This window comes from Vanessa cardui, chromosome 28 (assembly GCF_905220365.1).
Source record: "Vanessa cardui chromosome 28, ilVanCard2.1, whole genome shotgun sequence".
NCBI classification, from domain to species: Eukaryota; Metazoa; Arthropoda; class Insecta; order Lepidoptera; family Nymphalidae; genus Vanessa; species Vanessa cardui.
In genome coordinates this window covers 1,840,462-1,984,640 of record NC_061150.1, presented here as the reverse complement: position 1 = coordinate 1,984,640, position 144,179 = coordinate 1,840,462, and the positions used below count along the sequence as shown (strand labels likewise).

The 144,179-nt window shown below is 35.0% G+C and overlaps 6 protein-coding genes and 1 long non-coding RNA gene across 8 annotated transcripts; 4 read left to right on the top strand and 3 right to left on the bottom strand.

Moving 5' to 3' along the window:
• The first annotated feature begins 9,632 nt into the window (after window positions 1–9,632).
• On the top strand, window positions 9,633–10,136 carry LOC124541353 (protein GVQW3-like). The gene has a single exon (XM_047119207.1). The coding sequence runs from the start codon at window positions 9,633–9,635 to the stop codon at window positions 10,134–10,136; it is 504 nt and encodes a 167-aa protein (XP_046975163.1).
• A 32,278-nt stretch (window positions 10,137–42,414) lies between these two features.
• On the top strand, window positions 42,415–57,711 carry LOC124541614 (probable C-mannosyltransferase DPY19L1). Its single transcript, XM_047119538.1, has 10 exons — window positions 42,415–42,685; window positions 43,303–43,553; window positions 44,482–44,690; window positions 45,414–45,597; window positions 47,199–48,085; window positions 48,954–49,060; window positions 50,732–50,891; window positions 52,534–52,659; window positions 56,299–56,460; window positions 57,475–57,711. The coding sequence occupies exons 1-10, from the start codon at window positions 42,592–42,594 to the stop codon at window positions 57,500–57,502; spliced, it is 2,208 nt and encodes a 735-aa protein (XP_046975494.1). The 5' UTR covers window positions 42,415–42,591; the 3' UTR covers window positions 57,503–57,711.
• A 6,505-nt stretch (window positions 57,712–64,216) lies between these two features.
• On the bottom strand, window positions 64,217–79,123 carry LOC124541633. The gene is made up of 5 exons (XM_047119559.1): window positions 78,908–79,123; window positions 68,234–68,312; window positions 67,287–67,463; window positions 66,480–66,594; window positions 64,217–64,691 (listed from the first exon to the last, which is right to left on the bottom strand). The coding sequence occupies exons 2-5, from the start codon at window positions 68,301–68,303 to the stop codon at window positions 64,559–64,561; spliced, it is 495 nt and encodes a 164-aa protein (XP_046975515.1). The 5' UTR covers window positions 68,304–68,312; window positions 78,908–79,123; the 3' UTR covers window positions 64,217–64,558.
• A 3,314-nt stretch (window positions 79,124–82,437) lies between these two features.
• Window positions 82,438–83,966, bottom strand: LOC124541731 (GATOR complex protein WDR24-like). The gene has a single exon (XM_047119669.1). It carries the CDS (start codon window positions 83,849–83,851, stop codon window positions 82,454–82,456), a length of 1,398 nt encoding a protein of 465 aa, XP_046975625.1. The 5' UTR covers window positions 83,852–83,966; the 3' UTR covers window positions 82,438–82,453.
• A 700-nt stretch (window positions 83,967–84,666) lies between these two features.
• Window positions 84,667–118,240, top strand: LOC124541426 (programmed cell death protein 4). The gene is made up of 10 exons (XM_047119295.1): window positions 84,667–85,191; window positions 95,882–96,042; window positions 105,588–105,689; window positions 107,478–107,595; window positions 108,767–108,926; window positions 109,696–109,785; window positions 111,239–111,371; window positions 112,903–113,013; window positions 114,251–114,390; window positions 117,210–118,240. Exons 1-10 carry the CDS (start codon window positions 84,942–84,944, stop codon window positions 117,280–117,282), a joined length of 1,338 nt encoding a protein of 445 aa, XP_046975251.1. The 5' UTR covers window positions 84,667–84,941; the 3' UTR covers window positions 117,283–118,240.
• Window positions 118,241–125,270: 7,030 nt separating this feature from the next.
• Window positions 125,271–128,873, bottom strand: LOC124541559. Its single transcript, XR_006967258.1, has 3 exons — window positions 128,660–128,873; window positions 126,475–126,664; window positions 125,271–125,369 (listed from the first exon to the last, which is right to left on the bottom strand). It is a non-coding gene; the product is annotated as an uncharacterized LOC124541559 (long non-coding RNA).
• Window positions 128,874–129,042: 169 nt separating this feature from the next.
• Window positions 129,043–137,821, top strand: LOC124541558 (probable E3 ubiquitin-protein ligase RHY1A). 2 transcript variants are annotated; one of them, XM_047119477.1, is made up of 4 exons: window positions 129,064–129,349; window positions 130,891–130,926; window positions 136,198–136,378; window positions 136,839–137,821. In XM_047119477.1, exons 1-3 carry the CDS (start codon window positions 129,165–129,167, stop codon window positions 136,364–136,366), a joined length of 390 nt encoding a protein of 129 aa, XP_046975433.1. In that variant the 5' UTR covers window positions 129,064–129,164; the 3' UTR covers window positions 136,367–136,378; window positions 136,839–137,821. The 2 variants fall into 2 exon arrangements, with proteins under 2 accessions (XP_046975434.1, XP_046975433.1); XM_047119478.1 differs by lacking the exon at window positions 130,891–130,926 and having other exon boundaries at window positions 129,043–129,349.
• The last annotated feature ends 6,358 nt before the right edge of the window (window positions 137,822–144,179 follow it).

Here is a 144,179-nt window from a genome sequence, read left to right as displayed (position 1 = left end):
AGTATTCTAATCTGTGTAATAAAGTATGACACTCAATTGAACTATACTACATACAATATATATTTACATAAGATTGAACAAAATGGACTAAACACAAACGTTAACAGACATTCAACATTTATAGGGATACAAGTGACCCGCTTTGATTACGTACAGATTTTTTTCTTGTTTCTTTACTATACTGTCCGTGTACGAAAACCTTCCTCTCGAATCACCCTATCTGCTAAAAAAAACCTCATCAAAATCCGTTGCGTAATTTTAAAGATCTAAGCATACATAGGGACAGCGGACATTCTATATATTTTTTTAAACATGACAAACAGTGCTGGATCTCCATAGCCGTCCAGAATCAATCTCAAAACAAAGTAATTACTATCAAATTATTTAAGTAAGTCATATAAATAATAATATGATAAATAAAATTAAGAATTACTTAAACGTTAAGTTAAGAATAACTTAATTTCTGTTTTAAATATTGACGATTACATTGACGACCTCCTTGGTTGAGTAGTGTGTACACAGGTTTTCATGGGTACGAGGCTCCGAGGTCCCGGGTTCGTACGGCCGAGTCGATGTAGATTACCATTAGTTTTCTATATTGTCTCGGGTCTGGGTGTTTGTGACGTCGTTACTTCTGATTCTCCATAACACAAGTGCTTCAGCTACTTACATTGGGATCAGTGCAATGTATGATATGTTGTCTCATATTTATTTATTTATGTGTCTTTCTTATCACGGCATATATTTATGTAAACATTGTATAATATCGAATTTCTAAACTGATATTATAGTAGGATTATATTACATTCATTCATTGCGAATAATAAGCGTTTATCATTAAACTAATAGCAAATAAATTCATCTTGAAATAAATGATAATGTCATTCATTCTTTTTTTTTTTTATTTAAGAATAAATGCAAGAGTACCTGTCAAAGATCATCCTTAAAAACAGTTTAAATTAGTCATTCATTTACTGACACAGTAAACTCGGCTACAAGAGTACGTTTTTCCTTGTTTTATATTAATAGAATACATTAACAACTTGAATGAATGATTTGATTTAACAATGAACGACATTAAAATATTTAAAATTGATGATTATTGTTAACATGTAAATTACAACAGATTATACTTACATTAATCGATAAAAAATAATCGATTATCCATCAAAATATCAAGAATAGAATAGAATAATTCTTTATTTACAACAACACACTATACATAATTTCTATAATTAGACAATACAAACAATACAACTTTTAATATCACTCGCACTGACTCTTTATCTTAATGACTATACGGAGCAAAAAAATCTTCAATACGATTAATTTAATGTAACATTGCTGATAACAGTTCATACGGCTTAAAATATCATATCAACTAGTATATTTTTGTCATATATATTTTTATATTTTTGTTCCATTTGCTGTCGAAACGCTTGGCCCTTGGAGTAGTGGTGCAAAAAGCTTCATCAAAAGTATAACACCTCGCCTCATTGCCTCCACTGGTGACAGGAGGGCTGGTTCGTTAGCCCAGAGGATCGGAATTGCGATTCAACGGGGAAATGCCGCTAGCATTCTTGCCGCCATTTCACGCGGTCAAGATTTATACAGTAACTATTTCTAGGTCATATTTGTATTAATTAAGCATTTAATGTTATTAATTCTTATGTTAATATGACATAGACTAGTATATGATTATAAATTAACTAGCGACCCACAGCTAATACTGATAGTAAATATACTACACAATTTGTTTATTAACGACATCACATCAGAAACCCCAAAGTTATCAGTGTTTCTTTACTATATTGTCCATGTATTATATACAAAAACATTCCTCTCGAATCACTCTATATATTGAAAAAAATCGCATCAAAATCCGTTGCGTAATTTCAAAGATCTAAGCATACACAGGGACAGACGCGACTTTGTTTTATACTGTGTAATAATAATTACAGCAGTTGTTATAGATAAAATTTCAAGGAGTTGAATGTTGTACCAACCACTCAAGACATTCTATCAAATGTAATTAGTATTGTTGTGTTCCGGTTTGAAGGGTGAGTGAGCCTGTGGAACTACCAGTGCCGTAAATAGGGCGGTGCCGCCGGTGCCCAGGCACAGGGCGTAGACTCTCGGGGGCGCAAGAGTAGACAGACTGAGCAGGACTATTGTTGTTTCGTTTTGCTCTTGTTAAGATTCCGCTGAGCCCCTAGTACTCGAATCCAATACAAATGTACTTACATGCTAGTATCGTTAAAAACATACATCGCGCTTATTTCTTTGGCAGCGCACGAGCGTGTTTGTGTTTAGTGTTTATCGTTAATGGGCGGCGCATTTGCAGTAGTGAACCTGCGGATAAGTTTTAGTGAGTGAGACAGTGAACAAGGCAAAGGGTCTGCTTAAATAGGGCGCAGTTATAGAAGCTCGCACTGGGCGCTGAAAAGGCTATTTACGGCACTGGCGTTAGCTATACGGGACAAGTTGCCAAGGTCGCTGACGCATAATATGTTGCAATGGTTTATATTTCTTACAGAAACATATATATGGACGTCATTTACCATAAAGTTCATTGCCCATAATATGATATAAGTTGGCCAACATATTCGCCAATATTGTGACCAGTAACTATCTTTTTGTCACCGTGATTACGTGTGTATTGGCGTATTGGCCCACACTTTGGCGCCAATGTAATTTAGGTCTCTGGACTCAGATTAAGAGCATTTATGCAATTCTGCGACAACCACGAAAATAACTGTTTTCCCTTTCTAAATGGCTTGACCTTGAAAAGGTCCACAGATAAGTTAACAATAGCTTATTATCAGTCAAAAGTGTCAAAATAACTATTTTTAGAGTCGTTAGTTGAATAAAACGCGTCGCCAAATTCCAAAAGTGTAAAATCAAGACTGACTGACTATGAATTTGTTTTAAGATATGCGTTTAAAATGTCGTCATCTTTATATCCGATCAGACTTGCTACCAGCCAATGTGTTAAAACATTTGCATATTTTACATTGCTTAGTACGTATGAATATCGCAGTGTCGATTCGAACGGTAACAAGCAATGGAAACTGGTAAACATTTTACAATTACGAGCGTATTTTACAATGCATAGTACGTATGAATATCGTAGTGTTGATCTGAATGACAGCAAGCAATGGAAGACTGGGATCATTTTATAACTCGGTGTTTGTTTGAATATTTTAAAGTCGATTAAGCGATGATGGGTGCCAAATGGCTTGTTTTATCAACGGAAGTATCGTTTTGTCTTTATCGAGACTAATCCAATCAAAGTAGAAGTAGTAGTAAACTGTTAACGTTATGTATACAGGACCGTCTATAAGCTGTTGGAGGCCCTGAGCATATTAGGATAATGTAACTCTATAACTTTTGTTAGAATAGATAAAAAAAAAGGTAAAAAAGGTTTCATTTTATTAACAATCGAAAAACCGAAACTACTAATAATCACAAGTATGTATGTACGAAAAAATATTAATGATTTCATGAGAAAATGTGATACTCATAGCATTGGTACAAGGAACAAACACAAACTTGTTACTCCTGTTACTCGACTGCATAGATTCAGTAACTCTTGTGGGACAATGTATACGGTTTTACAACAGGATCCCAGAAAGCGTTCAAAATGCCTCTGTTGACAAATTAAAAAAAAAATATCAAGGAACGGTCGAGGTCGAGGAAGGTCGCTCGCACCTTAGGAATAAAACGATCGTCTCCTGGCTATTTCATCTCATATTAAATTGTTTATATAATATATGAGACAAACAAAAAAACCCGCTGAGTTTCATTCGCCGGTTCTTCTCAGGTCAGGGTATTTTATTTTCCGAACCGGTGGTAGTGTTTCAATTGACCATCAATAAGAAAGTGTAATGCTTCTATATTGAATGAAGTTATTTGAGTTTGAGTTGAGTTTGAATTGCACCCATGCGATAAACATAGAAAATTTTACTACATTTTACTAATAGTGCCAGACGTAATGTCGCAGACACACTTGAGCACCTGATTTATTTTGTGACGTCACTAATCTACAGTCATCTAGTGTGGGCGCGGACGGAAGCATCGATATTCCGATAAATTGTAATAAAATACAAACTGGTTTTGCGTTGACGTATTCAAGAATGTCGAATGTGGACGCTAACTCTTGTAATAGTTAATTAATACATATTATAGTACGAGTATTCTATTTATGTTTGAAGGAAAAAGCGTATGGTCCTCTGCGGTGCAAAGTCCATACACGATTATATTTTACTACGTTACATAAAAACGCGTAAGCGCCACGGTATTCCCGTCGCTTACGGCATTTGGTCGCGCGAAAACTATTCGCTTCAAGCGATACAGCGCTTTGTATTATATGTATTATTATGATCGTGAAAACCGTCAAGCTCTGGAATGCGTAGTAAATTCCAAAGTTTGACGGTAAACGGAAATGATATTCGGCAATCCTTGGTCATTTTTAAGCATCGTTTGAAAAACTGCAAGTATGATACAATATGTAGTTTATTTATTATATGTGTACTACTGAGATGGTCCAGTGGTTAGAACGCGTGCATCTTAACCGATGATTGCGGATTCAAACCCAGGCAAGCATCACTGAACATTCATATTCAGTTTCACGACGCGTTCTAACTGGGTGACTGGTGGGCCATTTCGGTTTACATTACTAATATTATTGAATTTGGAATTTGTTTTGTACATATTAAATAAATGTAACATTTATTTATACATTACACATACGCACATTTACGGTTTGAAAAAAAAAAGAAAGTATTGACATTTTTAAACAAAAGCGTTAAGAAAACATTAAAAATGAGCGCCTTTGGTACCTATCTGTGTAAATTAACTTATTATTAGCACAGCTCTTAAGCATCAACTGCGAAATCTTTTATATTGCTATTTGAATGAGACGTTCCTTTGTTACTTAGCTCCCCCACCAATATATATAAAATTATATCGGAAGATGCAGTAGATTGCGTAGAAGGTTATATAACCTATTCCAAAATAAATAAATTGTTATAAAGACGATAAAACAGCGTGGAATTAATACTTGTTGACTTCCAGGCACGATGTATCACACACATATATAATAGGCTATTTGACTGGTTTTTAAAATCCATTTTATATTATTTAGTAGAAGTTAAGGAACCCAGTAAAAGTTGATTATTTTTATTTCTAGTACATATTTGCCGAAAAATATCATATTAAAAATTCCATATTTAAATAGCATGCAATGGGGTCGGTGACGTCATTTTTATTTATTTTAATCTGTGGTACACATAGTAGAAAAGCAAGGTTAATAAGCAAGTGACTTCATCATAAGCCCGGCCAATCAGGAGCGTTTTGTGTCACGTGACAAACGTTTGAAAAAATGCAATTTTATTTATGGATTTTTGAATGAATAAAGTATTATTTTCAAGTTTCGTTAGTGAATAACCATTTTTAAACTCATAATATACACTGATTACAATAATTCACAATTTATTTTTTCGCATTGTCATATAGAGCTCTTAGTACCTCTTGAATCTAAACATCAAATCGTTGCGACGTAATATGTCACTCTCGATCGGTGAAGCAGATTATCGCTCACACTGAGCACACGAAAATAGATCTTAAGGTGACGAACCTTTTCTTACCCCGACTGTACTTGAATACGCCAAAAGTCGAAACTGTTTATCATTATTGTAACAAAAAACCCATGTATAATAAATGTCCACGAACACTTAGAACACATAGATATATATCAATTTACCTGTTAAATTAAACTTAAATATGATCTAATTTTATGTAGCTTTTACTCATCGTTTTCGTAATTCAGAGTAACTTAGGCTACAATCTTTTTTTTTGTTATATTAGAACGTGTACAAGGTCGCAGGCTAGTAATAAATAAGATAGGATAGGTTTACACATCTCATGCGTTTCGCTTATAACTCAGCTATATTGTGCACTAATAAAAACTATTTAACAAATAATTTATTTGTTTAATAGTTTTCGATGAATTATTGGTTTTAGTTTTATATTTTTCTTTTATTTTTATTTCTTAAGTTTTGTTTTAGAGTTCAATACTTTATAAGTGCATGTTGCGTTCTCCTATAATTGGAGGTATATTTAATATTTTATTGTCTAAACCTGTGTTTTTTGTATTACATATGTACCTCTGTTGGAGTTCCATATTAAATAAATAATAAGAGTTTCCGAACCGAACGGTATGTGTGATAATGCTTCAAGGCCGCACAGCTGATCGTGCTAATGACCTCTTTCCTCGTTCGATGTAGTGAGATACATATATATAGTAGAGTATGTATTCAAATTCTAATATTACGAATTATGTTAATTTTAAAAGTTATATTCAATTAACTCTATAACATTTTCAATTAGAAGAACCTCGGAGTGGCACACGACTTGACCACGGAGGTCGTTTATTTAATAAATTAAATACATCATAAATTGAATTAATTAATTCAATACAATTGTTAGTTTAATGGCTTTTAGTTGTGCCGGCAGGGCACAGATTATTTCGCCAATGTCACGTAGGATGGAGAAGACACGAATGAGATTGATCGGGACGGTTGAGACACTAAACTGAATAGAATTTTAAAGCCAAGAATAGTAGTATTAATTTCCTTGTTAATCCTTAACTTAGAACAACACAAACATTAAGAGTTAATAATAGGATAATTAAAAATAGTTGTTAGTATTCTAAACTATATATGTAATAAAATATGAAACTAAATTGGACTATTCACAACTTAATTTTATTAAATTTGATATATTTACATAAAATTGAACAAAATGGACTAAACACAAACGTCATCAAACATTCAACATTTATAGGGCGAGGGACTTTAGCAGGGAGAACGTCATAAATGGGACGAAGAAGTTTAGGACAAAGGAACAGGACATGGGTTGCAGAGCCTTCGTAATTACTTAATTAATTGTACTTGTTGTGACACATGACGGCTAGAACGCTTGAAAACTGTTCTCTAAAGCGATCAAGCGCTGCAAGTTATAACAGTTTCTTTAGACGATATAATGATTCAGCGCTACAGCGAACATAAAACGAACGAACGATATTTGTTTAATTAATATTCTTGTCTATCCTAGAATATAATTTCAGTAAAATTAAGATTTCACGAATTATTCTCAAGTCTATCAATGAACAGAGTAGAAAATGCTGAAGTTTCTCGAATGTGTCACGTTAGTCGTAAGCCATTATTCGTCATATAATTATATCGCGTCGTCGAGTGACAATCCACTCGAAATATATATATATAGGTATTACTAGCCGTGCACTAATCGTGAGCATTTGAATTTAACAAAAAAACAAATTTTTTAGCCTTACTCCTTATAACATCAACTGAAAGTCCCGTCAAAATCGGTTCAGCCGTTCCAGAGATTAACCGGAACAAACAGACAAACAAAATATGTAAAAAATGTCATTTTGGTATATGTACCGTGAATACAGGTACGCATTTAGTAATTTTATAAATGTAGATAGCACAGTGTTAATGAATTTAATTGTACCTATTTAATTACCTGTGTTGATTGACGGATAAATAACTGTAACTACTAAGTTTCTTGTCGTATCTGTCACAGTATATCCCGAATGATAATTTTATTCGTAAGTGTGGAAAACGACGATTCGAATTGACTACTGCAGATCGCGTTGAAACATACTGACGGCCAATGATGTTCTAGTAAACAGATATGTTATTAACGCGCAAAAAGTGAAGACTAGAAAGCGTCCTAATTGGGACGTTTGCCTTTAGTCGTTTTACGTACTAATAAGTTATGATACATCATAATTACGTAGTAATACGTTTTGCGTAATTAAAACATCTAGTTATCCCTTTTACTTATTGTTTTTATCAAGCTATCCTTTTTACTTGTAACGAAATGTAAAATAAACGGTCCCCGGCGCGGCACACCTTTTTCTGTTGTTTAGTATTGGTATAACGTATCTGTTTGTTAGAATATCATTGCTGACGGCCGGATTAATTTGATAATGTTAGAAATATTTTTTTTATATTTATACATTTATAATATAATTATACATTTAATAAAAATCATATTTTGTTAGTGTATACGATTTCATAAAAGTGTAATCGATTTTAATTTCATTGGTATGACTTTAAAAAAAAACAAAAGATATTTTCCCACCCAAACTGATTATTAAAAAAAAAAGAAATAGATGTTTAACTTAATGACAATAATATTAAAAAAATAAATAAAACAAATAATAAATAAACATTCATTCTACTAGTGTATTCATTAATAGTATTACTATCACAGATTATTAAGAATGAAGTAGAACAGTATCGCATGATGACGAGATGACGTATAAAAATATCAACCAATCAGGACGCAGGATGCGTCGATGCTCACGTGTTTTAATATACTAGACTATATTCCAAACGAAGTTGGAATAAAGATAAACAAACGCTAGCTTTGTAATTTGTATATGTCACGCGATTCGCTATATTGTAGCTTCACTTAATTGTTATATGACGATTCAAAAGTGCTTGAAAAAGCCCACTTGAATAAAGTGTATTTTGATTTTGTGCACTACTAAGAGTTCATAATTAATATATCCTTATTTGTAATACAACTATTTAACTAGTGACTTTACTTTGTGCAAGCCCTGGGTAGCTACACTTCCGCTAAACAACAGTACGCAGTATTGTTGTGTTCCGGTTTGAAGGGTGAGTGAGCCAGTGTAACTACAGGCACAAGGGACATAGCATCTTAGTTCCCAAGGTTGGTGGCGCATTGACGATGTAAGGAATAGTTAATATTTCTTACAGCAGCATTGTCTATGGGTGATGGTGACCACTTACCATCAGGTGGCCCATATCGTCGACAACCTATTCCATAAAAAAAATATATTTCCATTATATATTACTTTTACAGTGCTGATAACAGCGTCGTCTATTTTCAAAACGCCATGTTTTTGCAAATCCACAGTGAACATTACAACACAGATAACAACAACACAAATTAATCAAGCTCTCCAATGACATCGCGACAATTTGCTGTCAAATGCTTTTTTTTTTATTTGGCTTTTGTCCTTTTGTGACTGAAATAGAGTATAGAGCCAATCAAATCAATAATAAAATTGCAGACGCACACAATTTTGAGCTAGATTACATTCCTAAACATGAGTAGACGGCATAATATAATAAGATTATTAGCGAAAATATATTATGTAAACATATTTTTAATCTAAAATTATATAATAGATAATAAAAACATACGATTAAAATTGAGCACAGATAAAATTGTTTATTTTTTTATTGAATTGAGGGCGACTATCATGATATATGTCTTTCATACTGATCGTGATGTACGAGGTTTGTTCAAAAGAAAAGGTGAATTTTGAAATTTCGCGGGCTGTATGTATTCGATCGTCGATTTTTTCTTTTTGTTATGTTGGTACATATATGGTTCTCAAATGTCGATATTATCAGCCATTTTGAATTTGTAGTTTTTTTTTTTGACAAGTGAAAAAGAAAAGGCGTTTTTGTATGTTCTTCGATTTTTTATTTTTGAATAAAATGGATCAAAGAATCTGTATTAAATTTTGCGTTAAAAATGGAATAAAGTGTTCCAACGCTTTTAAAATGTTGACTGTGGCATTCGGCGAGTCTACTTTATTTGAAAAAAGTGTTTATAAGTGGTATAACCGCTTTATAAACGGCCGAGAAGATTTTGAAGACGATGAGCGTCCTGGAGTTGCAATCACGTCAACAAGCGAAGAAAACATCGAAGCAGCAAAGAAAATAGTTTTAAAAAATCGTCGAGTCACTATAAGGGAAGTTGCAGAGGATGTTGGCATATCAATTGGCTCATGCCATACAATTTTTTCTGAGGTTTTGGGCATGAAACGTGTAGCAGCGAAGTTTGTTCCGAAATTGCTAAATTTTAAGCAAAAGCAACGACGCATTAGTATCGCTCAGGAGTTGTTGAATGATGTTAACAACGATCCAGATTTGCTCAAAAGGGTCATAACTGGTGACGAAACCTGGGTGTATGGCTATGACGTCGAAACCAAGGCTCAATCATCCGAATGGAAGCGACCAGATGAACCGAGACCAAAAAAACACGTCAAGCTCGATCAAATGTGAAGGTTTTGCTCACTGTTTTCTTCGATTACAATGTCTTCGTACATCATGAGTTCTTGCCAACAGGTCGTACGGTCAATAAAGAGTATTACAAAGAAGTAATGCAACGTTTACGTGAAGCAATACGACTCAAACGATTGGAATTGTGGAAAAACAAATCATGGATTGTGCATCACGATAATGCACCAGCTCACACATCAATGCTTGTTCGTGAATTTTTGGCTGAAAACAACACCATAATCATGCCTCAGCCACCTTATTCACCAGATTTGGCTCCCTGCGACTTCTTTCTATTCGATAATCTAAAGAAAACAATGAAAGGAAAGCGTTTTGCCACTATTAACGAGGTAAAGTCGAAATCGAAGTACGAGCTAATGGCCATACCGAAAATCGCATTTCAGAAGTGCTTCGAAGATTGGAAGAAGCGCTGGTATAAGTGCTGTATATCTGAGGGGGATTACTTTGAAGGGAACAAAATTAATATTGACGAATAAATGAATACTTTTAAAAAAAAATCAAAATTCACCTTTCCTTTTGAACAAACCTCGTATAACAACGATCATTTCGATGTAATGGAATTCCTACCTAGTTGCGTTTTCCAAAATCTGGTATAAAACTTAAAAGGAATGGCTCATACTACGGGAATTAATTATATGCCACAATAGCTGAGTGCCTATGTACTATTTGTTAATATATGTTATTTATTTATCATAGATTTTACGTAGTGATGCTTAAATAGAGTTTGATGTTATTTCTGACCAATTATTTGGACAGTTATTTGGACATCCATGGACAGTCGGGGTAAGAAACGGTTCGTCACCTTAAGATCTATTTTTGTGTGCTCAGTGTGAGCGATAATCTGCTTTACCGATCGAGAATATATGACACTAACAGACATATTTTGACAATTCAGTAGAAGATAACACATCTAATTAAATATAGAATGACTAATTACGCCATTAAAGAGATTTCATGTTGATATAAAACTAGACGTAGTCCTAACATGTTGCACTATTTTGAACCGAGTTATCATAATATGTAAGTTTAATTTTATATGCAGTTGTCAGTTTAGTACTTTGGGTTCAAAAGGCACTAAGAGCTTAAGACTTGATAAAGGAATGAATTTGAAAACTGACGAAGGTTTTCTTACTCTGACTGTACATATTCTTGATACTTTTCAGGTTTTAACATCTTTCCTACCTGTGTTTCAGGTACTATGTTATAAATATATAGTATAGTATAGAGAGTAACCCCAGCCTCCGATACGGTGTTTTCATTTGGTTCTGTATTATTGATTGTATCACAGTGTTGCTGCATATAAAGATATAGCAGGAGCTATTGAATTTATTATATACAATTATTGTTGTAATTAATTGATCAATAATTTGTAAAACTGTAATTAATATTATTTTATATGGCATAGCATTTAATAATGGCATGTAACACTATTTCTTATTTTAAATATGATTGAGCTGTCATTAGAGAACAATTGGGCGATAGCGGGCATTGTAACAAAAGATTGATTAGAGCATCATTGAAAAACGTAATTTTATTTTGAATTACTGAAAATGAGCCGAGATATCTCAGTGGTTAGAACGCATGCTTCTTAACCGATGATTGCGGGTTCAAACCCAGACAAGCATCACAGATCATTAATGTGCTTAATTTGTCTTACTAATTCATCTCGTTCTCGGCGGTGAAGGAAAACATCGTGAGGAAATCTGCATGTGTCTAATTTCATAGAAATTCTGACACATGTGTATTCCACCAACCCGCATTGGAACAGCGTGGTGCAATATATTAATATATTTCAAACCTTCTCCTCAAAGGGAGAGGAGGCCTTAGCCCAGCAGTGGGAAATTTACAGGCTGTTGTTGTTAGTGAACTTCTGAAATTACAATAGCTATGATATTTATTCTACAGATATTTTTACAGAGCTTACTATCAATCCGTGTTGAAAAAGCGTTCGTATATCCATTGCTTGCTCGGTTAAGAATGAACTCCGTGATTTTCATATATAAAGCGCATTGTAAAGCGTACATATGTTTGAAAACACTTTGCCTGCATCGTTCGCCGTGGAACTTTTTAATGATGTCATTTTTCAATGAAAATAACACAATGGGAGACATTTCATCGAAACCAGTGTTGTGCACCGTTGATACTTTGATTATCGACAGTATATCGATAGAATTACCTGGTATAAATAGTATCGATAAAATATTTAATGGTTTAGTTTTTATTTAAGTTATGTTTTTTTAATTTAATCAAAGAAAAAAATATTGACAGCAGCAACAGTGTTGCCAAAATTGGTTCAATAAATGCACAGGCCTTATTAATTTTAAACAATTTATTGGCGTAAATTTAATGTAACTTATTTGAATATAGTGTCGTTATGGGAAAGTAATAGTAATGAAACTAGCTATAACGGATTTGAATCGCGTATATTAATTATTTTTAACATCCCGACGTTTCGAGCACTTTACAGCGTTCGTGGTCACGGGTAGACTACCCGTGTACCCTACTACTAATATACGCGATTCAAATCCGTTATAGCTAGTTTTATTTCAATGTGTAGTCGAAAATTTAAGACAATATTAAAGTGATAGTATCTAAAAATGCACACTCGTTATCGATATTAAAAAAAAAAACCATCGAAAATGTCGATAGACTTTAAGAGCGGATGTTTTCCAATACTATCGATAATATCGGTTTTACTTCTCATACTATCGACATCGATACTATTTATATACAACACTATCGAAGAAATTGCATCGTCATCTGCGATATAATACGTGTTTATTTCTATTTTAATACGATTTGGTAACTTTAAGTACATCAACCTTTAAAAACGGAAGAGCTTCCGAAATTAAAATAACCGATACAATTACAAAACATTATATAGAACACAATATATAGAAGACATATATATATATATATATATATTACATATAGCAACACCGGATATATAAGGACGACGGTTGACGAGAATGGTCCATCCGTCATTTGACATGGTGGTAGGGCTTTGTGCAAGCCCATCTGGGTAGGTACCACCCACTCATCAGGTATTCTACCGCCAAATAACAGTACGCAGTATTCTTGTGTTCCGGTCTGAAGGGTGAGTGAGCCAGTGTAACTACAGGCACAAGGGACATAGCATCTTAGTTCCCAAGGTTGGTGGCGCATTGACGATGTAAAGAATGGTTAATATTTCTGACAGCGTCATTGTCTATGGGTGATGAACACTTACCAACAGGTGGCCCATATGCTCGTCCGCCAACCTATAACATAAAAGCGCTTAGCTGTCAGAATATTTAGCGATTTGCCTGTCATAGAATGAACCTGTTAGCCGCCATTGAAATATTTAAAACATATCATTTCGTAATTCTATTTCTAACAATATATATATATAGGAGGAACAGGGACGCTATTGGCCATTAAATCAAATCAAATCAAAATTAACTTTATTCGAGTAGGCTTTACAAGCACATTTGAATCGTCATTTAACAACTATATCAAGCGAAGCTAACACCGGTTCCGAAAGTAAAATCCACCGAGAATAACCGGCAAGAAACTCATTAGTCACTATTCAACATTTAATAATACAGTCATGTTAGTTAAATACTATTCAAAATCAAAATCAAAATCAAAGTATACTTTATTCAAGTGGGCTTTTACAAGCACTTTTGAATCGTCATTTAACAATTGAGTGAGTGTAGAATCTACTTTCCGAACCGGTGGTACCGGTTCGGAAAGTAGATTCTACCGAGAAGAACCGGCAAGAAACTCAGTAGTTACTCTTTTTCAACATTTAAAAAAATACAGTCATGTTAGTTAATTTTTAAGTTAATACAATTATTAAATTAATATATCCTGCCTGGAAGTCAACAGGTATTCATTCCACGCTTTTTTATCATCTACAAAATCTTGTATCGAATAATACGCCTTTTTCACCAATGTATTTTTTATAAACGTTTTGAATTTACGAGACGGCAAAGTTAAAAATGTCTGTGGAATTTTATTATAGAAATGGATACCTTGCCCCAAGAAAGATTTATTGACTTTGCGGAGTCGGAAACTTATTATATTATATGGATGTTATATATACTACCTGGAAATCGACAAGTATTAGCTCCACGCTTTTTATTATCTGTATAGGATTATAGATAAATATTAAAGTATATTTTAAATTTGAATTGGATTTATGAAAAAAAAATCTGCGGAATTTTAGTACATAAAGGGATACCTTGCCCCAAGGAGGATTTGTTGACTTTGCGGAGTCGGAAACTTGGCGTTACAAGCTTATCCTTACTCCTAGTGCACATACAATGATTATCACTGATTTTATCAAAGTGATCAATGTTACTGTGAATATACATAATATTGTTGTAAATATATTCTGATGCTACAGTGAGTATTCCTGCTTTGTTAAAACATCCCGAAGAGAGTCTCTAGCTCCAAGATTATAAATAGACCGGATTGCTCTCATTTGTAAAATAAAAACAAATTGAATATCTGTAGCGTTACACCAAATTAATATGCCATATGACGTAATACTATGAAAAAAAATATATAATCGACGAGCGTTATCAAGATTTGACTAAGACTGCTACGCTATGCTAATTTAAGACCTCATAGTACAACACATTGAAGATTTTCACCCCCTTAGGGTAGAACACCTATCCAGAAACACTATCTACTAATTATTAATCTGTAGCCCAAAAATAAACTGTCATGTTTGTAACTTAAAAAATGATGGACTTTCATACAAATACTCCATACGTCGTTATATATATATATATATATATATATATAAGAAGAGCTTCCGAAATTAAAATAACCGATACAATTACAAAACATTATATAGAACACAATATATAGAAGACATATATATATATATATATATATATATATATATATATATATATATATATATATATATATATATATAAAATGAAGTCACAAACACCCAGACCCGAGACGACATAGAAAACTAATGAATTTTTCAACATCGAACCCTAGACCTCGGAGTGACGTGCTCATGAAAACCGGTATTCTCTAACCTCTATTTGACCATGGAGTCACCATATATAGATATACATATATAGATTACGTTAATTTATATCGAAAGCTCAGTTTGCGTAAACCGCGAGCCTCGGGTGTACGCGCTGTGAATCTGACGTAGTATTGTTTACGTCACCCTGCGTGCATTAGGAAAGGTCAAAATAAAAATGTCCGCCATGTATACACAAATCAAAATATCCTTATACGACTTAGATATATAGGTTTCAAATTTAAATATGTCCTTCATTGAGGTTCAAATTTGTTTATTTATATATTTTAAAAGACACATTATTTATTTATTTATAGTCAACATCATACACAAAAACTTACAACTATGTTACATAAGACCATTATAAAACAATTTCATATATCTAATATATTAAAGTCATAATTTGCTTAAAAATATATATTGAATAAACAAAATGTAAATAAAACGTTACAAAAGACAAATTAAAATTACAAAAAAACACATGTGAAGGTATATTAGCAGTATATAGTACGACACAACTTAGATGTAGCATCGGCAAATTCAATAAAGCCTATCACTGCCGATTTACATAGGCAATAGAAACAGTTCCCTATCGCACCATTCGACGCTATTCGTCGCTATAGATTCACGCGTCAGAGAAAGCAAGTGCATGTAAATCGACGTCAAATTAACGAATATATTACGTCATATGATATTACACGTTATTACGTTTGTGTAAAGATCAAATTCGCATAAGAAATAAATATTTATAATTTGGGAGAGCGTACTCAGTTCGGGTGTGATCGGTTTTACGAATTTAGCCGATGCTATATTTAAGTTGTGTCGTACTATATATTTAAATAAATACACGAGGTTATTGGCAATGCGACGTATTCCCGTTAGGTAATGACTAATTGCGACAATTTTAATACCAATATGCATGATGCAAAAGTTAACCAAATTTTTTATAGATCAGAAATATTTTTTTTTTATGGTATAGGTTGGTGGACGTGCTGATGGACCACCTGATGGTAAGTGATCACCATCACCCATAGACACTGACGCTGTAAGAAATATTAACTATTCCTTACATCGTCAATGTGCCATCAACCTTAGGAACTAAGTTGTTATGTCCCTTGTGTCAGCAGTTACACTGGCTCATTCACCCTTCAAACCGGAACACAACAATACTGAGTACTGTTATTTGGCGGTAGAATAACTGATGAGTGGGTGGTACCTACCCAGACGGGCTTGCACAAAGCCCTACCACTAAGTATTATAGGTTTTAATTGATACTTTTTTATACGATGTTTTTTAAATAGGAGCAGTCGTATTACCTTGTATTGCGTGAAGGACAAAATAAATGAAAACATGCTCCATCGAATTTGATCTAAATATTTGCCCAATTCATTTTCACCGTCAACGAAACATCAACGCAGCAGAAGTTCCGTGAATTCGTCGATATAACTAAACCTACCCTCTGCTCCGTTCCTGACATTTAGAAAAATAAATAATTCGAAATTTAAAATTAGGTTTTTCATCAACAATTTCGAAAGCAGCTTTGGACGCTATGGTTGTGCAGAACACTCTCCGGTTTCTTATAACGACGACCTCCATGGTCGAGTGGTGTGTACAACGGTTTTCATGGGTACGCCACTCTGAGGTCCCGTGTTCGATTCCCGGCCGAGTCGATGTAGATTACCATTAGTTTTCTATTTTATCTTGGGTCTGGGTGTTTGTGGTATCGTTACTTCTGATTTCCATAACACAAGTGCTTCAGCTACTTACATTGGGATCAGAGTAATGTATGTGATGTTGTCTCATATTTATTTATTTATAAACACTCTTAAGGGTAAAACCAATAAGACCATATTGAATCCGAGTTAATAGAGACGGGATTTGTATGAAATTTGCGCAATCAAATGTATGAATCAAAGCCTTCATCCACAACGAACATATTATTGTTTTTAGGAACAAAACCTCTAGTATATAAAATCAAAATCAAAATAAAATTTATTCAAGTGGGCTTTTACAAGCACTTTTGAATCGTCATTTAACAATTAAGTGAAGCTACCACCGGTTCGGAAAGTAGATTCCACCGAAAAGAACCGACAAGAAACTCAGTAGTTACTCTATTTCAACATTTAAAAAACACAAAGTCATGTTAGTTAAATACAAATATTTTAAATTAATATACGAGTATCCTGCTTGAAAGTCAACAGGTATTAACTGCAAGTTTTTTTACCATCTGAAAGTGCCATAGCACACACAATACAGCACTGTTTCCCCAAAATCGTGACGAGTTTCCAAAGTCAACCCTTTATTTGGCTCGAGTGGCGTTAATACGCTCCTAATCTATCTAAGCTATGCTTAAATTTGATACAAAGGGTTCTTATCAAAGGGATCAGTAGTTTTAAAAGCATAACTTTAATAAAATATGATAATACTTCCGTGTATTGTTGATGGAAGTAGGAAAAAAGAAAAACAAACTTTATCCTTACGTATTTCATGCGATTTGCATATAACCCAGCTATTTTGTGTAATACTAACAGCTTATGATTAATATATCTTTATTAATAATACATCACTGTTACACTCAACTACTACAGTGAAACTTGATTAAGTGAGACCTGCATAAGTGAGAAACCACCATAACTAGAACTCATGCTGAGGTCCCAACACTTTGGCACTGAATTACCTCTGATAGTGGGACGAGGTAAGCCTCTATACCTGGGATTCGTTCTTTCGATTTATCATCATAGTTACCTCTATAACTGAGACGGCGAGTAAATTTTATTTGCATAAACCTCTGTAACTGAGATAACATTGTTTTTTTACTCATTCTTATTCTACCCACAAATTAATACAGATGTTTATTTGAAAAAATTCCAAAACGAAAGCTACAATCGTTATCATTACGTGAAAAACTGAAGTCTGTTTCGATCCGTTTATGAAAGTGGGAAGACACGAAGTTTGTGCCGAATTTAATGTGACAAAATCTACTCTTTGTAGAATAATTCAGAGTAAACATAAAATTGAATTACAATGTTCTGAAGGACAAGGAAAACTGTATTTTAATTTTACGTCCAAAATGCCGATAAGAGTTTCGTCGACGTTCGAAACGCGATTTTTACGCAAATCCACAGTGAATATCACAGATTAATCAAGCTCTCGATTATATCGCGTCAAATTGATGACAAACTTTGTTTAAATGGCTTTTTCCTGTTACCATATCGGATAGAGTATAGGTATAGTACGACACAACCCAGATGTAGCATCGGCAAAATTCGTAAAACCAATCACATCCGAATTAAGTACGCTCTCCCAAATTATCAACATCTATTTCTCATGTGAATATGATCTTTATACCAACTTAATAACTTGTAATATCATATGACCGAATATATTCGTCAATTTGACGCGTCGATTTACACGCACTCGCTTTCTCGGGTTGAACTGATTCGGGAATCTATAGCGACGAATAGCGTCGAATGGCGCGATAGGGAGCTGTTTCTGTTGGTTGTGTGAATCGGCAGTGATCGGTTTGATTGAATTTGCCGATGCTACATCTAAGTTGCGTCGTACTATAATGACCTCTTATCTGATTTATTTGATGGTGTCTCACTACAGACTATGTAATGACATCACATTTAAAATTCACATGAGTCAGATGACACATAAATTTGTTCATATGACGATATTTTTTCACAATCGCGAATCAAAGGTCAAAATACGTAGAGCCTAATGTTACGTTGATTGATTCAATTTAAATAATAGATATTACAATATTGTATTTAATATTATCAATAACAATCGCAACAAATAAATTATTAATAATAAAATAAATTATTCTGAGTGTTCTAATTGTATATTTTTTTTCAATATAATACTTTAGAGCAGCTGTCGGCTACATGCGGCCCGTAAATGTTTTGTAAAAAAGTTGACAAATTTATTAAACATACAAAAAATAGCATCTCAAATGCAACCTCAGACATCACACTAAAATTTGTGTAATGTCAGTTTCTTATATAGGTCGTTTGTAGTTTTAATTTCTTTATTTTTCTAAGCTCAAACATATAAAAAACAAAACATAATGTAAGTATTATGTGTACGAATTAAAATCTGATTTTGATGCGGTTTTTTAATAGATAGAGTGATTTGAGAGGAAGGTTTTGTATATAATACATGGACAATATAGTAAAGAAACACTGATATTTTTTTTATAATGTGATGTCGTTAATAAACAAATTCTGTAGTATATTTAGTATCTGTATTTTACCCGTGCGAAGTCGGAGTAATTATTAAAACATTTATATAAAACAAAGAATGCACCCATAGGGAGGGATTACAGATAACAAAAAGTGCAACATAATAAATTTTGAATATAGAAAACGAAATCTAAGCTGACAGAAATAGCGCTTTGTCACATCAGCTGTTCGCTCGTCGGTTAACGACCCGGGCGAATACCGAACGCTTACGTCACTGTTACAAGTTCACTATGCCAGTGGATCGTAATAAACATTGATTCGAGTTGATATCGCCGTTTTGTTAATCGATTTTTATATTCGGACTTGACCTACACTATTTAGTTAGCGTTAAAGAGTAACCCCAGCCTCAGATACGGTGTTGTCATGTTTGTATTATTTATTGTATCACAGTGTTGCTGCATATAAAGATATAGCAGGGGCTTTGATATTCTAATAAACAGATATGTTATATCCATACTAAACAACAGAAAAAAGTGTGCCGCGCCGGGGACCGTTTATTTTACATTTCGTTACAAGTAAAAAGGATAGCTTGATAAAAACAATAAGTAAAAGGGATAACTAGATGTTATAATTACGCAAAACGTATTACTACGTAATTATGATGCATTATAACGTAAAACGACTACAGGCAAACGTCCCAATTAGGACGTTTTCTAGTCTTCACTTTTTGCGCGTTAATGACATATCTGTTTACTAGAACATCATTGGCATAATTAATATTATTTTATATCGCTTTACAGGCATGTAACACTGTTTCTTATTTTGAATATGATTGAGGCTGAAAACAGTAACAATTGTAAAAAAATGTTATTTTGGTACATGATTGAGTAAAAAAAGGCTATTTTAATATTACAAACATACACTCCAATTATTACCATAGATATTGGGATATCGTGATAGAAAGCGAAGATGATTTTGCTCTTTCGACCTTGACGCTTGTGCGTGATCTCACCTTATCAACAATATGTATTTACAAAAAACAGCCTTGCTCGATTCATTTGCATATCTCAGCCGGTTTTTTGTACATAATAACTGAACTAACTATTAATATTATAATAGTTATATCTGTCTATCTGGCTGTTGCTTTTTCACGGCGAAACTATTGATTTATATATATGCTTAGTATATGTATATTACCTGTCTCATCTTCATTCATCATACTGATAATATCCTTAAATAAACAATTAACAAATTTTATACGCAGACATTTTTACCTTACAGCTTCGTAAATTTAAATCGTTTGTAAAAAATACATTGGTAAAAAAGGCATATTATTCGATACATGTTATATGATTAATACCTGTTGACTTCCAGGCAGGATACATTAATTAATATATAATTGTATTTAACTAATATGATTGTATTTTTTAAATTTTGAGCAGAGTAACTACTGAATTTCTTGTCGGTTCTTCTCGGTAGAATCTACTTTCCGAACCGGTGGTAGCTTCACTTAATGTAAAATGACGATTCAAAAGTGCTTGTAAAAGCTGGTAAAAGCCCACTTGAATAAAGTTTATTTTGATTTTGATTTTATAAATATTAGTAATAACTTTCTTTATTCCTGTATTATACAATTACAAGATGAAAATCCGGCTGGGCTCGTGTAAAGTAAATAAGACTAAACATATATAAATATACTTATATATTATATATAATACAATTATCTAATACACAAGCGATGTTACAAAATTCGGAAACATCGCCGATGCTCTTCAACGCCGGGGCGTCCCAGCATCACGCTGAAGGCACTAACATATATAAGACACATTAAAATTAACATATAGTACGACACCACTGAAATATAGCATCGGCAAAATTCGTAAAACCGATCATATCCGAATTAAATACACTCTCCCAAATTATCAATATTCATTTCTTATGCGAATATGATCTTTATACAAACTTAATAACTTGTAATATCATATGACCTAATATATTCGTCAATTTGACACATCGATTTACATGCACTTTACAGATTAAGTAAGAAATCATTAAATAATTAGATTATCATATAAATGTTTACATTATTTATTATATGGTTTAACTAAATATGTAATAATAATAATTACATTGAAGGTATTTTTGAATTGTATTGATACTTTATATTCAATAAGAGGGTACATTGACTTTTCTGTTCATTATTGTGAATCATGTGATTTGTAGTGAGGTTAATATAAGTGAGGGAAGCTCCTAATGCTGGGACACTCTCTTCCGTGGACCAGCGCGGTGTTGACAATTAAGGTACGATATAACTTTGTGTTAAATTATAATTGATATTGATTGTTAAATTATTGATAAAATATATGAACTGTCTATTCTAATTACGAAGATACAAAGTTAGTCTTAAGATAATTAGTTTGGTTGTAATATATTAAATAACATTATATTAGATTTCTACAGATACTATAATGGTTGAATTAATTATGTATTTATATATATAATTGTAATTAACTAATATGATTGTATTTTTAAATGTTGAAAAGAGTAACTACTGAGTTTCTTGCCGGTTCTTCTCGGTAGAATCTACTTTCCGAACCGGTGGTAGCTTACTTAAAGTAGTTGTTAAATGACGATTCAAAGTGCTTGTAAAAGGGTACTTGAATAAAGTATATTATTGATGTTGAAATACATTTTCTTATTCATATCATCTTTTATTGCCTTAAACCTTAAAATATTATGAAATAATAAAGAAATAGATGTTATTTTTCAATTATCCTGACATAATATATTAACAATAATAAAAATATCTAACACACTCGCTGTCTCGGGTTGAACTGATGCGGGAATCTATAGCGACGAATAGCGTCGAGTGGCGCGATAGGGAGCTGTTTCTGTTGGTTGTGAATCGGCAGTGATCGGTTTTATTGAATTTGGCGATGCTACATCTCAGCTGTGTTGTACTATATATTGTTAATATACCTTATTATGTGTTATTTTGTAACGTTTTATTTAGATTGAAAAATATCGTAATGTTGTTTGAACTATTTAGTTTATTATATATTTTTTTAAACGAGTCATGTGTATATCTATTGATTGTAACATATCAAATATATGAATTTGTTTTATAATTGTCTTATGTAACATAGTTGTATGTTTTTGTGTTTGATGTTAAATCTACCTATATGATATCAATGAAGGATATTGATTACTTTTTTACACTTAAAACCTAACGGAGCCCTAAACGCGTGTGAAGTCGTTTGTGAAAAAATGTACAAACAGTAAGTCATACTAATAATGATTGGATGATTTTTACTTTTAGTTATTTTAGTGCACATTTCGATAATAACTATAGAGCGCTTAGTAGAAAGTTTTTACAATAATCGTGATGCAATGCATTGGCCTAGAGTTGGGCAAACATGTTGATCCAACCTGTGACATATTGCCAACATATCGTAACACATTTGACGTTAGTGCTTCAGATTACTTGATTAGCATTTGTTTTCCTCAATACGTCATTAATTTGATTTAAATCGTAGTTATTTATTTTAGTCCATTGAAATGTTACATTTTCTAGAGAACGCGATTTTATTTATGGGACATGTAGGGTCAATACAACCTTAACCCCAAGTTTGTGCTGTTGGCGCCCTTGTCCACCCGCCATCTTGAAAAAAGGGGGTAAAAACATATTTTTAACTGTATCTCCGTAACTATTAATCGTACAGAAAATTTGTAAAGACATTTCGTAGAAAATCGTTGTGACTTCACATATGTCTATTTGACTTTTTACCATAAAGTTAGGATTTAAAAAGTTATAAGCAAAAAAGTAAGAAAAAAATCTTATATTTTTATGTGTTTTTAAACATGTTTCGAATTATGTGTAGGCATTTAGGGGATTACTAATAAAATGAAATTAACTTACTACATATATAATATGATTATGATACATTTATTTATTTAGTTTGACATTTGCCAATGAATAAATTGTAATGTTGGCGAATAACTTTAGCCTCCAACAATCTTACGTCATACGATGTCATAATTAATGATATCACATTATTACATACAATTATTATAATCGAAACTATTTATTTAAATTTATAATAAAGTTATAAAATTATTATTGTAATTAGTTATTTAATAATTTGTCAAACTTCAATTTATACTATGTTATTTGACGATTTAGGACTGGCACAAAAAATATAAATAGTTTTGTTTTAAAAAGATTTACTGTAACGAGAAGTAATTCGATGATTGCAAGTTTTTAGAAATATATGCGTTGGAGAAATATTATCAAACTTGAATTCGTCATACTGAAATTATTAATAAAATTTTAAATCGTAAAGTTAAGCATATTGTTCGAAATTTAAACGTAATATACATTAAAACAATATTATATGTATTGTTGGAATGAACAAGCAGCATCTGCGTCACGTCGCACTGGTGGCCCAGTGTTTAGAACGGGAGCTTAACTGATGATTGCGGGTTCAAACCCAGGCGAGCACCGCTATATGTATAGGTGTAGGAGGCCTTATCTCAGCAGTGGGAAATGTACAGGCTGTTACTTTACTTACTTTACTTTACAGTCGGAAGTCAACAATACTGAGTACTGTTGTGTAGCGGTAGAATATCTGATGATAAATTGCAATTAAAGTATAATAAATAAATCAAAAGTATAAAAAGTCAAGTGTTTTGTGTATTGGTTTGTAATCATAATATGTAATGTACTATGTTTAAATGTAATGTGTAACAGAATATGTAATGTGTTATAAAACAAATCTAAATATCGTAAATTAAAGTGAGCATATCAAGTAATTTTGGACATTTAATAAATGCGTGTTTAAAATTGTTTGTTTTTACATAATAAACAATTTTACAGTCTTTACAGATTATATAAATGTACATACATTTACATCAACAAAAAAGTAATATTGATCTGTTTCCTTTTTGGCACTATGACCTACAGCGTCACCAAAGTCGATTTAAAATTGCCAAGCTGTTGAAGACCACTTAAGGGGTCAGAGTGAATCGTAACATAATGCCGTATTTGACCCCGTTGATGTCAGAATGTGACGCGGCCATATGTATCGTCGATTCATATCAATTAAGGAGCTTCGACAAATCAGTGGGGTCGGTGTAATTACTAATACGTTAATGTTGACGATGAACAGTCTGTAAAGATCGTCTAGGACAGTGTCTCCCAAAGTTTGTTCTACGATGGCCCGGTAATTTTCCCACAGCCCTTTCGTGACCCACTGAATACTTTTAAACCCAAGCTGGTTCCGTTTGTAGGTACAGTAGGTATTATTTTTTAAACAAGGAATGTTGCGACCCGGTATTTTATTTTGATGGCCCGGTACCGGGTCGCGACCCGGCAAATGGGAAACGCTGGTCTAGGATGTGCCAAAGACGCCTAAGGGTCTTATAAGGAAAATCTATATACGTAATTAACGACCCGCCCCAGTTCTGTGCTGATACTGAATATACATGTTAGCTTTTACAAAATAAATAATATGTACTGTACATAAATATGATTATGATTTGACTATTTTTATTAAAATTTGAATAAAATCAGCAACGCGTCAAATAAATTGTAAATGTAAGAAGGGCTAAAGCTTTTAAAAGCATTGTGTGAATAAATTTACTGGCAGTTCGTTTGGGGCTTTGATGGCGAGAATAATTTAAGGTAAGATAATTGTATTAATTGTAATGTTCATTGTATTTAATTAAAATGTAATAATGTTTAAATGTCTTGTGTAAAATAAATATACTGTATGATGTGTATTTTCTGTTTTATTTTAATATAATAATAATAGTAAAACGTTAACATACAAAATCAAAATAAACTTTATTCAAGTGGGTTTTTACAAGCACTTTTGAATTGTCATTTAACAATTAAGTGAAGCTACCACCGGTTCGGAAAGTAGATTGTACCGAGAAGAACCGGCAAGAAACTCAGTAGTTACTCTTTTCAACATTTATAAAATACAGTCATATTAGTTAAATGCTTATAAATAATATAATATTTATGTAATGTATCCTGCCTGGAAGTCAACAGGTATTAATTCCACGCTTTTTTATCATCTACAATATATACTGCAGAACATATACAAAATGACCTTAATGGCATTAGATAATATAAACCGTAATGCATAGGTACATTACTTTGATATATCTATTAGGATTAGAAACTTCTAAAATTATCGGTGTAAATTTTCCACTGCTGGCCTCCTCTCCCTTTGAGGAGAAGGTTTTGAAACATATACCACGCTGTTCCGATGCTGGCAGGTGAAATATACATGTGGCAGTATTTCTATAAAATTAGACACATGCAGATTTCCTCACGACGTGTTCACTGCGGAGCGCGAGGTCAATTATAAATACAAATTAGGCACATGAATATTCAGTGGTGCTTGCCTGGGCTTGAACTCGCAATCATCTGTTAAGATGCACGCGTACCCACTGGGCCATCTCGGCTCACAATGATCAACACGACTTCCGAAGTACGATGACTCGCCCCAGCTTTTCGCGGCTGCAATACTAATACTAAATATACTACATAATGCAATGATGTTTTAGTAAATAGATATGTCATTAACGCGCAAAAAGTGAACACTAGAAAACGTGCCAATTGGGACGTTTGCCTTTAGTCGTTTTGCTCAGTAATACGTTATAATACATCATAATTACATAGTAATACGTTTTGCGTAATTAAAACGTCTAGTTGTCTCTTTTTCTCTGATTGTTTTTATCAAGCTATCCTTTTTACTTGTAACGAAATGTAAAATAAACGGTCCCCGGCGCGGCACACTTTTTTCTGTTGTTCAGTATGGGTATAACATATCTGTTTATTAGAATATCACTGACAGAATGTCTTACAACGTTCACAGCTTATTGGTTATAGACTGTCAAGTATAAGTTGGCGTTCCTGTGGCAGCACCTGCTACACCCTTTGTTTTGCCACTTTTTTGTTTATTTACCAATATCTCCCTAGAAAATAATTCTCTACGTCTCATTTTTAATAGATTTTGGGTAAGTTTTCGTAATAAGGGTAAATAAAACAAATAAGATAATAAATGAACAAAAAAAATTAGTACATGTTTTTGCCACACGCCAACTTACACTTGACTGTCTGTAATGAATGTCATGCTTTAGAGGGCCATACTGATCTATGTTGAATGCACAATGTATTTACTGTAATTAATTGGTAAAGAATTTATGCTGTATTGCTTAAAATCGGTTCGATAATAAGCTATTATTTCTCGTAAAAAGTATAGGATAAATTTTTTCATTGACAACGGGGGAAATGCTGCAAGCATTCTTGCCACCATTCCACGCGGTCAAGATTTGTACAGTAACTAGTTTTAGTTCATATTTGTATATTGTTACAGAGTAACCTTAGCCTTTAATACGGCGTTATGCCATTTGATTCTATATCATAATTTATATCACATTACTATTGCATATTATGAATATATCAGAGGCTATTGTATTTACTTTATTATATACAATTATTATTGTAATTAATTGTTCAATAATTTGGTAAACTGTAATTAATACTATTTTACATGGCATAGCATTTAATACTGGCGTGTAACACTATTTCTTATTTTAAAATCTGATTGAGCTGTCATTAGAAAACAATTGGACGATAGCGTGGCATTGTAACAAAAGATAGAGAGATTGGAGCATCATTGTAGAACGATAATATTATTTTGGCCATACCAAACTACTGAAATTACAATATATTTAAGCATTTAACCTAATGAGATAGACATATACTATCGCAGACTTTTTGAAGACCTTTTTATACAATACTGTAGAACGTTATTTTAATCTATCTCGTAAGGTTCAGTCAGAAATGGCAGAGGAAGCACAATATTCAGCCTGCGTTTGCAATGTAAGCGCAAAAATGTTTTTATTCACTATATTGTGCATGTATTATACATGTAAACCTTCCTCTTGAATCACTCTATCTACTAAACAAAACCGCATCAACATTGAGTAATTTTAAAGATCTAAGCATATAAAGGTTTGAACATATAGCGTGAAGCGACTTGATTTTATACTATGTAGTCATTTTATCCTTATAACCTTTTGAAAACTTTATTTTTTCACGTCATAACTATTTGATTCGATATAGTACGACACAACTTGATGTAGCATCGGCAAAATTCGTAAAACCGATTGCATCCGAATTGAGTATGCTCTCCCAAATTATCAATATTTATTTCTTACGCGAGTATCATCTTTACACTAACGTAATAAATCGTAATATCATATGACCTAATTTATTCCTTCACACGTCGATTTACCTACATGCACTATAGCGTCGAATGGCGTGATAGGGAGCTATTTCTATCTATACATATAAAAAAATTGGTGTGTCTGTTTCTAATATTAAAATAGCCTCTTTTACTCAATGTATATATGTATTTACACACGGTACATATACCAAAATAACAATTTTTACAATATTTGTCGGTTAGTCTGTCTGACCGATTTTGGCGGGAGTTTCACTGGCAGATAACTGATATAATAGGGAGTAACTTAGGCTACATTTTTTTTTGTTAAATTCATACGTGTACAAAGTTGCGGGCCCAGATACTTGGTCGTGTAAATCGGCAGTGATCGGTTCTATTGAATTTGCCGATGTTAAAAAAAGCGTGGAGTTAATATCTGTTGATTTCCACGCAGGATATATCATTTAAATAATTGTATTTAACTAACATGACTTTGTATTTTTAAATGTTGAAAAAGAGTAACTACTGAGTTTCTTGCCGGTTCTTCTCTTTATAATCTACTTTCCGAAACGGTGGTAGCTTCACTAGGTTGTAAAATGACGATTCAAAAGTTCTTGTAAAAGCCTACTTGAATAAACTTTATTTTGATTTGATTTACAAGTTGTGTCGTACTATACGCGCATTTGACGTTTAATTCATTATCTTTTTCGAGCTCGACGTTAAGTTTATCTTGAGGAAATAAGTTTGATATATAAACAATTTATAATTGGTCTCAATGTATGTGTTTTATTTACAATAAACTTGTCTATGTGTGAATAACTCTGAATATTTGTTAGGAATATACATTTAATTAATTACAAATGTGGATAACAGTTGCCACGCCATTTTGAAACATGTTAATTTTAGTTAAGTGTAGCTGTTTACATTTTTTCTTACCTACTAAACATCAGAAAATCTTCGATGGAGTTGGGGCTCGTTGTCCATCTTGAAACGCGTGGCCTATATTGACTGAACTTTCTATTTTTATAAATATTAAACTAATTAATATTTAAACTAACAACATTACAATAATAACGTATAGTACGACACAAATTAGATGTAGCATCGGAAAATGCAATGGAATGAAAATAAAACCGATTACTGCCGATTTACACAACCAATAGAAATAGCTTCCTATCGCGCCATTCGACGCTATTCGTCGCTATAGATTCCCGCGTCAGACAAAGCAAGTGCATGTTAATCGACGCGTCAAATTGACGGATATATCAGGTCATATGATATTACGAGTTATTACGTCTGTGTAAAGATAATATTCGCATGAAAAATAAATATTGATAATTTGGGATAGCGTGCTCAATTCGGATGTGATCGGTTTTACGAATTTTGCCGATGCTACATATAAGTTGTGTCGTACTATAACTGTCAACTATACAATCCCTCGTAAACTTATTGCATTGTTTCCTTTAAGTTTGTTATATGCGACATTTTATTGATTCCTTTTTAACCGACTTCAAAAAAAGGAGGAGGTTCTCAATTCGTCGGGGCCTTTTCTTTTTTTTTTTTTTTTATTTTTTATGTATGTTACCGAATTACTCAAAGATGGCTGGGCCGATTTTGACAATTATTTTTTTGTTTGAAAGGGCATGTTTTACAGGTGGTCCCATTGTCAGGAGATCAGGATCTGATGATGGGATCCTGGAGAAATCGAGGGAACTCCTCAAATTTTATAGACACACCTATAGTGATTTCGGTTTTATTCAAAGTGCCTTGGTCATATGCTCACGAAAAGTGACATTTGATGAAGTGGAACTGATGATGAAGACCACAACTGCTAATCAGAACATATTAGTAAGTAACTATTTTACGGGTTTAGTTCTATTTCTTTAAGATAGTCGTCAAGCAATTGATGTTAGTAAACATGCCTATGATGAAGTCTAGCTGATGGTGGACTACCAGGAGAATTCCTCAATGATTAACGGCATTGCATCGGGAAAAATGGTATTGTCTAATTGGCGATGAGCAGTTAACATTAGGCTATTGTAACTTAGGTAACGCTTAATTTGAGTTGCAGTCCACATCGTATTGAAACGGCGTTGAGTTATATTTAGAGTCGAAAGCCGAAATGTACTGAGTATAATAAAGTGAATGACAAACACTACCAATTGTAATTATAAATAACAAAACAACACTGAAAAGCATTAAATAAATTTTTATAAATAAAAAAAAACCGCCTTCAAAAATGAACTAAAAAGAAAAAAATAATCAGTTACATCCATATCCAATTTACGATTTTTTAATCACCTTTTGAAGTCGGTGCCAACAAAGTAAATAAATTCCTATATTGAAATCATTTAATATGTATCGATAGTAGGGTTTGTCTAATGGTGTCATCTATACAATAAATAGATTTAATTTTTGTATGTATGTATTATGTACCTATATTAGCAATGTTGGCACCGACTTTGAGAGGTGATTAAAAAATCGTAAATTGGATATGGATGTAACTGATTATTTTTTTCTTTTTAGTTCATTTTTGAAGGCGGTTTTTTTTTATTTATAAAAATTTATTGATCACCTTTTTGAGCTATATTTAGTAAATTAATAAAGTAAAGTAACAGCCTGTAAATTTCCCACTACTGGGATAAGGCCTCCCCTTCCATTAAGGAGAGGGTCTGGAACATATTCCACCACGCTGTTCCAATGCGGGTTGATGGAATGCACATGTGGCAGAATTTCGATGAAATTAGACACATGCAGGTTTTCTCGCAATGTTTTCCTTCACCGCCGAGCACGAGATGAATTATAAACACAAATTAAGCACATATATATAGTGCTTGCCTGGGTTTGATCCCGCAGCCATCGGTTAAGATGCACGCGTTCTAACCACTGGGCCATCTCAATTCTCAAGCTATATTTATGAGTTATTTATTTCTGGAGACACTATTATTAAAGTATAACATACATTTTACTAATTCAATATGGTAGAATGCTATAAATAATTATATACTAGTCAAAACAAAATAAGGGCCACCATGTTTTTTTAGTGGATTAAAATAAATATGGGATTTAGGGATATGAAAATGATTAGATTAAATTATTTAATCAATTTTTAATGTAAAGAGCAGCAGATATTGTTTTATTACTCTAAAATTAACATCCCTTTCTTTTTTTTTGGAAAAATCGACTTTTTAACCTAAAATGCACAATGTGAAAAAAGTGTCTAATTTAAAAAAAAAACTGAACATTTGTTGAAATGTTTATTTTTTTCAGTAACGTGCGTGTCCTCCCCTTTTTCGAACACATTCTTCAAGCCTCGAAAGCATACTCTCCACCAGTTGTCGTATTGTCTCCTGTGGGATTTGGTCCCAGCTTGTCTTTAGCACGTTGATGAGCTGTCGTTCGTTAGTTACCGGTTGATTTGTGTCACGAACGCTTTTTTTAAATAAATCCCACATGTGCTCAATAGGGTTAAGGTCCGGGCTACTGGCGGGCTACGGCAGCACCTGTATACCAGCTTCTTCTAGTGCTTCGGCAGTAGCTCTAGCTGTATGAGCGCGGGCATTGTCATGCATTAATTGGAATCCTGCACCAATTCTCTGTGAATATGGCACCACGTGGGGTCTTATGACCTGCTCAATGTACCGTTGAGCCGTTACCGTGCTTTCGTTGAGAATTACGAGCTCGGTTCGACCTGATAATGAGATTCCGCCCCACACCATTACGTTGGGACCCCCGAATCTGTCACTTTCGTGGATGCAAGCATCCGAAAATCACTCTCCTTCTCTTCTCCAAACTCTAATGCGACGATCATCACTAAAAAAATTCACTTTGGATTCATCTGTGAACAATACCTTGCTCCAGTTATCGATGTTCCAGGCCTGGTGCTGCCTAGCGAACGTTAATCGCCTTGCACGATGCGCGGATGTCAGTGAAATTCGCACTACTCGTCGTCTAGAGAACTGTTGGTCTTCATGCAACCGATTTCTAATCGTTTGGTCACTCACGCGGGTGCCCGTCGCTTGGTGCAAGCGGTTTTGTAAGGAACGGGCGGTGACGACTCGCTCTCTGCGCGCAGTTAACCGTATGTAGCGGTCTTCCTGTGCCGTGGTTGCTCGACTCCTGCCTGATCCTGGTCTTCTGGTAACTCTCCCAGTCTCTTGAAACCTAATCCAAGCATTCTGGATTGCTCGCCGTGAAAAACCCAGCTGCAGAGCTACAGAACGCTGCGAATGGCCCTGTTGAATCAGCGTTATGGCCCTAGTTGTGATCTGTATGTCCATATGTCTTCGAATCCTCGGCATTGTTCTTTAAAAATGATAACCACGCACTAACAAAGAGAATTCCTGCAGTTCACCAAGAACTCGACAGTTTAAATGACTCAAAAAGTTGACTTCAAATAGAGTAATTTTTAGTGACTTCGAAAAAAAACTTCATATTCCACCCATTTCAAAAATTAAGTAAGTGATATACTCTCATAATGTTTGTCAACACTTAATGTAACGCCACAAAAAAAACTTAACCGGTACCGATAGCTTAAAATTTATTAGATCGCTTCAAACGTCAAAATAAACAAGTGGCCCTTATTTTGTTTTGACTAGTATATATTAATTAAAAATAACAATAACGACGCCAGTACACACGAGAACGTGATAAGCGAAGGCTTTGTTTACATTCAACCATCACTCGAAGCTACGAAGTAAAAGCAGACAAATTTAAATGTCCGTTTTCTACTGCGATCAATTTTAAAATTCAATTCTAGATGTTTTCATTTACGTGCCAGATTTTCCATATTATTTTGAATATAAAAATAAATTTTACACTTGTAGATAAGGCCAATTCAAGCTCATTTATGTAAAAAACGTATTTTCGCCAAAATGCAGATGTCATTTACTTGCTGCCATCGATCTGATGAGTAGGTAGTGCCTATGCAGTTGAGCTTCCACGAAGCCTTACCATTGTGTAAAATGTATGTATGTCGCATAGTGTAAGCAGGTATGCGTAGTGACAGTGTGTGTATAGTGTAAACGTGTTGCGTAATGTCACTGTATGTGCAAAGTGTAAGCGTGTTTACGTTATATCAGTGTGAGTGTATTATGTAAGCGTGTATGCGTAGTGTCAGTTTGTGTATAGTGTTAGCGTGTGTGTGTAGTGTAATTGTACGTGCATAGTGTAAGCGTGTATACGTTATATCAGTGTGAGTATAGTGTAAACATGTGTGTAAATTTAGAGTTACGTTATACGAATGTGGGAAAACACGCGCGTTGTGTGTGTGCGATATTACGAATATTCGTTTATGGAACAAACGTTCCAGCCAGGCCTGCATAGGACGGCTATTGGATATTCAGACTTTTTAGATAAGAAAACAAATAAAACATTGAGGTTTACATCTACATGGTGGTAGGGCTTTGTGCAAGCCCATCGCGGTAGGTACCACCCACTCATCAATTTTTCTACCGAAAAACAGTGAGTACAGGCACAAGAGACATAACATCTTAGTTCCCAAGGTTGGTGGCACATTGACGATGTAAGGAATAGTTAATACTTCTTACAGCTTCATTGTCTATGGGTGATAGTGACCACTTACCATCAGGTGGCCCATATGCTCGTCCGCCAACCTATACCATAACAAAAAAATTGTGGTTTCACATGTGGCAGAATTTCGTTTAAATTAGACACATGCAGGTTTCCTTACCATGTTTTCTTTCACCGTCGAACTAGAGATGAGATAATAACACAAATTGAATATAAAAATTCAGTAGTTCGTGCCTGGATTTGAAACTGCAATCATTGGTAAAGATGTACGCGCTCTAGCCACTGGGCCATCTCGGCAATGTAATAATTATAATATTAAAACGATACACAAACGGTATCGAAATATCGGCGTTAGTATTCAATGATTAACAAGTGAAATCCGAAGTGAATTCTTATAAAATAAAAAATAGCGTTGCTGTTTGCCTTTCAACGTAAACAAATTTTTATTATTATGATAATGAGATGATATATCTACAGCTGTTATCAACAGGAATTATATAAGGCAGTTGTTTTATCAAAACTTTAAAAATGATAGCCAAAGGATAAAGAACATAACTTTGAGAAGAAAGGCTATTGTTGTATACGAATAAAATTAACTTACCGTTTTATAACAGAGTTGAGCGCGTTCTTCAATCAATCATTAAAAATAAATCTCACAATAATTATTAGACTCCAAATCCAGTCTCTCTCCTCTAAACTCATAGAGATGATGATGATGCTGCATTAGATATAGTATCGACAAATAATGTTGTCTTAGATTTTCGCGATTATTACACATTGAAATACTTTACAGCGTTCGTGGTCTACCCGTGACCACGAACGCTGTAAAGTGCTTGAAACGTCGGTATGTTAAAAGTAATTAATATACGCGATTTAAATCCATTAAAACTAGTTTTATTTCAATAGTATCGACAAAATTCGTAAAACCAATCACATTTGAATTAAGTACGCTATCCCAAATTATCAATATTTATTTCTTATGTGAATATGATCTTTACGCAAACGCAATAACTTGTAATATCATATGACCTAATATAATCGTCAATTTGACACGTCGATTTACATGCACTTGCTTTCTCGGGTCTGAACTGACGCGGGAATCTATAGCGACGAATAGCGTCGAGTGGCGCGATAGGGAGCTGTTTCTATTGGTTGTGTGAATCGGCAGTGATCGGTTTACCATACATTAGTGTGAATTCGGATAATCGTCCATCAATATATCAAAAGGTTAAAATGTCAAACTTCATACATCACGATAGCAATATTATATTTATTAATTAGTTTAATTTAAAATACTTAATTTTATATCACATATTACACGACAGTTATTGGGTACATTAAAGAAACAAAAACATTTATAACAAATTGTGCGCAAAGGCGGTCATATATCTTATAGCGATATCTCACAGACAACCTTTGGTGAATCAAGCTTAAAACAAAAATAGGTAGAAAAGAGGTGTTAATAACTATAATTTAAGAATACTAACTAGTAGATAAAAAAATCTAAATATTCGTATCTCATGTCATATAACTTCTTTGTTTCATTTGCTGTTGAAACGCTCGGCCATTGGAGTAGTAGTGCAAAAAGCTTCATCAAAAGTATAACACCTCGCCTCATTGCCTCCACTGGTGACAGGAGGGCTGGTTCGTTTGCCCAGAGGATCGTAATTGCGATTCAACGGGGAAATGCCGCTAGTATTCTTGCCACCATTGCACGCGGTCAAGATTTATACAGTTACTAGTTTTAGTTCATATTTGTATATATTTAAGCATTTAATGTAATTAATTCTTGTGTTAATAAAAATACATATACCTACTACTAGATTTATTTAATTGATAAATGGAAATCATAAAACATTTTTACCTAGAAGTTCAGAGAGTTGACCCATTTGTTAAAACACAATTTCAAGGCCAATTCGCTCGGAGCTACCCCTTCCCCCACTTCACCGCACCAAAAGATCGCAACGCCAAACAAGGCGACCGTAAATGCAAATACAATTAAGTTTTACTTATTGCTTAATGCGGTTATTTTTGTTATTACAGTTATTATTATTAAATTAAACGGGGTGTTTACCATGTTTTTTATTTTTATTCGGTGGAGCTCTGTATTTCGACTCTATCTAGGAATGTCTTGTTCACGAGACTCAATCCGAATAAAAAAAAAAAAATACCTGTTAAATATTCCGTATTTAATAACTGTAAAAATTAAATATGATTCAGAACAATGACATTTTTTTTTAAATATAATGTTATTTGAAAATTAACACTGTAAATTATATGTAGGTATCTATTATTAAAGTCTGTTTACAAATAACTATTTAAATATGGCGGCGCATCGCTGGCGCCATGTTGTAAAACATGAGAACATCAAATTTGACAGGTCTTGGGAAGTGTCGTATAGTTGTTCAGAATGTTGAACGCAACCATTTAGCCCATTACACAATGAAATAAAATAAGGTATAAAAGATGAGGAATAAGGTATAAAGAACAAGGAATAAGGAATAGCACAGCAACCAAAACAATTGTTACGAAAAAATTGCTAATTGTTACGACGCTTCGTTGAAAAAATGCCCTGAGATTGGCTGGTTATACGGAATAAGAAACAAATTCCCACCGCGACGGAAATTTTGTTCTTATTTAATATTCCTTATTTTTGAATTATGATTGATTAAAGGTGCTGCCATGGCTGGATCCGCTATTCCTTATTCCTTGTTCCTTATTCCTTATCTCTTATACCTTATTTTTTTCATTGTGTAATAAACTTTATTGTAGTAAAGTAATAGTTAGCTGTCAAAGCTGATAATTTGTATAGAGTAAAGTTGCCATTTCTTAAATTCTTTTAGATAAATTGCAGATAAGAATTTTGATAAATACATATTTAAATCAGTTGCCATTTTTTAGATTATTTTAAGAAATGGCAACTTTATTGTTACTGTTTATTCTTCTAAATAAACGGGTTATCCTAATAAAGGTGACGATCAAGACAAATTGAGTTTTAATTATTTAATTTGTGTTTAATTCTTAACACGCGTTAAAGGAAAACATTGTGTAAAAACCATGTGTCGTTTGAAAATAAGCGTAAAAATGATGTCATTATTTATTGACTGGCGTCCCGTCCCGGCTTCGCACGTGTGGACATTAGCTTCTTCTTTACATTTTTACCTTTTATTTACATTATTTTTACTGCTTTTTTTCGGACATGTGTAACAATTGTCGATCTATTTCAACGTACATACATCAAAACCTTAATGAATTATATACCTAAATAATCCTTATGAATTCCTCTGTATATTAGTGAAAACCACATGAAAATCAGTTTAGTAGTTTTGGAGTTTATTGCGAACGTACAGACGGCAACGTGGCCGGGGATTTTGTTTTATAACATGTAGTGACGGATGAAGGAATGAATGAAAATTGATCACGATCAACTTAAGACTCATTCCCTGATCGCTTATTATTGCTTATATTTATTTAATTACTTTACTTGGTGGTAGGGCTTCGTGCTAGCCCGTCTGGGTAGGTACCACCCACTCATAAATTATTCTACCGCCAAATAATAGTATTTAGTATTGTTGTGTTCCGGTTTGAAGGGTGAGTGAGCCAGTGTAAGTGTAGCCAGTAACTACAGGCACAAGGGATGTAACATCTTAGTTCCCAGGGTTGGTGGCGCATTGACGATGTAAGGAATAGTTAATATTTCTTACAGCGTCATTGTCTATGGGTAATAGTGACCACTTACCATCAGGTGGCCCATATGCTCGTCCGCCAACCTATACAATAAAAAAAACTTAGGCTACACTAGATAAAAAAGTATGGTTTCATTTAGGTAATTGTGTTCCAAATTAAATCAAAACATAATTTATACAAGGAGGCTCATGAAAGCACTTGTGTATCGTCATATTACAGTTCTGAATTAAATCATCTGTGGTCGAGTAGTGTGTACACCGGTTTTTATGGGTACGCCCGCGCCACTCCGAGGTACCGGGTTATTTTCCCGATTCGTAGAAAACGGTAATTAGTTTTCTATGTTGTCTTGGGTCTGGGTGTTTGTGGTATCGTTACTTCTGATTTTCCATAACACAAGTGCGATTGCTACTTACATTTGGATCAGAGTAATGTATGTGATGTTGTATTATATTTATTTATTATTTATTAAATGTATTGCGATGCTTCGGAATGTTGACTCCAGCGAGGAGAACAACAAAATCCGTTGCGTAATTACAAAGATCTAAGCGTACATAGGGACAGAGAGCGGTAAGCGACTTTGTTTTATACAGTGTAATGATAGATGACAGTGAATGATTGAAATTTTCACGAGTTACGTAAAGTATTAAGTAAAGTGCAAAAGTTTGCATTCAAAAACAACAACAACAACAGCCTGTAAATTTCCCACTGCTGGGCTAATCTCCCTTTGAGAAGAAGGTTGAGGAGGTTTGGAACATATTGCACCACGCTGTTCCAATGCGGATTGGTAAAATACACATGTGGGAGAATTTCTATACACAATTCAAGCAAAAAGTGGTGCTTGTCTGGGTTTAAATCCGCAATTATTGGTTAAAATGCACGCGTTCAAACCACTCAGCTATATTGGCTTATTTACATTTACAATAACTGGCGGTATATAAACGGAATGTTCTCCCACAAGCCCCCACCCGTGAAACTCAAACCTAACGCCTCCCTCTCCCATTCGTTGAAACTCGGGGCCCCCACCTCACGTTCGCACTTGTATGCAAACGCCTCACTCGGCCTTATAAACGCCCTCAGCACGCGCGACAGACAGTCGTTTCCAACTTAATACATATACTCTTTTCCAACCTTCAATTCAATTCCTAATGAAATGGCTTTCAGTTGTGCTGACAGGGCAGGTTATTTAGCCAATGTCTCGCAGGAGCGAGAAGATACGATAGAGTTTGATCGGTAATAAACATTATTTTCCAAATTAGACAAAAGTAAAGACAAATTTTGACATTTATTTGACAATATATGGTGTTCATTATGGATGTGAAAAAATGGCGGTTTGAATCGAATGGCGCCGAATAAGTTATTTTCGGAACTTGGGAAATGGATATAAGTAGTAAGTATTATTTCAGTAGTTCGGGATGGCCAAAATAATATTCACGTTTTACAATGATGCTCCAATCTCTCTATCTTTTGTTACAATGCCCGCTATCGTCCAATTGTTTTCTAATGACAGCTCAATCATAGTTAAAATAAGAAATAGTGTTACCAGTTACATGCCAGTATTAAAAGCTATGCCATATAAAATTATATTAATTACAGTTTTAAAAATGATTGATCAATTAATTACAATAATAATTGTATATAATGAAGTAAATTCAACAGGCCCGCTATATTCACAATATGCAATAATAATGTGATATAAATTATGATATAGAATCAAATGTCATAACACCGTATCGAAGGCTTAGGTTACTCTCGTCAATTGAGTTAGTGTTAGTGTTAAGAATATATATATATATATATATATATATATATATGTATATAATATATATATATGTATATGTATATATATATATATATATATATATATATATATATATATATATATATATATATATATATATTTCACTTGGTGGTAGGGCTTTGTGCTAGCCCGTGTGAGTAGGTACCACCCACTCATCAGTTATTCTACCGCCAAATAACAGTACTCAGTATTGTTGTGTTTCGGTTTGAAGTGTGAGTGAGCCAGTGTAACTACAGGCACAAGGGACATACCATCTTAGTTCCCAAGGTTGGTGGCGCATTGACGATGCAATGAATAGTTAATATTTCTTACAGCGTCATTGTCTATGGGTGATGGTGACCACTTACCATCAGGTGACCCAAATGCTCGTCCGCCAACCTATACCATAAAAAAGCGCCTATTATAATGGAAGTAGGGAAAGTTAAACAAACTCTAGATTTACGTAGGTATGATTTTTGAGTCTCGTGGACAAGACATTCGTAGATAATGTCGAAATATCGAGCTCCTCCGAATAAAAATAAAAAACATGGTAAATATCCCGAAATTAATAAATTAATAAATTAAACTTAAATTAAATAGCCTAGCCTAGCCTAGCTATGGCAAAGCAAATAAAAATAATTATAAATAAGAAGAAATTGATCTTGCACTAATTCAATGATACTAATTTTTTTTTAATTATTTGATGCAAATAAAATTTCAAATTATTTTTTATTATGTAATTAAATATTAACATTAAAACAATGACATTCTAATAAACAGATGTATATATCCATACTAAACAACAGAAAAAAAGTGTGCCGCGCCGAGGACCGTTTATTTTACATTTCGTTACAAAGTAAAAAGGATAGCTTGATAAAAACAATAAGTAAAAGGGATAACTATATGTTTTAATTACGCAAAACGTATTACTACGTAATTATGATGTATTATAACGTATATTACTACGCAAAATTACTGAAGGCAAACGTCCCAATTAGGACGTTTTCTAGTCTTCACTTTTTGCGCGTGAATGACATATCTGTTTACTAGAACATCATTGCATTAAAATATTTTTTTTCTCAACATATATTTACTCGGCCATGTTGGTATCACAATTGACTAAATTTATAATTTTAGCAGTTACTGTCACAGCAATCCGCTTTGTCACGAATTTTATTAAACTCGTCTGTAAAGTCATGATTGCTTTGTGATTTTATTTTTAATTGATGCGTTAATGAGAGAGCTGAGATGGCCCAGTGGTTAGAACGCGTGTATCTTAACCGATGATTGCGCGTTCAAACCCAGGCAAGCCACTATATATGTGCTTAATTTGTGTTTATAATTCATCTCGTGCTCGGCGGTGAAGGAAAACATCAAGAGGAAACCTGCATGTGTCTAATTTCATTGAAATTCTGCCACATGTGTATTCCAACCTTCTCCTCAATGGGAGAGGAGGCCTTTAGCCCAGCAGTGGGAATTTACAGGCTGTTGTTGTTGTTGTTGTTGAAATGATATGTTTATGTGTATTGTTGATTGTGTTACGAAATAATATTCGGATACATGACGAATCGCCAGAGTAAGCGATGACTCCATTTACGTAAGGCTAATTTTTAGCCATCTGTTTGATATAGTATTGTTTACCGTACGATACACAACTATATCAAACATAATATTAAAACATAATATGTCGTCTTTACATACAACGGTCACAACTTATTTACCATAAGATAATCACAAATCGTGTAATATCTTCGAAAACATTTAATTGAATTACATACTGGAAGGCTTATGTTATATTATATATTTAATATGCACAATATATTTAAGGTACTCAATTGGATAAAGATTAATGATGTATTGTTTGAAACAGCTTAATAAATAAGCCATTACTTATCGTAAAAAGTAACAAATACAAAATGGTTCCTATGTGTTATCTGTAAGAGATATATACCAATACCATCTTCTTTAAAGACCTTTTAATGGTGTATAATACTATATAAGATTTTAAATTAACATGGTTATTTTTATTATTAAAGTTGTTAATTTCGGGTTATTTACTTACATGGTAAATATCGCGAAATTAATAACTTTAGTGTATCAATACTGTTAAGGGGTTCAGCAAACGTTTGTTATGTGTGTGTGTGTGTGTGTGTGTGTGTGTGTGTGTGTGTGTGTGTGTGTGTGTAAAAATAACTTTATTTACGGCATCTGACATCAATTAGATGCCTTCAAAATTATCAGTGTTTCTCTACTATACTACACATGTATTATACAAGCAACCTTCCTCCTGCCTTTGCATTTTTTAAATGTTAAAAAAGACTAACTACTGAGTTTCTTGCCGGTTCTCCTCGGTAGAATCTACTTTCCGAAGCGGTGGTAGCTTCACTTACCTAATTGTAAAATGACGATTCAAAAGTGCTTGTAAAATCCTACTTGAATAAAGTTTATTTTGGTTTGATTTGAATCGATCTATCTATTAAAAAAAAACGTAATAAAATCCATTTCGTAATTTTAAAGATCTAATACGCAGGGACGGACAGACAGGGGTGAGTGACTTTGTTTTATACTATGTAGTGATTGTATTCTGTTAGAACTTCACCTCTTATTAATCTCACGCGTGTGATACTAACAAATAATTTTCCTGTTAATTGAGCAACGATAATTTTTAATCCATACTGAATTTTATTCGAACTGCAGGGATGTAATACTAAAGTTTGATAAAATATTTGTGTGTCATCAAGGAAAATCTAAAGGAAACTACTTGTGGCGCCATCTATGTGCAGACGCGAGTGTTTTTTTTAAAGAAAACATTTATTAAAGACTGTAGTTGCCATTATTAGTGCATATATGAATAAATCTTTTAACAAAAAGAAAAACTGACTTCAAACAAAAAAAAACACTGTTTTAAAACAAATTAATATTAGGGACTTAATAACTCAGAAAATATCACTATCTACTTTTAGTTAAGTTAGTAAAATGTATCCGATGTAATGATGTATAGAATCAAACTTGATAATACTTAGGCTATATTTTAAAAATTAAATTATTTTGGAATGTATGTACGTCCAGAAAGCAGTATGTAACCTTTTTTTTTTTTGTTTTATAGCTTTTTATTAAATTATAATTTTCTAAACATTTATTTTAGACTACCTTATTTATAAAATTGTTACTATTTTGGTGCATTATAAGAAATTGTGAGCGTATATTTTTTTAATGCGCGAACATCCATGTTGTGACATGAAAACTACAGTGATGAGCTCGCTGATTAATTGTCAAGTGTCATTGACGCGCTCCAAATACACAACTTCACAAAATATCCTGTCAGCTTGATTCATTGTAATCTTCCTCGCTTTAGATTATATAAAAAACTTGAGAATTTCTGTTAGATTCTCAACCAAATATAAGTTAAAGTCATTACAATATCCCCGGTTCCCGGGAAAAGGGAACCTTGAATTTCGCGCCACTTTTCTTTTTTTTCAATGCTGCCCAGTTGAAAAATCATAACGACAATAAAAAAAAATAGAAATGTTAGTTAGTAAAGTATTACGATAATTCATTATATATATAAAAAGATAAATTTCACAGAATTATCATAAATGTGCATTCTAATTAATTACAATAATAATAATTAATTATTTTTTTATATTCATATGTCTTGTAAATAATTAGATTTGTTTTATTTCTAATGATAAGCTGATTTGGTTCAAAGTATATATTTTTTTATTTACTCATGTTTTTATTGTATTGCATGTTCTAAAAGTAGGTATTCTATTTCCTGACTTCTGTGAACTGTCATTGTAGAAACCGGAGTATACGGAATCGGAACTGTCAATGTTACCTGCCAACATTGAGTTAATGAGTGGAATGTGGGATTGTTTATATCAATTCTAGGCCAGTTATTAATTTACTGTTATTAATATTATCATAGGCCGTTACTCAGAAAAAAAAAATACTAAATTTTAAATAAAGAATGTAAATAGACAATATGGAGGCGACTCCAGAAGAAGTACAAGACGGCAGTAAAGATCGTAAATCGTTCGGAAGAAAACTTTTAGTATTTACACTTTTAAGTGGCCTCGGTGAGAATTAATTTAATTTATGTTTATCCTTGAGACACATCTGGAAACTTAAAAATACACACTTAATTTAAAAAATATATGTTAATTTCAATAATTACATAATATAAACAATTTTTAATTAAATTATGACGCTGTTTTTAATAGTAAATACTTTTTAATATTTTATGAAAGCTATAATTGTAGAATATGATATAAAAAAAGCCACGGTGAATTAATTTCGCCGGTTCTTCTCAATCTGAAGAGTTTATTTCTGAAATTGTAGTAGATTCCTGATATTCATTGCACATTTCAATTTTCACGTTTCTGCATTGTATAATGCCTTAGTCTTTGATTAAAAAAAAAACATGATTATTACAAGTAAGGTTAGCTTCGAATAAACAAACAATATACAAGAAACCAGTCAACAATGTTGTTCTTATTCACTGCTCCCAATATATAACAAAATACATTCTCGTTAAAAGGCAAAGATATCTATTTTTACATTTATTGAAAAATACTTCAAACCAAAAAGTATTTATTACATTAAAATAATTCAATTTAGCATGAAGTTGTACACCTACTGTGAAGATATACAGATTTGTTATTCACATTGTGTAATCTAACAACATTTTTTACAGCATATTCTCTAGGTTATATACACTACAAATATGTATCGCATCTCTTCGAAAATGACAGGAATTTCCTTTATTTATCGGATCTCGAACGAGAAATGTCGTTCCGGACAGAAATGGGCTTCTATTACTCGTATTACAAAACGGTTGTCGAAGAAAAACCATTACTTGCTGGAATGTATAAAATAATATTTGACACGTTAGTCGAATATCCCAAGGACGTCAATGCGATTAATAGATTTAATATTATTCCCGAGGTGAGTGTAACATATATTCAAAGTTATGATCGATTCCCACCACTGTAGGCATAATGAGACTTGGGAATGAAAGTCTGCAAGAATATACAGCATTGGTTGAAATCATTGTCTCTTCAAGTTGAGATGGCCCAGTGGTTAGAATGTTAGTGGTCAAACCCAGGCAAGCACTGCTGATTTATGTGCTTAATTTGTCTTTATATTTCATCTCGTGCTCAGCGGTGAAGGAAACATTGTGATTAAACCTGCATGTGACAAATGTCATAGAAATTCCGCCACATGTGTATTCCACCAACTGGCATTGGAACAGCTGTGTGGAATATGTTCCAAACCTTCTCCTCAAAGGGAGAGAATTTACAGGCTGTTGTTGTTGTTGGTGGGTATGCAAACAATTGTACATTCTATGGCTGAGCAATATTAATTTGTTTGGCTATAAAGCATAATGAACTAGTATAACAACAGGCACCAGAGACATAACATCTTAGTTTAACAAGCACCTTTAATCATTAAAAGGGTTGTTGATAATAATATGGCTACAGGCACAGCCAGATTTAGCCAAAAAGTAAGAATATTAATTGTAAAAGAAATATATTTTGAGAATATTTGTGAGTTGAGTAATTGAATGATTGATTGCAAAACAAATTCGCTTCTTATAAATTTTTGTTTTATTCTTATATATTTATTAGAAAGAATCTGCCTTTACTGAAATCTAAGAATAGTACTGTATATATATTCATGTATTTTATTCTGTTGATTTTATTTGTTTGAACTGGATTTTGTTTTTTAAAATCTCTAATAAAAGTGCCTCTATTTTAAAGCTTATAAATTTGGCTCTGACATTATATTAGGTGCATAATATTAATTACTTCACTTGATTATTAAAATACAAAAAAAAAAATCATTGAAAAAAAAGCCAGTAATAATGTTTCAGGTCATTATAGGGGCTACGTACAGATACTTCGAGCCTTGGTTGAACACGACCCAGTACAGGGAATGCCACATGGTCGAGAGGGGCCCAGGCCACAGTCCCGTGGAGAGCTGTGTCGGCATTGGGCAGCCTGTGTTCTTCTACTTGGAGGTGATCTGGTGGTTATCTGGTCTCACCGTAGCCGCCTTGTTCCTACACGCCACCGTACTGAGGTATGTTTTGAGTAAAGCTCTATTTTATATTAAAAACACTATCAAAATCTATTTAGCTTTAAGAAGAAATGATTATAGTACATCATTAGTAAGATAATCTATACATATAATAAAATTGGAGTGTCTGTTTGTAATATTAAGTTAGACCTTTTTTGCTAAATGCATATGTATGTACACGGTACATATACTAAAATTTTTTACAAATTTTGTCTGTCTGTCTGTTTGTTCCGGCTAATCTCTGGAACGGCTGGACCGATTTTGACGGGACTTTCACTGTCAGACCGAGCCGACCGTACTGTGGTACAAATAGTAGAAAAGCAAGGTTTACAAGAAAGTGACTTCATCATAAGCCCGATCAATCAGGAGCGTTTTGTGTCACGTGACAAACGTTTGAAAAAATGCATTTTTATTTATTGATTTTTGAATATATTAAGTATTATTTTCAAGTTTCGTTCAAGACCTCTTCTTAGCCCAGCAATGAAAAATTTACACTGTTATGTAAAATATACACTGTTAATGTTATGGACTGTATACAAAATATTGTATTACAAAATATTATATCAAGTTCTAGACACAGCTTAGCTGTACCTTTTTTTTACGCGCTTCCCCCACGTGATGGAAAGTGGGGGGGGGGGGTGTGGGACTCCCCGGTTTCCTGGACGCCGAGTGCGCCCAGGTCCAACCGGCTTAGCTTTATTTATTTAAAGATATTCTATTCATCAGCCAAAGTGTCCTTGGTGGTCTGCTGGCGGTGACCCAATACTTCACTAACCACGACGAGTGTACCAGAGTGCAGTGGGCGCCGAATGAGAGGGAGAATCTGGCAGCGCCCCTGCTCCTCCTCCAAGCCTGGCTGCTGACCCTGAGACTCAGGGAGACGAGCAAGAACAGGATCTTGAAGATTGAGGTAACATTATAGCTGTAGTCGAAGAGCCAGACTTCCGGTTGTTAGCATATTTATTTTAATATGATCATATTTTATTGTTTTAATGTATTAAAGTATTATCAGCATAAATAATTCGATTTATATAGTTGTTATAATTTACCTTGATTGTCAACATCCGGTTTTGACTAAACTAAATTGGTTTTTTAAATGGATCGAAACCGGATGTTGCTACAGTCGGAGGAGGGGCGTGTAAACATTAAATACTAGGAGTAAGCCTAGAAACGGTCATTAAATAAAATAAATAAATATATATGAGACAACATCACATACATTACTCTGATCCCAATGTAAGTAGCTGAAGCACTTGTGTTATGGAAATCAGAAGTAACGATACCACAAACACCCAGACCCAAGACAACATAGAAAATTAATGGTAATCTACATCGACTCGGCCGGGAATCGAACCCGGGACCTCAGAGTGGCGTACCCATAAAAACCGGTGTACACACCACTCGACCACGGAGGTCGTCAATTTCATTCTTACTTTAATCGTCGAATTGGAAGGATCGTGGACCACTTCAGGAGAGATAAAGTATTGATTGTGAGGAGAGCTTTTGTATTATTCAAACACGGTGTAGTAGCAAACTCCATATTACTGCCAGGTATACTGCCTGACCTGCTGATAGGGTAATGGATCTTCACGATTTCCATCGATGGTTCCTTTGACGTGCCAAGGAGTCAAAAGGCGAAAATTGGCTTTCAAAACGTGAAAGCAGCAAATCGGCCATTTTGATATGTTAAATTATATTAGAAAACAGAGAAAAAATAATAACAAACACAACGGAAAACGAATTTATTTCAATATTTTTTTGGTTTTTTTTTCCTCAAAAATGCCTTAAAAATCATTCTGATGATGATTTAAAGCTAAAAAACGTGATAACTCAAAAATGGTTCACTTTTGGATCAGACATATGGGGGTTAAAATTATTGCAAATAGTCACCCCTATCGCCTCCTAACGGATATACGTCGAGTTACCAATAACCCTATACATATCTACAAAAGCAGATACATGGTTGGTTCTAAGTTGCAAGTTGACCTCATAATAGTTTCTTATAGTTGTTTTCAGTGATTGCGATTATTATCATAAAAAGAATAACACTAAATATTACAAAAGAATAACACTAATTATCACAGAATTGTATGATTGGGTGGTACCACCCAGACGATCCAGACGAGCTTGCACAAAGCTTCACCACCAAATGAAAGCACACTCCTCACTTGTATAAGATATGTCTAATTAAAGTAAAGTAAAAAGTAAAGTAACAGCCTGTAAATTTCCCACTGCTGAGATGAGGCCTCCTCTTCCATTAAGGAGAGGGTTTGGAACATATTCCACCACGCTGTTCCAATGCGGGTTGGTGGAATGCACATGTGGCAGAATTTCGATGAAACTAGACACATGCAGGTTTCCTCACGATGTTTTCCTTCACCGCCGAGCTTGAGATGAATTATAAACACAAATTAAGCACATGTATAGTGGTGCTTGCTTTGAATCCGTAATCACTGGGCGATCTCAGCTCTAATATGTCCAATTGCTAAATTGATATTATTTTCGTTGCAGATATTGACACTCTTCGTAAACATACTCTGCCTGTTATTCTGGCAGTTCACGCAGTTCATATTCCTGACTCAGCTGGCCATATTCTTCGTGATGGAACAGCTAAAGATAATCGACGTGAAGACCTTCTCCCTGATCCTGTACTCTCACTTCTGCAGCCTGCACACAGCAGTGCTGCTGCTGCAAGGAAACGATATGCTGAAGTGTTCCTTGTACACGACATTCCTGATCACCATATCGGTGTACTGCCTCTTCTTAAGCTACTTGCGGATCAAGGTCCAGAGCCACTTGGACCTGTTAATCGAGACCTGGCTTGTCATCCTGAGGATATTGCTCGTGGTCTGCCTCTCCTGGTACCTGAAGAAGCTCTTCAGCGACTACCTCGAAGTCGAAGAGGACTCCCACGTCTGGGACATACTGTACTCGAAGTTCACAGACTATAAATCGTTCCACACCATGATATACACGTGCTCGGAGGTTTTTGACTTTTTGCAAGTGAAATCCGTGGTGAATATGATGAGGAGTCTCCTGATACCACTGGTGTTGGTGAGCTGTGTCAACGTGGTGCGATACTGGCAGCGAACCGCGCGGAACAGCTGTGCGAGGGAGATGGAAGGTGTGTGCGAGCGAGACGAGAAACAAGGCAAGATTGATGACGAGGACAGCGGGATTGAAAATAATACGGAGGTTGTACCCAAAAAGGAGCCTGCAAAAATTGATCCTCTGCTGCTGTATTTGAGGAATTTGCAAGTGGAGTCCGCCATATTCTACAATATATCGCAGATGGTCGTCTATGGCGTTATGGCGGTGCTAGTGATGCGCTTGAAGCTCTTGTTTTCGACGCACATGTGCCTCGTGTCGTCTCTGATATTCAATAGGAAATATTACATGTGAGTATTGAAAATAAATATGAGACATCACATACTCCCTTTACTTGGTGACAGGGCTTTGTGCAAGCCCGTTTGGGTAGGTACCACCCACTCATCAGTTATTCAACCGCCAAATAACAGTACTCAGTATTGTTGTGTTCCGATTTGAAGGGTGAGTGAGCCAGTGTAACTACAGGCACAAGGGACATAACATCTTAGTACCCGAGGTTGGTGGCGCATTGACGATGTAAGGTAATATATCTTGCAGAGTCATTGTCTATGGATGATGGTGACCACTTTCCATCAGGTGGCCTATATGCTCGTCCGACAACCTATACCATAAAAAAAACTCATAAACTCTTAGTAGTGCACAATATAGCTGAGTTATTAGAGAATCCCATTAAATCAAGAATATAAGACTTGTATATCTTTCTTCTTTTTTCAATTGGAATATACCATATATATACAGACGCGCTTACTTTACTATATATATATATACATATATATATATATATATATCTAAATGGTTCTATTACAACATCGATATACTTACTGTATCGATTTTGATTGTGTTATTTCTAAGGAGCTGAGATGGTTAGAACGCGTGCATCTTTACCGATGATTGCGGGTTCAAATCCAGGCAAGCACCACTATGTATATGTGCTTAATTTGTGTTTATAATTCATCTCATGCTCGGCGGTATAGGAAATCTGCATGTGTCTAATTTCATCGATATTCTGCCACATGTGCATTCCACCAACCTGCATTGGAACAGCGTGGTGGAATATGTTCCATTCTCTCTCCTTAATGGAAGAGGAGGCCTTATCTCAGCACTGGGAAATGTACAGACTGTTACTTTACTTAACTCTTACTTTGTTACTAATTACAGATTGCCAAAATCGTTTTCTAAATACATACCGATCATGTGGGCGATTATAATCGTGCCGATCTTGACTGAGCTGTCCAAGAACGTAACGAAGGAGATGTCGCACATAGGTGAGTGTGTAATTATTGTAATAAACGTGAAGATCGCTAACATCACTGTACCACTCACTTCACTTGGTGGTAGGGCTTTGTGCAAGCCCGTCTGGGTAGGTACCACCCACTCACCAGTTATTCTACCGCCAAATAACAGTACTCAGTATTGTTGTGTTCCGTTTTGAGTGAGCGAGCCAGTGTAACTACAGGCACAAGGGACATAACATCTTAGTTCCCAAGGTTGGTGGCACATTGACGATGTAAGGAATAGTTAATATTTCTTACAGCGTCATTGTCTATGGGTGATGGTGATTACTTCAGGTGGCCCATATGCTCGTCCGTCAACATATACCATGAAAAAACCACACATGACATAAAAAAGTTAATAATATACATTAGGGGTATAGTTCTTACATAATACAAGAGATGGCGTTACTTATATTCAAATACAAGCATTTTATTATTTTGATACACCTTTCCAACAATAATACTAGTATGAAATTACTTTTCAAGCTTTGGTCCTCTTGAGCCGGATAATTTTTTTCTCCTTAAAACCTCTTTTCTAAATATAACGGTTAACATCAATATTTCTAGACAGTTTTTTTTTTAATTTTAAACAAACTTTACATTACCGTCAATATATTTTATGGTATAGGTTGGCGGACGAGCATATAAGCCACCTCATGGTAAGTGGTCACCTTCACCCATAGACAATGACGCTGTAAGAAATATTAACTATTCCTTACATCGTCAAAGTGCCACCAACCTTGGGAACTAAGATGCTATGTCCCTTGTGCCTGTAGTTATACTGGCTCACTCACCCATCAAACCGGAACACAACAATACTGAGTACTGTTATTTGGCTGAAGAATAACTAAATATAAATATGTAATTTAACATAATTTAATATTAAAATAAGATTCGGTTGATCTGTCAGACGGACAAGAATGTATAGTGCGACACAACTTAGATGTCGCATCGGCAAAGTTCGTAAAACCGATCACATCCGAATTGAGTACGCTATCCCAAATTATCAATATTTACTTCTCATGTGAATATGATCTTTACACAAACGTAATAACTCATAATATCATATGACGTAATATATTCGTCAATTCGACGCGTCGCTTTACACGCACTCGCTGTCTCGGGTCGAATTGACGCGTGAATCTATAGCGACGTGTAGCGTCGGATGGCGCGATAGGGAGCTGTTTCTGTTGCTTGTGTGTAATAAGCAGTGATCGGTTTTATTGAATTTGCCGATGCTGCATCTAAGTTGCGTTCACCCCAAAGGGTTGAAAATGTTAATTTGTAATTATTTTTAAGTCCCAAGGCACATAATGATAATAATTACTTGACCTTCCATTATAAATATTTACGATTATAATAAATAAATAATAAATAAATATGAGACAACATCACATAAATTACTCTGATCCCAATGTAAGTAGCTGAAGCACTTGTGTTGTGGAAATCAGAAGTAACGACGGTACCACAAACACCCAGACCCAAGACAACATAGAAAACTAATGGTAATCTACATCGACTCGGCCGGGAATCGAACCCGGGACCTCAGAGTGGCGTACCCATGAAAACCGGTGTACACACCACTCGACCATGGAGGTCGTCATGGTCGTCGATTGAACACTTATATAATAAAATTCATACAGATTCATGTTTAATTTCCAGGCGAGTTCAACGACTACCCCCAGGAAGAGCTTTTGCTCTGGATATCGAAGGAGGCGGGCGCTGGAGCGTTCGCGGGTTCGATGCCCATTTCGGCCAGCGTGATGTTGTCGACCAGGCGGCCCATTATCACTCATCCGCATTATGAACACTTGGAAGCCAGGTGTGTGCAGTTTACCATATATAATATTCAGGGCCGGATTTAGGGTAGGGCAACCGGGGCCGGCCCTGGGGCCTCCACATAAGTGGGGGCAAAAAATCAAAATCAAATCAAAATATACTTCATTCAAGTGGGCTTTTACAAGCACTTTTGAATCGTCATTTTACAATTAAGCGAAGCTACCACCGGTTCGGAATGTAGATTCTACCGAGAACCGGCAAGGAACTCAGTAGTTACTCTTTTTCAACATTTAAAAAAAAATACAGTCATGTTAGTTAATACAATTATTTAAATTAATGTATCCTGCCTGGAAGTCAACAGGTATTTTATCATCTACAAAATCTTGTATCGAATAATACGCCTTTTTTACCAATGTATTTTTTATAAACGATTTGAATTTACGAGACGGCAAAGTTATAAATGTCTGCCGAATTTTATTATAGAAATGGATACATTATAATGGCCACAAAAGTTTTCAGTGAGTTATTAAATACAGAGATATAGTCAAATTATAATAATCTTACTACTTAATATTTTAAAAGTTACCGATACCAGTCAATAAATACTTACTGATTCAAATTAATGAATGCTTAAGCTAATCCATTAATCCATGATATAATTATTAGGATCTCCATGCTCCTTGGTCTAGGGCCCCCACTGCTTTGGGGCCCTAGGGCCTCCACTGCTTTGTGGCCCCGGGGCCTCCAGACCTTTAAATCCGACTCTGATAATATATATGTTCAATGTCCTCAACGCCTTCACAAAATATTAATATAATATGAAATAACATTTAATATGTTTCACAATGGCTTCACTAGATGGCGTTGGCATCGAATTGAATCGCGATTATACTCTTGATGATATTCTTGGTGGTAGGGCTCTGTGCAAGCCCGTCTGGGTAGGTACCACCCACTCATCAGTTATTCTACCGCCAAACAACAGTACGCAGTATTGTTGTGTTGCGGTTTGAAGGGTGAGTGAGCCAGTGTAACTACAGGCACAAGGGACATAGCATCTTAGTTCCCAAGGTTGGTGGCACATTGAAGATGTAAGGAATGGTTAATATATCTTACAGTTTTATTGTCTATGGGTAATGGTGACATACCATCAGGTGGCTCATATGCTCACGGATTAGTACACAGTGTTGTTTAAATTTTAATAAAATCTGTCTTGCTCTGAAGTACAGTGTTTAACTATTTCTGAGTTATACTGGGTTCGAGAAATATCGTACGGAATCAGTACAATATACGATGTAATTAACATTTATTATTATATAGTTAGGCGAACGAGCAAATACTACCGTCAGGTGGCTCTAACTGATGGTAGTATTCACCACCATTTTCATTCTCAATCATTTACCACCATATTTCTTACTCCACCAATGCGCTACCAACGTACCAACCTTGGGAACCAAGATGCCAAGAGCCACCTGATGGTAGTATTTGCTCAAGGGACATAACATCTCAGTTCCCAAGGTTGGTGGCGCATTGACGATGTAAGGATTGGTTAATATTTCTTACAGTTTTATTGTCTATGGGTAATGGTGACATATCATCAGGTGGCCCATATGCTCGTCCGCCAACCTATACCATAAAAAAAATTAAATAAATCATTAATAATTAGTTTTTTTTGTTGTATTTTCCAGACAGCGCGCCTACGCCGTGTACAAAATGTACGGCAAGTTCTCGCTCAACGATCTCTACCTCGAGTTGAATAAATACCGGGCGACTTACCTCATCGTCGAGACCAAGTACTGCTACGGCAGGAGCAAGTATGTATATTTATGTACCTCAGGTGGATAGGCAGGCTGGCTGCCTTGGATAAAGCTATGCGATCGTCGCCGTAACAATATTAGAAATTTGTTTTTTTTTTTTAATAAACCAAACGTTCGTGTTGAAATGTTATTGATACACGGTTAAACGGTTTTTTAATAAATATGAGACAACATCACATACATTACTCTGATCCCGATGTAAGTAGCTGGAGCACTTGTGTTGTGGAAAATCAGGAGTAACGATAACACAAACACCCAGACCAGACAACATAGAACACTAATGGTGATCTATATCGACTCGGCCGGGAATCGAACCCGGGACCTCGGAGTGGCGTACCCATGAAAACCGGTGTACACACCACTCGACCATGGAGGTCGTCGTATTAAGTATTACCCTTAGCTTTACTCTCGTTAAAATAAGAATATATTTATAAATTAACTTAAAATATTACATTGATGTGTTCGGAACTAACTTTGTCAGTCAGCCGTCGATATTATATAAAATTAATGGCATGTAATATATAAAAGTAAATAGAATAAATAGAACATATAGTGGTTTATATAGTAATTTGTTAGTCATAGAGTAAAATTATAGTAATAGTTAATAAGTTTAAAGTAAAGTAACAGCCTGTAAATTTCCCACTGCTGGGATAAGGCCTCCTCTTCCATTAAGGAGAGGGTTTGGAACATATTCCACCACGCTGTTCCAATGCGGGTTAGCGGAATGCACATGTGGCAGAATTTCGATGAAATAAGACACATGCAGGTTTCCTCACGATGTTTTTCTTTACCGCCGAGCACGAGATGAATTATAAACACAAATTAAGCACATATATATATATAGTGGGACTTGCCTGGGCTTGAACCCGCAATCATCAGTTAAGATGCACGAGTTCTAACCACTGGACCATCTCAGCTCCTATAGTAAGATTACGAATTGTTAAAGAGGGCTTAGCCAACAGTTTATGTAAATAGTCATAGGAAATTATTATTGTAAAATTGTGTGTGAAAGAGACAGCCATTGGTCACACGTTATTGGTCGAAACAATACAGAGCTTCATAGAGAGGGCTCGGGGTCTAGCGCGCTCGCGCACATGTGCGCTGTAAAACTATATATAAGCGGGTATATAAACCCGGCCGATAGGTATAGAAATTTTCCCACCGATTTCGTTCTGAGCGAGGTGCGATCTCATAGGAGACACCCTCAGGACGAACTTTAGTTTTAATTTAGTTTTAATTTAGAGCCCCGCGCTCAACCTCAGGGCAGGGGACATTAGTTCTCGCCCGAAAGTCAGGTGACGCTGTAAAGGCCAGTAGGGCCAACAGCAATACTTCACACCACCGGTCCGGAGAGTAGATTCTACCGAGAAGAACCGGCAAGAAACTCAGTAGTCTCTTTTTCAACATTTAAAAAATACAAAGTCATGTTAGTTAATACAATTATTTAAATTAATAAATCCTGCGTGGAAGTCAACAGTTTACAAATAGTTTGATAGTTTTGTATCCCGAACATTTTGGTTCTTCGAGCCGGATTTAAACGAAGAAATACAACGAGAAGCAAACCTACCGATACGCTGACGATTGATGAAAATCAAGAACCCGGTACTACAGAGGAATCTTTTAGCACCACCGAGACTGCAGACTACGTCCACGGATCGCACCACCACTGCAGAAGAAACAATAGAAGCGATCCAGACTGCGCCAATAGACCTCGCGGCAGCTGAACAGAAGACAAAGAGCGTGCTCTCAAATATAAAGAGAGAAAAGGCGATTTGAATCGCCCAAGCTAAAGAAGAGTTTATAAATCTTCAAGTTAAACTCGCAGCTGCCAACAATAGAGCTGGGAAAAGATAGCGATGACGACAGCATAGAATCAGATGGGGAGACCTCACAGCGCGTCTCTAATTGGCTAGAGAGAGCTCATAGAATAGAAACAAAGGAAACCCCACCTGTTGTCGTCAAATTACAACTTTCAAAGGAAGATAAACAACAAATCAATCGGAGCGAAAGGGATAACGCAACTCGCGTCTGCGATCGCCCTCTCCGTTCTAGATCACAAAATAATAGACAGTAAGAATTAGGGTAATTCTATATCCTATGGAGGTTTGCGCCAAGATTGTCTCTCATTCAAGGCAGCGTACGAAGAGACAGCTAACTCCTTCAATGAGGTAGAGGATATATATAGGCCGACTATGCCCTCCGAGCTAGAGCCAAAGAGGCAGTAGAAAACTTATTGTTGTACAACGCAAAAGCAGACGAGGTAATAAAGTCTTTAGAAGCCCGTTTCGGTTGACCAGGCTGCATAGCGTTAGCCGAGATGGATCACCTTCGCACCCTACCTCGCATCACCGAAAATCCACGCGACATTTGCGTCTTCGCGAGCCGAATAGCAAACACAGTTGCTACCCTACGAGCCCTTCGTAAATTGCACTATATATACAATGAATGAATGAAACGAGGCAATTAAGTTAACAATAGAACACACTCCAGGATTGCGGTATAGATGGTATGATTTTGCGGTCCTACAACCGCAGGAAGAACCCGACCTGGAGTAGTTATCTCGGTTCCTAAGCCGGGAATCGGAACTCTGCGGACCATCACCACCTCTCGCAGGCCGGTGGAACCCCAGAGGGTGCCGACCACGCTGCCGAGGTGGTCTCACGGCCAGGTCGATCGAGAGCTGGTCAAGGAGGCCACTATCGTTACGCGGTAGGGTTCCGCAGGGAGGAGGAAGGATGCCAGCACAAAGGAGCTGAAGGGCCGCATGTGCAGTTCGCTCAAGGAGGTCTGCGATGCGGCCCTGCCTTGGACCCGGCGCAGGGTCCCGCGCCGGCACATATATTGGTGGTCTCCCGAATTTGTCACCTTCGGGCGACGTGCTGCCGGGCGTGGAAGGCCTACGTCCGCTGTTAAGGGACAGTTGCTAGACGATTATCACCAGCTGAAAAAAGAACGGCAGAGAATGCCAGGGAGGAGCTTCTGGCGGGTCTCAATCGAGACCCGCTGGGGCGCCCGTACCGCGGCGTACGTAGGAAGTTCCGTATACAAGGCGACCCCGTCACCGAGACGCTGCCACTGGATCTTCTTCTGCGCCTGGTCGGGGAACTCTTCCCTCATCCAGGCGAGCATGTCTCTCCACAAATGGCACCCCGATCCGTGACCGAAGACGCAGTGATTCCACCACTGATCACGAAGCGGGAGATGGAGATGGCTCTCGTCTGCTTGTGGGCCAAGAAGACTGCGCCGGGTCTGGACGGGGTTCCAGGGTGGGGCTCCAGTACTTTTGGCGTGAAAACGCGACAGACAGACAGATAGTTACTTTCAATTCGCAATGGAATTAGGAATAAACATAAACAGAACTTAGGTTTACGTATTTCATGCGTTTTGCTAATAGCTCGGCTACATTGTGTTTGTGTTTCACTACTCAGAGTTTATAATTGACTAGCTATTGCCCGCAGCCCTGCTCGCAAGATAGAAAGTAAGAGTTTATAATCCACATGTATTCACCAACCCGCATTGGTTTATGCTTCAAACCTTTTCAAAGGGTGAGTGAAATTTAGCCCAGCAGTGGAAAATTTACAGGCTGTCGACGTTAGATGTGATCACTCGGTGTAATTGGATGTGTTCTCCTCGCAGGAGGCGCTGCTCGCTCGAGGACATCTGGGATGCGGAGGCGCCGGGGCTTCGGTCGCGGCCGCGGCTGTGCCACGCACTGCTAACTGAGCCCGCCGACCACTTCTACCCGGTGTTCCGAAACGACCACTACGCTGTCTTCCGGGTGCACGACTTCAGTGTCCGGTGAGACGATGAGCAAAACATTTATGTTTCTTGATTTTCTTGAGCCAAATATTCCGTTATCGTTTTTTGTTAAGTGGGTGGAATACACACGTGGCATTATTGCTATGAAATTAGACACATGCATATTAGATTGACTCGCGATGTTTTTCTTCACCGCTGAGCACGAGATGAATTATAAAGACAAATTAAGCACTTGAATATTCAGTGGTGTTTGTGGTGATCCCGCAATCATCGGTTAAGATGCACGCGTTCTAACCACTGGGCCATCTCGGCTCCACCTCAGTACACCGTCGTGGTTATAATATAGGCTATTTAACAATGCGAAAAATAAATCGTGAATTATTGTAATCAGTGTATATTGTGAGTTTAGAAATGGTTATGTTCTAACGAAACTTGAAAATAATACTTAATTTATTCAAATATCAATAAATAAAAATGCATTTTTTCAAACGTTTGTCACGTGACACAAAATGTTCTTGATTGGCCGGGCTTATGATGAAGTAACTTTCTTGTAAACCTTGCTTTTCTACTATATGTAAAACAGATTAAAATACAGCAAAGTGACGTCACCGACCCCATTGCAGCGCCATATTGTACAAGTAGCGTTTTCGCGCGTTATTTAAATATGGAATTTTTAATATGATATTTCTCGGCAAATATGTACTAGAAATAAAAAAATCAACTTTTACTCCTCTAGGTCTCTTCTCCCTTTGAGGAGAAGGTTTGGAACATATTCCACCACGCTGTTCCAATGCGGGTTGGTGGAATACACATGTGGCAAAATTCCTATGATATTTGTCACATGCAGGTTTCCTCACGATGTTTTCCTTCACCGCTGAGCACGAGATGAATTATAAAGACAAATTAAGCACATGAATCAGCGTTGCCTGGGTTGGAACCCGCAATCATCGATTAAGATGCACGCGTTCTAACCACTGGGCCATCTCGACTAAAACTGAAAAACCAGTCAAATAGCCTATTATTATTATTAATAAATATATTTACTTGTTACAGATACATGCCTCGCACATTTGACACTTGACACACAGACGGTTACCAACTTATGTATATAGAGACTGAAGACTACGAGAACAAGACAAATTGATAACAAGCCCTTTTTCACACTACCGGGGTGTCTTAACTTCCACTAAAGATAGCGTTTTGAGTAATTTATGAATTTAATTAGACCATCTCATATGCAGACTCAGATTAGGGGCCATATTTATAACGTAAGACTATTTTCACTAGTTGACCCCCCCCCCCCATTAATAAGAAAAAATAAGAATAGGCCGAACCGCTCCCCCCTGTATAGTATTTATTACGGAAGAATTTAAAGGAAGAAATGAATAAACGTTTGGTTTAAATTAAGGTTTATTTTTCGAAGTAAAATTTTTTTGAAATGTATATTTGTAATTTCAAAGATTCTTAAGGTAGCTCTTTTTCAAATAACTTTAACTTTGCGCTTCTTTTTCACCTTACGTAAGAACTATCGAAATTCCTTCGACCTTTCGGGGGGTCGACCATGTCTCATGTTCCCTTATAATGGGGTGAATAAGAAAACATGAGACATGGTCTAACCCCCTCTCTCCTAAAACATCTTACGTAATAAACGAATGGCCCCTTAAGTAAATTGTGAATGCTGGAATCCCTTAAGGCATTTTGTACAGTCAGAGTAAGAAAACCTTCGTCAGTTTTCAAATTCATTCCTTTATCAAGTCTTAAGCTCTTAGTACCTTTTGAATCTAAACGTCAAATCACTGCGACGCAATACGTCACTCTCGATCGGTAAAGCAGATTATCGCTCACACTGAGCACACGAAAATAGATCTTAAGGTGACGAACCTTTTCTTACCCCGACTGTATAGTACGACACAACTTAGACGTAGCATCGGCAAATTCAATAAAACCGATCACTGCCGATTCACAACCAATAGAAACAGCTCCCTATCGCGCCACTCGACGCTATTCGTCGCTATAGATTCCCGCGTCAGTTCAACCCGAGACAGCGAGTGCGTGTAAAGCGACGCGTCAAATTGACGAATATATTACGTCATATGATATTATGAGTTATTACGTTTGTGTAAAGATCATATTCGCATGAGAAATAAATATTGATATTTTGGGATAGCGTACTCAATTCAGATGTGATCGGTTTTACGAATTTTGCCGATGCTACGTCTGAGTCGTGTCGTACTATGTCTTATAGTATGTGTGGGAAATACAGGTTTCCTTCATCAAACAAGAGATTCATTAGAAGCAATATTAAGCTCATGGATAGTCAATGGTGCTTGCTTGAATGAAACCGCAATAGTTTTGACGGCTGGCCCTTCTCGGCTGTGTATAATCTGTTAGAGAGATTAGGGGTTCGAATATTTTGCAAACCCCATTAATATATATCAGAATTTCTTGATTATTAATTCATTAAAAAATATTTTAGTATAATCTAATTTGTACAATAATAATAATAAAAAGTTAAATATTTCTAAACATAAAATGTCTAAAATGTGTTATATACTAACGTAAGTTAATGTCGGAAGTAACTGTAAATAATTTTGGTTATCTGTATTGAAGGCATAGATAAGTAATGTCGATTGAAGATTTTGTTGTCTATGTTATAAAAATGGTAGGAGGAGGTAGGTCCATTACACAATGAATCAAATAAGATATAGGATAAGGAACAAGAAATAAGGAATAAGAAATAAGAGTAAAATTTCCGTCGCGATGGGAATTTGTTTCTTATTTCTTATAGGCAGCCAATCGCAGGGCATTTTTACAACGAAGTGTCGTAAAACTGACAGCAACTAGCAGCAGGTATTCAACCGCTGTGATTGGTTGAATATTGTAGCCTAACGCCTATTGTGTTTTGGTTGCTGTGCTATTCCTTATCTCTTATTTTTTTCATTGTGTAATGGCTTTACCGTTAAAAAAATAAATGACCTTCCTTTGACACATTATGACAGATGTCAGTAATCTGTGGTAGTATGGATTTGTTTAAAAAAAATAATTTGACTGTTGTCAATGATATTCTAATAAACAGATATGTTATACCCATACTAAACGACAGAAAAAAGTGTGCCGCGCCGGGGACCGTTTATTTTACATTTCGTTACAAGTAAAAAGGATAGCTTGATAAAAACAATAAGTAAAAGGGATAACTAGATGTTTTAATTACGCAAAACGTATTACTACGTAATTGTGATGTATTACAACGTATTACTGGCATAATTATGATGAAAACGACTAAAGGCAAACGTCCCAATTAGGACGTTTTCTAGTCTTCACTTTTTGCGCGTTAATGACATATCTGTTTACTAGAACATCATTAACTGTTGTCGAAACTTTGGATGAAAAATTAAAATAGATATCAAAATCATAGTAAACTATACTAGCAACGCGCCCCGGCTTCGCAAAGTAATTACTGAACACTGACCGAATTAACTTTCATACCAGCTCCTGCCATTGAAATGTGTATAGCATCAGTGGTGCTATCACGAATATATCATAGCAACAGTTTCTAGTAAATGTTGGTTGCGGATTGGTATCAAATGAAATCAAATTAAATATCAGTATTATTGATCTTTTCAGTAACAATACTCTATAATACTGATTTATCAAAATCAAAAATCAAAATAAACTTTATTCAAGTGGGCTTTTACAAGCTCTTTTGAATCGTCATTTAACAATTAAGTGAAGCTACCACCGGTTCGGAAAGTAGATTCTACCGAGAAGAACCGGCAAGAAACTCAGTAGTTACTATTTTTCAACATTTAAAAAATACAAAGTCATGTTAGTTAATTATTTAACAATTATTTAAATTAAAATGTTTGTCAATCCGCAATGTAAATAAAAAAATCATTAATATTTGAACTCATAACTGCTAAAGTTTCATTAAAGGCGATAGAAATGGTGTCAACTCGAATCATATGCATTTATATAAAAGCGTTATTTGTAATTATGTCTGTATGAAGTGTTCAGCCTCGCGACAGAATTGAGTATTAAAAAAGTTGTGATTTATGTATTTTATTGACATAAGGAATGTAAAATAAATATTATTCTTTTATAACTGTGTTTTATTGCATTTATTTATAAATATAGCTCACTGTGTCTTATGTTTTTTTCTTGTACTGTTTCCAGAGTAACCGTAGCCTTAAATACGGTGTTATGACATTTGATTGTGTCATAATTTATATCACATTACTATTGCATATTATGAATATAATAGGAACTATTAATTTTACTTTATTATATACAATTATTATTGAAATTAATTGATCAATAATTTGTAAAACTGTAATTAATATTATGGCATGTGACACTATTTCTTATATTAAATATGATTGAGCTGTCATTATAAAACAATTGGACGGTAGCGTGGCATTGTAACAAATGATAGAGAGATTGAAGCATCATTGTAAAACGATAATATTATTTTGGCCATCCCGAACTACTGAAATTACAGTACGTATTCTTAAATTGATAAAAATAATCGGCAACAACTCGCTTTGCATAATACTGACTGAGAAACAGAAATTCAATTACAATAATCAGTAAATAATACATTTATTCAGAATAAAATAATTCAGTTCGGTGATTAAGCTGAGGACTCATATATTGTCATAATACTTGGGGTACTTTCAGTACTGAAAAATAAATTAAGAAAATTGACATAAATTGATGATGTACAAATATTGTTAAATATTCTGATTTTGAGTCATAAAGCACATTACTTTTTTATTTTATTGAAATTAAAAGTCGTAATTTATAGTGTATATACCACGTGATCTAAAATACGAGCCGCCATTGTGTGACGTCATATGGGCATAAGCTGTCATTTCAATAACATCTGGCACTTTTCTGGAATTTTAATGCTAGTACTTGCACAGAATTCACCAACGATAGCGATTATAATGCATTATTTTCATTTTTGTTTTCATTTTTAACGTTGAACAAGTACCGTTTTTACTAATATTACGTCATAAAAATGTCTGGCGGCGTTAAAATGTTTAAAACTTAATTTTCTTTGGCAACAAAATGAGTTTATTTTGCCGGATGTTTTTGCTTTTTACAAAAATCAACATTTTGAACTACTATTTTAAATAAAGTAGAGTATCCTATTTTAATGTAATAAAGTATAGTAAAGGATTAACGTAGGTATGTATGTTCGTTAGTCTATGTCTTCATATCGGTTGTACTGCTTTCTCTTACGTAAATCTAGTAAAGAGTAAGCGAATAGGCATATACAAAATGTCTGTCTTACCTGTAATTTTTGATAAATAATTTAGTTAGTAGTTTACACGAGATTAAATACACTAAACAAAATATTTCCGAATCTATGAAGAATAAAAATAAATCAGCTTTCAACCACTGTGTCAGCTCTTCTCGGCGGCTCAAGCAAGTTGTGGTCAAATGACCGCAACTTTGCGCGCAAAATCTCATTACCAATGCTAAAAATATTTACAACAACAACAACGGCCTGTAAATTTCCCACTGTTGGTCTTCCTCTCCCTTTCGAGGAAAATGTTTGGAATATTCCGCCATGCTGTTCCAATGCGGGTTCGTGGAATACACATGTGGCAGAATTTATATGAAATTAGACACATGAAGGTTTCCTTATCATGTTTTTCTTCACCAACAAGCACGAGATGAATTATAACACCAATTCAGCACATGAATGTTCAGCGGTGCTTGCCTGTGTTAGAACCTGCAATCCTCGTTTAAAATGCACGCGTTCTAACCACTGGGCCATCTCGGCTCAAAAATATTTGGTTCTCAATAAAACGACTATTATATTTTATTGTGTATATTTTCACAACTATTTACACTAAATATGAATGTGTCAAAAGTATTAATAACTTACGTAAATGTTGTACGTGTTTATTGTGTTAATTTTTTTTATTATGTGTGTTGAACGCTCAATTTACAAAAAACATCGTACATTTCTGTTATTTAGACATTACAAAACAATACAAGTTATAAAACATAAAATAATTATTTAACAAAATGTGATCTTGTGTATGAATAAAAGTTTTAAGTGAATTTAAATTTACAAATATACCTCGAAATATTTATATATAAATATTTTCGACATTTGTAAAATCGTTAAACAATTAATATTACATAATATATACGTAAGGTTATAGCATTTTTTTTAAAAAAAAAAATATAATAATTTGTGCGATAATTCTCAATTTTCACAAAGAATATATTGCCATGCCTGACCATAAAGGCATTATGACTTAAAACTTGACACAAATGCCAAACAAATTAAAATATATGTATATTTCGTATTTCAGTATATACGAGCTAATAAAAAACAACTTTTAATAAAGTATTTTTTATGTATGATAATGGAGTAACAAAATTTTAAATTACAATTAAACTCTGCCTATATAACTGGTAATTCAATAGGTAACAATTAACATAAGAACATTCTATTTCTTAAAATATTTAAACTACAATAACATGAGGTAACCATATACAATGTTTTTTTTTAAACTATACACAAAATATTACCTTCGTCATAGACGTGACAAATCTTAAAAAAAATACAAATTGACAGCTGTCAAAATGAAATTTGCAATAACAGACAACGAATGAATCTCTATATACACTGGAATGTCTTAGACATTCTCTTGAATACAAACGTACTACACTTAAATATGTTGATATATATAGTCTATTGTAATTAAGCCGTGTACATGATATGTCTATTAAAAATCAGCAATCATAAGCCATCTTTAAATTTACGTTTACATTACCAAAATTGAACCAAGTTTGAAATAATTGAAATGCACAAATAACAATGTCATTGGTGTGGCCATTTTTTAAAGTAATATTCGGCCGGTATGGCAGTCGGCTCATAGAATTGCTTGTGTACCTTTGAGGAAGAGTTTACGAATTACTTAATTATTTAAAGAATTCAATTATGTCATTATGTATATGTCACCGTAAAATCTTAAATAGCGTTAGATTATAGATTATAATCTATCTTGCGAGATTACGAACTGTAACATATTGCTCACAATTTAACGCATTATTGTTCAGTAGTTTTTTTTAATGGTTGGCGGGCGAGCATATGGATATGGGCCATGGTAAGTGTTCACCATCACCCATAGACAATGACGCTGAAAGAAATATTAACTATTCCTTACATCGTCAATGCGCCACCAACCTTGGGAACTAAGATGTTATGTCCCTTGTGCCTGTGGTTACACTGGCTCATTCACCCTTCAAACCGAAACACAACAATACTGCGTACTGTTGTTTAGCGGTAGAATATCTGATGAGTGGGTGGTACCTACCCAATAAAATTTCAGTTAAATAGTAAAAAACTCCAACCTAACCTAACTGAAATATGAACCATCGAAATAATACAAGTTTTGTTATAAGTTGAATAAACGTTTACAATATTTCGACAGTCTACAATTGCGAGAGATAGATTATAATCTAACATTATTTAGATACAATTTTAGGTCGATATATATTCAGACATAATTAATTACGGTGTAGATAGATAGATGAAAGAGCTGTGCTTTTAAAAATAAAACTGAAATCATTCGAGTCGTTGCTAATTTCGAATGTAGAGGAAGAAAGTGTTCATTTAGCATATTTTTTGGTGTAATTGTCTTTGGTTGTAGAGCCTCTTAATCCCGGTGGTAAGGTGAATGATTAGTGGTCTTTTTGACATAAAATCCATCTCCTGAGAGGTGAGGCGCTGAATGACTGTTTGCAAGATCATTAGCTGGGATCACTAGCATTAACACTTCTGCTTGTGAGAATTTGTAGGTGTGAAGTGTTGACAAGGTGCGGTTATCCTATTTATATTATTTAGTAAAACGTGTATAGGACACCGGAGCCTAGATATATCAAGAAGGATATCTCTCATTATCTCATTTGTTAGCACAGAATTAATCTGAGTACACAGGTTATATAAAGGTGCGTTGTTTATAATGAAGATTGTCACCCCAATGATCCACCGTTGAGTAAAATATATGATAATTGTATTATATATTTTTTATTATCCTACTTAGCATGTAAAATTACAAAAATTACTAAGCCAAGCTGCTCTAAGGTGTGTTTTTTTAATTTATAATCTATGTTAGCTCGTCACGGCGTGCGATAGCAACACCGTGATGACGTATGTCATTAGAAATGTCGCTGGGACTGACGTTCTGTGCGAGGTGTTGCAAGCATCCGCGTCGTTGCAACTCTGAAGACAGCCGTGGACGTATCTGAAACAATGTTTACTTATTTAATAAATAAATAAATAAATATAAGACAACATCACATACATTACTCTGATTCCAATGTAAGTAGCTGAAGCATTTGTGTTATGGAAAATCAGAAGTAACGATAACACAAACACTCAGACCCAAGACAACATAGAAAACTAATGATAATCTATATCGACTCGGCCGGGAATCGAACCCGGGACCTCGGAGTGGCGTACCATTGGAAACCGGTGTACACACCTCTCGACCACGGAGGTCGTCGTGTATATCGTCGTGTACATGTAAAGAAAGTTATTACAACATCTTTAAATGTAAAAAGTCTTGATATCTATACATATAATAAAACTGGAGTGTCTGTTTGTAATATTAAAATAGCCCTTTTTCACTCAATGCATATGTATGTATACGCGATACATATACCAAAATAACATTTTTTTACAATTTTTGTCTGTCTGTTTGTTCCGGCTAATCTCTGGAACGGCTGCACCGATTTTGTCGGGACTTTCACTGGCAGATATAATAGGGAATAACAATATTTTTTTATTTTTGTTAAATTCAAACACGTACAAGGTCGCGGGTACAGCTAGTATAACATATATTTCTAGTAAGTACGTCTTTTTGCTTGGATAGATTTAACTCAGGTGATCTGTCTCTAGAAAGCAATACTTATTCAGTTTGAACGGTGAGTGAACTACACGGTTTAATAGGGAGACCAAATATTTGATCTGAATGCTGATTGCTGACCATCAGGCATTATGTCACCACAAAGATATTTCGAGTAGACCTTATACTATTAATAGAACGACCAAGTACAGTAATAGAGCTGGTGGATTGTTCCTCGTAGTCACTGTCATTTCAACTGTAATACAAGGTATCGCTATTTCACGAACATACTAAAGATCTTTAAGATTTACTTGGTGGTAGGGCTTTGTGCAAGCCCGTCTGGGTAGGTACCACCCCCTCATCAGTTATTCTACCGCTAAATAACTGTACTCAGTATTATTGTGTTCCGGTTTGAAGGGCGAGTGAGCCAGTGTAACTACAGGCACAAGGGACATAAAATCTTAGTTCCCATGTTTGGTGGCACATTGAGTATGTAAGGAATGGTTAATTCTTTCTTAAAGCGTCGTTGTCTATGGGTGATGGTGGCCACTTATCATCAGGTGGCTACTATGCTCGTCCGCCAACCTATACCATAAAAAAAAGGTCATTGGTGCTTACCCCGCCAAGATTACAAAAGCTCCTCCTAACACCAATATACTAAAAAAATACTAATAGTCCTCTCTATATATTTGTATATCTATACACCAGTATTGTTTTTATTTATTTTTACGGTCATTCAGAAACAATTTACAAGTTAATGTTTATTTAATATATGTATATATTATTGCCTTTAGGCAATACAAACTTATATAAACATATAAACCGGATTTGATGCAAAAAGTTTTTACATCGATATCATTTTACTATATAAAATCAAAATAATCTTTATTCAAGTGGGCTTTTACAAGAACTTTTGAATCGTCAATTAACAATTAAGTGAAGCTACCATCGGTTCGGAAAGTAGATTCTACCGAGAAAAACAGGCTAATAACTCAGTAGTTACTCTTTTTCAACATTTAAAAAATACAAAGTCATGTTAGTTAATACAATTATTTATATTAACATATCCTGCGTGAAAGTCAACAGGTATTAATTCCAGGCTTTTTATCATCTACAAAATCTTATATCGAGTAATACGCCTTTTTTACCAATGTATGTGGCAATAATGTATATGGCAACACTTACCTGTCGTTATAGTAAAATCGACCACAGTGGGACATACGAATGATCTCTGTGTCGGTGGTGGCAGTACCAGAGTCTAGACCACACCCCCTCACTGTAATCGTTTCTCCTGTGTCATCTGTGAAACAATAGACCAAAGTTAGCTTTAAGGGTAAGCCAGGATAAGTGAAAAGTCCATTGACAGTTGTATTAAGGGGGGGATCTTCTTATTTTTGTTATTTAAAGAGTTTGTTACAGGGTAATGACTGATGCTACGAGGCAGGCAGGCAGATCCATATATGTCTGTCATTTAATTATTTACAGCGAAAGCAATTTCCAAATCGGGTGTCCCAAGTTCTTACGGCGCTTTTGTCTATGGCCGGTGGTGACTACTTACCATCAAATGGCCTATTTGCCATCCTATTTTATAAAAAAGGTGAAAGTAAATAAAAGTTTGTTTACTTGGTGGTAGGGCTTTGTGCAAGCCCGTCTGGGTAGGTACCACCCACTCATCAGTTATTCTACCGCCAAATAACTCAGTATTGTTGTGTTCCGGTTTGAAGGGTGAGTGAGCCAGTGTAACTCCAGGCACAAGGGACATAACAACTTAGTTCCCAAGGTTGATGGCACATTGACGATGTAAGGAACAGTTAATATTTCTTACAGCATCATTGTCTATGGGTGATGGTGACCACTTACCATCAGGTGGCCCATCTGCTCGTCCATCAACCTATACCATAAAAAAAAAAATATAAAATACAAGTATATGAAGTTCATGCGTCACGTCAAAGAGTTAGTGTTGAAGATTTAAATTTTAAGGCATGTACTTACCAAAAACACCAGCTATTTTAATACAAGAAGTGGCTGGAAACAATCCGTCCCTCCCCTTCCTGCCACCCATGCAGGGGGACTCCAGCATATTCAGGGAGTGGTTATTGTGGAAGGGGTCATCGCAGGCTGGGAAACGACCGTTCATTGACACGCACTTGAAGCAATCAATGCATTGAGCTGGAAAACAGAAGACCATGAGACCATGGCAATTTCAAGAAGAAAAAAAATAGAATTTCCATTTTCAATAAATATGAGACAACATAACATACATTACTCCGATCCCAATGTAAGTAGCTGAAGCACTTGTGTTGTGGAAAATCAGAAGTAATGACGTCACAAACACCCAGACCCAAGACAACATAGAAAACTTATGGTAATCTACATCGACTCGGCCGGGAATCGAACCCGGGAACTCAGAGTGGCGTACCCATGAAAACCGGTGTACACACCACTCGACCATGGAGGTCGTCAAAATGCACTTGTGTGTGCAAGCAGAACTCAATTCCCTCTCATAATCCAAGGCAACCCAAGTTACCTAACAATACCAACATGTCCTATATTACAGGGAAATTTTAGAAGCATTTACTTAATGCTAGGACTTTGTCCCGTCTGAGAAAGTACCACCCATTCATCAGATATTCTACCGTTAAACAACAGTACTCAGTATTGTTGTGTTCCGGTCTGAAGGGTGAGTGAGTCAGTGTAACTACAGGCACAAGATAACATCTTAGTTCATCGATGTAACATTTTAAGTTAATTTGTAAATATGTCCATATTCTAAACAAGCAAAGCAACGGGGAACAGCTTTACTAGCTAGCTAGCTAGCTAGCTTTTCATATTAAATATAATAATTACTATCGTTATTTAACAGCCTAATTAAAATTCTTTTAATAAAGGTATTTCTATATATGTATTTCTAATATTATGAGTATGTTTAAAATACTTACCAATTGATGTCCACGACAATAGGACGATTGTTCCGAGCACGATGTTTGTAATCAGCCTTGGTATTGCCATATCTTAAAACTGGAATATAAATATATGATTAATACTAGGACTGTCAAAACAAATGTTATCTAGAAAACTTCGCAACGAAGTGTTTTGGATTTGCCGTTAGTTAAATACTACAGTCGTTTCGGAAAGTTTCCTCCAGGGAGGGAAACGGCAGGAAATAAAGAGATTTACAATGCTGTTTTCTGTACAATAATTAGTGTCCTGCGCAGTGGCGGATTGGCCAATAGGCCTAGGGCGGCAAATTTAGAGGGGCCGCAAATTTAGCCCAAATTGTTTATCTTACAGAAATAAATATAATTATATGTAATACACATTACGTCCGTAATCCGTAGGTATACTCGTCACTACATAGCGGGTTGCAAAAAATAACGGGAAAAAGCCGATGTAATGAGGACGATAGAACACAAATCATAAAGTTGCAATTTCAGAATAAATGTAATTAATACGATTGTGAACTAAACTAACGTATTAAATTTCTAAATATCAGTTGAGGCGGCAAAAATCGAATAGCCTACAAGCGGTAAATTTATAAATCCGCCACTGGTCCTGTGATGGAAACGAGTCGAAATCCAGGCGTCTTCTTGTAAAAATTACTCTTTTAATTTTATAGATTTATTAATAATTTAGTCTTAATAAGCTTTTTAAGTAAATATTCTGGTCGAATTTAAAGCGACCCGCAACTAGATAGTATCAAAACATTTATATCTAATTACTTTTTTGTTCCATTTGCTGTCGAAACGCTTGGCCCTTGGAGTAGTGGTGCAAAAAGTTTCATCAAAAGTATAACACCTCGCCTCATTGCCTCCACTGATGACAGGAGGGCTGGTTCGTTACCCAGAGGATCGGAATTGCGATTCAACGGGGAAATGCTGCTAGCATTCTTGCCATCATTGCACGCGGTCAAGATTTATACAGTGACTACATAGTTTTAGTTCATATTTGTATATATTTAAGCATTTAATGTTATTAATTCTTATGTTAATAAATTATTATAAAAACATTTAGATTTTGATTATCATCGTCTGAGGCATCTTTTTTTTATTTTTTTCGGTCTACTGTAAGGGGCGTTTAAGACCTCTAATGAAAACTATCACAATACCGGTACGGGACTCATTAGACCCAGTAACGTTTATGAAACTAAAAGTTGATGTGATGTGATCAAAACTTATTTCTTCAGTGGGGTACGTGGTCAAAGAGACCGTATTAAAGTAGTCACACCATAGCATTCTGTTGTCAATAGGCATCATATAAATATATTTATCTCTTTCCTACAATATATCAAATAGATATTACGGCCTGAGCACGACAGAGATATCTATTGTTTTTCTTAGCCGCGCGCGGTGGCGGTGCAAGATCGAATCTTAATGTGGGCAAGATACAGTTTGCGAGGACCTTATTTTTTATTCAGTACTCTGATCCCAATATTAGGTTAAATACGGAAACAATTAAATAATCAATGGCTAGTAACAAATCGCATCGAGCGGAAATCGACTAAGTTATATTGGATAGATCTTTGGCGACTTACAATATCATCGGAACAAAAGCGTCGCTCGGCCGATCTGCCGCATACTACGGGTTTGACCCGAGTATGCTTTTTCAAACTTCGGGCGCGAGGCTGTTTGTTACCAGTGGCGGCGCAAGATCGAATCATAATGTGGGCAAGAGTTTGCGAGGCTTAGAAGAGCTTATGCCACCACTGGCCGCACGCAAGGGAGACAGGAGGCGAGGCGTATAAGACCACCCTCCGCGTTGAATGTGTTTAGTGACAAATTCGTTTGTAGATATGGCGATTTGTTTGCGCAATTGGCAATCCAAATCACGAAGACGCGCTTCATTTTCCGTGTGTTTTCAAACATGTTTTATAAGACCGACGCGACTTTGTAAGGGTAGTTTTGGTGGTAGGGCTTTGTGCAAGCCCGTCTGGTTAGGTACTATCCACTCATCAGTTATTCTACCGCCAAACAATAGTACTCAGTATTGTTGTGTTCCGGTTTGAAGGGTGAGTAAGCCCTTCAAACTTGTAACAACAAGCACAAGGGACATAACATCTTAGTTCCCAAGGTTGGTGGCGCATTGACGATGTAAGGAATAGTTAATATCTCTTACAGGGTCATTATCTATGGGTGAAGGTGACCACTTAGCATCAGGTGGCCCATATGCTCGTCCGCCATTCTATACCATAAAAAAAGTAAGGGAAATATGGACAAAATGACATATCATTTAAAAAGTGGCGAGTTTTAGATATATCTCCGGGACTGTATCAGGGTAAGGGAATCATATTTAAAATTCTTTAAGATTTTAGGCGCCATTGTCACAGTCGTCTCGCAGTAACCATTTAAAACGTGTTTCATGTGCTGTCCCAAAGAAGACAAACGATTTATTTATGAACTGTGTTCTTAAGAATTGATACGTCATTTTGTCCGTACTATACGGATAGCATGGTGTTTGTGTTCAGTTACATTTTTCTTAATATACATTTTATTATAGTTCCTACTTAATGAAAAGACTGTGTTACTGATAGTCAAAAGAATGAAGATGACCGAAAACGATTGAGACACATTATAATACTATTAAAAAAATGAATATGATTAAAAAACAAAAAAAACATGTCATTTTGTCCGTATTGTCTAAATGTAAGGTTATATTTTCGCTTTTATCGTGATATAATATAAATAAAATATATACAAGGTTATTGGTAATTCGACGTATATCTGGTTAGGAGTTGATAGGGGTGACTATTTGGCAATGTTTTAACTCCCATATATGCGACACAACAGTCTCGCATTTTTAAATTTGGACAGATAATTATTATTTAAATATTGTCAAATATCCAGTGTTTAATCGTTTTTATAAAACAGAAGAAAAAAGATTATTTTAATTGATACTTTTTTTAAAATAAGTTGCATTTTTGACAAATTTTAAAAAAAGCTAAAGAAACGTGATAACTCAAAAATGGTTAATTTTTCGCACTATGCATATGGGGGTTAAAATTATTGCAAATAGTCACCCCTATCACCCCTCAACGGATATACGTCAAATTACAAATAACCCTGTATAAATATAGTCTATTCCAATCAAGTAGGAAAAAAGATAAACAAACAAATTAACGTCAAGTAACTTCATGGAATTTGCAAATAACTCAGCTGTATTGTTCACTACTAAGAGTTTATGATTAATATATCTTTATTTATAATACAACACTACTACACTTAACTACTTATTACAACTTTACTTTTACTTCCAAACTTCCTACAACAGTTTCGTCGTCGTTCAAAACGTCATGATTCCACAAATCCACAGCGAACATCAGAGATTAATCAAGCTCTCCAATGACATTGCGTCAATTTGCTGTCAAATTGTAAATTTGACTTTTTCCTCTTATAGTTGGACTGTACAGTGCAATTTCATTCGTATCCGTTCAATCGTTCACTCGTGATTGACTCACAAATATTAATCTAGCGATCGATGCAATACTGATACTAAATATACTATAAAATTCATTTACAACATCACATTACAATTTTCTAAAATGATCAGTGTTTCTTTACTATATTGTCCGAGTATTATATACAAAAACCTTCCTCTCGAATCACTCTATCTATAAAAAAATCCGCATCAAAATCCGTTGCGTAAATTTAAAAATCTAAGCATACATAGGGACAGACAGCGGTAAGCGACTTTGTTTTATAATATGTAATGATGATAGACTAGGAACTATATTGAGCAGGAAATACTTTAAACTCCATTTTAAATGTTGCGATGCTATATGACCTTCTAAAAGTTCTCTTCAGGTGGCAAAACTTGGTGTTATTGATTATTCTTATAGCACGTGGCCTTCTAACTCTCAATAATTCAACGATTTATCAACCTTGATATCATTTATATTCTTTAAACTTGATGAGGTGATATTTATTGACATACTGGTCACACATAATCACAGACAGCCTGTTAATTTCCCACAGCTGGGCTAAGGCTTCCTTTTTCAGGAAAAAAGTAAAGTAAGTAAAGTACAGCCTGTACATTTCTCACTGCTGAGATAAGGCCTCCTCTTCCATTTAGGAGAGGGTTTGGAACATATTCCACCACGCTGTTCCAATGCGGGTGGAATATACATGTGGCAGAATTTCGATGAAATTAGACACATGCAGGTTTCCTCACGATGTTTTCTTTCAATATCGATACAAAATCCACAACAGACATTTTCTGCCTCGCACTATCACTCTAAGGAACCAGCTTTCGCCAGCGGTTTTTCTAATCAAATCAAATCAAAATAAACTTTATTCAAGTAGGCTTTTACAAGCACTTTTGAAATGTCATTTTACGATTAAGTGATGCTACCACTTGGCGTTTTAAGCTTGTCCTTACTCCTAGTGCACATTCAATGATTATCACTGATTTTATCAAAGTGATCAATGTTACTGTGAATATACATAATATTGTTGTAAATATATTGCGACGCAACAGTGAATACTGATACGACTTACGAGGCTTACGAGGTTCCCAATCTTTAAGAAAAGATCATACACCTTTAAACGTGCATATGTCCATGGGCGGCGGTAGTCACTTTCCATCACGCTTTCTGCGCGTTTGCATCTAACCATAAAAAAAATTGAAAATCTAAATAAATAAACTTTTGCCAAAAATAATTTTCTGAGAGAGATATTGTCTATTAAATTAACATTGTAATTTTAATTATTCCAACAACAAAAATATAGTAAATAGGTATCCCGTTTAGAATAACGATATATATACGATATACGAATAACATGTGTTAGTTTTTATCGATTATCGTAAATATCAATTAGTAAGTATATATTTCTGAATTGAATAAAGGTATTTAATTGGATATATATATTTAGAGTCAATCGTGTCATCTCGTACTCAATGAAATGGACCACATGGGTAGCACCTGCATTGTGGTACAAATAACTGTTTGTAGTGCAATATATATATCAAAACTATTAGCAAAACGTATAAAATATGTAATTTTAAGATAAAAACTAACTTTCTTTTACATATAAATATGTGTTTGTAATTTTATTACTATTATTCATGGTCAATTATTTACACGACCGATAAAACAATAATACAAACATTACAGCAAGACTAATAAATACAAGCCCTTGCCCAAAAGCAACAGAAAACTAAAAATAAAAAAATAAAAATAAAATGTCACGTGCTTATGTCACTTGACAAAAACCGCGGGGTCAAGTTCCCGCCAAACAAATCTCAAACGTCATTGAAAGCGAATTATTAATAATTAAAACTTAAACATTAAAATTGTTCAATTCTGAACTACTTTAACTTTACCCCAAAATACGAGAGCTTGCTGACCCGTATTACATTTATAACGTCTGTTTGAAAACAAATTATCATTACGTAGTATAAAACAAAGTCGCTTACCGCTGTCTGTCCCTATGTATGCTTAGATTTTTAAAATTACGCAACGGTTTTTGATACAATTGTTTTTTAATAGATACGACTGATTCAAAAGGAAGGTTTATATGTATATATAATACATGCACATTGCTCAATATACTATAGTATGATATATATATGCTAGTTAATATATAATACATATGTATATACGTTGTCAAGAATAACTATTTTGAGGTACATTGGTAATACGCAACCAATATGGAACATAGATGCTAAACTAGGCCCTAAATTCTACAAACAAAATTAAAAATTTAATTTCAAAAAAAGTTTTCATCATTTTGGCGGCAAATGTACATGACTGACAGACAGATTAATAAAGAAATTCAATTAAAACAAAAATTGTCAACGGTTTCGAAATACGTGATTTTTTTTTTAATAAATTTAAATTATTTATGAAATCATCAGCAAAACACTAATAATATTTTGTACACATCCAATTCGCTGTATAATATGTAAATAATAAATGTATTCATCGAGTAAATTTACGCGCGAATTGCGTTTTTCGTTTTTTTTTTACGTCAAAACGTTAATCTAACACCATGGGAGCCATCTCTGCGGTCGCTAGTATTAACTTAATTACAAGCATATGTTACCAGTTTCACAAGATTCACGCGTTTTTATAAATCAAAATGTTAATTACGAAGGTATAACGTTGCTTCGTATCGTGTGATTGTTATTGTAAGCCCGCGTAGAATATTGCCCCGCCATCTTGTTAAAAAACAGATTATAAAAATGTCAAAATATGTTTACGATAATATTTTGTTTTGATACTAATAATAAACACAACGTTAATTACTGTCCGGCCGTCTAAATAGACCTCGAAATTTTTTATCTAGATTTTTTATGACATTTATTTTTGGTAGCAATTAATAAATCTAATTGTACTGTGCTAATATACTCAGAGCCGGATTAAAAGGTCTGGAGGACCCCGGGCCACAAAGCAGTGGGGGCCTTAGACAAAAAGAAGCGTGAACAACCTAATAATTATATTATCATGAATTAATTACTTTTTTTATTTCAATCAGTAAGCTATGATTTATTTACTTGTATCGGTAACTTTTAAAATATTAAATAATAACATTATTATAATTTGACTATATCTCGGTATTTAACTTGCTGAAAACTGTGGCCCCCACTAATGTGGAGGCCCCAGGGCAGTTGCCCCGGTTGCCCTCCCCTAAATACGGCCCTGAATATACTATACTACAATATAATATACTCTGTATAGTAAAGAAATAATGGCAAAAACTAATTACTAAGTTTCTAGTCGGTTCTTGTCATTAGAAACTTCTTTCCGAACCGGTGGTAGATTTACATTTAATTTAATACAACGTAACGGTTCAGAAGGGTTTGAATAAAGAATATTTTGATTTCGATTTTCATTATAATTTGTCCAATATAAAATAACAATTTAACACATTTTTCACAGTGTATATATAGTGTATCCTGGATAGACACAGTAAAGGCATCTAAAAGATCCAGAACTTGCATACAAATGGCAAAGAATAGGAATAACTGGAGGAAGGTGGTGTGTAGGGTATAGGAGAGCCACACGCATGGTTTTGACCGACAGTAATGAAGACTGGGAAGAAGAATATAAAGTGTACATATACACTATGTAGTGCAGTAATTATATATAAAAAAAGAACAATATGATGTTGGGGGAGCTTAGAAAAGCTTAACTTAAAACCGTCGACCTCGATATTTTACGTGCGTTCGCCGCTATCTTGTTTTTCGCGATAACTCGGCGTTACGTCGTGTTATGAGAATTATGATGAGATACTTTTTTGTTGATCAATTTATGCTCTACAATTAAAGTTCTATACATTTTTAACCTACGGTTGATGGTTATAGAGATATCGAGCGCGAAAGTGACGATGATTTTGCTCCTTCGACCTAGAAGTTTAACATATATAATATGTGTCAACAACAACAGCCTGTAATTTCCCACTGCTGGGCTAAGGCCTACTCTCCCATTACGAAGAGGGTTTTGTACATATAGAGTAGAGATGGCCCAGTGGTAAGAACGCGCGAATCTTAACAGATGATTGCGAGTTCAAACCCAGGCAGGCACCGCTGATTCAGGTGCTTAATTTGTCTTTATAATTCATCTCATGCTCAGCGGTGACGGAAAACATCGTGAGGAAACCTGCATGTGACAAATTTCATGGAAATTCTGCCACATGTGTATTCCACCAACCCGCATTGGAACAGCGTGGTGGAATATGTTCTCCACAAAGGGAGAGGAGGCCTTTAGCCCAGCAGTGGGAATTTACAGGCTGTTGTTTTTGTTGTTGTATTATATTACATATTTAATATGCATTTTTTCTTGCGAATTATGCTAAGCAGTTATGATACGTTATGAATAAATTAACATCTTAGTCACATAACATTTTGGCGCCAAAAAAAAATAATGAAATCATAATCGTGGTTGAGCAGTGTATGTGGTTTTCATGGGTAATCCACTCCGAGGCCCCGGATTCGATTCCCGGCTAAGTCGACTTAGAAAGAGTTCATTGTTTTTCTATGTTGTCTTGGGTCTGGCTATTTGTGACGTCGTTACTGGTAATGTCTGCGATGTTGTCCAATATTTATTATTATAATCATAATAATATGCCTTGCGCTAAGTAATATGATGTACATATATCTTTAATGTCTACGGTAAAATTCATTCGAAGAAAAATAAAATGTAAATAAAAAAATTGGAGAGGTTTGAAATATTTATCTAGTAAATAGCATATATTTTTTTAAAAGTAACAGCATGTAAATTTCCCACTGCTGAGCTAATGGCCTCCACTCCCATTGAGGAAAAGGTTTGGAACATATGCCACCACGCTGTTCCAATGCGGGTTGGTTGGAATTATAACACAAATTTAGCAGATATACATATATGGTGCTTGTCTGGGATTGAACCCGAAATCATCGGTTAATATTCACGTGTTCTAACCACTGGGCCATCTCGGCTCATTATTTATTTTAAATATAAACTAATTACTGATACTAGCTGGAGGCTGCTACGTACCCACGGGCTTGCACAAACCATCATGTAAATTATAAAGCCTGTATCTGTCGATCAACCCCTAAAACCCGAAGCGGGTCAACGACAACAACAACAGCCTGTAAATTTGGGCTAAGTCCTCCTTTCCCTTTTGAGGAGAAGGAATTTTGAGAAAAAAAAGGAGAAGCTGTAAAACTATAATTTTTACAAAATCTATAGAATACTCTTAGTAATATGGTGTATAACCGAAAGCGGGTGTCCACATTTTACGAGTGAAATACGAAATTCTTACAGAATCGGTTTAAGCGGCATAAATTAACCATTTTTCAGATCTCTACTAAAGTACCAACATGGAAATATATTAAATAGGTACTGTTGGAATAAACAAGCAAGATCTGAGTCAAGTCACACAACTTCCTTTTTTTTAAAAAAAAAAGGCGGGAGATTCGTTGCTGACACATTGAGATCGCGAATATGAGGTGTAATGTGATTATTGATGGTTATTTGTGTTGTATACTACTTAGATGTTTTTTCGTTTGTGGTAGATTGACTGTTATTGTAAATTAAAGATAATTGTTCTAGAGGTTATTATAATAATTATATAATAATTAATATTGGCGACTGAAATCTCTATTTCAAGTGCAATAAAAAAGAAAAAAAATAATAAATAAATTTGAAGCGTCTGTCAGACAAAATAACTACGTCTTTTTATAAAAAATTAAAATCAAAAAATTCTTTATTTAAATAGGCTCAAAAAGCATTTATGAAACGTCATGTCATAGAATTGAATGTGAATCTTTTTGAAAAGTATATAGATCCTGTTTTCCTGTCGATAGAATATATAAAATAGCTATTTGCGAGCTACAAAACCACTATTTCATTTATTTATTTTTTCATAACCATGGGTGGTAAACACTTTCTATCCAGGTGGACCATAATAATTAAAAAAAAAACTTTTGTCTTTATGTTTGTTAGTCCGGTGATCTTCAAAATAGCAAATTTTACGTACATAAATATATTATTCACCTATAACAGAAAAAGCGCGGGGCACAACTCAAAAATGTCAACTATAGATCACTTTGATAAAATGCTTATATTTATATGACTTAAAAACGTGATATTATAATTACTAGTTCAAAACTAGGCAAATAAAACAGGAATATCATGTTATTAATTTGTGTTTATAATTAATTTTCGTTCGCGGTGGTGAAGAAAAAAAAAGAAAACAGTCAGAGAAATGATTAGATAAAATTCTGCCACATGTTTTCTGCCTTCATTGAAACAGCGTGGTGGAATAATCTTAAGGGATCTTTGTCCAGCGGTAGAATCTTTATGGACTGCCACATAAAGAAAAAAGGTTTTTTGTGTATTTTAAAATTAATATCATAAGTCGAAAAATATATCTATATAATCTTGATAATTCATATTTTAATAAATTAATTGTGGTTATAAAACATGTTTAAATATTTAAATAAACAGAACACGCTTTTCTGGTCACGACATTTCAGGCTTATGCCCTAATAAGTTACTAGTTTAAAAAAAAAAACATGCGACAACAAATCTGGGAAATAATCTATCATAGGCAATTTTCATTAAAAATCGATTAATTCGATTCAGATTTCATTATATTAATAGTTTGGTTTCAGAACGGATATAAATATTTACATTTTTAGTGTGTATAGATTTTTTATATATTTCTTAGCTAATTATATGAACTTATTATGTTATATGTAGTCGGGGATAATTGCCAGCTCGGGCGGTTTCCGAACGCAGCCTTGGCTCATATTGATTGATATTGATTTTATTGTTTTCATTTTTTTATAGATAATAAATAATTGTTATGCGAAAAAAAGCAATTTGCCGATGACATGGGGAATGCTACTTAAAAAATATATATTTAATAAAAAATAGGCAAAAGTACATAAATATTCTGATTTAAAAAATAAAATACTGGAATATTTTTCTACTAATATTTAAAATTACAGGAATCACATAAAATGCTCTTTTATTGGAAATAATAATTGTTAAAGTACTAATTCCATAAATATTTTTTTTTAAGTTCGTATATAAAAAAAATACTAATTTATTTAGGTATGTTCTTATCACATTAAATTTGGAACGAAATGTTATTGTTTTAAGTCAGTGTAAAAAATAATAAACTAATACTTACCTGCCAGTGTTATTAGAAGGATCGGCTAATCAATACTGCTATATATCTATTTACAGTTATGTATCTTTAAACGATACTGTTATAACAAACGTATATTTATCAAAATTCCTCCTACGATATAATTTATCACTGTGCTATTACGGAAATAGATCGGTTTACGTTATAATGTAATGCGATGTCCGAAAATATTGACTAAAAGCTCAAAGCGCTGTTCTCACTGAAATATTTTCATCAGTGTTGCAAGTTTTCGAGCTTTTCTTTCCTGCAATTATGGGGAGAATTTTACATATTTCTATATATTTGTGTTTTTTTTAATTGCAATTATATAACGTTATAAAATGTGTTAATAAAAATTGAGAGATTTTTTTCTTTTTTCATTTAAACAAATAATTTGGATCTTTGCATTTACATTTTAAACTTACTAAGTAAGCCGCCTTTGTTGTACTTATCGGATTTTCATCTTTTTACGCAAAATATATTTTATAGTTACAAGGTAATAATAAAATTCAATATTAAAAAATATATACATTTCATTTTACGTTTGCACTTTTAGCGAAAACATTTTCTTAAAATAGTCTAGTGTTTACAGATAATTCGTTTCTATGGCAATTGTGTTGCCACTTCGATATGAAATAGTTATCGTTCTAATAAATAAAGCTGAACGTTTCTTACTAAATAAATTACATTTTTCCCGGACTTAAAAGAAAAGATTTTTTTCTTTCTATGTTTGTGCTTAAATATCGTCATCATCATCAGCCAACTGCTGTCCACTGCTGAACATAGGCCTTCTCCAAAGCGCGCCACATTGTTTGGTCCTCTGCGTCCCTCATCCAGCTTCTACCGGCGATCTTGCGAATGTCGTCGGACCAGCGGGTCGGAGGTCGTCATTCATTACGCTTACCGAAATGCCTCCACTCTAGGACTCGTCTGCTCCAGTGGCCATCGGTCCTACCACAGATTTGGCCAGCCCACTGCCACTTCAGCTTGCTGATTATCCGAGCTATGTCCGTTACTTTGGTGCTTTCATGGATAACCTCATTCATAATATAAAGGTTCTGTATGGAACTGTGTGAACTGCGAGGGGCTAGTATTATAAAAAATATGTACCTATGTTTTTTTTATGGTATAGGTTGACGGACGAACATATGGGCCACCTGATGGGAAATGGTCATCATCGCCCATAGACAATGACGCTGTAAGAAATATTAACTATTCCTTAAATCGTCAATCTGCCACCAACCTTGGGAACTAGATGTTATGTCCCTTTTACCTGTAGTTACACTGGCTCACTCACCCTTCAAACCGGAACACAACAATACTGAGTACTGTTATTTGGAGGTTGAATAACTGATGAGTGGGTGGTACCTACCCAGACGGGCTTGCACAAAGCCCTAACACCAATGTATGAAATTACTAGTTTTTACCGGCACGCAAGTTTTGAGTACTCAAAACAACATTATGATAGAAAAGTAAATATATTTTTCAATACTTTTTATGACATCAAGTGGCAAGTGGACAACAGGGACAGCAAGTAGTAAAGGGTCATCAACACCCAAAGACAACAACGCTGTAAGAAGTATTAACCATTCCTCACATCATTAATGCACCACTGACCATGAAAAGTAAGCTGTTATATCCTCTGGTTAAAACCAAGATCCTGTTTTACTAAATTATGCTGGTAATAATAATTTCCCCGATTCTATTTAAATTCAACTATAACTATTCCTCTCAAAAATTAACCTCAGTTTAATCGGAACTAAAGACCGAATCTATCTAATTAATTCATAACGAAACCTTATAAACTAACACCTAACTACTTGGTCAGGTAGGCGGTAATTTATAAGGAATAGATTTTCTTATAAGGGTAAAATGGGGCTTAGAAGTTTGTATTTTATTTAATTTCACGCCAGTAAAACCACAGATTCTTGTTATTTAAGCCTTTTGAAATGCGATCCCAATTATATTACGATCCAACTTTGACCGAACCGCAACTGAATTTGAGTTTGTAGAACACGTAACACATCTGAATGGCAACACTTACGACAAACTGTCAATTTGATAATAAAATTGTTGCTTAGAATCAGAACACAACAGTACTAAAAAGATGCAGTGGAATATCTGATCATATCTGATGACGGGGCTGAATCTATCCAAACAGGCTTGCACAAAGCTCGCCTTGAAAGGTACTTACTGTATTCTAAAAAAAGTAGGAATAAAGATAATAAAACCTCATATTTACATATTTCACTACTAAGAGTTTATGTTTAATATATCTTTATTCACAACACAACGACAACACTTAACTTCTTATATCCACTTCAATTTTATTTCCAAAAGACTGATATGTGTCATCGACATTCAAAACGCCTTTTTTTCAATCCATAGTGAATACCATAGATCAATCAAGCTCTCGACCAATGATATCGCTTCAATTTGCTGTCAGTGTCAAATATTTGCTTGCCTCTTCTTCTGTTACAGTTCGAAATTCGAACAGAGTATATATACACTTTGAAGTGTATCTTACATATCATTACCGTAATTCATGTATGATATACTCAAACTCAAATAACTTTATTCATTATAGAATTATTACTTTCTTATTGATAGTCAAATTAAGCAATACCACCTTACTATAGCCATACAACCTTTAAGATTATTTTTTTCGATTGGACGGTAGGTGTTCGCCAGAGTGGCTTCTACAACCGTCTTTCACCGGGCGGGTGGATGAATCGTGGATCGTTTAAGAACTTTTTATAAAAACTTGATGACACTGCTGAAGCTGGCAAGCGAAACTTCGATTCAAATTTAAGTGATACTGAATTCGAGAACTGACGTTAGACATTCAAAACGCGCTATTTTCGAATTCGTCTTTTAATTAAATTGATTAACTCTAATCAATGAAGGCAATAAGATTAATTAACATATACCCTCTAACTAGATATATGTAATTTCTAGAACACATTTTCGGTACAATTCACCGGGTATTCTGCTTAATAGTCCGAAATATATAGGGGCTGTGACTACCACTTATCAGGTGGTGAACTGGCCAATTACATAACTGTAATAGAACTACTCACATAACATTAATTTATGTCACTATATTAATTTACCAATCGATACACATATTATTTATCCGCTTATTGTATATAATTATATCCTTTTACCGCCCATACACGAATCTAGCTTTCTTCTGCCCTGCCCGTTCAAAATCCACCGCCTTTAGTTTTCTCGTGCCAGGCAGTACCAGTCGCCGCACCACGCCACGAGAGGAAGTGGCGGGAGTCCCACAATACAATGTCGATAACCGAATCAATAATTATACTAATAATGTTATTTCAAAAAAAATTAAAGCCATACTAAACATTATTATTTCAATTCAAATTATATTTAAGTATATTTAAAAAATCATGACATACCATTATATAATAAAAGTCAATTCTATAGGTTTAAGATTAAGAGAAGTATAAGTGCTTTCAATAGTGCTTTCAAGCAGTCAGAAAGGTTTAAAAATAATTACTCGTCAAAGAATTGATATTTATTCATACTTTAGTTCTTTAATAATATACATTCATATTTACACACATTTATGATTAATTGATAACTTTCAAAATCTATAATTTTATATGGTTTATAAAGTTTAAGCATAAAATTCTCCTTAAAAATATTACTTTTGGCATATAAATTATTTATAATAATAATACAAGTGTTATCATTTACATTCAATGCTTTGAGTAAAAAACAGCCATATTTAAAACTAACTTCCTGTATCCTTAGAGCAAGGAATTGTTCTTGAGGGAGAACGAAATTTGAATTTGCCGCCAAAAATCTCTCATGATACCATAGAGACGTATTTGCATTTTGTTTCTTTATTAATGCACTAAGGCGATATGCCAGACCATCCTTCTTATATTTAACCTTCTTTGTTTGTGGAATGTCATCAAATTTTAAGCTATCTGAGGATTTATTATCAGATTTTAAGCTTTGGGAAGTTCTAGTTTCCGGCAATGAATTAATAATTTCAATATCATCATTGCTGGGACTGCTCTTCGATTCATATTCACTTATGGAATGTTGCGAGTTAGTTGTGGGACTGAAATAGCTATCAAAGTATAATTTGACTTTCTCCACTAAGACCACACTTGTTGTTTTATCTGTTAATGTGTCGTCTAAATTAATGTTATTGTTACAAGTCTGTTTTTCTTTATATGTTAATGGTATTTCTTCATTATTATAATTATTGTTATTTTTATAAGTTGGTTGTACTTTGATAAGGCTAGAGTCATATGTATTATTTTCTCTGTATGTATTTATTTGGCAAATATCTTTGTTTAGTTTGGAAATATCAATGGTTCCGTCTTTATGATTATCAATTTTTCTTAGCCTACTTTCTACACAAGTTAATACTGGGGATGAACTTCTAATTTCTCTACAGGTATCTTGACTGGTATTGGCATTATTATTAAACAATTTTTTTCTTATTTTAGGCGAATTCTTTGGCGTGTTACACTTGAGTACCAACACAGGACTTGTAGGTTTCCTTTCTATGCGATCACTAGGACTTAGACGATTTACAGTTGATTGTCTCCTTTTCAATGGCGCGACATATCGCTGTGAACTCAAAATTGGCGATTTACAACCAACATTGGACAAATTTGTAAAATTATCAGTGTTGGAGCGATTTCGTGATTTTTCAACATTTTTTTCATTATTCTTCTCTAATGTAACATCAACAAATGTTATGTCAAGATTAGAAATGTTATTGGAGAGTTTCTTTTTACCTTTAACTCGTTTCCTTTTTCTTTTAACAGCTTTTACGTTAATTTCACTGTGTGAATTCTCATATTCACTTGAATCACTACACGACCAAATAATTTCCTGGGAGTCCGCTTGTGAATTTAGTAGAATAAATTTTGATTTGAAATAGTTTTCTTTTTGGTGCTTCATTGTTCTAAATTGATTACCTATAAAATATATTACGGACTAAAATTTGCACAGATTTGATAACAAAAAAATATATGTCATTTTTAAAATGAAGCACAAGTTTACAAATTATAAATTTATTTAATTGTCCACAGATAAGCGAAGACCAATTTTTAAAAGAGTAATATCACAACATTTTAATCGCTCAAGTTTGTTCATAGTTTAAAAACTAATTTTAATAAATTATGGCATTTTATATCTAAAAAATAAGACACTGTTAATATTGTTGTTTTATTGTAATGTTTGATGAAGTCTGCGTTTACGGAAACGAATAACGATTAAGATAAATAGGTAAAGCAACACACATAAACATAAATCAACACATTTAAAAATATGATCTGTTAAAGTAAAAATAATCATACTACAAATTAATCCAGCAACCAAACATTAATTATTTAGTCCAAACTTAATTACAAATAGTCTTCATATTATGTATTGATTCTAGTAAATTAAATCTTTATGTTCTTTACAGGACAAAACTGTGTGTTATTGCTAAATGCAACATATTATCTGAAAATTATATGTAATATTATGGTTATTATGCAGTTTCATATTTTTGATTACTTTATTATTATTATTGTGATCACAAATTTTTTTTTTATTATGTTGGCAGTACTGTATAAAGTATATACGCTCAGTAAATGTAGTAATACCTAAAATAAGTAAATTGATTTATTAAATGCATTGATAGACTGTTTCTGTATTGATAAGATCAACATACGCTCCCTTAATCATAGGAAATTCAATTATATACAGCATAAATTAAACATTTAAGAGGGTATTACTGTGACCTAAATATGTTTACTTGGTAAAGTTGGTATTCCCGATATTTTATTATGTTATTTTGCTAACTTCACGTCAATGTGCTCTCAAAACAAATACGCAGAGTGCATGCTATACACAAATACGTGTGCTTCGTAAGTCTCTATTGTTTATGAGTCCCATTTGCAATTACTACAGCAGATTTCCTAGTGGAATCCTAGTGGATTCGCTTTAGTATTGCGGCAAAAGATATTTAAACTACCATCCCACCCGAAGCCGGCTGCTAGCTATAATGGAAGTAGATCGCGTTGCATCCGATTCGGAAAACGTGGCGGTGGATGAGAATGTAAAACAAGTTGTGGAGGGAGCCGGGGACGCTGTTGCCTCCCATACGGAGAAATTGCGTCGCAAGCACAAGAAATATGTACGGAGCAACAGCAAGGAAGGGCCCAGCCCGGTTGCTACTCCACTCCCGAAATATCGCAGTTGGAAAAATAGTCGACGACCGCGCAACGGTCATGGCAGAGGGCTGCCCAAGAAAGGTACGTGCTATTTTCAGCTAATACCGGCTACATAATAATGATATTTATGTCAAGCGATACGGAGAAAGTTCTGGAACGTTTGTATGGGACACATATACGTGCCTTTCGAGTATATTTACATACGTTGTGTTTACTACGCACCGGTAGAACAATATTATGGTGTGTTATGTATTTACATTGCGGCATTTTTAGCGTTGTTTTCAAGGTCAGGTAATCGCAGTCTGCTTTTGCGCAGTTACGATTCGACAAAAGGGTCCATTTTCGTGTCGATTGCCGTAGGTCATTAATTGTGATAGTTGAATGACACATTATGCAATCGAAGCTTGTAAACAACTTTCGTCGTTCATCCAAGGCTATTTTAAACTTGTTTATCTAACGCGGTTTACAGATAAAAATAAACGATTAGCGATATAAATGTTTTTGTACTGGCTGGTAATAAATAATTTTGAATATTTACAAAAGTTATAGAAACGGAGGTTCCGATACGATCAAAATAACGTTGTTAAAATTTTTACGCGCCTCTTTACGAAAGTGAAGGTCAATTTTGTTTTTTGACCTTGTCTAATATATTCGACGAAGACGGAAATACATATCTTCTAAAATAATAAAAATAAAAAACAAAATATTTGTTTTGTCTTTATTTAACGTAAATTAATAATTCACTCGATAATCGGGATCAATAAATATGTATAAATAAGTAGATACAATAGATAAAAAATTTGTTTTTGGTAAGAAAAAACCAAATTGTAGTTGATTTAAAATATTGATGTTAAAGATGCTTTATTGTGAAGCTTATTTGATTTTAGATATGTATATATGTACTTTACAATAATGTAAAACATACATCATATTGATGCTGATGTCAATTCTACATTTTGGAAAGCAGTGTGAATAATTTGCAAGAAATTTACATAGTTATAAAATTATCAAATTTAATTATGTTCATATGCACAATTATTGTATTTATAGAAATGTAAAAACTTTCCTTACAGTAAAAAATATTTTTTCTTGACGGACTATCAATGTCCATTCATAACTTTGGCATGTAGTAAGCTGAAATTTCGGAGTATAAATATAATAATATATGTCAATAAAATGTACTCAAAAAGGATTTTAGGTAACTCCATCCTTAGAGGCATAGTATCTATGATGGGTTTTGTTATGTTGTTATTTAAAGTTAGGAACGTGAAGGCTTTCATTATCTGTACTGTTTTAGATAAAATTCAATAAAATATATAATAATAAAGTTGATGCATTACACTTTTCTGTAATCAAAATCAAAATATTCTTTCAAGTAGGTTAATAAAAGAACTTTTAAATTGTCATGTTAGGTATGCTGTTGAATTAAACTTAAAGCTACCAATTGGGAAGAGTCTGCCGAGAAGTACCGGCAAGAAACTCCGTGGTTACTCTTTTGCACCATAACACTAACTCAGACCACTAAGTTGACACTAACGAAATCTTGTTCTGAGTATTGATGTTTTTTTAATTTAATTACGTCCCATGTAAATATAAACGATTTTTTCTAAGATTTATAACATGATTCGCTTCCTTAGCTATTTGCCTCTGCTTGACGATGCTCATCTACACCCTTTCTGCTACTTCCCTTATGGCAATTGCTATCTTTATCTGCCTTCCCACACTCCTGTTGTCCCCTTCCATTTATACACATTACTTTGTGTATATATTATTTCATTTATTGTTTGCAATTAATCTCAACTAGTTTTATAACTGCAAAATATTGTCATGGCCAAGCCAATGTACCAAATATAATAAAAAATTTAAGTTTTGAAGCCCGGTTGCGACTGCTTACCATCAGAGGACCCATTTGTTCAACCGTCAACATATGTTGTGAAGAAAATCCTTAGTCTTGTTTTATTTGTTGACAAGAAATAATTAGTATTAGTAATGTTAGTCTAACCGACTATACATATAATAAAATTGGAGTGTCTCTTTGTAATATTAAAATAACAACTTTTTACTACATGCGTATGTACCTATACACGGTACATATATACAGTACATAAAATAACACCTTTTACAATTTTTGTCTGTTTGTTCCGGCTAATATCTCAAACAGTTGGACCAATTTTTCTTTTGTAAAGAGGAGTAACTAACGCTAAAAGAATAACTGTTTTTCTTCGATACTGACGAAGTCGCGGGCACTGCTATTATTATATATATACCTACGTAGTATTTTTATTATGTTACAAAACATATGTTGTATGAAACGAGGCATTTGTTTAATGGTATATAAAATTCAAGGTTATTTGTGTGTGCTATCTGTGGCACATGGTTTCGGTCTGCGAGTAGGGGGAGGTTCAAGGGCACCGGTTGTGTAGTTTAGACGTGAAAGTATAACGAATAAATAAACTAATTAGAAAGTATAACGAATAAATAAACTAATTAGTATTTGTCATGATTTTTAAATATGCTTATCAATGATATTCTAGTAAACAGATGACATTAACGCGCATAAAGTGAAGACTAGAAAACGTCCTAATTGGGTCGTTTGAAGCTTTATGCCAGTAATACGTTATAATACATCATAATTATGTAGTAATACGTTTTGCGTAATGAAAACATCTAGTTATCCCTTTTACTTATTGTTTTTATCAAGCTATCCTTTTTATTTGTAACGAAATTTAAAATAAACGGTCCCCGGCACGGCACACTTTTTTCTGTTGTTAGTATGGGTATTACATATCTGTTTATTAGAATGTCATTGATACTTATATAATTTTAATTTAAATAATAATATTTAGTATGGTTTTCATTTCTAAATACGTATTTTTAATTGAAATATAATTTATTAGTATAGTATGATTATTGATTCGGTTATCGACACCGTATAGTGGGACTCCCGCCAATTCCTCTCGTGGCGCGGTGAGGCGACTGGTACTGCCTGGCACGCGAAAAACAAAAGGCGGTGGATTTTGAACGGGATTGGGAAAAGTAAACTAGATAGAGGTTGGGCGTTATCATAAAAATTAAGGGTGATTGATTGTGTACACAGATCTGTAATATTGTATATGGATATATATATATTATCTGTGTATTTATGTATCTGTCCCCTCGAGTGACACACATCGCGGAAAGCGCGGGAATACAAGATATAGGTATGATTTGGGCGCGGGTGAAGACGGTGTGAGTGCACGGCAGGTGGATATATAAATAAAATATATATTTATATGTAACTTGTAAAACAATCTTACAATTATATATGTGAACATTACAATGCCGATTATGTTAAATAAATGTATTTATATAATATCGAGCTGAGTTTGGATTTATAAAATATTCCTCTTAATTTATGGTGTTGAATATCACGTGATTTTTTGTCATGACGATGATATTTTAAACCTACATCCAGGATCAGTTTCTAAAAGTCTCTAACCGCTGTCTGTCCCTATGTATGCTTAGATCTTTGAAATTTCGCAACGGATTTTGATGCAGTTTTTTTTTTTGATAGATAGGAAGGTTCGAGAGGAAGGTTTTTGTATATAATATATGGAAAATATAGTAAACGTAAACTTAGTTACGTAAGAACTATGGACTATCATGGTCGCCCCCCCTAAATCATCTTATGTAATAAATGGATGGTCCCTATGTAGAAGTAACATTACCTACTTCATATTTTATTAACTCACATGTAAATATATATATATTTATATATATGTATTGACTGCTTATTGTTATCGACATAAGATTATTGTTTTCGCATTTGTTTTCGTAACGCGGCGTTCGTTGCAAATGAACTGCGTAGTAAGTTTATCTAAAGGCGTGTTGCTATCGTTGAAAAGCGCAAGATAAAAAAAAAAATAGGCAACAGCAAACAACAACAGCTTGTAATTAAGGTTTGGAACATGTTCCGACACGCTGTTCCTATGCGTCTTAGTGGAATACACATGTGGCAGAATTTCTAAACAACAGTACGCAGTATTGTTGCGTTCCGATTTGAAGGGTGAGTGAGCCAGTGTAACTACAGGCACAAGGGACATAACAGCTTAGTTCCCAAGGTTGGTGGCGCATTGACGATTTAAGGAATAGTTAATATTTCTTACAGCGTCATTGTCTATGGGTGATGATCACTTACCATCAGGTGGCCCATATGCTTGTCAACCTATTCCATAATAAAAGGATTAATATGTCACAATTTTAGAGATTTTATTGTTTTTATTTTCTTACAAGCGGCTTATGTGTGACCTCGCTTAACATATCGACGCGGCTCGAAATTCGTTCGGTAGCGATAACCTATTTAGATCGAAGGAGACGATACCAACAAATATACGAGCACGTGGTCGATCGAGAAATGTTATATATTATAATAGTTAAAGTAAGAACTAGCGCGCACCGGTAACTTTTGTCACGGTGACTGTTTCGTCACTCTCGTCGAGTCCGTGAATATGTATGGAGGTGCGCGCACGTTACGACATGACAATTGGGTGACATTTGTGTCTGCATCTGTTCATATTCACGGACTCGACAAGAGTGACGAAACAGTCACCGTGACAAAAATCACCAGCGCGCTAGTGCTAACTCTGTTACCTCTTCAAGCTTAAAGCGCTGGATCGATTTGGACGGTTGTAGAGATTTAATATAAGTTAAGAATATGAAACGTCGCGTTATGGGGGCTTGAATTAAATACGGTTTATACGCGTCACACGCAAAAATAAATTTTTCAGCGACGGGACATGTCAGCTGATCGAATGCTGATGATAGGACACGAAATTATGGAAGACTTTGATTACTAATGACAAAATCGATTTTGACTATGTCAATTTTGATGCGGTACTTAGCTATCGCAATAAAGATAAATGAAAACACTGGGACGGCATAGTGTCGTCAAATTTGTAATCTAAGTCAATAATAAAAAAAACAACCCCCAAGGGTGGAAAATTGGGTATGAACTTTTTTATACGCAATATCTCCGCCGATTATAAACCAATTTGAACGATTATTTTTTTTTTTGTGTTCACGCATTTGAAGTCGGTTTTATTTTTATTTTATTTGGGATAAAGTATGAACTAATTATTTAGTATCAAAAGTATTGTATATATAAATATTATTCCGTTGTAAATACGTCCTTATCAGTTCACAAACAAGGTAAAGCTAGTATGAGTCATCGTTTCTTATCGTTTCTCTGATTTGTTTTATTGAATTTAAATAATATTTTAATGCTGAAATGTCAAACGACTAACGTTAAGATCGAGAGTTTTTATTCCAGTTGGATATTAAAATCTCAATAAAAAGGGTTTTGAAATCTCCCTCTGATTGGGTTGTCTGAAAGAGATGGGCAATAAGCCATAAGACCGTCCGTTGTACACCACTCTTAATCTACTTATTTTTTTTATATTCTATTTTTGCATTTTATTAATTTTGTGTTACTTTCTTTTTTTTTTGTTGTTTTTTGTTTGTGGTGTGCAATAAAGAATAATTAATTAATTCATTCATTCATATTACCTTGATTTTTTTATGCTATTTTTTGGTGGACGAACATATGGGCCACCTGATGATAAATGGTCACCTCCCATAGATAGTGGCGCTGTGAGAAACATTAACAATTTCATCGCCAATGCGCCACCAACCTTGGGAACTAAGATGTTTTGTCTTGTGCCTGTAGTTACACTGCCTCGCTCACCTTTCAAACCGGAACACAACAGTACCAAGTACTGTAGAGTAGGTAGAACGGTAGAATATATGATGAGTGAGTGGTTCCTTCCCAGACGGGCCTACGACCAAGTAACTAGTATAAGTCTACCCGTGACCACGAACGCTGTAAAGTGCTCGAAACGTCGGGATGTTAAAAATAATTAATACACGCGATTCAAATCCGTTATAACTAGTTTTATTTCAAGTAGTATAAGTTTAACTGTATGCGTCTCGCTTTTTACTAACAAGTTGTCCCCTGTTTCGTTTTTCTTATTTTTCGATTTGCTCGTCTGGCGTTTGATTTGATAAAGAGCCGTGATGACCCAGTGGTTAGAAGGCGCACATCTTAACCGATGATTGCAAATCAAACCCAGTCAAGCACAACTGAATTTTCATGTACTTAATTGGCGGTGAAAGAAAACATCGTGAGGAAACCTACATGTGTCTAATTTCAGTGAAGTAGTTTTTTGGAATATGCTCTTAACCTTCTCTGAAAAGGGGAGGAGGCCTTAGCTAGGAGAAATTTACAGGCTGTATTGTATATAAATAAAATAGTATTGCTTTGAGGATCGAGTTTGCGAAATATCAAATTATAATCAAAATCTTTAGTTGTTACGTTGTGAACGTTCTATCGTTTCAGACAGACAGATGGTCAGTTTTACTGTCGTATTTGTAATCATTACATATTATAAAACAAAGTCGCTTACCGCTGTCTGTCCCTATGTATGCTTAGATCTTTGAAATTACGGAACGGATTTTGAAGCGTTTTTTTTTTTCAATAGATGCATTGATTCAAAAGATTTATGTAAACATGCACAATATAGTAGCGAATGACTGAAAAACTGTGAACAGTGTATAACGATAGACATATGCATAAAGAATATATTATTTATCCTTATCGGGTCTTTTACTTTCGTTTTGTATAATAACAAGATAGTTATTCAACTTCAAATTTGAATAGCATTTTGTTAAAACAGGTACTTAATGAAATATATACATTGAAACATTTGATTATTTGATCGAATTATATATTCGATAGGTATTTGTAAATAAAATTGGTCAACGATACATATAGGTTGTAGTAATTACAGTTAAGTATTTTCAAACAACGTATTTGCTAGTGTATTATTACTACGGTTCTTTTGAATATAAATAATATGAGAAAAAAAATAGATTCAAATATTCAACACTCACGAGAGAATTATTTGATTATGTTAACATTTCATGTAGAAGAAATCATATTACGCATACTAATTTTGTTTATACGACTTTGACGTATTTTCAACAAGTGGGTAATAATCTATGGTGTTGAATATCATGTATTTTGTTGTCATGACGATTATATTTTAACCCTACATCCAGGATTGGTTTTTAAAAGTCACTCACTGCTGTCTTTCCCTATGTATGCATAGATCTTTGAAATTTAGCAACGGATTTTGATGTGGTTTTTTTTTTGATAGATAGATTGATTCGAGAGGAAGGTTTTTGTATATAATATACGGAAAATATAGTAAATGTAAGGTTAGTTACGTAAGAACTATGGACTATCATAGTCGCCCCCCCTAAATCATCTTATGTAATAAATGGATGGTCCCTATGTATATACCTACTTCATAATTATTAACTCAATATGTGTAATGTATATTTATATGTATTGACTGCTTATTGTTATCGACATAAGATTATTGTTTTCGCATTTGTTTTCGTAACGCGGCGTTCGTTGCAAATGAACTGCGTAGTAAGTTTATCTAAAGGCGTGTTGCTATCGTTGAAAAGCGCAAGATAACAAAAAATAGGCAACAGCAAACAACAACAGCTTGTAATTAAGGTTTGGAACATGTTCCAACACGCTGTTCCGATGCGGGTTGGTGGAATACACCAAAATTTCTATGAAAGACACATTCAGGTTTCGTCACGATGTTTTCCTTCACCGTCGAGAACGAGATTAATTATATAAACACAAATTAAGCACATGAATATTCAGCGCTTGCCTGGGTTTGAGCGCGCAATCATGTTGCCTCAAAAAATAGTTTTTTTAATTTTTTTATTTATAATTGATATTTATTTATAATTGATATTTTAGCTTTTGGATTGTATTGGGTATGCTTTCGTTATTCCAAGTTTGTATGTTTGAAGACTACTTTATTTACTTGGAAGTAGGGCTTTGTGCAAGCCCGCCCAGGTAGGTACCACCCACTCATCAGTTATTCTACAGCTAAACAACAGTACGCAGTATTGTTGCGTTCCGATCCGATTGTGAGTGAGCCAGTGTAACTACAGGCACAAGGGACATAGCATCATTAGTTCCGAAGGTTGGTGGCGCATTGACGATGTAAGGAATAGTTAATATTTCTTACAGCGTCATTGTCTATGGGTGATGACCACTTACCATCACGTGGCCCATATGCTCGTCAGCCTATTCCATAAAAAAAAGGATTAATATGTCACAATTTTAGAGATTTTATTGTTTTTTTTTTTCTTACAAGCGGCTTATGTGTGACCTCGCTTAACATATCGACGCGGCTCGAAATTCGTTCGGTAGCGATAACCTATTTAGATCGAAGGAGACGATACCAACAAATATACGAGCACGTGGTCGATCGAGAAATGTTATATATTGTAATAGTTAAAGTAAGAACTAGCGCGCACTGGTAACTTTTGTCACGGTGACTGTTTCGTCACTCTCGTCGAGTCCGTGAATATGTATGGAGTTGCGCGCACGTTACGACGTGACATTTGTGTCTGCATCTGTATATATTCTACTTGACAAGAGTGACGAAACAGTCACCGTGACAAAAATCACCAGTGCGTGCTAGTGCTAACTCTGTTACCTCTTCAAGCTTAAAGCGCTGGATCGATTTGGACGGTTGTAGAGATTTAATATAAGTTAAGTATATGAAACGTTGCATTGAATTAAATACGGTTTATACGCGTCACACGCAAAAATATTTTTTTCAGCGACGAGGCATGTCAGCTGATCGAATGCAGATGATAGGACACGAAATTATGGAAGACTTTGATTACCTACTAATGACAAAATCGATTTTGACTATGTCAATTTTGATGCGGCACTTTGCTATCGCAATAAAGATAAAAAGAAAACACTGGGACGGCATAGTGCCGTCAAATTTGTAATCTAATTCAATAATAAAAAAACAACCCAATTTCCCACACTTGGGGTGGAAAATTGGGGATGAACTTTTTTATATATGTTTTTTTGTGTTCGCGCATTTGGAGTCGATTTTATTTTTATTTTATTTAGGATAAAGTATGAACTAATTATTTAGTATCAAAAGTATTGTATATAAATATTATTCCGTTGTAAATACGTCCTTATCAGTTCACAAACAAGGTAAAGCTAGTATGAGTCATCGTTTCTTATCGTTTCTCTGATTTGTTTTATTGAATTTAAATAATATTTTAATGCTGAAATGTCAAACGACTAACGTTAAGATCGAGAGTTTTGAAAAGGAGGTTTTATTCCAGTTGGATATTAAAAGCTCAATAAAAAGGTTTTAAAATCTCCCTCTGATTGGGTTGTCTGAAAGAGATGGGCAATAAGCCATAAGACCGTCCGTTGTACAACACTCTTAATCTACTTATTTTTTTATATTCTATTTTTGCATTTTATTAATTTTCTTTTTTTTTGTTGTTTTTTATTTGTGGTGTGCAATAAAGCATAATTAATTAATTCATATTATCTTGATTTTTTTTTCATGCTATTTTGTGGTGGACGAACATATGGGCCACCTGATAATAAATGGTCACCGCCCATAGACAATGGCGCTGTGAGAAACATTAACAATTTCATCGCCAATGCGCCACCAACCTTGGGAACTAAGATGTTATGTCTACACTGGCTCACACAGCCTTCAAACCGGAACACAACAATACTGAGTACTATCATTTGGCGGTAGAATAACTGATGAGTGGGTGGTACCTACCCAGATGAGCTTGCACAAAGCCCTACCACCAAGTATTCTGCAATTCTGCAGTATGTTTAGTATCAGTATTATCACTGTGCGAAGCCGGGGCAGGTCGCTAGTATTAGTATAAATAAGTAGAACAACATTGTAAGTTATCAACATATACTAATATTATGAGTGTATTTGTTTGTTTGTGTGTAGAAGATAATCTCGGAAACTAATGATTCAATCAACAACTAATTTCCTAAGTAGAAAGTAACCTTATTTCTAGTGCCATAGGGTATAAATTATTTGTCGCTTTATCGTCTATGAGCAATCGTCGTAGCTTCTTACGTCTTTTTTATTTATTTTTAGTTTATAGAACTTTTGGCAATAGTAGTTACTGAGTTTCCTGCCGGTTCTTCTCGGTGGAATTTTCTCTTCCAATCGGTGGTAGATTTAAATTTATGTTGATTAAAACGTGCCTTTATGATATAATAATACTTTGATTAGATTTTGAATAAAAAAAACAAAGAAATTATTGACATGAAAAGTGAACAGAGTCACAAAAATCCAGTTGAGACCACTAGGCCACTTTTACTCGGCGGTAGGACTTTGTGCAAGCCCGCCTGGGTAGGTACCACCCACTCATCAGTTATTCTACCGCCAAACAACACTATTCAGTATGGTTGTGTTCCGGTTTGAAGGGTGAGTGAGCCAGTGTAACTACAGGCACAAGGGACGTAACATCTTAGTTCCCTAGGTTGGTGGCACATTGACGATGTAAGGAATAGTTAATATTTCTTGCAGCGTCATTGTCTATGGGTGATGGTGACCACTAACCATCATGTTGGTGGCCCATATGCTCGTCCGCCAACCTATACCATAAAAAGGCAAGCCTGTTGCGGGTACCAGCTACTGTTTACAATGTCGTAGGCTTATTCAAGAGATCGGACGATATACGTAAAGATACTATACTTGGATGTCTCCATATAAAGAATGGTTCATATTTCCTACAGTGCAAAACAGTGGTGGTGACCACTCACCGTTAGTCCTTAGTCCATTCATCAGACAGCCTCAGCATGTCACTTTTTTTTTTATTTTTTGGTATTTTAAATTTGATGATATTTCAGGCGGCGCCGGAGGGAAGGGAGTCTGGGGAGCGCCAGGCTCGGAGCTCCTCGAGGAGTACGTGGAGGACGCCAACGACCCCAACTACGACTCGGAGGCGGTCACTAACGGCGACGTCGAGTTCAAACAGGTGATAGTCGAAGCGGATCCGGAAGAAATCGTGGTGAGTGTTTGTTTATCACTTATTTCGTTTTACACGCACAACAACAGCCTGTAAATTGGGCCACTGGGCTGGGCTAAAGGCCTCCTCTTCCTTTGAGGAGAAGGTTTGGAACATATTCCACCACACTGTTCCAATGCGGTAGAATACACATGTGGCAGAATTTATATCAAATTTGTTCTCACGATGGTTTTCCTTCACCGCTGAGCACGAGATGAATTATTAAGACAAATTAAGCACATAAATCAGCGGTGCTTGCCTGGGTTTGAGCGCGCAATCATCGGTTAAGATGCACGCGTTCTAACCACTAGGCCATCTCGACTTTACACGTACAGACGATATATATAGTAGTGGTAGGTGTTATTAGTAGAGATTGGTTGTTAGGTATCAGGTATAAAGAATACACTCCTTTCGTGGACTCAGTGGCAGGCAAAGCCCGTCCGAGGCCGGCTAAGCTGAATCATACCTAACGCCCCCTAACCCCAGCTATAATTTTTTTAAAGTTTTACAAGACTTTTAATCAGTTTGTATCTGTGTGTCTATAAATAAGATGTATCTGTGAGCTGAGATGGCCCAGTGGTTAGAACGCGTGCATCTTAACCGATGATTGCGGGTTCAAAGTTCAAACCCAGGAAAGCACCACTATATATATGTGCTTAATTTGTGTTTATAATTCATCTCGTGCTCGGCGGTGAAGGCAAACATCGTGAGGAAACCTGCATGTGTCTAATCTCATCGAAATTCTGCCACATGTGCATTCCACCAGCCCGCATTGGAACAGCGTGGTGGAATATGTTCCAACCCCTCTCCTTAACGAAAGAGGAGGCCTTATCCCAGCAGTGAGAAATTTACAGGCTGTTACTTTACTTTTTTTACTATGTGTGTCTATCTCATGAACGATTGATAATATCACAGATGATGTATTTCTGTAACTAACAATAAATATGACTTGATTGACGACCTCCGTGGTCGAGTGTGTACACCGGTTATGGGTATGCCACTCCGAGGTCCCGGGTTCGTCCGGACGAGTCGATGTAGAAAGTGTTCATTAGTTTTCTATGTTGCCTTGGGTCTGGGTGTCTGTGCCGTCGTAACTTCTGATTTTCCACAACACAAGTGCCTAAGCTACTTACATTGGGATCAGAGTAATGTATGTGATGTTGTCCAATGAATATTTTTGAGCCGTTTTTAAAAATGGTACGGGACCCTTCGTGCTCGAATCCTACTCGCACTTGGACAGTTTTTTCTTGCATAGTTATTATTAATGATAGCGATGTAAACATTATTCTCAATTATAAATAACGTTATTATGCAATACGTGTGACTAATATGACTGACCTACCCCACTAGATATGCACTTGGTTGGACGCGTTCCAATCAAAGATTTGCATATAAATAGTGCATGAACTAGACACACCTACCTCGTGTCAATATCGTATGACCACGTTGCATTCGAGTTGTTAGAGTGCGGTCACACAGGTCGAACGTGCCGCATACGATCGCCGGATGTCTGCCTGTGACCTTATACTTGATTAATATTTTTAATAGGCTATTTGACAATGCGAGAAATGAATAGTGAATTATTGTAATCAGTGTATATTATGAGTTTAAAAATGGTTATTTAGTAACGAAACTTAAAAATAATGCTTAATTTATTCAAAAATCAATAAATAAAAATGCATTTTTTCAAATGTGTGGCGCGTGACACAAAACGCTCCTGATTGGCCGGGCTTATGATGAAGTCACTTTCTTGTAAACTCTTCTTTTCTACTATATGTACCACAGATTAAAATACAGCAAAGTGACGTCACCGACCCCATTGCAGCGCCATATTGTCTAAGTAGCGTTTTCGCGCGTTATTTAAATATGGAATTTTGAATATGATATTTTTCGGCAAATATGTACTACAAATAAAAAAAATCAACTGTTACCAGTCAAATAGCCTATTTTGTCTGTCGCCCTTTCACGGCCAAACTGCTGAATCGAATTTGATGAATTTTTGGATGAAGCAAACTTGAGCTCCTAGAAAGTACACAGGCTACTTTTTTGCCTGACACATGATAAGGAACACCTTAAAACACAAGCGAAGCTGCGGGCGATTACTAGCAGTTCGCAGATACGAAAGAATTGATTGTTTGAGTTGTAATAGTTGAAGAACGCTTCACGTTGAGGCGTTGAGTTACATGAGAGAGAAAGATGATATGACTTTAGTGGGAAAGAGTAAGAGAAAGAGAAAGTGACTTCATCATAAGCCCGGCCAATCAGGAGCGTTTTGTGTCACGTGACAAACGTTTTGAAGAAACGCATTTTTATTTATTGATTTTTGAATAAATTAAGTATTATTTTCAAGTTTCGTTGGTAAATAACCATTTTTAAACTCGTAATATACACTGATTGCAATAATTCACAATTTATTTTTCGTATTGTCAAAATAGCCTACTGCATCGATTTTGGACGAAGTGAAATTCTAAGTTTCGCAGTTACGAAAGAATTGATCGTTTTAGAGTTGTGAATGAAATTTTAAGAAGGCTCCACGTTGAGGCGTTGAGTTAAATGAGAGAGAAAGATGACTTTAGTGGGAAAGAGATAGAGCTATCCACTCAAATATTCTCTCGCTGTTTGTTTGATTATTGCCAACATTGATAGTATAACCGCGTGTTATTTCAAATTTTATTATTATCTGTAATCCGTGGCTTTGGTCGCTTTTTAAGGATTGGTAGTGTAGACCAGTGATTCCCAAAGTGATCTAGGTGGACCCCCAGAGGTCCACGGAAGACATGATGGAGGTCTAAGTAGGCGTGAATAAAAAACGGGGTTCGATAAGATGTTAATGGGGGTCCACGAAAATTTATCTGCTTTTGATAGTAACCTTATTAATTTTTCGTTGTAATTCTATTCTTTTAATAAATAAAGTGTTAGAAAATTTACTTTATTTCTTTTTTATTGTACCTATCGGAATATAGGGACGGCACTCAGAAGCGACACAATTTTTATTTTTTGGCGACTTTAAGAATGTGGTAGAAATGTAGCAGCAGTGGGTCTACCGAAACCAATAAATGGTCCACGAGAATAATAAGTTTGGGAACTACTGGTGTAGACTATGTCATTGTTTAAGTTCACGCTAGCTTCACACTAAATTTAATCAATTTCGGTTCAGTGGTTTGGTTTGAAAGAGTACTAGATAGATACTCTCCCATTTATAATATATAATATAGATGGTGATTTGTAACATATTATATCTATATAGTAAATAGTCAGCCGAGATGGCCCATTGGTTGATGATTATGGGTTCAAACCCAGTCAAGCATTTTTTGTGTACATACTTCATCTCGTTCTCGTAGAAAGATCGTTTAAATGTTTTTTTGTTAGAATATGTTACTTGGACATTTTTATAATTTGTCGTTGAAAAAAAATAACATTAATAGTTTTATTAATTGCTATCATATATGTTAATAATCATAAATAATAATTTTCATGAAGGCCATTTTGCATTGTATTTTTATATTGCCATACATATTTTTAATAAGTAAATATAAATAAAAATAAACTAATTTTTTTAAGCTGAATACATCAATACCTTGTACTGTTATTTATATGTTCAAATAAAAAACGCGCCTGTCACAGAGGCGCTGTCACTTTTTGGCGCGAAGTTTGGGTTCTTTAAACATACTATTTCTGAATCGTAGAGTACTTATTTTTATTATAATGTCAAAATGAATTTAAACCATTCCCTTTATAAAGTCGTTTTCACTTCTGCTCGATAAGATTGATTTATGTATGTAGGTATATACTCTTCTATGAAATACAGGGCATTTCATAGAAGATTTTTTGGTATAATTAGTATGTTACCTAGTAGTATTTTTTTTTATTGGGTTAGCAGTGTTATGTATGTACTTAATTAATCTCGTGCTCGGCTGTGAAGGAAAATATCGAGAGGAAATCTGCATGTGTCTAATTTCATAGAAATTCTGACACATGTGTATTCCAATAAACTGCATTGGTACAGCGTCGTGGTATATGCTCCAAACCTTTCCCCGCAAAGGGAGAGGAGGCATTAGCCCCGCAAAGATAAATTTACAGGTTGATGATGCTGTTATTATATATTTAAAATTTGTAAACGATAGCGCGATTTAAAATACACGTTACGCCATCTAGCGACCGAAAGATTAAACATTTTGACATTTCTAAATCGGGATCGTTACGGCTTTGTCTTTGTTCGGTTCGGTGTCATAAGTCTAAACAGATGTATTTTTTCATCTACAGCTGGCGTAATGTTTATTTGATTGAATATTTTATCCGATAATCTTCTCGCGTCGCTGACACTGTTACATAAAATATTGTTAAGGCGGTGGGCGTGCTGCTCGAGACGGCGGGAGCGGAAGCGGAAGCGATTAAAATGGGTACATTAAGACCTCCATGCTCGAGGATTGTGTACACCAGTTTTCATTGGAACTCTAATATTGACCCGGGAAATTCGATACGTGGCCGAATCGATGTAGAAAATTCATTAATTTTCTATGTTGTCTTGGGTCTGGGTGTTTGTGGTATCGTTACTTCTGATTTTCCATAGCACAAATGCTTCAGTTACTTACATTGGGATCCGAGTGATGTGTGTGATGTTGTCCAATATTTATTTATTTGTTATTATATTGCTGATACTAAGTGGTCACCATCGCCCATACTGGCGCTGTCAAATACAGTGATCGTCCCTTACATCGCCCATTCGCCACCAACCTTGGAAACAAGATGTTATGTTAATTGTGCCTGTAGTTACACTGGCTCGCTCGCTTTTTGGGATAGCAAGTATAGTCGGCGTAACAAAAGGTTCGTCACCTTAAGATCTATCTTCGTGCGCTCAGTGCGAGCGATAATCTGCTTTACAGATCGAGAATGACATGTTGCGTCGCAATGATTCGACGTTTAGATTCGAAAGGTACTAAGAGCTTAAGATTTGATAAAGGAATTAATTTGAAAACTGACGAAGGTTTTCTTACTCTGACCGTACAAAGATGATCATGACACCATTTGTCGTATCTCCACGATTTGAGAACATTCCGATAGCCGCTACAGGTAGTATCGGAATACTTGGCGTTGATATTTTGAGCCTCGTTCAGTTCCGCGGTCAATTGGAAGGCAAAGCCAAATTAGCTTCAAAAAAGCTGGGCGTTCTCAGCAAGGCGAGACAGTATTTCACGTCGGCCCATCGCCTTAAACTTTACAAGGCGCAAATTCGGCCGCACATGGAGTACTGCTCTCACCTCTGGGCGGGTGCTCCCCAGTACCAGCTCCTTCCATTTGACCGCATCCAACGTAGAGCGGCTCGAGTTATCGACGATCAAGCCCTTTCCGATCTCCTTGATCCTTTGGCTTTGCGTAGAGATGTCGGATCACTCTGCATCTTCTACCCAATTTTTCACGGGGAATGTTCCGAGGAATTGTTCGGATTAATCCCGGCTGCTGAATTTCACCTTCGGACATCTCGCCAAAATTCTAAGTTTCACCCGCACCACCTTGATGTCCGAAAATCCACAACAGCGCGATTTCTCAGACATTTTCTGCCTCGCACAACTACTTTGTGGAACCAGCTTTCGCCGGCGGTTTTTCCGAACCGATACGACATGGGAACCTTCAAGAAAAGAGCGTACTCCGTTTTTGAAAGGCCGGCAACGCACCTGCAAGCCCCCTGGTGTTGCAGATGTCCATGGGCGGTGGTAGTCACTTTCCGTCAGGTGAGCCTCCTGCTCGTTTGCCACCTATGCCATAAAAAAAAAAAAAATGCTCACGCAATGACATCGCCACGATATAACGAAACGCTGGTAAATATTATTCGACGACAAAAACGCTCCGCTTATCAATTTATCAATAGTACTCGGCGCTGTCGAAACCTAATGAGGACACGAACGATATAAAAGTATTATAAACTAACTGCTCGCCCCGACTTTATAGACTAGCCGTGCCCGCGATTTCGTCCGCGTTTAAGAACTAGCGCGCACTGGTAACTTGTTTTGTTTGTTATTTTTGTTTTTATGGAATAGGTTGGCGGACGAGCATATGGGCCACCTGATGGTAAGTGGTCACCATCACCCATAGACAATGAAGCTGTCAGAAATATTAACTATTCATTCTATTATTATTGTTACTATTGTTGGTGGCACATTGACGATGTAATTCCTTACACCTATATTAACTATTCCTAGTTAATATTTCTTACAGCGTCATTGTCTATGGGTGATGGTGACCAATTACCATCAGGTGGCCCATATGCTCGCCCGCCAACCTATAACATAAAAAAAGATGGTGACGCCATTTGCGGGCGCCAAAGACAGCAGTCAAAGTGCAGATAGCGCAATTGTGACAGTGACAATTTTGTCCCTAGCGGACACAAATGTCACCCAATTGTCACGTCGTAACGTGCCGCACCTCCATACATATTCACGGACTCGACGAGAGTGACGAAACAGTCACCGTGACAAAAGTTACCAGTGCGCGCTAGTTCTTAAGTTACTAGATCTTTGTAGCGTGACTTTATTCTTATCTTATATATGACTATTAGTCGTCCGCGGCTACGCTCACTTTTAGCGTGTTGGTTGTCACGTGTTAGGCGAAAAAGAGCCTATGTATATATATAATAAAATTAATAAAATACCACAGATATTTTTAACTTTGCCGTTTCGTAAATTCAAATCGTTTATAAAAAATAGATTGGTAAATAAGGCGTATTATTCGATACAAAAATTTGTAGATGATAAAAAAGCGTGGAGTTAATACCTGTTGACTTCCAAGCAGAATTAATTTAAATAATTGTATTTAACTAGTTTGACTTTGTATTTTTTAGTTAGTTTCTTGCTGGTTGTTTTCGGTAGAATCTACTTTCCGAAACGGTGGTAGCTTCGCTTAATTGTAAACTGTTATTAATTTTTGAAGTGCTTGTAAAAGGCTCCTTGAATAAAGTTTATTTTGATTTTGATTTTTGATTAACAGTATTTGTTTTACAGAATTGTTTAAAATGTTTGTTTAAATTAAAGAGGGGGTGGGAGGGAGTTTAGGGCGAATAAAGTTTATTTTGATTGATTGATATAAAATTTCTTCAAATTCGGCTAAGCATTTTGATCGTGAAAAAGCGACATAGATTCTAAAATAAAAGTAGCCTGACTTACTTTTATTACAAATATATGTTATTTAGATATATGTACCGTGTATACATACATTTGCATTTAGTTAAAAGCGGTTATTTAAATATTACAATTAGTCACTTCAAAAAAAAATAATTATCTAAATCGGTTCACCCAGTTAAAAGTTATGAGGTAACAAATATAAAAAAAAATACAGACGAATTGATAACCTCCTCCTTTCATTTCATTTCAAAGTTGCAAGTAAATTAATATAAAAACGCATAAAAGTAACAAAGTATTATGTTTGATGTTGTATGTAAATGCCACCATCTTGTCCTGGTTGCGCACGCGCATGTCTAGCATAATCAATCCAGGAGGTCAATGACTATTGCTGTAATGCAATAACAATACCGATCTGTTGTAGAGTGTTTTGTATAAGCTGTACGATTTATTGTTTATATAAAAAGTTTTTTTATGTAATTTATGTTTTGTAAAGAGTAAATACAACATACTATAAATAGTATGTAATTTTATATTTAGCAGTCGGGATGGATAGTAAAAATATATCGATGTTGTGTCGTATCGATAATTTTGGACGTCACATATATATGCGATGTAAAAATTATTGATAGAATATAAATATCAGTATTTTTTTACTTAGTGACCAAATTATGAAAATGAAAAAAATGTTAGAACGCACGAAATTAAAAAAGTAATGGTTTCAAACGTTTTTCAAAACTGACGTCACGTTTAATTCTTATCTTCTAAAAAAGTGACTATTATGGTTTAATATTTATAACGTAAGAATCTAAAGGGAAAATGAAAATACGTTATGTAATGTTGTCTTAAATTTTCGCGATTATTACACGTCCGTTATAACTACAGTGTAAACTCCATGTAACGTCACTCGATTTAACGGCAAACTCTCTAAAGCGTCGAAATCAATTGGTTTTAGTTGGTTTAGCTTGTATTCTATACAATGATACACTCTACATAACATCACACCCACTCTCAATAACGACAAAAATTGAGAAATAAAAATTAAGTTTTTTTCCTTTTAAGTTGCTAAAATTAGAAAAAACTGCGCATCTGTGTACGTTCTTTTGTCGCTTTATTATTCTAGCCCTCAATAAACTCGAATGTCGGCACCACGCATTAGGAACTTTCTAAGAAATTCGTTAATTTGTTTACAAATTGGGATTGCTTGCACGTGTAGACTGTGACCATGCCTAATAAGTATGAGTCATGGATTACAACGTTATCATATGTATTCTACGATTGATGAGGTGGAAACAGAACTTGAGTTTGATAGCGACGACGACCTTCCATTAACTGAGTGGATTCAGCAGGTCAACATGGCAGGAAATACGGTAAATTTTTAAATCTACATCGAAGTAGACAACTGCCTGTTTACAACGGCTTCACTCACAGACATAGCGTTAAAGAAGTTCTGAAAGCAGCTAAATAAAAGGCGTCAGACAAAAATAACAGAGTATACGCAATAGCGTTCAAATAAGATATATATATATATATATATATATATATATATATATATATATAAATTTTGTACATAACTACTAACAATAGACTAAAATAAACTTTTTTTTTCGAATTCTGATTTTTCTTCTCTTCATTTAACGACCACTCTTTATAACGCCATAAAATGCACAGTCCCTTCAGTGTCGTTATATAGAGTTTACACTGTAGTTTTATTTAAATGAAAATACGTTTTTACAAAGTAACAATTTATGAAATGTTTATTTGTATTTGTAATATCAAATGTTCTAAAAATACGCTATTTTGAGGTGCGAACCGCGGCAATCACGCGGTTTCAATTAATTTTTACTGTGCATTTTTTCTTACGTAGGAATTATCGAAACTCCTTCTCCACCACCTTGTAAGAAAACAAAACATGGCTGACCCCCCCCCTAAAACCTTTTACGTAATTAATAAATTTAAACAATTCTGTAAAACAAATGCTGTTAATCAAAAGCAAAAACAAAAAATAATTTATTGAAGCACTTTTGAATCGTCATTTAACAACTACATTAAGTGAAGCTACCACCGGTTTGGAAAGTAGATTCTACCGAGAAGAACCGGAGAAGAACCGGCAAGAAAGTCAGTAGTTATTCTTTTTCAACATTTAAAAAACATTTAAGTTAAATACAATTATTTAAATTAATATATCCTACTTGGGAGTCAACAGGTATTAACTCCACGCTTTTTTATAAATATTGAGCCGAAATAACTCAAACTTCAATAATATTAAAAAAAAATCAATACAAAGTATGTGTAAATTGTTGTAATGCGTGCTTGCGTGCGTACGTACGTGCGTAGGTGTGTGTGTGTGAGATAGAGCGAGAAAGAGATATAGTTAATATGAGAATTGATTGTTGTATTAAATAAGTATTTATTGTGTACGTCTGTTTGTTTCAGCGTAAATCGGAACCGGTTATATTGGAATATTTCGAGCACGGCGACACGAACGCGGCTGCTGAGGACTTCCTGGAATTCGTTACGTCTACGAGGAGTCACTTGGTGAGTGCTGATTGTGGGAGATAAGGTGGTCTAGTTGCTAGGACCCAGGGATCTTAGGCGGGAGTGATGGTCTTGAATGCGAGAAGGAAAACTTGGGAAACTTTGGGAGAGCGAGCAGGAAGGGAATAGTGTGCAACAATAGGCTATTTGACTGGTTTTTAAAATCCATTTATATTATTTAGTAGAGGTTAAGGGACCCAGTAAAAGTTGTTTATTTTATTTCTAGTACATATTTACCGAGAATGTCATATTAAAAATTCCATATTTAAATAGCGCGCGAAAACGATACTTGGACAATATGGCGCTGCAATGGGGTCGGTGACGTCACTTTGCTGTATTTTAATCTGTGGTACATATAGTAGAAAAGCATGGTTTACAAGAAAGTGACTTCAAAATGCATTTTTATTTATTGATTTTTGAATAAATTAAGTATTATTTTCAAGTTTCGTTGGTCAATAACCATTTTTAAACTCATAATATACACTGATTACAAATATAATAGTCAAATAGCCTATTGGTTACTCAGTAGTATTATGTAGTGTATTGTATTTCTTTTGCCTCTTAGTCGAGTTTCTTAGTCGCTTTGAAATTCTGAAACTATTCTTAAAAGTCGCCAAAGCATCACCATTCTTTTTCTTTTTTTATCCCAATGAAAAACGCGTTTTCCTATTTTCCTTTAGCCAAGCTCTAGCTTGCCTATCGGGGTACTGATAATCCCTTCTCCCGGCCACCAAAATTGGGAGGGCTGAGATGTTTTATCCCTTGTACCTGTAGTACGGAAACACAACATGAATTATTGCAAGAAGTGTATACCAATTATCGCCTTGAATAAAATAACACAGATTTATGTTCTTATTCTATCCGTGCGTAATCGGAGTCAGTTACTCTATCACCGATCAACGCTTTCTGTCCCTATGTATGCTTGGATCCTTGAAGTTACACTGATAGGAAATAATAATAATAATAATTGTTTATTTCAACAATAACTAAGACAGTACAATAACATTTCAAAGGCTGACTTCTTTTGAGAGCCGTGAGCTCCCGCGCCAGAAGAAGTCGCTCTTCCTTGACACACTCATACTTTAGTTCAAAGTTATAAGATGAAACAAGCTAGGAATTACAAAAATATATATACATAATAGTTTAAGGTAGAACGCTCTCCCTCTCCCTCTCCTCTCTCCCTCTCCTCTCTATCCCTCTCTCCTCTCTCCTCTCCCCCTCTCTTCTCACTCCTTCTCTTCTCTCCCCCTCTCTTCTCTCCCCCTCTCTTCTCTCCCCCTCTCTTCGCTCTCCCTCTCTCTCTTTTCTCTCTCTTCTCTCCCCCTCTCTTCTATCTCCCTCTCTCTCTTTTCTCTCTCCCTCTCTCTCTTTTATATCTCTCTTCTCTCTCCCTCTCTCTCTCTCTCTGTGTGTGGGTGTGTGTGTGTGTGTGAGTACGCATGTAAATTACGTGTGTAATTTTCATGTGTAACTCTCTCTTTTCTCTCTCCCTCTCTCTCTTTTATATCTCTCTTCTCTCTCCCTCTCTCTCTCTCTCTGTGTGTGGGTGTGTGTGTGTGTGTGAGTACGCATGTAAATTACGTGTGTAATTTTCATGTGTAAATGGCTAACTGTATAGATATCCAATCCAATTTACAAGACATGATTAAGTAATAATTCTGTATCATCATAACTCAAACTTTTTAGCCACTCAATTATTTTAGAAGTCTGTAGTATGTTTAGTATCAGTATTGCACCCGTGAGAATCCGGCGCTGGTCTAAGATGGAGTATTGTTTAATCTGTTTCAGATATGCGAAACGATAATAGAAATAGCACTCGACCACAAGCTGTCGCACTGCGAAATGGCGTCGGTATTAATATCCGATCTGTACGGAAGACTCTTCTCCGCCAAAGACATTGGATACGGTGAGTGAACGTAGAGTTAAATGGGCGGAGATGGCCCAATGGTGTGTACACCTGTTTTCATGGGTACGCCACTCCGAGGTCCCGGGTTCGATTCCCGGCCGAGTCGATGTAGATTATCATTAGTTTTCTATGTTGTCTCGGGTCTGGGTGTTTGTGACGTCGTTACTTCTGATTTTCTACAACACGAGTGCTTTAGCTACTTACATTGGAATCAGAGTAATGTATGTGATGTTGACTCGTATAAAAAAAAACGATGATTGCTCGCGAAACCCAGGCAAGCGCCACTGAATATTTACGTGTTTAATTTGCGTTTATAAATCATCTCGTACTCGGCGGTGAAGGATAATATCGTGAGGAAACCTGCATGTGTCTAATTTCACAGAAATTCTGACACATGGGATACACACCACCAACCCGCATTGGAACAGCATGAGCTACTGAGACAACTACGACTTATAAATTGTTTGGTTTATATTAGTTCCAACATAAACTGATCAGAATCGAATCCGATTACAGAATCTTTATTCTATATTAGAAGCTAGAAAGAAGCATTACCCTTTTTTTATCGTCAAACTAAAAACTACCACGGATTCGGAAACTATCGATCTGGTAACTGAAATAAACTCAGCTAAAAGAGAAAGATTCCTACTATAATTATTCGTTGGGGGTAAACCCCCACCCCACCCACATATACAAACAAACAAATTGTACGTCTCTACATAAATACATTTTCGAATCCGTAAAGTGCACCACAGACTAATCAAGCTCTCGACCAATGGTATCTCGTCGATTCGCTGTCAAATGTTTTTCAATTGGCTGTTCTCTGAGTAGTATTTTTTTTTTTTTATTGTATACTTTGGCGGACGAGCATATGGGCCACCTGATGGTAAGTGGTCACCATCGCCCATAGACAATGACGCTGTAAGAAATATTAACTATTCCTTAAATCGTCAATGTGCCACCAACCTTGGGAACTAAGATGTTATGTCCCTTGTGCCTGTAGTTAGACTGGCTCACTCACCCTTCAGACCGGAACACAACAATACTGAATACTGTTGTTTGGCGGTAGAATAACTGATGAGTGGGTGGTACCTACCCAGACGGGTTTGCACAGAGCCCTGCCACCAAGTGATGAAGTATTTAGCTTATGTTTCCAATTGTCACGTTGCAGCGTTCGAGCGGCTGCTGGACAAGCTACCGGACCTGGTACTGGACACGCCGGACGCGGCCGTGCTTCTCTCCAACTTCATAGCTCGCTGCGTGGCCGACGACTGCCTGCCGCCCAAGTTCGTGCAGACGCGCGCCGGCCTCGACCTCAATCCGCCCGCCAGGTGAGACCATGGACCGTGGACCATGGACCGTGGACCATGGACCGTGGACCATGGACCATGGCGCCCTCTGGTGGCGAACGGACAAGTACACGGGCCCGTGGACCATGGCGCCCTCTGGTGGCGAACGGACAAGTACACGGGCCCGTGGACCATGGCGCCCTCTGGTGGCGAACGGACAAGTACACGGGCCCGTGGACCATGGCGCCCTCTGGTGGCGAGCGGTCAAGTACATGGGCCCGTGGACCATGGCGCCCTCTGGTGGCGAGCGGACAAGTACATGGGCCCGTGGACTATGGCGCCCTCTGGTGGCGAACGGACAAGTACATGGGCCCGTGGACCATGGCGCTGTGAGAAACGCTAGCCATTCCTCGCAACGCCAATGAGCCACTTACCTTGGGAACTAAGATGTTATGTCCCTTGTGCCTGTAGTTACTGCTCACTCACCCTTCAAACCGGAACAAAACGATACTGAGTACTGTTGTTTGGCGGTCGAATATCTGATGAGTAGATGGTACCTACCCCAGACGGGCTTGCACAAAGACCTACCAAGTAATTAACGATATGTTTACCGTGTGTGTGGTGCTTTCAAATTTTGTAAATATTTAGCCTACAAATAATATCACCCATCCCTTTGCTAAAGAAAGCGCTCCTTAGAAGAATGGTGTCTTCGAGAGTTTGAACCCGCAATCATCGGTTTTAGATGCACGCGTTCTAACCATTGGGCTATGTCGGCTCTCATCGTGTAATTAATTAATTTTATTATTTTCAGACAAGCCATTCATAGAGCGGAGACGCTGCTGTCTATGAAGCAAGGGCTCGTGCGATTGGATAATATTTGGGGAGTTGGCGGCGGCATCAGGTGAGTGGAGCGTCGGTTCTGTATATCGAAAGACATCTAACATCCGATGTCGTCGGAATATCAGATGTCATCGATTTGATGTTGACGAGTAACTATTTCCACCGCATCTAAAAGTAATAAAGTAGGAATACCCACTGTTGCGTCACAGTATATTTAAAACAATATTATGTATATTCACAGTGACATTGATCACTTTGATAAGATCAGTGATAATCATTGTATTTCCACTAGGAGTAAGGATAAGCTTATAACGCCAAGTTTCCGACTCCGCAATGGCAATAAATCCTTCTTGGGGCAAGGTATCCATTTCTATAATAAAATTCCGCAGATGTTTTTAACTTTGCCGTTTCATGAAATCAAATCAATTGTAAAACTACATCGGCAAAGAAGGCATATTATTTTTAAATTTAATGACGATCGCATATGTAGTTGAAACGTGTTAACGTATAGTACGACACAACTCAGATGTATCATCGGCAAAGTTCGTAAAACCGATCACATCCGAATTGAGTACGCTATCCCAAATTATCAATATTTATTTCTCATGCGAATATGATCTTTACACAAACGTAATAACTTGTAATATCGTATGACCTAATATATTCGTCAATTCGACGCGTCGATTTACACGCACTCGCTGTCTCGGGTCGAACTGACGCGGGAATCTATAGCGACGAATAGCGTCGAGTGGCGCGATAGGGAGCTGTTTCTGTTGGTTGTGGGAATCAGCAGTGATCGGCTTTATTGAATTTCCCATTGGTACATCTACTATAACAAACGTGTATAGTAGGACACAAATTAGATGTAGCATCGGAAAATGCAATGGAATGAAAATAAAACCGATTACTACCGATTTACACAACCAATAGACATAGCTCCCTATCGCGCCATTGGACGCTATTCGTCGCTTTAGATTCACGCGTCAGAGAAAGCAAGTGCGTGTAAATCGACGCGTCAAATTGACGAATATATTAGGTCATATGATATTACAAGTTATTACGTTTGCGCAAAGATCATATTCGCTCGAGAAATAAATATTGATAATTTGGAATAGCGTACTCAATTCGGATGTGATCGGTTTTACGAATTTTGCCGATGCGACATCTGAGTTTTATTTATTTATTTAAGATTCACCAGTGGTAAATACATCAACACGTACAAAGGTATACAATTTTAATACAACTTAAAAGTAAATGCATTACCTATTAAGGTGAATACCACTTGCAAAGATACAGTTGGAGATGACGAACTTACAAATAATTAATTGTTAGTAAATCAAGGTTTATTAAAAATGACAAGAATTAACAATAATAGTAAAATAATAACATACAAACAAAAAAAAAAAATAATAAATTAGTTAGCCGACAATTTTGACAATATTTTTTTGTGAAACTTGTTTGATGAGTCTCCAAAGGGGTTGTGTCGTATACATTAACAATTTGACATTTCGCAGGCCGGTGAAATCGCTCATAAGGCAGATACAGCTGCTTTTGAAGGAGTACCTGACGTCCGGCGACCTGGCCGAGGCAATGCGCTGCGTGCGCGAGTTGGAGGTGCCGCATTTCCATCACGAGCTCGTCTACGAGGTAACGGACGGACAGACAGACATATATATATATCTAACAGCCAGCTGAGACGGCCCAGTGGTTAGAACGCGTGCATCTTAACCGATGATTGCGGGTCCAAACCCAGGCGAGCACCGCTGATTCATCAGTCATCTACGAGGTAACGGACGGACGGACACACAGACAGATATGTATATGTATGAGGTCAACAGCCAGCTTGGCGAGATGGCCCAGTGGTTAACGGACGGACGGACAGACAGACAGATATATCCTCTAACCTAGATCTAACAGCCAGCTGTGAGTGGTTAGAACGCGTGCATCTCAACCGATGATTGCGGGTTCAAACCCAAAGCACCGCTGATCCATGTGCTTAATTTGTGTTTATAATTCATCTCTTTTGTATTTGAAAATTCTTTTGTTATCTTTATCTTTATTTTTGTAACATTTTTGTAATCTCAAAAGTTAAGTATTATTATTAACCAGCTAGACAGTAATCTTCAGCAGTGCTGTGTACGTCTGTAATTGGTACATACATCAGATAAGTGTCAGTTTTATATGTTTAGTTTTAAGTGTTTAATGTATGTACTGTTGATGTGCCATTCAAATAAATAAATAAATCTTGTGCTCAGCGGCGAAGGAAAACCTGCATGTGACAAATTTCATAGAAATTCTGCCACATGTGTATTCCACTAATCCGCATTGGAACAGCGTGGTAGAATATGTTCCAAACCTTCTCCTCAAAGGGAGAGGCCTTTAGCCCAGCAGTGGGAATTTACAGGCTGTTGTTGTTGTTGTTGTTTCAACAGCCTGCTGGGCTAAGGCCTCGTCTCCCTTTGAGGATAATGTTTAGGAGCATACACCACGCTCCAATGTGGGTTTCTGGATACGCACGTGGCAGAAATTCGTTGAAATCAGTCACGTGAAGGTTTCCTCACGATGTTTTCCTTCACCGCCGAGCACGAATTAAATTGTTACACATATTAAGCACATGAATATTCAGTGGTGCTTGCCTGGATTTGTATGCACGCGTTCTAACCACTGGGCCATCTCGGTATGTATATTAAATAAATAAATATTGGACAACATCACATACACTACTCTGATCCCAATGTAAGTAGCTAAAGAGCTTGTGTTATGGAAAATCAGATGTAACGACGGTACCACAAACAGCCAGACCCAAGACAACATAGAAAACTAATGAACATCGAAGCGGCCGGGAATAGAACTCGGGACCTCGGTTGGCGCAGCCATGAAAACCGGTGTATACACTACTCGACCACGGAGATCGTCAGAAAGATTAACCGAGTTACTTTCACATCTAAAAATAATATAGATCCATTATTAAGACGCATAGGTACATTGTTTACATCAAAATACCTCAAATTGCGAATTAATATATAACGAAATAATCAAATCTAACCACTATTTACAGATAGATAGGATCGGTTTTCGTTTGTAAATAAACAGCGGGTCACGTTTCGCAAAGACAAGGTTTTATGTAGCGGCGTTGTGGGTTTCAAAATGTATAATAAATGAATACTTTCATTCGCAGACCGTGTTGTTAGCAGTGGAGTCAATAAACTCGAGTGTCGAAGAGCAACTTTGCACGTTCCTCGCTGAGCTGCGTAGATGTGTCATCGTAACGCCGGATCAAATGGACAGGGTGAGAATTATTTACACTTTTACACCAATTTATCGACTTATATTTGAGCGGAAGCTGAGATGGCCCAGTGGCTAGAACGCGTGCATCTTAACCGATGATCGCGGGTTCAAACCCAGGCAAGCACCGCTGATTTATGTGCTTAATTTGTCTTTATAATTCATCTCGTGCTCAGCGGTGAAGGAAAACATCGTGAGGAAACCTGCATGTGACAGATTTCACAGAAATTCTGCCACATGTGTATTCCACCAACCCGCATTGGGACAGCGTGGTGGAATATGTTCCGAACCCTCTCCTTAATGGAAGAGGAGGCCTTATCTCAGCAGTGGGTAATTTACAGGCTGTTACTTTACTTTACTTTTTACTTATGTTTGAACGGTCATTTGTCAATATCATTTTGTGTTCAAGTGTGATGCAAACACAAATGTACCTTCTCGACCAAATGGGATGGTAAATTAATCATGATTAAGATGAGTTCCGTTGCGGAACCAAAAACTACATGTTTTTCATAGTATGCTCCTCTAGACTCTGAGCTATTTGTCGTTCCAATAACAATCTATGACAGGACCAATTAAGGACCAGGCCACCTAATCAGTAGATAAACGCGGTAGTCTATATATATATATATATATATTATACTCTACTTTACTGGGAGCTTCAAACTCAAACTCAAACTCAAATTCCTTTATTCAATATAGAAGCATTACACTTACTTATTGATTGTCAAATAAACACTACCACCGGTTCGGAAAAAGGAACACCCTGACCTGAGAAGAACCGGCGAAAGAAACTCAGCGGGTCTTTTTTTTCTGTTATTTTATTTTTGTCAAATTTATAAGGTACATAGTAGTATATGATTAGAAATAGCCAGGAGGCGATCGTTTCATTCCCAAGGTGTGCTATCAAACATAAACTCGCTAATTGTATAGTAACCTTTTGCACACAAGCGTTCCTTAACATTTTTTTTAATTTGGCAACAGAAGCATTTTGAACGCTTTCTGGGATCCTGTTGTAGAAGCGTATACATTGCCCCACAAAAGAGTTACTGACTCTATGCAGTCGAGAGAGTTAACTTCATTAAATGTACCTTTAGTATATATTTTTCTCTACCCTATACCTCCGATAAAGAACTTCTAAAACTGCACCCAAAAAGTTACCGATATTCTCTGGGTTTTTTTGGATGGTAGCGATGAATAATGATGTGATAAAGACTATTCCTATGATGTATTGTCGTCCCCAGGGCTTCCTCCGTGTGCTGGAAGACATGTCTGACATTGTTCTGGACGTGCCACTGGCCTACATCATGCTGGACCGCTTTGTTGAGCGCTGTACGGCGCGCTTCCGGCTCGCCGACAGCGTGCTGGCTCGCATGCCCACCAGGTGAGCTGGCGAGAGAGCTTGCAGTCGAAGCTGACTTACCACTGAATTAAACCTAGAACAGATTGTTAACATTACTTTTTTTTCTGGCGAGAGAGCTTGCAGGCGACCGACGATGCTGACTTACCACTGAATTAAACCTAGAACAGATTGTTAACATTACTTTTTTTTCTGGCGAGAGAGCTTGCAGGCGACCGACGATGCTGACTTACCACTGAATTAAACCTAGAACAGATTGTTAACATTACTTTTTTTTCTGGCGAGAGAGCTTGCAGGCGACCGACGATGCTGACTTACCACTGAATTAAACCTAGAACAGATTGTTAACATTACTTTTTTTTCTGGCGAGAGAGCTTGCAGGCGACCGACGATGCTGACTTACCACTGAATTAAACCTAGAACAGATTGTTAACATTACTTTTTTTTCTGGCGAGAGAGCTTGCAGGCGACCGACGATGCTGACTTACCACTGAATTAAACCTAGAACAGATTGTTAACATTACTTTTTTTTCTGGCGAGAGAGCTTGCAGGCGACCGACGATGCTGACTTACCACTGAATTAAACCTAGAACAGATTGTTAACATTACTTTTTTTTCTGGCGAGAGAGCTTGCAGGCGACCGACGATGCTGACTTACCACTGAATTAAACCTAGAAAAGATTGTTAACATTACTGTTTTTTTCCATTAAATGCTTTTATCTTCAGATTTTATATTAGGTTAGATCAGTTAATTAATATATTTAATTAAATTCATATCATTGTATTCAAATTACTCTAATTCTGTATTATTTGTAAGTGGAAACTTAATTGGTATCTATATTATCTTTTCAATCATATATTTGTGTATAACAGTAACATATTACTGTTTGTTTCCCAAATAAAATCAAATAAAACAGATAGACCGGGAGATGACGATAACAAATATCAGGTCATTTGTACCAGTATGGTAGTTCTTCAGGGGGTCTAATAGGCTATTTGACAGTTTAAAAATGGTTATTTATCAACGAAAGTTGAAAATAATACTTAATTTATTTAAAAATAAAAGCGCTTTTTTTTCAAACTACACGTCACGTCACATGACACAAAACGCTCCTGATTGGCCGGGCTTATGATGGCTATTGAAATACATACCACACATTCAAATACTTTTGTACCACAAATGATCTAATATTTTGTGTCATCGTTGGTCTAAGACCCCTGTGGAACACCCCAAACTATCCCGGGCAGAACTAATCGATAGATCTCCAACCGAACCTCAGAAAAACAGCAGCTTAGTAGACAGTAGGCAGCTTGATATTTTTTATTTATTTACTAGTTGTTCCGCAACCTTGCACGCGTTTGAATTTGACAAAAAAGAAAATTATTGTAGCCTAAGTTACTCCTCATCATATCAGTTGCCAGACAGCCAGAAATTATAAAAAATGTTATGTTGGTAATTGGTATATGTACCGTGTACACATATATATGCATTGACTAAAAATGGCTATTTTAATATTACAAACAGATACTCTAATTTTATTATATGTATTGGTTATTTATAGGTATACAAACAGACAACAATCAAATTTACACTAAAAAATACGGCTGTACACAGTTAAATTGCATTCATATGCACGTGTACACTTTAAGAGACTAGTGATCTTTCAAATAACAATAAATAAAAACTACAATAAATATATAAATTTAAACTATGTAACTTTAATACCCAATCAAGAAAGAAAAAAAATAAAAAGTTTTTGGTTTTATCATGTCCACTCAGACACATTTTTATTTAATATTATTTTATTTTATGGTATAGGTTGGCGGACGAGCATATGGGCCACCTGATGGTAAGTGGTCACCATCACCCATAGACAATGAAGCTGTAAGAAATATTAACTATTCCTTACATCGTCACTGCGCCACCAACCTTGGCGACTAAGTTGTTATGTCCCTTGTGCCTGTAGTTACACTGGCTCACTCACCCTTTAAACGGAACACAACAATACTGCGTACTGTTGCACATGACGCAGGCAGCCTTTCTTTTATAGTATGTACATATAAATAAAATTTATTTCTGGTATGGTAAATGAGCCCGGATGGCCCAGGATTTGGAATGCTTGTATATTAACCGATGATTGCGGTTTCACAGGCAAGCACCGCTGAATATTCATGTGCTTAATTTGTGTTTATAATGCATCTCGTGCTCAGCGGTGAAGGAAAACATCGTGACGAAACCTACGTGTGTCTAATTTCATCGAAATTCTTCCACATGTACATTCCACTAAATCGCATTGGAACTGCGTGGTGGAATATGTTCCAAACCTTCTCTTCAAAGGAAGCCTTAGCCCAGCAGTGGGAAATTTACAGGATGTTGTTGTTGTTGTTGTATGCTGGTTACATTAGAAACATTATGAAGTACTTTTTAATGATTTTATTCGTCAAACTATGTGTCATTCATGGAGTAACAATTACGAGAAGCACACATTAATTAATGTTATGTTTATTTACAACGCAATTAGAACTGTTTTAGTTCATTGAGCTTCACAAGCGTTTAATATTCAACTAATTAGATGGAAATAACTAAACGCTTCATTTATTCGCTGTTAACTATTTTAACACAATACTTGGAATCCGACCCGGCTTCACGGGTACAATACATATACTACAGAATTTGTTTATTTACGAAATCACATTAGAAATTTCTAAAATGTTTATTTACTATATTGTCCATGTTTTATATACAAAAACCATCCTCTAAAATCACTCTATCTAATAAAAAAACCGCATCAGAATCCGTCCGTTGTTATTGTATAATAAGACTCGTCCGTTTTTTTTTGCAGAGGTCGCAAACGCTTTGTGTCCGAGGGCGACGGTGGCGCCATCAAGGACCACGCCCTCAAACTACGCGAGTAGACCGCCCCGTATCATACACACACAGACATACAAACATATAAGATGTACTTCATAGAGCCTCTAATGAATATATTACAGATCTCAGAACATAGAAATGGCATTAAGATTAATGTAAACGAAACAAGCTGATTATATTTTATTGTTAAAAAAACCGTTTGTAATTTATTGAATTGTGTTGAGAATCGTTGAGAAAATTTCCCTTAATGTATTCGAAATTTAAATACAGCTTTTGAATAAATATATATAGGGTAAAGGTACTAATGTATGGCATTTAATACATTTATAATAATAATGCGTTTTCCTCCAATTTAGCGTATAATTTCTAAGGTCTTAATCTAATCTGTGACACACAGAGCTATTAGCTCGTACTGTGTAATTATACTACTTTTTTTTAAAATCGAACTTGTATCAGTAGACATGGCTAAGGTTTGAACTATAGGATTTATGCAACTAATTTAAGGGTAGTCCATTAATGGTAAAACAAGTCATTTAAATATTCGACAGGTTAATAAACAGTCATTGTCTACTATCGATAATTAATAATGGTAGATGAAAAGATTATTAAAAAAAAAGACTTCATTTAGAGGGACTATAGGTGCATGATACACTCAATACAGATTCAAGCTTTTTATGTACAGGACTGATGATCCTGAAGGAAAAATGCGCCAAATATAATTTAATTTAATAAAAAAAATTACATTTAAATCTGGAATTAAAAAAATTAATAGTATTTTTTCTTTTTAATGACGCCAACATTTGTACCTTTAACTCTTAAGATACGATTTTAAAAACTGAAATTATAGAGTACATAAAATGGTACGTTTAGAATGTATAAATAGCAATATTTCGTTAAACCGATACTATATAGTCTGTGATGTGCTATGGCGCGAAAAATGCAAACTTCTCAAATGTGACATTATGCAGGTTTTTTTTTTTAAATATGGAACAGCGTGGTATGTCTTTAAGATATTGCATAAATGATTTATATTTAATTATTCTTTTTGTTTAAACAATAATAACAGACTCGATTACAGATTAATGTTTAACGTGTGATAATCTTTGTATTTACTTAATAATTTTTTTTTAAATCAAGATTTATTTGATAAAAAATAGTTTTTCAATGGGTGTGAAAATTAAACACAATTTTTTCAACTACATAAGGCATTCGCATATTAATATATGTAGCTAGTGCCAATGTATTTAGATCATCGACCTTTGCTCTGCAAAAATTCATGATTTCCAAAAAAAAAATAAGAATATTAAAGTCATTTATGTCAAATTTTCCCGCGCAATTCGTTCCATATTTAAAATGATACCAGCGATGATATTTGAAAAACGGCAGTGGCTTTTAAAGATAGTTTATATTTAAGTTGTGTATCCTTTAATTGTTCGAACGACTTATAGTCGATTAGTTAAGATGTTTAAAGTCTATTTAGCGAGACGGTGTCGTAAACTTATGACTTATGTACATTAGGGTTTTTATTTTTTTTTATTTCAAATTCGTAAATGTTGTAAAAGATACAAAAATATAGTGCCATTAATAATACATTTTAAAATATGAAAAAATTACATACAGATGTAAATTTGCAAAACCGTGCTCGCTGACTTGTAAGAAAAGTTCTTTTTTTTTAAACAATGGGCTTTTTTTTTTAAATTGTATATTTGCTTCTATGTCAAACGTTTACGCCATGAGACTATTCGAAAATTGTATAAAAAAAACCTCACTTGATCCCTTCCGTCACATATATTGTTACAGAAATTGTATGTTACAATTATTTCCTACTGTTGTATATATGTAACGAAGGCTGTTAATTATTGTTTAAGTTGATAGGACCTTATGGAGTTGATGAGACAACCTACATTTCCGTACTTTTGGTGTCAACTTTTGATATAGGAGCAGAATTAATTTTAATCTGGGGACTTAATTTAACCCGGTTTAATCACGCTTGGTGCCCGTGAAAAGGACTGACTGGAATCCTATAATCGTTTTCGATAAATATGTTTATGAGAGTGAGTATAAAAATTTTAAAACTTATCCGCGACGAGACTTCCGATTTAATCTCGCAAGTGTGGATCTAGCTTTGGAATTTATTGTTACATTGTATTAGTGTTTCAGTTAATCGAAATTCGAAAGCGGCTAATGTTTGCTTTACTTTAAAATTTTTGAGACAACTTCATTATTAAATATTGTAGATTTTCGACCTACGAAAAAATATATTAGTGCTTAGATAAAGGAAATGTGATTACTTATGTATGTTACCTAGTTATTGCAAACGATTATAAAATATGAAATAATACATTTTAAAATTGATTGTAACTCTTTATCTAAGTGATGTCATAAGCTGAAGTCTTAGATCTGTTATTATATTGGCTGTATGTGCTGACTCTTTCGCGTACTTTATCGAGTTTTAATAAAAAAAAAATAAAAAAAAAAACAGTTGAAATATCCTCGCTTATAACGTATTTTTAACGTTATTTATGTACTATGTCATGTTATAAATCAATACGATTATGGAGCATCAGATCTGGGCATTAAAATTTTGTGATAAAGTTGGTTTGGCTTCATGGCTATTAGAAACTTTACAAATATTTTTGAAAGGAAACCTTACAACGGCTTAAGAAAGAAGAACGGAAACAAGCAATAATAAAATTAGTAGCTTTTGTCCCTAAAAATTTAGCACAGAACGAAAAAGTTTTTAAGCCAATACGAAACAGTCATACCTTCAGTGTTGTCATACAAAAAAAAATATTGAAATTAATTGACGACCTAGTTTGTACCCAATATATTAAGCTCGGTTTACAAAACAAAAGTCAAATGGAGTACTGAACATTATTGTGAATGCAAATTCCTAGTAGTGCGAAAAGACGCCTATGTTTGTTGACGTTGACAGTTATTATGACGTGCACGTGATAGGCAAAATAATCTGTGCAAATATGTCGAAATTAAAAAAAAATGGCGTATTAACAAATATTTAATTACCGTATAAATTACTGGGAATTTTTATTCGCATTTGTTACTTTATTCATTGTTTCGAGAGCTCCATGTTTTATAATCTGAGATCTAAACAAAGTAAATGTGTCAGAATTTATCGTTATATGGCCGTCGCTGTCTGTTTTAGTGTTGCTAACATATAAATAACAGCACAGTAAAGTTAAACACTATATTTGTTCTATCTAATGCAATAAATCATGTTATAAAGATGGATAGTTGTTTAACGAAATTTGTAAATGATATTGACAGTGTAATAGTAACAACCAATATTTACAACCTAAAACTGACAGCTGACAGATCGGTTGACGTTTCAAAATGGCGTCGATATTTCAAACCAATCCAGTGAGACTAAGAACTAGCGCGCACTGGTAACTTTTGTCACGGTGACTGTTGCGTCACTCTTGTCGAGTCCGTGAATATGTATGGAGGTGCGCGCACGTTACGACGTGACATTTGTGTCTGCATCTGTACATATTCAGGGACTCGATAAGAGTGACGAAACAGTCACCGTGACAAAAGTTACCAGTGCATGCTAGTTCTAACACGGTTAACGCACAACTGTCGCTATCAAATATTTATCGCTGATCGATATAAAATAAAATAAAATTATATATAAATCTGTATTATGGACTTATGCTGCAGCCTAATCATTACATAATAAAAAAAAAAGTCGGTTACAGCTGTCTGTCCCTATGTATGATTAGATCTTTAAAATTAGGCAACGGATTTTGATGCGGTTTTTTTTAATAGATACAGTGATTCGAGAGGTTTTTTGTATACAAACATGGACAATATAGTAAAGAATCCTGTCAATTTAAGAAGTTTCTAATGCGATGTCGTAATAAACAAATACCTTAGTATATTTAGTGTCAATATTACACCCTCGCGAAGCCGGGCGTAGTCCATAATACTGATTTATCGACTGCAATATTTATCAATCTCCATCGTTAATATTTGACAGCAACAGTTGCTATGCTATATCCGTAATAGCACCACAGATTATACAGCACTGTATAGTACGACACAACTTGATGTAGCATCGGCAAAATTCGTAAAACCGATCACATCCGAATTAAGTACGCCATCCCAAATTATCAACATGTATTTCTTATGTGAATATGATTTTTACACAAACGTAATAACTCATAATATCATATGACCTAATATATTCATTAATTTGACGACGATTTACATGCACTCGCTGTCTCGGGTAGAACTGACGCGGGAATCTATAGCGACGAATAGCGTCGAATGGCGCGATAGGGAGCTGTTTCTATTGGTTGTGTGAATCGGCAGTGATCGGTTTTATTGAATTTTGCGATGTACATCAAGTTGTGTCGTACTATACGTTCAGAGAGCGTTCACGACACTGTGACATACAAGCTTTCTCAGCGATGGTTTGCTTGTGACCCAGATTAAGAGGATACGAATACGAATGTTTGATGTGAGGTTATTGTCTTCATTGCATTTTTTTTTTATTGTATAGATTGTTTGATTTGCCTGCGGTTTCGTCGAGTGTTGAGCTACACGTGTATATATTTCTTTGAAGATATTAATAAATAAAATGTTCTACTTTAGTTGAGTTTCATTTATATTCATGCTCGTAAACAAAATGATACTCGGGAGATTCTGACTCGTACTAACTCAACTGTGGTGTTAAATTCTCAGATAAATCCAGCATCTTTTTAAGAGTGATTTATGGATAATGTCTGTATGTTACATGCCTAATATAATCGGTTCGGAAAAACCGCCAGCGGAAGTTGGTCCACAGAGTGGTTGTGCGAGGTAGAAAATGTCTTAATAATCACACTTGGATTTTCGGACATTTAGGTGGGGTGGGTGAAACTTGGAACTTTAACACGTTCACTGCCACCTAAATTTTTCCTATGCTTATAGCGATGCCGGCATACATAATGCCGCGAACACGCTAAGCGTGTCCCCGGCATCGCAAGATAAATTGTATGGACAAGCGTAGCGTGTCCACTGGCACAGGAACAAAAAAATTATTATTTTTTTGTTAAAACGGTCTTTTTTAGTTAATATTTCTTGTGTTATGCAATAATTAAGGTGTTTAGAATGATGTTGTCAGTGTTTTATCCCGGAATTATGACAAAAAACCGCTTTTATGGTAACTAAACATCATAATGAATCAGTGGTTGTAAAACTTTTTAATAAATTCCCACATATCATATTTATATTGGTGTCGAATTTGATATATACTTTTTATCGCGTTATGATTTAGTTCGTATTTCAATAAAAAAATTGTTCATGATATATACTGTTACCTGTTATCTACTGTTGTATCCCTGCAAAGGACGCGGGTCAGTTTGAAATTAGCAAGGTATAATCAAATAAAATAAAATAGAACTTTCAATACAAATTAAAACAGAGTTTAAATTTCGCTTCATAAAGTGTCCATAAAAATCCACCTTCTTTTTTTGTTTTCTCAAATACATACTTATTAATTTCTAAAATCAATTTTTATCTCACTTGTTTCGTTCACTTTCTTATTAGTTGCTAGAAATGTTCAAAGGTCATAGGATATCGAATCGGTGCACATGTCTTGATATAATAATAAAGAACAATTAAATAAGTAATAATTAATAAACATAAATAATCAAGCTTCTTGTAAGCTAAACTCGTTTTATTGTTTCATTACTTCAATTCTTGTAACACGAATTTGAAGTTGACATGTGTTTACATTTTTAAGGTAAATCAGCCTTATTTAGTGTTTGATTTTATATATTTGGTGTATGTATGTGGTAGTTAATGATTAATCGAACTAACATATAGGTACTTGTAATACATAATCAGTATCAGTATCAACATAACACAAAGTAAGACAATTTAGTATAAACTTTGTCATTAAATAGGAATGGCAGAATTACGGCTTATATAGTTTTACTACAAAGGTGTATAAATTTTTATAATAATAGATATTTGTACAAAAAAAATGTAACAAAGTTCCTCAAATTTGAGAAAACAATAACAAAATTAGTTCAATTGTCAACAAATTGGTAATAAGCCATTAATAAAATGTGGTTTGTTGAAAAAACAGTTTGACAATCTATGATTATCCTTAATAAGTGAACAAGCCTAGCGTGTCGCCGGCATTACAAAAGACATTTTTTTCTAAAATAAAAAAAATATATTATTTTTAAGGGGCCACTTAAAAACTCAGTAGCTTATCGCTTGAAGATTGCACACAATTAGTTTGAATGAATAATTTAGCCTAGTTTTTAAGATATCACTGAAATTCTTAGAACAAGCCTAGCGTGTTCGCGGCGTGGCTATAGAAATTCGCATGAACACGCTAGGCTTGTCGCTGGCACTGAACGTGTTAAACAGATTTCCGAACGTGCCGGGATTAATCCAAACAGTTCATCGGAATATTCCTGTGAAAAAATCGGTGGAAGATGCAGAGTGATCCAATATCCCTACGCTAAGCCAAAGAATCAAGCAGATCGGAAAGGGCTTGTTCATTGATAATTCGAGCCGCTCTATGGTGGATATGGTCAACTTAGTACTGGGGAGCACCCGCCCAAAGGTGAAAGTAGTACTCCATGTGGGGCCGAATTTGCGTCTTGTCTTAGGCGATGGGCTGACGTAAAGTACTGTGTCACCTTGCTTAGCACAACGAGATTTTTTGATGCCAATTTGACCGCGAAATCGAACGAGACTTGAAATATCAATGCCAAGTATTCCAACACTAGGTGTGGTGGCTATCAGAATGTTCTCAAATCGTGGAGTACGGCAAACGAAGTTTTTTAAGCCGTTAATGCACAAACTTGAGTCTTGTCGTTGCAGTCAAAACGCATCCAGATAATAAATAGGTCCAGCTCTTCAAGGCTGCCCAGATCTCGAGAGCAGATATAATTTCCGACGTAAACGCACACCCTAGCTCTTTGTACAAATGAATGTTCCGATTGGTACCTGGGATAAGAAAGATATGTTGTATCGGCAGGAGAGGATATCTGTCTTAATAAAAAGAGCAAGGCCGATTTCGCCGTCGCAAGGTGAGTGGATTGATTATTAGGAGGGCAGCCTGGGCATACCTATTTAAGTGCTGTACATCCTGAGCTGAGATGGCCCAGTGGTTAGAAGGCGTGCATCTTAACCGATGATTGCGGGTTCAAACCTAGGCAAGCACCACTATATATATGTGCTTAATTTGTGTTTATAATTCATCTCGAGCTCGGCGTTGAAGGAAAACATCGTAAGGAAACCTGCATGTGTCTAATTTCATCGAAATTCTGTCACATGAGCATTCCATCAACCCGCATTGGAAGAGCGTGGTGGAACATCTTCCAAACCCTCTTTTTAATGGAAGAGGAGGCCTTAACCTAGCAGTGGGAAATTTACAAGATGTTAATTTAAATTTTAAAATTTACGTCCTGAGCATAGACGCCCAGAGAGGGATTCTCCAGGTCACTAATGGTACCTTCCTGGGTTAGTGTAATCACAATCTACAGACAATATGTTTTTAGGGGGAGGAGATCGGGCCTCCGTAACTGACATACAGGACGGAATGCGCTAGCATAGCTGCCTTTTCAGTGTGAGAGTAGTAATTCCCTAGTTGTGTCAGCCAATTCGACTGCATCCCACTTTAAATACGTGTAATATAGATCAATATGACGCTTTAGAGTATATAATTTAAATGAATATTTTCGAAGATTTTAATAATAATAATAAATATGGGACAACATCACATACATTACTATGATCCCAATGTAAGTTTCTTAAGCACTTGTGTTATGGAAATCAGAAACAACGACGGTACCACAGACACCCAGACCCAAGACAACATAGAAAACTAATGAATTTTCTACATCGACTCGGCCGGGAATCGAACCCGGGACATCGGAGTGGCGTACCCATGAAAACCGGTGTACACACCACTCGACCATGGAGGTCGTTTATATGCAGTGACATAGTGGTTTGTATTTTCTTATTACAGGCTGAATATATTATAGTTTAAATAAGATTAAAAGACCGATTACATTACATAATTTAATATGCAAAAATAATTCATATTACATTAATCGAATCGAATATAAAATAATCGTAGTTACGTTATTGCTCGATTATGCACCATCTGAAAAGAAAAAAAACACTTTTGTTTATTTAAAAAGGTCTTGAGTTGGTATTTCAACATACCTACTCTCCTGTTATTTGCAACAAGTATTCGAAATCTTTTAATTAAAATAACATATTATTGAAGATTATAAAGAGGATAAAATGTGTGGCACTAATACTTCTAGACTTCCAGGCAGGATATATTATATACATTTTTATGATATATTGAAAAAGAGTAGCTGAGTTACTTGCCGGTACTTCTCGGTGGAATCTACTTTCCGAACCGGTGGTAGCTTCGCTTAATATAGTTGTTAAATGACCATTCAATGATATTCTAATAAACAGATATGTTATACCCATACTAAACAACAAAAAAAAGTGTGCCGCGCCGGGGACCGTTTATTTTACATTTCGTTACAAGTAAAAAGGATAGCTTGATAAAAAACAATAAGTAAAAGGGATATCTAGAAATTTTAATTACGCAAAACGTATTACTACATAATTATGATGTATTATAACGTATTACTGGCATAATTATGATGAAAACGACTAAAGGAAAACGTCCCAATTAGGATGTTTTCTAGTCTTCACTTTTTGCGCGTCAATGACATATCTGTTTACTAGAACATCATTGTGACCATTCAAAAGTGCTTGTAAAAGCCTACTTGTATAAAGTATTAAAGTGAGTTTTAATTAATTATTAAAATTTACCACTGAACGTACGTCCACTGAAAAACGTATTCATTAAACTTTATTGTACTAAAATAACCGCTTTTTATTAAATGCATATGTCTACACAGAACACATACCGAAATTACATTTTTTATAATTTTTGTCTGTCTGTTTCGGCTAGACCCATTTTGGCGGGATTTTCTTGAATGAGCCGATCAAACACACACGACTGCTGTTTTTACCAATATGACGTTATCATAACGGCTGACAGAGTTTTTGTGGGAATGAAAAAGTTCTAAAATTTAATATGATAAGAATTACAAGAAAGCAACACGCTTTTTTGCCGAGAAACATATTTTGTGGCTTTTTATTAGAAATTGTTGTCTAGAAATTAAATTGGCAAATCGATGAATCGAGGTATAGATTTACCATTTAAGGAAATTTCAGCTTACCACCAGAAATAAAGCTCTTAATTCTCGTGGTACTATTCCATTTCAATTTCTCCTCGGTGGACGTCTTCCACGCGCCTCCTGAGGTTCCGGCACGTTCCGATCCTGCCAAAACTCGAACATCACGACGGCCAATGTGACCGCTACGGCAATCCCGATCGACACTCCATGAACAAACAGCGACATTTCAGATCTGTAATGTAAATAAATAAAAAAATTTAACAAAATTACACTATTCTAAAACAAAAGAATATGCACTAAAAAGTAAAAAAATAATAATGGCGTAGAAATTAAACTAGTTATAACGGGTAGTCAGTCTACCCGTGACCATGAACGCTGTAAAGTGCTCGAAACGTCGGGATGTCAAAAATAATTAATATACGCGATTCAAATCCGTTATAACTAGTTTTATTTCAATATGTAATAATCGCGAAAATTTAAGACAACATTAATAATTGCGTATTCAAAATATTTTTAGAGTCCTCCTAGGTGAAATGAAATGAAAAACATAAGACTACTTAGAAGTTGACGTACGATTATACAGGGTTATTGGTATTTGGTAATTCATATCGGCTGCTTTTAAATAAATTCTTTATTTTTTATATATGTATTTTTGGAAAGCTAAGAAAACGATTATTTTTTAAAAATAATCTGCAGAACACATTTCATTATGATTTTTTAGTTTATAAGGCATTTTTGAGGGAATATCGGTTTCCGTCTCCCATTGTTAAATTTGGGCCGATAATGATTGTTTAAATATTGAAAAATATGCAGTGTTTATTCGTTTTTATAAATCAGACAAAAAAAATAGATTTTTATTGATATTTGTTTCTAAATAAATTTTTGAAGAAAAAATCTAAAAAACGTAATAACTCAAAAATGGTTCACTTTTGGATTATGCATATGAAGTTGAAAATTATTGCAAATAGTCACCCCTATCACCTCCTAGCGGATATACGTCGAATTACCAATAACCCTGTAACTTAGTACAATTATTGTTATATTTGGAGCCGGTGTCAGCCACGGGCCCGCGCCTAAACAATCAAAAGAAAGAAGCGATACGAGTTCCTTGATTGACCCAGTATATTATCCTATAAAACCAAGTCAGCCAAAAGCTGACACCACCGCACGAGCTGACCTTAAGAAGGACAGCGTAGTTGCTTAGACAAGCGGAAATATCAGACTAATATATAATTTGAGATCATTCAAATAAGAAAAAATAAGAATAGGCCGACCTCTTCCTCCATGTTTAATATTTATCACGTACTAGCGATATTCCTTCCCGTCTTCGCAATGCTGATACTAAATGTAGTAGAGAATATCTAATCATCTGCTTTTGTACTATTGTTAGCATTTAGTACTGGCATATATATAACCATAGATAATACATATGTACTGTGGGTATAACACTATTTCTTATTTCAAAAATGATTGAGCTGTCATTAGAAAACAATTGGATAATTGTTTTCTATTGCGGGGTATTGTAAAGAAATAAAGTTATTTTATTTTGCCATTCCAAACTAATGAAATGACTTGATACTGTCTACAAAAACATATGTATACAAAAACCTTTCTCTTGAATCACTCTATCTATTAAAAAAAAACCATATTTAAATCCGTAGTTTTAAAGATTTAAGCATACATAGGGATTTAGGGACAGAGAAAGCGACCTTGTTTTATACTATGTAGGGATAATATTTTAAGTTAACTTGTCTTGTTAAATTTTCCCTGTTTTTTTCTTTTTCTTTCTTCTTTAAAAAGGAAGAGGTTATCAATTCAACTGTATGGTTTTTTAAATTCGGTAATTAAAATAGTAGTTAAATTATATTTTCTAAACTATATGTTAGTGTTAACAATTTGTTTATATCGTCATAATTAGCCTGTTTCCTGTGAACTTTAAAAAGTAATGAGCTATCATCAACAAAGTAAACGCAGAAACAATGTTCTTTTTTTAAAATGAGTAACTAATCAAAATATAAAAAAAAAAACAAAATTTTTATATTCGGTACTTACCTGAGGGCTGAAAACGATAAAAAAATGAAGACTAACTTCTGATACCATTACAATATCTTTCTTTGTCTTATCGAAATTAAATGAATATTAGAACAGATTATATCACAATGTTAATCTTATCGAATCAAATCATATGAAATGAAAGCGTAGCGTGAAATTATAATTGAGCTCTTACATATGTTTTCACCAAGTAGGTACACTCACTAAGAAGGTTATTTTTGTATCTTAGTAACTAACAAATAAAGTGAAGGAGCTTACAATACGCGTACAGATACTCACTAATACACTAGCACGGTATGAGAGGGAATTTACACTTTTGCATGATGTAATTGATTTTTAACTGCGTAATTCCCCATTTAAAGGCAACATTTTTCACAGAATTGCCGGTATTGCTATTGTCATAAGAAAAAAGTACGAGATTTAATATTACAATTACGATAACGTCATCTATTTTATTTGCGTAGCATGCAATATACTTTTCTATGGTAAATAGAAAAGAATTATTAAATATAAAAACTATAATAGACGTTAAAGCAATATAAATTTGTATTTGAATACGTTTAATTTTTAGTGATGGCAACATGTAGCAACGTCAAAAATAAACATTGAGAAAATATTTTCAATCCTATCACGGAGGTATTCAGAGATTATAACGCAATTAAAAAAATAATATTATAACAATGAGTTTTCGTGAAGAGGATAAGGAAAAAGAGAAAGGTGGACTTGGTACGGGCTTCGCCGTCGCCGCAGCTATAGGCGTCGGTCTTGGGGCTGCCTTGTATTACTTCATCAACAAAAGAACAGAAAATCCAACAGCCGCGGGCTCTACCGCACAGGGCTGGACGTGCGAATCTCCCCACACATTGTAAGTAGCTAATTTTATAATAATACGTCATGCCCTTTAAATAGTTCGCTAATAGAAAATTCATTTGTAAAATAATGTTAAATTTTTCGATTATTATAATTAAGTATAGTTCATATATTTTTTAAATGTAACAAATGTCACGCATGTATAAACCTTAATTTCCTATTTCGTAATCCGCACGCATTAAAACCTGTTTTATTTAACAATTTCTTCATTAAAATTCTTTCAAGGCTCCTTTTAGTTAAGTAAGTAGATTTCCTACTTTATATCATTTATTTATTGTATAATAAAATTAATCATCATGTTCATTAATTCTACAATTTTTTTTTATTCTTATGTTTTACGCTCCGTATAACATGGTCACAATTTCATGGTCGTTATTTTTTTTACATATCATCATCATTATTATTATATAAGGCATGTACGTGAGGAACCTATATATGTATCGGACGATTCATATACGACTCTCTCGGAACACAGTACAACTGACACCAGCATACTCGAAGACAGTTTTACTTGTAAATGTGTTAATAATAATGAATCACACAATGGAACCTTTGAAAGTAACGATTCAAGCTTCACGGAGAGCGAAAGTAGTTACAGTCAATCCGACTCAGATGCCTCTAGAAGTATGTCTTATGATGACAGTGATGAATCCGACCACATGTTCAACACAAGCAATGAATTTAACGACTCTGAACTCTCTGAGTGGGATGTAACTACATCCTTAGATTATCCGAGCTATGAACAACCATTATCAAGGAGTTACATAGAAAATTTCACTCGCAACTTACTTAGGTCACAACAGAGGGATCAGAGGTAATGAAAATATAACTACTGCTCATTTAAATTGGGATTTTTTAATACAGAATTAGTTTGTCTCGTTAAAAAGTTTCAATTACTGTAAATAATACTACAATTGTTTTGACAATTAGAGCCCACTATGCATTCTTGACATTGATCTTGATGAAACAGTTGACATTATTTATTTAAAATAAAATTAAACAATAGGTAACATATATACAATAAGTAAACTATATGTAGAGTATAAGATTACTTTTAATTATCATAAAATATGGATTGGAAAAAGGGTAGCCTGATGGTATGTGGTCACCACCTAAAGTCGTTTGCACTATAAGATATCTTAACCATTTTGCACTGCACATATACTATACCAACCTTGGGTACAAAGACACCTGTTCCTGGCTCTTCAAATCAAACCGAACAATATTTGGTATTGCTTTTGATTGCTAGAATATCTAAATGAGTTCCAACCCAGATTAACAAACAGATCTTCAGTCATTGAAACATAAGGAATGCATACTCTCAGCGAACAGATTTACATACTATGTTATAATGCATAAAATAACTTTCACTAAAATTAAACAGTCATTGTCCATAAATAGCATTTAAGATGTCTTCCTCGTTTCTTTTCCATTTTAATTTACATTCTAAACCTATAGTAGTTATATTCCAATTATCAACATATAATATGGAATATACATATATTTATATTAAATTAATATTAATTATGATTGCAGAAATAGTCAATCAAACCCACGCGATAATGAAGCATTGTAAGATATAATTATTTATTATATATGAATGATTATTTGTATTGCTAGTCCATTCCAATGGCAGGTAGATAGACTTTAACTTAAATAGGCTATTTGACTGGTTTTTAAAATCCATTTTATATTATTTAGTAGAGGTTAAGGAACCCAGTAAATGTTGATTTTTTTATTTCTAGTTAAAAGTTCCATATTTAAATAGTGCGCGAAAAGTACTTGGACAATATGGCGCTGCAATGGGATCGGTGACGTCACTTGCCTGTATTTTAATCTGTGGTACATATAGAAGGCGAGCAAGGTTTACAAGCAAGTGACTTCATCATAATCCCGGCCAATCGGGAGCGTTTTGTGTCACGTGACAAACGTTTAAAAGAATGCATTTTTATTTATGGATTTTTGAATGAATTAAGTATTATTTCAACTTAGGTTAATAAATAACCATTTTTAAAGTCATAATATATGCTGATTACAATAATTGACACTTTATTTTTCGCATCGTCAAGTAGCCTATTGGTCAAACTAAGATATTATTAGTAAGGAATGTTTTCTAGGGCATAATTTTACCGAGTTATTATCAAGCTTTGTGTTTATGTTTATATTTGTTTATCTTTAGGCCTTCCATTGGAATATTTCAATAACAATATAATTAGAATGTAATCAACTAATGTTAGTTAACTAATAAAACGAATGGATGTATTTTGTAATACTAATTAAATAACAAATAATTTGGCATAAAGGTTTGAATTGCTAGCCTTTTTAACTCTATGAGTAAGAAAGAGATCGAATATGTTTAGTCAAATAGTATATATTAGTTAAACTTGCGCCTTTATCCCGTACTAAAGACAACCGTTCGATTGTCAAATTGTGCTCTACGATTTTGACTATGATTAACATAGTCCAGGGAACGTTCGACCACAGTAGGTAAACTTAAGGGAGAGCAGCTGACAACACAGGTGCATTATTCTGCCCATGCTCGGTAGCGAGATGTGCTGGTCAGAGATGCGCTCCTTCTGCGAAAGTGTCATGTCGCAGAAGGAAGCCACGGAGCGGGAAGGGAATGCCGCCGCTGACTCGCTCCGCAGAAGACGACCGGGGAGAAGGAGAACGCACGCACACCTTCTCCCCCGCCTCAATAGGCGCCGCAGGGACTAGGGGGGGTCCCAGTACCCTGGGAATCGATACGACTTGGGAACCTTCAAGAAAAGAGCGTACTCCTCCCTTAAAGGCCGGTAACGCACCTGCAAGCCCCCTGTGTATCAGATGTCCACGTGCGGTGGTAGTCGCTTTCCATCAGGTGAGCCTCCTGCTCGTTTGCCAAAAACCCGGGCGGATAGTTCAAGCGTGGAAGCTACAGCTTTATGGCGTACTGAAGCACAGGAGTGTACGTACTTGTAACATCCAGACTCATCGCTATTACATAGAATTATTTGATCGAAAAGCTTCAATAATTATTTTATTTGAAGTTTGAATCCAGAAACGAAATCTGTGACTTTATTTAGCCACTAGATAAACGCGTCAGTTAGACGTTAGTCAAAGTCAGTAATGTGTTCCACTTAAATAAATAAGGTAGTCATTAATATACCGGCTTTGACTCCAAGTAAAGACGACTTGGTATATAGGTAACAGATTAGTTGGTGGTAGGGCTTTGTGCAAGTCCGTCTGGGTAGGTACCTAACTCATCAGTTATTTTACCGCCAAACAACAGTACTCAGTATTGTTGTGTTCCGGATTGAAAGGTGAGTGAGTTTGTACAGGCTCAAGGGACATAACATCTTAGTTCCCAAGGTCTATGGCCGGTATGTAACTGCCTTTAAATTTCCCACTTCTGGGCTAATGGCCTCCTCTCCCATTAAGAAGAGGGCTTGGAACATATTCCACCACGTTGTTCCAATGCGGGTTGGTGGAATGCATGTGGCAGAATTTCAATGAAATTAGTCACATGTAGGTTTCCCAACGATGTTTTCCTTCACCACCGAGCAAGAGATGAATTATAAACACGAATTAAGCATATACATATATAGTGGTGTTTGCCTGGTTGAACATCGGTTAAGATGCACGCGTTCTAACCACTGGGGCATCTCGGCTCTTTTCTATGGCCGGTGGTGACCACTTACTATCAGGTGGACTATTTGATAATCCGCCTACTGACATCATAAAACAATTAGACGTATTAAAATTTCCAAGCCGAAAATAACTACTAAATTTGTGTTTGTGATTGTTTTGTATAAATTGCATGAGTGTGATTTTTTATTTTTTTTATATGTGTGTCTTAATAACTTAGATATTGTGTTAGTACATGTCTTTGGTGGTATTATGACTATCTTTGTAATCCCAATATATATTGTTAAATGAAAGTTCCTCTCGTTTATCTTTCTGTCTGATCACGTTGAACTGGTCGATGGAAACACACGTGGAATAATTTCATTGAAATTGCCCTCATGCAGGTTTCCTTGCGATGTTTTCCTTCACCAAGTAAGAGCTAAATTGTGGCTTATCTATACAATCACTGCAACAAACAATAACAACAACAACAGCCTGTAAATTCCCACTGCTGGGCTAAAGGCCTCCTCTTCCTTTGAGGAGAAGGTTTTGGAACATATTCCACCACGCTGTTCCAATGTAGGTTGGTGGAATACACATGTGGCAGAACTTCTATGAAATTTGTCACATGCAGGTTTCCTCACGATGTTTTCCTTCACCGCCGAGCGCGAGATGAATAATAAAGACAAATTAAAGGTGAAATTATTAACGTCACGGTAGCAATTGTAAGTGATCCCATGGCGCCCGCCGAAAGACGGTGAGGGTACCGCTGGTTTTTTAGTTGGTAAACCTGGTGGACCTGGGCGCTCTCGGCGTCCAGGGCACCGGGGAGTTCCTTCCCCCCCTTTCCATCACGTGGGGGAAGCGAGTAACGTGTTTTTCCAGCGAGAAAAAAAGGGTGAAATTATTAAAATTAATCATTTAATTAATGTTATGTCTAGTTGGTATTGGCGATCTGGTCTTGTATATCAGGAACAGAAGCAAGAAACAGCTTGTTGTAAAGGCGCGTAAATAACAGAGTTCAATGAACGCAGCCTTGATTGTTTGAGGCGAATTCATTTCCTGTATATTTAACGCGACGATTTATAAAACTTTACTTTCTTAGCCGTATACAAATCCGCCGTATATCAATTCGTCTGTATTTTTTTTTTATGTTTGTATACCAACGGATCGTCCCAGCTTCGCAAGAGGGGACATAAGTTTTTTTTTTTCATTAAGTTTTAGTAAGGATTCCTTATCTTTTCTAGTAATTTCATTTTCTGGCTATTTATTAAAATAAAACCTTAATTATGATATTAAATAAAAAAACCCGCTGAGTTTCTTTCGCCGGTTCTTCTCAGGTCAGGGTGTTCTGTTGCGAACCGGTGGTACTGTTTCAATTGACTATCAATAAGGAAGTGTAATTCTATATTGATTAAAGCAATTTGAGTTTGAGTTTTGCATAAATGTAGCCCATGTTACTCGTGGGTAGCTTTCGAACGGTGAAAGAATATTTTAAATGGGTCCAGTAGTTTTTGAGCCCATTCATTAGAAAACAATAATCAAAGCTTTCCTTTTTATGATATTAGTATAGATAAATAAGAAAGGTTGAAGTTTAAAGGTAACTTATTCCCACAAATGGAAGATTAACAGCGGGTATCATGTCATATCAAATCGGCAATATCATCCCGATTTCAACTCTGGTAAACATAAGCTATTGGCTCTTTATGCAATACTAAGAGGTGTTGGGAAGAGCGGAGCCGGACGCTAGCCTGGTGTAGTCTTATTCCAACCATAACAGGAGAAAAGCCAAATTTTGACAGCAAATTGACGCGATGTCATTGGTCGAGAGTTTGATTAATCTGTGACATTCAAAATGGCGCCCGTCTTAAACGTTGATGACGCTGTTTTCGAAACTTTGAAGTAAAATTAAAGTTGATATAAGTAGTTAATTAGAATAGTGTTGTATTATAAGTAAATATATATTAATCAAGAACTGTTTGTAGTATAACATAGCTGGGTTATTAGGAAATCGCATGTAATATGTTAATCTAAGATTTGTTTACCTTTATTCCTATTTCTTTTGGAATGACAGCAGTAGCTGTTTATAATTTGAAGTGTAGATACGTATAGTACGACACAACTTAGATGTGGCATCGGCAAATTCAATAAAACCGCCGAAAAGTACGCAGGTATTGCGTACCAGGACGCTTCGTTCAGGACACCGGGGAGACCCACTTACCCCCCACTTTTCCACCGTAAAAAAAGCTAGTAAGCACCTATTAAACGCGAACTATATTAAAAATTAACGACCTCCGTGGTCGAGTAGTGTGTACACCGGTCTTTATAGGTACGCCACTCCGAGGTCCCGGGTTTTCCATGTTGTCTTTGGTCTGGGTGTTTGTGGTACCGTTACTTCTGATTTTCCATAAGTGCTTCAGGTACTTGTATTGGGATCAGAGTAATGTATGTGATTTGGTTCGATATTTATTATTATTATTAATTACTATTCGACGGTAGTCCACGCGTTGGTAAGCAGAGGTTTCCCTTGCCATCCAGTGAATATAAAAATCATGTTCCAGGCAATGGTATTCTAATAAACAGATATGTTATACCCATACTAAACAACAGAAAAGAGTGTGCCGCGCCGGGGACCGTTTATTTTACATTTCGTTACAAGTAAAAAGGATAGCTTGATAAAAACAATAAGAAAAAGGGATAACTAGATGTTTTAATTACGCAAAACGTGTTACTACGTAATTATGATGTATTATAACGTATTACTGGCAAAATTATGATGAAAACGACTAAAGGCAAACGTCCCAATTAGGACGTTTTCAAGTCTATACTTTTTGCGCGTTAATGACATATCTGTTTACTATAACATCATTGGTTCCAGGTGAAAATGTTTTCAATGTTCATGTAACTGAGGGTCGAGATGGCCCAGTGGTTAGAACGCGTGCATCTTAACCGATGAATGCGGGTTCAAACCCAGGCAAGCACCGCTGATTCATGTGTTTAATTTGTCTTTATAATTCATCTCGTGCTCAGCGGTAAAGGAAAACATCGTGAGGAAACCTGCATGTGACAAATTTCATAGAAATTCTGCCACGTGTGCATTCCACCAACCCGCATTGGAACAGCGTGGTGGAATATGTTACAAACCTCCTCAAAGGGAGAGGAGGCCTTTAGCCCAGCAGTGGGAATTGACAGGCTATTGTTGTTCATGTAACTGACTTATGAGTGTGTGTTTTCAAGCCGCGAGCGCTCATGGACCCTCGAGGAGTGCTCCATCTGCTTCGAAGTGATCCTCCGCGACCAGGAGATCATGTCGCTGCCCTGCACGCACAACTTCCACACCAAGTGCATCTTGCCATGGTTGCAGGAGCAACAGACATGCCCCAATTGCCGGAAGTCTGTCGACTGATAGACCAAACAGGTAACATCCCTGTGTATATATAACTCGCTGTGCGCGCGACCTTATACGCCTTTACATATAACAAAAAAAAGTATTATTGTACCCTAAGTTACTCTCTATTTTATCAGTTATCTGCCAGTGAAAGTCCCATCAAAATCGGTCGATTCGTTTCAGGGATTAGCCGGAACAAACAGACAGACAGATCGACAAAGATTGTAAAAATGTTGTTTTGGTACATGTACCGTGTATACATACATATGCTTTGAGTAAAAAAGGGCTATTTTAATATTACAAACAGACACCCCAATTTTATTATATGTATAGATATACATATGTAATTCGTACCCTATAGTAGTCAGGAATATTGTAGGTTTCCACCATTTTTTTTTAAATGTGTCATTAGTTCTAAAGACAGCGAGGTTATTTCAGCTTTGACAGCGGTTAAGACAAATAATTTATGTTTTTTTTTTTGTTTTTTCAGTATCTGTCGTTGACTTCTTTGACATCTAAGAGGCGGTAATGGAAAGTCTACGAAATCACGAAAATCGTATCAAAAATGATATATTGACTGGAATCTGAAGATTTGCTTTGAATAATTAAAATACCTTGTCTAACGATTATATTTTCAGATCTCTGCCAATATTCAACAAAAAAAAAAAACATTTCTCACCTACGAAGTCCTTAAATAAATTTTAAAAATTAAAAAAAAATTGTAGCAATAAAATTAGGGAACAATGAATTAGTGTGTTTTTAATTATCTAGATTTATTGCGTTATATATAGGCTAATAAAATTATTGTTTTTTTTTTAATGAATGAAATTCTCTGAATAAGAAAAAATAATTACAAAATATGAAGTTTTAGGTATAAGGTATAAAAACTATTTGAAACGTGTATACTTTCTTTATTTCAACGTGTGATAGAAGTGACAAGAAATAAGAAAATACTGCCTTAGAACATATATATTAATAATTCAATATTAACTTCTGACAGATTAAAAATACTAATTGACGCTTTCTTTTTATCTATACTCTTCTATTTTTCTTTTCTTTTCTTTTTTAATGTTCTATAATTTTTCTGTCCATGACACAAAATCAAACGGTTCATTTGAAATTTCGAATATTTTATAACACGTTTATTTCATATTTTGGAGTTTTTAATTTTGTGACAGTGTGTGAACTGGCAATTTGGAAAGTAATTAAAAAAAATGAAGTTTACTATTTTATTTATATTTTTAATTATGGTATTATTTTAAAACGTTTTAAGCTTTATGATATTGGATTGTTGCAAGTTCACAAACAAATATATATAAAAAAAACAAGTCTTAGACAATTCGATTTATTATATTGGTACATATCACTTCAATTTGTTATCATTGTAGAAAATTAAATAATTCTGATGTGATATTCGACTAGCTGGCTTAGTAATAAATTATCGAAATATTTTTTAATAAATTAAGACTGGTATTATGTTGTTTTATTGAACTATTATACATTACACTTTCGACAGCCTGAGTTAACTGTTATCCATACGTAAAGTACAGGAGTATGGATGTAGAATACTAATAAAATTATTATAATTATTTAATATATTTTTAGAACCAGAAGTAGGAAGTAGGTTAACCTCTAAAACAATTATATTTAATTTTAAATAACAATCAATCTACCACAATAGAAAAACATTTATGAATGTTCAAGAGCCGAGATGGTCCAGTGGTTAGAACGCGTGCATCTCAACCGATGATGTCGGGTTCAAACTCAGACAAGCACAGCTATACATATGTGCTTCATTCGTGTTTATAATTCATCTCATGCGCTTGAGGAAAACTGTATGCGTCTAGAAATTTGCCACATGTATATTTCATCAACCCGCATAGGAACAGCGTGGTGGAATATGTTCCAAAACCTCAAAGAGAGAGGAGGCCTAAATACAACAGTTGGAAATTTATAGGCTGTTGTTTTTGTTGTTGCTGTTGTTGTTCACGAGACAATGTCTTGTTGTCTCAAGACTCATCGATAATGTCTAAATATCGAGCTACACCAACTAAAAATAAAAAAGCGTGGTACATATCCCGTTTTAAATAACTGTATTAATAAAAATAGCCATGTTAATTTAAAATCTTATAATAAAATGATTTCATAAAACGTCAAAATACTTTTCATAGTATATTTAAATTTAATGGTAATTACTTTGATTTTAATGAAGCAGAGTATTTGATTGAATTTTCAATAAACTAATCTCGATATTTATTGAAGATTTGTTTCATACGTTTTATAATGCGTAGAATATTTCACTACATTATTGTCAGTTATTTTTTACTTCGTAAGTACATTGTTTTTTAATCTCAAATATACACATACACTTCGAAAACAGGACAACCTACTATTTATCAATAGGGCTATTTTTGATCTATGTTAACTTATTTCAATGTTGTATTTTTTTTTAGCATATTTTTAGATCGTATTAGATTAGATATATTTAGACAGTTTATATTCTGTCTAAATATGACTTTTTATATATATGTAGGTATATATAAAAAAAATTGCCAATATGAGTTATTATTATTTACAAACTCAGGTTTTAATAACGCAAATCAATTTCACGGATAATTTCACAATAATCATGAATATATCATACAGACAAACACACTAAATCGCTGAATCTAATACAAAATATTAAAGATAAACGTGAAAATTAGCGATTTATCGCATATTTAGGCAGAACGCGGGAATAATTGACAGCAACCGTCGATTCAAGATGGCTGATATGGACGCTACGCTTCACTAGAGCGCAGTTCAAATCCCATTACCACTCTTTTCCGAAAGGTATAAATAAACAATATGGCGCCCCATGCATCGTCTTATAAATTCGCGTAATCATTTTATTAAATATTCTACTCGATACATTAGTCTTGACTACAAAGAGGTTAAACTATACAACTACTATCACGAAAATAGTTGACAAATGGTGTGGAGCTTCCTTTCATCTATATAATATTTATTGACAAAAATAAAAATCATTAAATTTGTCACGATTTTGTACCTTAAATATTTCTGATTGTAATTTACATCGAGTATAAATATTAATATAATTTAAATTGGACTTAAGAATAAATTTGACGTTTATTTATTTTTTATTTCAGTTATATCAAAGCCCACCATTGGAAATATTCTGCCATTGCAAAAACTTAGATCCGGCGACGGTAGAATTTTCGCATTATTCAACAGATACTCGCCATTGGAAATAAGAAATGAACGAATGCGAGCGAATTCGTTTGAAAACCTATCGTTTAGACGTTCGGCGTCCGAGAAAATTAAAAAAGTAAAAAATCTATTTGACAGACAAGGAATGTTGTTTTTAACAAAACCAAGCGACACAGTCGACAGAAAAATAAATGAATTAATGAATGACATCGCTTATTTGAAAATGGAAAGAAAGAATCTTCGAAATCGTGACAGATTAATAAATGATCAATTTTTGAACGATCTACGGAGATATTTTGAAAATAGCCCGAAAACTGTGTTTGAGTTTTCTGAACTAGTTGCGTAACATTTTTGTTAATATTTTGAAAAAAAAAATAATTTATCGACACTTAAAAAAACCTTGTCTTATTTTTAATCCTACATACCATGGATGAGCTGAAATGGCCGCGTGGTTAGAACGCGTGCATCTTAATCGATGATTTCGGTTTCGAACCCAGGCAAGCACCACTGTGTATATGTGCTTAATTTGTTTTTATAATTAATCACGGGCTCGGCGGTGAAGGAAAACACCGTGAGGAAACCTGCATGTGTCTAATTTCATCTAAATTCTGCCACATGTGCATTCCACCAACCCGCATAAGAACAGCGTCATGGAATATGTTCCAAGCCCTCTCCTTAATAGAAGAGGAGGCCTTATCCCACCAGTGGGAAATTTACAGGCTGTTACTTTATATTTTTACTTTTTATTCATGGATATATATGTTCTATGCATTAGATATGGCACTCCAAATACTTCGACTGAACTAAACTGCAATACACCTGAGTAGTCTAGATACGATTAGCTTTGACCTCCTTTCATTGTACGCGAACAGAGGGCGTACATACGGTGCCAATAAATTTCGAAAATCTAAATACTAAATTTTGATTTAGATAACAATTCAATAGTCAAGTAAAATTTAGTCGAACAGTGTTCGGATTGCCATATCTAGTACGTTGTATATTTATATCAGTGTCCTTACTGTGTAGTAAGGGTAGTGTATATCTAAATTCGTAAGTCTTTTTCGAACGAAAAGAAAATTCACAAATGGCGGGAAAATTGACACATTTTTGAAATTAGAATTATAAAAATCAAATTGGTAAAATAAATATTTGATCTGTTCACAGTCTATTCATTTAAATTTAAAAATAGATAGTTTGAGCTCGACCGGCATTTTAACCGTTTTATAGATTTCTAATTTCATTATTTCGGGATGGCCAAAATAATATTATCGTTTTACAATGACGCTCCAATCTCTCTATCTTTTGTTACAATGCCCGCTATCGTCCAATTGTTCTCTAATGACAGCTCAATCATATTTAAAATGAGAAATAGTGTTACATGCCAGTATTAAATGCTATTCCGTATAAAATAATAATAATTGTATATAATAAAGTAAATTTAATAGCCCCTGCTATATTTATAATATGCAATAGTAATGTGATATAAATTATGATATAGAATCAAATGTCATAGCACCGTAAAGAAGGCTAAGGTTACTCTCGTAACAGATTATTAAAATAATAGTAAAGACAAAAAATAAAAGACAATATTTAATATTACGTTTTTATTTATAATAATTATACAAAATGTCCAAAATAGCCCGTACAGAGCCCCTCGTTCCGTACAATACACTAAAAATAAAAAAAAATACCTCTCTTAAACCGTACATCAGCTGACCCCCTTAAACATTACAGAATAACTAAATCGTAACTATATAAGCGGGTAAGACAACAATATAGAACTACAGTACGACACAACTGAGATGCAGCATCGGCAAATTCTATAAAACCGATCACTGCCGATTCACACAACCAACAGAAACAGCTCCCTATCGCGCCACTCGACGCTATTCGTCGCTATAGATTCCCGCGACAGTTCAACCCGAGACAACGAGTGCGTGTAAATCGACGCGTCAAATTGACGAATATATTAGGTCATATGATATTACAAGTTATTACGTTTGTGTAAAGATCATATTCACATGAGAAGTAAATATTGATAATTTGGGATAGCGTACTCAATTCGGATGTGATCGGTTTTACGAATTTTGCCGATGCGACATCTAAGTCGTGTCGTACTATACAAAATTTTCTAAAATAAATAACTTTAAACTCCAAAGACTGTCAACTTTTGGCGCGAAACGACATATCATTTTGACATAAAGCCATTGCGTACAAAAACCTTATAATACTTTTAATTGTTGCGTCGTTCAATCAAGCATTATATATAAATATTCTATACATCGACATATATCTAACATATATTAAAATTAATATAAAAATTAAATACTTACTTCGAAATTGAAAATTAATAAAATATCTTTTTTTTTTTCATACAATAACATAATAATATTATATTCGATAATAGTTGTTCGTTTAGACAAAACTTTTAACAATAATTATTTTTTTTAATATATAAAAAAATATGTTAAATATAAAACAAATATATCAATCATTTTATCTCTTCGTAGAACTATAAGACGTGTTTCTTTGTCTGTCTTTAGCTGTCATAAAAAAAAGTAATAATCTGGACAAGACAACTTACTTATATGTGAATTTATGAAATATATTTATATAATAATTCATTTCAAGATGGCAGCCATTGGTCGTTAAAATGTGACGTCATAGGCTCAACTGTTACGGTTAACAAATTTTTTTTAGTAAGTACAACAAGGGTTGATATAAAATATCATTAAATAGATTAAGGGATTTTATTTTAACTTGTATTTAGTTATGTACAGTACTTCTTTAGTTTAATAGGGTCTAAAAATAGCATTACACATATTAATATAATTATTTGCTTGCGTTTTATAGTATTGCTAACCGTATCAAGCCGGGAACCATCTTGAAACGAATGGCTTGCATTTACATAACAAAATTCAATAGATCAAAGATTATATTCAACTTGAAACACTTAGCAGACCAATTAAATTATTGCTGTGAGTTCAAAACAATGAATGTTCTTACAAAAATTTACCCCAATGATTGGGTAATGTGCAGTCGGGGTAAGAAAAGGTTCGTCACCTTAAGATCTATCTTCGTGTGCTCAGTGTGAGCGATAATCTGCTTTACCGATCGAGAGTGACATATTGCGTCGCAATGATTCGACGTTTAGATTCAAAAGGTACTAAGAGCTTAAGACTTGATAAGGGAATTAATTTGAAAACTGACGAAGGTTTTCTTACTCTGACTGTACAATTTCCATCTTGCAGTATATTTCCATTTACAAAGATTCCAAGATTCGCTTGCCCAATAAAAGTACTTCACAGGATACCACAGACAACAATCATTTACATTTTACTAACACAATGTGTCAAGACTTTATATTTATCAAGGAAACTATAACACAGTAGCGAGACATCTTCACTAACGATCAATTTCTGTGTATATGTATTAATTTAAATTATAAATAAACATACTTGTATATAACAAAACTATTGAAATTTGTGCATTTTGATATGACAACACTTCTTATGTTTATAAATTAATTAAAAAAAAAAACACACAAATATAAATAAAACTTGATGTACAAGAGATTTTGAATTGGCCTAAAAATTTTTTTTTAAATATAAATTGTTGTATTTAATTGTATAATATTTCTGTCATCAATAATTTTACATTCTGATGAAAAATACATTATATAAAAAGCTGTTTCAGACGATTAATTTAACGCCGTGATTAGACTTCACTAAAATGCTGTTTAATTAACGGCTTAACAAATAACTCAATTATTATTTTCTGTACTGTAAGTGTACGTTAAGTATTATTAAATATGTGTGTTCTTATCGAAACAATAGACATAAATAAATAAATAAATATATATTGGACAACATCACATACATTACTCTGATCCCAATGTAAGTAGCTGAAGCACTTGTGTTGTGGAAAATCAGAAGTAACGACGGTACCAACACCCAGAGCCAAGGCAACATAGAAAACTAATGATAATCTACATCGACTCGGCCGGGAATCGAACCCTGAGAGGCGTACCCATGAAAACCGGTGTACACACCACTCGACCACGGAGGTCGTCGATCGTCGAATAAATATATATTAATCAAGAATCATTTGTATTGTACAGCATAGTTGAGTTATTATCAAATCAAGGCTTTGTTTAACTTTATTCCTACTTCGACTGTAACCGTCTACAACCTACAGACAGTTTGATAAATAGCCTTTATTTCTTGCGAACGCCATTGATGGGAATTTAATTAATTTTCCTAATTGACTACCTTGGTGGGAGGGCTTTGTGCAAGCCCATCTGGGTAGGTACCACCCACATATTAGTTATTCTACCGCCAAATAACAGTACTCAGTATTGTTGTGTTCCGGTTTGAAGGGTGAGTGAGCCAGTGTAACTACAGTCACAAGGGACGTAACATCTTAGTTCCTAAGGTTGGTGGCGCATTGACGATGTAAGGAATAGTTAATATTTCTTACAGCGTCATTATCTATGGGCGATGGTGACCACTTACCATCAGGTGGCCCATATGCTCGTCCGCCAACCTATACCATAAAAAAAATGTAATAAATTACAGAATAATAATAGTGCGGACTATTACTAGTGACGTATCGAATTCGC

What these genes read in the sequence shown, in the direction of transcription:
- LOC124541614 (XM_047119538.1), top strand. Translation starts at nt 42,592, where the DNA reads ATGGAGGCGACTCCAGAAGAAGTACAAGACGGCAGTAAAGATCGTAAA. An exon ending in TTCAATAGGAAATATTACAT is followed by an intron (nt 48,086 to 48,953) that starts GTGAGTATTGAA and finishes TACTAATTACAG; the next exon opens with ATTGCCAAAATCGTTTTCTA. An exon ending in TACTGCTACGGCAGGAGCAA is followed by an intron (nt 52,660 to 56,298) that starts GTATGTATATTT and finishes TTCTCCTCGCAG; the next exon opens with GAGGCGCTGCTCGCTCGAGG.
- LOC124541426 (XM_047119295.1), top strand. Translation starts at nt 84,942, where the DNA reads ATGGAAGTAGATCGCGTTGCATCCGATTCGGAAAACGTGGCGGTGGAT. An exon ending in CAGAGGGCTGCCCAAGAAAG is followed by an intron (nt 85,192 to 95,881) that starts GTACGTGCTATT and finishes ATGATATTTCAG; the next exon opens with GCGGCGCCGGAGGGAAGGGA. An exon ending in CGTCTACGAGGAGTCACTTG is followed by an intron (nt 105,690 to 107,477) that starts GTGAGTGCTGAT and finishes AATCTGTTTCAG; the next exon opens with ATATGCGAAACGATAATAGA.
- LOC124541353 (XM_047119207.1), top strand. Translation starts at nt 9,633, where the DNA reads ATGTTGACTGTGGCATTCGGCGAGTCTACTTTATTTGAAAAAAGTGTT.
- LOC124541633 (XM_047119559.1), bottom strand. Translation starts at nt 68,303, where the DNA reads ATGGCAATACCAAGGCTGATTACAAACATCGTGCTCGGAACAATCGTC. An exon ending in TAAAATAGCTGGTGTTTTTG is followed by an intron (nt 66,595 to 67,286) that starts GTAAGTACATGC and finishes ATTGTTTCACAG; the next exon opens with ATGACACAGGAGAAACGATT. An exon ending in CGATTTTACTATAACGACAG is followed by an intron (nt 64,692 to 66,479) that starts GTAAGTGTTGCC and finishes ACATTGTTTCAG; the next exon opens with ATACGTCCACGGCTGTCTTC.
- LOC124541558 (XM_047119477.1), top strand. Translation starts at nt 129,165, where the DNA reads ATGAGTTTTCGTGAAGAGGATAAGGAAAAAGAGAAAGGTGGACTTGGT. An exon ending in TGCGAATCTCCCCACACATT is followed by an intron (nt 129,350 to 130,890) that starts GTAAGTAGCTAA and finishes TTATGATTGCAG; the next exon opens with AAATAGTCAATCAAACCCAC. An exon ending in CCACGCGATAATGAAGCATT is followed by an intron (nt 130,927 to 136,197) that starts GTAAGATATAAT and finishes TGTGTTTTCAAG; the next exon opens with CCGCGAGCGCTCATGGACCC.
- LOC124541731 (XM_047119669.1), bottom strand. Translation starts at nt 83,851, where the DNA reads ATGAAGCACCAAAAAGAAAACTATTTCAAATCAAAATTTATTCTACTA.